At 37.5% G+C, this 106,856-nt stretch overlaps 4 protein-coding genes and 1 pseudogene across 4 annotated transcripts; all 5 read left to right on the plus strand.

The window, feature by feature from the left end:
- Positions 1 to 6,231: 6,231 nt before the first annotated feature.
- Positions 6,232 to 15,946, plus strand: LOC140245103 (uncharacterized). The gene is made up of 6 exons (XM_072324700.1): positions 6,232 to 6,304; positions 8,078 to 8,293; positions 8,983 to 9,066; positions 11,679 to 11,900; positions 14,647 to 14,767; positions 15,265 to 15,946. The coding sequence occupies exons 1-6, from the start codon at positions 6,232 to 6,234 to the stop codon at positions 15,944 to 15,946; spliced, it is 1,398 nt and encodes a 465-aa protein (XP_072180801.1).
- A 14,020-nt stretch (positions 15,947 to 29,966) lies between these two features.
- LOC140245182 (uncharacterized) lies at positions 29,967 to 48,992 on the plus strand. Its single transcript, XM_072324780.1, has 6 exons — positions 29,967 to 30,126; positions 31,526 to 31,741; positions 32,605 to 32,688; positions 44,009 to 44,230; positions 47,841 to 47,961; positions 48,320 to 48,992. The coding sequence occupies exons 1-6, from the start codon at positions 29,967 to 29,969 to the stop codon at positions 48,990 to 48,992; spliced, it is 1,476 nt and encodes a 491-aa protein (XP_072180881.1).
- A 6,062-nt stretch (positions 48,993 to 55,054) lies between these two features.
- Positions 55,055 to 64,385, plus strand: LOC140245183 (uncharacterized; the record flags this gene model as incomplete). The annotated part of the gene is made up of 6 exons (XM_072324782.1): positions 55,055 to 55,130; positions 57,320 to 57,535; positions 58,613 to 58,696; positions 60,480 to 60,686; positions 63,047 to 63,083; positions 63,527 to 64,385. Coding segments are annotated over 6 exons (1,479 nt in total), but the record flags the coding sequence as incomplete, so codon positions are not given.
- A 5,373-nt stretch (positions 64,386 to 69,758) lies between these two features.
- On the plus strand, positions 69,759 to 89,465 carry LOC140245184 (uncharacterized; annotated as a pseudogene).
- Positions 89,466 to 98,913: 9,448 nt separating this feature from the next.
- On the plus strand, positions 98,914 to 102,054 carry LOC140245185 (uncharacterized). The gene has a single exon (XM_072324783.1). It carries the CDS (start codon positions 98,914 to 98,916, stop codon positions 102,052 to 102,054), a length of 3,141 nt encoding a protein of 1,046 aa, XP_072180884.1.
- The last annotated feature ends 4,802 nt before the right edge of the window (positions 102,055 to 106,856 follow it).

Below are 106,856 nucleotides of genomic sequence, written 5' to 3' on the forward strand. Positions count from 1 at the left end.
TGCAGCTAATAATTGTTGATTCTAATGTCTATAGGAATCATATCCATCCATTTTCCATTTCAGCAGTTTTCTCAATTTAAAATCAACGATTTTGGCTTTCCGAGGTGTCGAATCGAAATCGTTATCTTGTCAAAATTTGTTAGATGCGCAATGATACAAGCTTTCGATAACAGTTTCGTTAGTTTCAGTTTATTTTTTTTTTACAGTTTATCTTATTTTTCACTTTTACAAAATGATATTATGACATATTAATAATTTTCACATGATAACATCAACAAAAGTATTCAAAAGAAATAGGTAATTACGTGTATGTATGAACTTAATATATTTCATGGTATTTTAGAGTAAACAAGTGGAGGAGGTTGTAATCGATAAGCAATTCTCTTGAATTTGATAAAGGCCTGTTGGCAGAAAGGCTTGTTACATCTCCGTTACTTTTAACTGACAAAATAAAGCATATACTCAAAGAAACAGATAACGTGAACTTCCGAGTATTTTCAAAATCATTCGACCGAGGAGGACAACACATGGGAAATTGAACAAGACAGAAACGGAAAGGACAAAAATGGAGATACCTGAATAGGAAAAATAGTTAAGAGAAGTGAGAGTAACCTTCAAAGTGTGCTTAATAGTTAGAACCAGTAATAAGTCTTTGTAATGAAAATGTTATAGACGGTTGATGTTCCGGATACCACAGTTTCCCCTCAATATTACAACAAGTGATGTGTGGTTAAATAAGTGTATCATAAAGAGTTTGGATGGTGTTTTTAGTAAGGTATTCTCTAACTTTCAAAAGGATCCCAATATTTCTTGATAATTGTTGACTGAACTCTGTGCATATGTTTGGACCATGTCAGGTGTGAATCAATAATTGCCCCCCCCCCAAAAAAAAAAAAAAAAACACACCAAAAAACAAAAAATAACACAAGACTTTATGCAATTTTTTAGTATAATTATATAGATATTTAAAAAAAGGAAAAAGTTTTGTTTTGCTCCTGAACCACGTTCAAACTTGTAATAAGTTGAATATTGTGGTCAGTATCTGTAGGTTTTAATGAAAAAAAAAAGGAAACAGTAAAATTGAGATTGGAAATGAATATTCTAAATCATTTTCATACACTAGGCAAAAAAAAGAGAAAAAATTCTGAATCATATTTCTTGTACAAGATTTGGCTAAAAACTAATTTATGCATACCACATTAATGGTAATTTAACTGGCTATCAACCTGTGGGAGGTGGTAGTGTCATAGAGAAACTTATAAAACCTCCGAGGGAGAGGCTGCTGCAGACTTGTAATATTTCCCTATACAACTTACAGCATTGACTTACCCGCCTTGAGTAACCATGTTTAGCACCGCCGTTTGGTAGCAAAAGTTGCAACCAATCAGCAGACCGCTAATCAGGGATGGGTGGGTCTAGTGGTTGAATCATGGACCTACCACACATGGACATACATCGCTCGTTAATTAATTCAAACACCTGTCTCTATCGAAAGCGTTACAATAACATTTTATACATGCTTTCGAGCTTTGATCTCATCATGACCGCCGACTGTCAGCCTGGATGAAAACAAAACGGCGCTTTGAGAAATCTAAAAACTGTATGCGCAGAAGATATTAACTCTATCAAATCAAGAAGAAATGCAAGTGCAGTTGTAGTGTGAATTTGGAAATCATCGCTCAGCCAATTTCATTTGCGAAATGCACGTACTTAATGAGAGAAAGCAAATATTTTGGCAAGTTCCAATGTGATTTGTAATCTAATTTTCCCTATCTTTCGGACATTATTTCAAAGAAAACATGGACAGTCACGGTAGATAACATCTATGCCTCACCATTAAGTAAAGTTAAATGCGTATAAACAAGTGTCCACTTCCGTAATTACTCATTTTGTGACACAAAATTTGACATAATATGACGTTTGCTACTCCCCATCATTGGTGTTTATTTAAAGGCAGTACAGTCTGAAAAGGCACCTCAGCCAAATGAGGCCGAAATGAGGGTAACGGTTCTTTTGTCAGTGACGATGTGTGATTACACAACAGTGTCATTGTCCAAATATCTGAATGTACTCTCATAAAGGCCGTGTCACACCTTTCCAGGCAAGCCTTGCGTGCGACTTGCAAAGAACAATTTTTACTACTCGGAGGTCCCCGTAGATGATCCGCACATGACAGTACCTAGCACGTATCTCAACCGTAGTCACCCGGAGGTGCGCACGCATATTTTTTTTTTTTTTTTTTTTTTTTTTTTTTTTTTTTTTTTTTTTTTACCCGCAACCGTGTTTAGGCCCTGTCACACCTTTCCGGGGAAGCTACTAGGGCTTGTTACGTGTAGGGATTTTCTAGCATACCGGACATTCCTGAGGGCGGAAAAGGATTTGAGCAAGTCAGCGCATGTGTCTTACTTGCTAGACGCGTTCTACTTAAATTATACTTGCGAGTATACTGTGTGACCTTTATACCAGTCGCGTGGGGGCTGACAACTCAGTGAAGGAATTCCTCTGATGGAATGGCTGAAATCCCACAGAATTTCATTATCTTGGCTGCATACTGGACTGCGAAGTACCTGCGTTGGAGTTGCCTGGGAAGTGCTGCCGCTAAGGGCCTCCTACTGGCGTTCTGCGTAGACCTCTCCGGGCATTCCCGCGACTCACCCGGAAAAAAATTTTGGTCATGCTCAAAACTTGGCTGCGGTTAAATCGGACTTGCGTGAGCACCTCCGAGCAACTACAGGCGAGACACGCGCTAGAACTGTCAGGTGCGGACCAACTGCGGAGAGCTCCGGGGAGTAAATTTGTTTCCCCGCAAGTCAAGCCTCAAAACTTCCCCAGGTACGGTATGACAAGGCATGAATGAAAATTGCAAACATTCTTGTTCGCCCGCTGAAAATCTTCTACGTGCTGGAAACTACCTCCTCGCCACAAGCCCGCGTGGCTTGCCCGGAATGGTGTCACACGGCCTTTAAGACGCACATAATTAGGTGGCGGCGGTGATGACGGGATCAAAGAAAGACCTCCGTTCATAGTCCATGTGTAGTAGGTCCATGGTTTAATTGACCAAAGCTACTTCTGTATATTGAAACGTCCTCACTCGGATGCGCTCGGCGCTATAGCTCCCATGGTTCTGATTGTTGGGCCTATCAACATCAAGGGGCCGTAAAAAAACTTAAAATGTGATGATAACACGTCTGTATTAACTAGGATCATAATTACATCACATGTAAAAGCTTTCAAGCATTTGTGTATGGACAATGAAACTTTCAATTTGAAACTTTAACACAAATTGTACAAAAAGAAAGACAGCTTTCAAGCGTTCGTGTATGGACAATGAAACCTTGAATTTGAAACCTGCAAGTAGCTGTTAATCTGTAACATGTTTATCTTAAAAAAAAGGGGAAAAAAAACTTCCTAATGCATTTCAAAAGACATGTCCAACATGAGTACAGCCGACATAACTCGTTCGCCTGTCATATAACCTCCAGGTTTTATATAATTAAGACCAACCAGAGAGGTGCGTCTCACTTCCCTGGCCAACTAAAGAAAAAGTAAAACCTACTGTGATATATCACAACTCTTTATACATCCCTACCACTCATAAATCACTTACTCTTCTAGTATGTACTATTATCACTCTACAGAAACCAAACCTCTGTGAAAGTGATCTCATCACGAGTCTACCAGTGTACTAAGGACAGGAGTTCTCGATTAATGTTAGAAAAGACTACTGAATGTACGACAGTGATAAATGGGAATTTTATTTTTTCATCTTTCTCACAGTGAAAATTGTAACGTATTGACGATTATCAAAAATATATTTTTTTTTTTCTCTCTCAGAGATTAGTAGAGGTCCTGTTGGTTACCAAAAAGGTGATTCACAGAGATATGGAAACATTACGAAGTGAGAAAATATCAACATTTCAACATGTTTGCAGATGTATCTGATAGAAGGAAAATAATTAATTAGAAATATGTAAAACAGATAAATATTACGATAATTAATAGTAATTATAAACAATAATTGAAAAATTAAACTAAGATCTTTAAAATTATATAATTAATGTTATAATTCCTTTCTATTTTCAAATATCATACAGAGGAACACAAAAATAGTAGCGTTTGTTTCAAAGGCTACCCTTGACTGTTGCCGTTGTAAGTCTCATCACGATTTTTCATTTCCCCTATTCTTGGTACATTTAAAATATGATATCTACCTTTTCCGTAACAACATATTAGAAATGATAAAGATTCAAACAGACAATAGTATAACAGTAAAAAAAGTAATAGGTCCCGTGATAGACACAGACGTAGAATGACGTTGTCAGGACTCCTGCCAATTTCCTAAATTTATGGTGCTTCATTGAGTACTGATAATTTTTCTTTCAACAGTGAGAAAGAAAGGTGTCTAGCTAGCTATGTAATAAAGAGGGAATGATGCATGTTATTTTGCCAAAGTTACCATCGTTCTTATCTTTTAAACTTCAAATATTGTTTTTATGACTTCAGACTGTGATATTTACTCAATACACTTTCAGACTGTGATATTTACTCAATACACGACGACTTGACTTCTTTCCACACTAAAATGGTGATTTTCATAGCGTTACGTGAGAACATTGTTCCGCCCACTCTTAGTCCTGTACGTACCAGGGATTATGGACGGTGGGTAAAACGTTATGGGTTTCTGTGTGTCAATCGACACTAAACGCACCAAAAAGGCTTTTGAAATAAAGACAGTATCGATTAACGCTGCTGGAATTTTTCTTTCAACTGCCGAAGCATTACTCTTTGGGCCATTGGCAGATTAGATTTCACGTTCAAAACTGAATCTATAGTATATTGATTAGAGTCACATGAATTAAGAGGTGCTGACATTTATTACTCATGTGAGGGGATCACGCGGACACCATGATATGATTAATGGGCAGAGATAGAAGAAAGGAAGTAATTAAGCATAACATTATGATAACAGCTACTGAGTCAACTTGACATCTTATCCATACTGGTCGAATGATTGATTAGCGTCCTCCAGTGGTTACCTTGTGTCTTAATGTTTCGTGTCTCGTTTGGTGCCTGGAGATTTCGTGAGCGATCACGCAACATATTTCTGCTGGACGGAGTTTCTGTTTGCACACGTTATAGATCGCTTATCATTCTTACAAATTGTACGTTACACACATTTGGCATGGCAAAGTTGTTCAGTCATATCATACACTCTCGGGCATTGTTTCTCGACAACATCAGCAGGTGTAGCCTCAGCAGCACATGAGTTTTGATAGTCCTGGAGAATACGAATGAATTCACTTTTATTCTTTTATCACAACCTACTACAGACTTGGCGCTTGGCGGGCACCTTTATTTAAAGTTTATTTAGTGTCCCGTGATGGATAGGAATATTTCGCATTGGCACAGATTCGCCAATACGAGTAATTTTTGAATGTGGAATATTAATGATATCGAGTTGAGAAAAAATGGATTTCTTGTTGTGGCTGTTTGCTGGCTTCGTTCTCCTTCACCCCATTTTCTCACTCTCCAAAGGCAATAGAAAGTGTGAGTATCTTCATTATTTTTAATAGTCCTTTATGTGGTCATTTGCAGTTCTTTTCTTGCGTGTTTCACTGTGCACAAAAGTGGACGATGAACCCAAAACCATACATGCCTCACCTGAATGTTTACGTTTATACAAGCATCGATTGTGCTTGGTATCATATTCAAAGAATTTGCGAAATTTAGTATTGATTGTCAGTTTTAATGTACTGTCATTTACAAATATATGTGCGGAGTTTATTTCTGGCATAAACAGTGGATGGTTACATTACCGCAAGCAACACAGAACGATAATTTATTTTTCTTGGATTGTAGGGATGTTTCTGAACCGAACAGCACAAATTCCACAACTCCTCAAGGTAACGTTTCGTCTTTAACTCTCCGATTCAGGAATTAAAACAATATTGATTGCAAAGTAACTCTTCTTGATCGTTATATCTACCGTAGATTTTACTCTCAGCTGTTTGGAGAGACAACTAGAGCACGAGATATCGTGTGACGAAAGCTGTGTTACCAACGGCGATACTTGGGTTATAAAGGCACCACGTGGACGGCGAATTCTCACTGAAATGAAATCTTTCAACAACAAAGTGTTGGGATTTTACATGTTGGAAGAAATAGCTAACAAGTCGTCTCTGACTGTGATATTGGATTATAACCAGAGCTCCCCCATTATATCACTGACCCATGCGATTCAGCTTTCGATATGGTATATATATCTATCCGGTGAACTTCAAGCTGAGTGTAAAGTGTTATGAAGGTAAGTGTTTCTGAAGTTTACATGATGTCGAATCATTGTTCATACGAAGATATTCCCTCTAGATCTATACAAAATTAAATATATACATGTATATATTTTCTAATGAACAGTGTTTTCTTTTTTTTTTAATGAATGCTCTTAATGTCCACACAAAGGGAATGTACATAAATCCTGACGGAGTGTCATATTGATGCAAAAACATGACCCATCCTCATTTGTCATAAGAGGTAATGTTAAAATTGAGAGGTTGTTGCGATTTAATGATATGCGTATTTGAAAGAGTGGCGAAAAGCTGTACGAAAATTACGTCATACTTTGTGTTTAAGATTACTTGATCCAGTGAAAGGTACAGAAATTCATGACAATTATGATGTAGATATCGCCTTGGAAACCCTTGGTATTCCCTAATCCAGGTGGAAACAGGGTAGCAGCCTGGCTATAAGATTGTAAGATAATGGTTTCCAGCCATAATAGCCGTGAAGGAATAGACTTCCATCAAATGCTTTCTTATCATTAAAAAAATAGATTTGTCGTCGATGATTCTGATCTTTTTGAAAGCATATTGCAAGGTTTTCTGTGCAAGTGACCTTGCATAGCAAACAAACTAATATTAGCCAGAAAAAGGTTTGGAAAGTTTAGGCCAAATACATAAAAGAGAAAGACAGATGAATGATCATATACCACTAAACAAAATAAAAAGTTTAACCCCCTTGGAAAGATATTTCAGGAAAAACCCCCAGAAAAAGAACTATAGATAAACTTCTTATTATGCAGTGAATATATAATGAAGGAAATAATATAACGTTTAATATAAATTATGTAAATTGATAGAGCATGACGAACGTATACTTACTAATTTCGCGCACTGTGCTCCCCTTTGCTTTGAAGAATCACTGCCATTACAGATTGCTTCGTTACGTATTAATGATTTTTTGTAAGGCTTGCAATTATGTTTTCCTGCATTTGTGTGGACACAAAAGTAAGAAAACTAGTCAAAATAAAATTATACCACAAAAGAAAGTCAAATATTCTCTACATAGAAAACACTGCATGATTCAAAATATCAGAAAAAAAAAAATATAAGCAGATAACCCCCCCCCAAAAAAAAAAAACAAAAAACAAAAAAAAAAAACAACAAAAACTAATACCCCCCATTCCACAGAGATATCTTTTTTTTTTTCTCGGTCATTCATCGAAAGTAAAGATTGTCGCCACCCACCAAAGCGTATCGGATCGCAGTCTCATGAATCTAACTTGGTTGGTCTACTATCGGGTCAGTGTCAGACATGTCGGGCGTGATTCTCATTTGATCACCGCAGGGCATGCCTGACACTCACCTGATGGTCGACCGACACAAATCGGATTCATCGGCCTTCGATCCGATACGCTTCGGCTGGTGGCCGAAAGCAATTTACTTTGCATCCAATGAGTGACAGATGAGAGAAAACTTTTGTGGAATTGGGGTATAAAACTATACTCTGTTGACCCCCAAATAAGTATTCAGATTTCCCCCCGAAATTGAACAATATATGTGCAATTTTTGTTGTTGTTGTTGTTGTGGTTGTGCATGTCACATCAAGGAATACAATGCCATTATCTTGACAATGAAAGACCAAGAATGGACATTGACATTTCCTACTTTTTTCTTCCATCTCGACTAACAAACAACAGATTTGTGAATTTTAACAATTGGGATACTCACATCAGTACTAAGTTGTAAATCATCAGGAAATGCAACTTACCCGTGGAACCTTATTTACTTTGTTTTGCGAGGAATACCGCCTGTGAAGCTGGTTGATGGACCCTCTCCGCTAGAAGGACTAGTGGTCCTCAAACCAGACAGCCATGTCTGCTACGATGGATTCACCCCCAAAGCTGCTGAACTGATCTGCGGAGAACTTGGCTTCCCAGCGGCGGAGGAATATTCGGCTCAGGCTTTGCCAAGTACAGCAAAACGGAACACTTTTCAAAACCTTTCATGTCCAAAAGGTGATTGCAGTATTTTTGGATGTCCATTTTAGTTACTACACTGGCACAGTGACTAGCATGCACGTATACAATATTGAAACAGAAACGCAAAACGTATCGTTTACGCTGAAATGAAAACTAGGGTTTAATTGAAAAAAAAAAATTAAGTCAAGACTTTCCTGGTTTGAGGACTTGTGAGACACTAGTCATATTATGTCTTGTCCTCGGAAGGAAATTACCGTAAAGCAGATTTTTATGTTTTCAGAGAAGTTATTCATCATTCACATAAAGATAGATAGTTCACTCCCCTTGTTACTTAGGCAATTTTTTTTTTCTATGTGTAGAACTCAGTGAACCTGTCCATTTCAAACTTGGACTGTATCAAAAACGAAGTAAACTAAGACGAGTTACTGTGGTGTGTTTAATGTGACTATGTAGAGTCAGCTGATTGCATCACGGCACATCGTTCGTCCCAAAAGAGAACTTAAATCTACATGTTTCCATCCAAAAATGAAGGGAACATATTGGTTAAAAAAAACCCCAGTAAATTTGTCCTGTAGGGCAATTTTGAAGAGGGAAACCTTCAAAAAGAAGATCAATACAATTATTACGTCTCACCAGCTGATTTCCTCGATAATTCTGTAATACTAATCAATCATGAAACTTTTCAGCTCGTAGTGAAAAATGGTTCTCTCAATATCATTTAACAGGTAATTCGTATCGACGTTTAATGGATTGTTCTAATGTAACGACTGAGTGTTTGATGAAACAGACTGTCCGACTGAAATGCCGAGGTAAGACAAAACGTGATAAATTATTGGTTATCAGTTGTATTTATACGTGATTTTGATGATGCGTTTACACCATGTTGCCGGCGGCCATGGTATCCACATTTACCCGAAACCTATCCCCCCGCCTCCTTCGCATTCTAGTCTTGTTCGTTCCAGTCCTCGCCCCGGTGAACATAAAGCCATCAGACGCTGTTCTCACTGCGTCTGGTCAGGCTAAACTATCAATATTTTCAGTCACGTCCCACTACGGACAGCCTCCAAGTTTTGTTACGGGCTATTACGTGTTGCCCTGTTTTATTGCGTTAACCCGTTTTATCACTGCATACACTGCAAAAAGTCCGGTGTTAAATAAAGAACACCGAGCTGGTGTTAAATTTTCGGTGCTCATTTATGGTGTTAAATTAACACCCCCGGGTGTCATTTCCAAATTTTAAACTGTTTTTTGAAGAGTTTCTTAGTAACTGCACTTCTTATTGATTTTTAATTTAAACAAGACGATCAAGAATTTTACATTAAAATACTAGATTTTTGAAAAAATGCGAAAATAAATTTACACCAAAGTAACACCAGCTGGTGTGGTCCCTTATTGAAGCTGGACGGGTGTTAAACCATTGATATTAACACCAACAAATATCAAATCAACACCATGTGGTGTCATTTTTGAATTAACACCAGTACAGTGTCAAAATAACACCAGGTACAGTGTCAAATTAACACCACGAAGTGTCAGGTGAACACTTTTCAACACCATCACAGTGCATTTTTAACACCTGTGGGTGTGGTCCTTTATTGAAGTTTGATCGGTGTTAGATTTAACACCCGTGGTGTTAAATCTAACACCCATGTTTTTACAGTGTACAAGATTCCTCATTAGCACCGGGACTGTGCCGTGGCATTTTTTTTTTTGACAGTCAAAAATCTGACACAGCTTCCACGGCAATCATGGGCTGTCACGTTTGCCTATCCCCTTTCACCGCGTTGCTTCACGTACATCCCGTTTTGTCCACGGTGGCCTGAAACGGGGCTGCCATGGTTGCCAGGAACATAGCGTAAACGCAGCGGATTCGCCAGAAATGCTGGGTTACCTTGCCTTACCTATGATATGATACTCTCCCACTTATCAATTTCTTTTTTTTTTTGTACATGTAGGCCTACTGTCAACTAGATATATCAGCAATCATGTAGAAATACTCATCTCTGATAAAGTAAGTTAGAACGGATGTGTCTATTAAAAAGATATCAATCTCATTGTTTTAGCCCACTTATATTCACTTCGCGTAATTTTAATGTAAAACAAACAAACAAAGAAACAAACAAACAAACAGGCAGACAATCAATCCCCCCCCCCCAAAAAAAAAAAACTTCCGGAAGAAAAGAGATGATTTTCATATGGAAACTACGTCGCTCGTTGGGTCGCTTGCGGACAATCATGGCTTACAAATAACACCTTACATCGATAGCTTACAAAAATAGTCCCTACATAAGCCCCTCGTTATCGTTCCAAAACAAAAACAAAGCAACAGAAACTTCTTGAATTCAACTGATTAATCTATTACACCTAATGAGTTATGAATATAATTTCATTTAACTTTTGATATTGAATTTCATTTGGCTATTCCAAGTCTTAAGTGGAAGTGAAACATAGCAACAGGGAAATACTGAAGTAGATATTAAATACTAGAGAAGAATCCACACAAGGACAAGAAGCCTATTGATCAGGAATAGAGAGAGATCGAGTGAATCAAGAAGGTGAATTTCATTTCATTGAGACACAAACCATAGACGAGGAATCACCTCATACAGCTTGATTTTATGGAACAGTATGTTTGATACCACAAGTATTTGATGATGTGTTCGTGCGAAGTAAATCAATTCATAAATATAACGCAAGCTGTGCAAAATTATTTTCGTATGCAATATTGAAGATCTTCTTTTGCAAATTCTAATGTCATAATATTATGTGGAACACCTGAATTATGAAATATGTTACCTGAGAATATTAAACAATGCAGTGCTGTAAAAGTTTTAAAGTTAAGATGAAATATATTTAATTAAAAAAAGTTCATATGAGATAATTGGAAGCAATGTTTGGAATCAGGCTGATATATTGTGCGTGTATATGTGTACTGTGTATGTGTGTGTGTGTGTGTGTGTGTGTGTGTAATGTACAAATGTCTCTGCGGTCTTTGATATGCATGTCTATATTTTTCGCACTCTTTCAAAACTTATACTTTATGATTGTTGTAGGAAATTTACGTTATATGTTAGTTCATTACTTTCTGAAGATCCATCCATTTTCCTTTCTTATCGATAACAATTTTTTTTTCAACCATTCATGTAGTCACTATCTTTATTTGTATGCCAATGTTATGTATCATGTTTATTTTACATGTTACCCCTTTTACCTCTTTTATTTCACTGCACTATTACAAATAGTGCAGTCTTGTAAAAATCGACAATACCAGCATGAGAGGTTTACTTATAATAGTGTAGATTAGTCGTGTTTTTTACCGGGCATAATATCCACGTCTGATTCCATGGAAAACTGCTGTAGCAAACTGAAGGTGTGAACTGAGACAGGATTTTTTGTTGGTATTTTTCATTTACTTTTACAGGTCCACTCGGTTCATGTGATCATCCCGGTCACGTGACTTATGGTCATTGGGACTCCATTGTAACAAACTTCGGGTCCCAGTTAACTCTCACCTGTGGCAAAGATTACGTCATCAATGGCAGCTCGACACTACAGTGTGTGGGACTACCTGGTTGGTCAACTTACATCCCGGTTTGGAATGCTTCAGTCCCGTCCTGCTCGAGAGTCGAAAATAAAAGAGACGGTATGTTGAAAAAATGCTTCTTACAGTATGTCATATATGCATTCAACATTAAACAGCTTCTGCTAGAAAGAAAGATTACGAACAAAGAAATGCGACGTTGTTTTTCATTTCATTTCATTTTATTGTTTCTGTATGGTACAATATAATCAACTCTGATCACTTTCAGAAATAAACACATGATTCATAATAATTCATGGCTGATTTTGCACATGACAGGTAATCAAATCATTGCGACAAAGAACGAAGACATGATAATAAACAAAAAGTCAAGGTACCATACAGGAGGATCCCCAGTAAGCCGAGCTTGATATTGGGGCCTCGTACACAGATAAATAAATCTTAAACAGTTTCAACCAACTCTCGGTTTACTTAACTACAACAAGACAAACTAGTTTTACACAACAAAAACAGTTACACAACAAAACATACACGGACATGTACGCAGGTGATGTTAAGAAAGAAAAAAAACAAAGAAGAAGGGGACAGCGATAATGAAAGATGGTGAGAAAGAACAGGAGAGAGAGAGAGAGAGAGAGAGAGAAATAGAAAGACTCCTCGTTCACTATACTAATGATGCACAGGAAAGAGTGCGTTAGTGAAGGTGCGGCGCACAACGTTGCACCATTGTCAATACTCTAGAGTGCGCCGCACCTTCACTTACGCCACGATATAATCCTGTGCATCATTAGTTTTATAAAATGGGTCTATGAGTTATTTACTTATCTATAAACGTCGAAGTGAAGTAAACGTCAACCAAATTCAAGATGAAGAAGTAGTGAAGTGAAGTGAACGTCGAAGTGAACTGAACGTCAACCAAATTGAAGATGAACAGTGAAATGAAGACTAATACAAACATCAACTCATGTACAAGTTCCAATTGCCTTACTTATGGTGGAAGTGCACCTCGCAGTTCTGGAAATGGAAGTGAGGTGCACTAGAAGTGCGAACTTGAGGTGAGTTTTGTAAAATGGAGACACTTCGATACCGATACTCCTGAACCTGACTCTGCGTCTGAGAACTCTGAATAGAAATTGACAATTCCTCTGACTCTGTTCCATGATAATGACGATTATGTTCTTCACCAGCAACAGTACGTCAGTAGGCCTAGTAGATCTAACAGTACTACAGTGACAGTGTCAGTAGTAACACTGGCATCAGAAAGATCATGTCTTTGAAGTTCTACGCTCTTCTTGGACTGTGCTTTACAAGAACTGCCTTGTACACTCTATTTCAGCTTTACAAGAACTGCCTTGTACACTCTATTGCTTTTCGGAAATGTGCTTTTGTCACAATTAATGTCAAAATCTTGTTCGTCTAGTCTAGATAGTGACGCTGTACTGCATACCTGATTGACTGAATACTACGTTTGCTGTACGATGTGCCGTCCTCCTTCCTTGATCCAAATTTCACGGGAAATATCAGTCAATGAAGTCTTGGTAAATTTCACAAAGGCCTCCAATCTTTGCCATCCGAATTTCAGAGACCGCTTCGTGCTCGCCGAATCAGTTCCATTGATTAATTCATCCAATTCCTCGTCATTTAACAGTTGAAATTGCGGCTGCAACGGATCCGAGCTGGAGGCTGCCATTTGTCGTTCGTTTCGCTGGGCTATCGATATCGCGATATCTAACCTCTGGACTTCGCATATTTAGCATTGCAGGCACTGCAATTCAAAGGAGCCGCCGCGCGCACAGACGACCGGCAATCTACCATAGGATTACAGGCAGTGCAATAGTACGGAAGTAAAGGAAGGAGGTGTGTCTCATTTCAGCGCTTCCTATTGGCTACATTCTTGAACCCATTTTATAATGTACAATAACACACTGTGCAAATACAACACTATTGCACGTGCATTCACCCTGTTGCCAGGTAACGGCTGGGTGTAGCAACGTACGGACCAGTTACTTACATCTGTAAATAAAAATAGAGAAACATTCCATGGCATGCCTACAACAGAAGGCAGAGTACAACATAGAATGAAGATGCTTCAAGTAACAAAAGAAATTCATGTTCTGGATAATGCTACTTAAGTCACTGATATTTAGCAACAAGCATATGTTTAACAAATCTTTTAAAGGAACCAATCGTGCGATTGATTGTTGTCGCTTAACAAAATGACAAGTGGATAATATCTTATCATTGGCATTTTACGTTTTGCAAGGCACACTGGATAAAAAAGAGCAGCATTTCATCAATTAGATCATTTAGAACAACTAAACATTATGCTGTCTTTGTGATCTGTGGTGATAATAGTAAAATGTGCTTCTCGACGGCTTTTCAAAATCCACCACACGTTACTCCTGCTGTAATCTGACATCACAAGACCGGTGCTGTCAAATGTTGCGCTTTTTTTTTTTTTCCGAGAGGTTATATTTCAAATTTCCCAACGTGAAAGAACAATTTGCTATTCAGTGCTCTAATGTCAATTCCTTTCTTACTAACCATGTTCATGTATTTGCGTATTTTTCAATAGCACGAGTGGCAAGACGTTTACAACGACAGTTGCAATGACAAAAACGTGCCATTTTGAAGTGGCAAAAACAAGCATCTGATAGTTGACTCTATTAGTACAACTTGAGGAGAGATGTATAGGCTGTACGGATGGAAGAGAAGACATATCATGTGAAGTCATCAATCTGACGCTACTTATCAATCTATTCTTCATTAGCACAGACGTTTGATACCATAAAACTTCAAAACATACAGAGATTACAACGCTGGCGCTACGTGGCTTTTTCTCTTTCAGGTCATAATCATGATAACAATTATCGGAAAAAAGTTATTGCGTCCACCCTGGGAATCCTTCTTTTTGTCATTCTCGCACTCTCAGCTCTATCCATTGTTTTGTGCAACCAACTCCAAAAAAGGTGAGTCAGAAACGATCAAAACAAAAAGTCAGCAAAAAAGAATAAGCCAAATAAACTAAAACCTGTCCACATTTGTGGATGGGAAGATTAAATCAGTGTCATTGTAATGATGTGTATATCTTGAAATGTTAAAACCATCTATTCACATTGATTCATAGGACACTTGAGTACACTGGATGCTCGTAAATACTGCGTATTACTTATTTTCGATTTTAAACGAAAAGTATAAGGTTTGTGTATGTCATGTGTGAGATTTCAATAAACGTTTTCTTGCTCTCCTCAAGCTGTCATTCAAAGAAACATTTTTTTTTTCAATAGAAAAAAAAAAAGAGAAATGTTTTCAGGCAGTCTTATTCCTTTCCAAATACAAACGGCGTTGGATGCGATAATTCAGCAAGGAAAATAAAGATAAAACCATTTTTGTTCGATTTCTATCCCAATGTGATATTCAATTTGATTATTCGACATCAACTTTCTTCTCCTAATCGTTATGTCAGAAGCAGGAGACCTCAAGGAGCTGCAAACCAGTCAAATGACGACTTAAATGACGGGCAGCTGCAGCATCCGACGGACACCGATCGTGGTGTCTCATTAAACCCGGCTCGTGCTGACTCTGCCACAGTGAGTCGCCCTTTCCCTGACCATCGAGACAACAGACATAGAACCCTTTCGGCTCGTCAGGAGCAGAACCCATATCACATTTCCCAGGACATGGCGGAAGCAGAAACAGTGCCCTGTCATCTTGCTGGGGCAGAGACAACTTCTCTTCCGTCTCGCAGTGAATGTCATAGTCTACAAGAAACATCAACGGAGCAAAACAACTATCGCCAGGTTGATCACCGGGGCCGTCAACACCGGGGTAAAGATCGCAGGATGACGAACGGTGCCGTTAAAGGAGGACCGTGCTTGTTTGACGAGAGTTGTTACAATTCGCTAAACTTTGGCATTAAGTCCGACGGTGTTTGCACTCGCACACGAGATGGGAATATTCGCAACGCACATCCCCAGCGAGGCAGACATACTGATACGTCAGATGTAAACAGGGCTCATTCCCACGTACGTTCTTCAACAGCGATGTCCTCAGACCAGGTCGTTTATTATCAAGTAGATCCTGATAATGAGACTGATACTTGCAAAGCATCACTCTATGCGAAGGTAGACAAAACGAGAAAAATATAATGTATCATTAAGTTCTGCTTGACACTGACAATCTTTAACAAATATATTCTAGACAAGTATCAGAAAAAAAATAACTATGTTGCGCTTACCAGACCAAATGATATCCCTGTTAACCTGAAAGATATCTTCTGTTTTGCCGTTGTTGACTTTGTTGACTTCCTTTAATTGCAAAGTCGAATGTTTGTTTATGATATAGTTCCGGATTTATTCTGCGTTCTGTTTTGTTGGAAAAAGAAGCATGAAAACATGAATTGAACAAACTACCCGTTTATGATATTGTAACGGGTAGAGATCAACCGGTATCCCAAAACGAGTTTTTGATTACTTTTGTGCGTTTGGACATCGGAATTATGTTTTTTCTCAGCATTTTCAACCCTGGGCTTTTGGTTAATGGACCATATTTCTTTTATTTTGTTGGAGTATCTGCTGGGGCGTATTGTAGTAGATAAATGACATATCACATCACTCAATAAAGTCATTGTCTGCTCTTGAGAAGATCATTTCTGAGTTACAACGATCGCTAACCATTTGAGAAGTGTTCGTCAGGTGTTGTGAACAACAAAGAAAATGTACTCTTCCTACGTAACGTGTATCGAGAACTGTTGGTGTTTGGTTATCAATGACCACAAAACGGACCACAAATGATATTCACGCATGAGATACTCTGCATCCTTAGTTATCACTTATTGTACATATACAGAAGTTGTGATACTGGCTTTAACTTTCCCTCTCCACTAAATTTTCGCAAAATTTTTCAAAATGTTGAGAAACACATACATTCAAAGAAATATTACTCTTTCATTGCATTACAGAAAATCTATAAACGTGCTCTAAAATGTCATAATATACAAGCTAAATATCAAGTTGTAATAGGACTATACGCAATTGCCCTTATAACGTGGACAGATGATTCTGTTTAGTACTTATTCAACTGTCTAATTTTGCTCGTGACTGCAAAGAATGTATTCCACAGCACAGTGCAGAAAGAAATGTACAAATAACGCGGTTGGATTGAAATTATATTAAACGTAAAAACGCCTGAATTAGAATAGACATTTTGACAACCACATATGGAACACACATTCATATTTCTTTTTGCGGAAAATAAGTTTTTTTCTTTGCACGTTTAAAAATAATGTAAAGAAATAAGAAAGATAAAGATAAAAAAGATAAAGTAATAGTCAAATGTAAATCGTGCAAAGTAGAATCTATTTACGAATAATGTTGTGACTAATTTGTGCAGCTTATATTTGATATCTATGCCTTAAGATGGTATATCATCGTGTCCTTGAAAGTTTTAAATAAAATATGTTTGAATATGTGTTGAATGATTTGAGACTTTGCTGTATGTAGTTGTATTTCAAACCTTTGTGAGCTTGAAAATAGCAATGAGAGGGCAGATAAAAAAGCCAATCTTGTATTTTCCTTCAGATTTCAATTAAACACTTCTCATCCATCTAGGCCCTACATTTAAATTTCAAACCTTTGTGAGCTTGAAAATAGCAATGAGAGGGCAGATAAAAAAGCCAATCTTGTATTTTCCTTCAGATTTCAATTAAACACTTCTCATCCATCTAGGCCCTACATTTAAATATCACCACCCTATTGTTTCGTGTGAAACTTGCTCAGCGTTACTTGGCGATATATATAATATGATATATATAATACATGGGCGTAAATCCCGGGGGGGATGGGGGGGATATATCCCCCCCACTTTTGAAGGAGGGGGGGATGGCCTGTACAAATATCCCCCCCTGAAATTCTCCCAAGAAAAAGATGTAGGAACAAAAAAAAAAAAAATGTGGTGATATTGATTTCAGCATGATGGATTATTGCATAGCCTATAATCTAGGCGGAGAATGCAATTATTGTTTTTGTAATTTGCTGTTAAGCTAAACGTATGATGCAGCGAGATAATTGTCTTTGCCAAGCGATACATCTGATGCGGCGAGACTACGAACAGTGGACGCATCTACCGCGTCCGCTAGGCGCCACGATCGGTGGCAGTTTTTTGTTGTTTTTTTCGTATAAGAAGACTGCCACCGATTAAAAAAAAATGAGAAAACAACGACAAACAACTGGATCATAGGCGGTGTATTCGCGCGCATCCACTGTTCGTAGTCTCGTCGCATCAGACCAGCTGCATCCCCACCTAATAGGCTACATACTGTAATGCATGAGCCATGACGTTCGCACGCCCGCCTCGTGACGAGAGCATATACTGCTGAACAGTGCTAGCAGCGCTCGTGTACTTCTCTCGCACACCAATGCATGCAGTGGCGTATCTAGGGGGGGGGGGGGGCAAGGGGGGCAAGGGGGGCACGTGCCCCGGGCGCCACTCCTTGGGGGCGCAAAAAAAAAAAAAAAAAAAAAAAACGAAGAAGAAGAAAACAAAATTAAAAAATAACAGAAGAAGAAACTCGCCCGGAAGGGGGGAATGGTGGGGGGGGGGGGGGGGAGGGGGGCAGAAAACCAAATCAAAGAAGATAAAAACAAAACATGATGATGACGCGGACAAAATGACAATTTTCATTGCGTTCACACAATGATTCCATGTTCTGTAAACTGAAATACAAAAATTTTCGGCTCGCTCGCTGCGCTCGCTCGCCAAAATTTATATAAAAAAAGAAGGTAAGAACAAAACGTGATGATGACGCGGACAAAATGACAATGTCTATTGTGTTCACACATGTCATTTTATATTTAGCAGGCAAAATGTTTCACGGAGCAGCGACTGCAATTTCTTTCGTTCTGAAGCGATTGCCAATTGGTTTAAAAGAAGGCGCCAACGGTTTCGAACATACGGGGGGGGGGGGCGCAAAAAAAAACAAATCAAACAAGATAAAAACAAAACGTAATGATGACGCGGAAATATACAAATTTCGGCTCACTCACTCGTACTGGTCCTCAGTTTGTTTGTGTAAATCGTTATCTATAAGGCCGTCACTATATCTTGATTAAAATTGTAAGATGTAATAAGCAAAAAATGACAAGAGTTCCATGTTTTGTAAGCTGAAATACGAAAATTTTCGGCTCGCTCGCTGCGCTCGCTCGCCAAAATTTATCAAAGAAAAAAAAAAAAGATAAGAACAAAACGTGATGATAATGCGGAAATAGGCCTATACAAATTTCGGCTCACTCACGCGTACTAATTTAGGGTATTTTTTAAAGTCCTCAGCTTGTTGGTATAAATCGTTATCTATAATGCCGTCACTATATCTTGATTAGAATTGTAAGATTTAATAAGCAAAAAATGACAAGAATTCCATTTTTGTAACCTGAAATACAAAAATTTTCGGCTCGCTCGCTGCGCTCGCTCGCCAAAATTTATCAAAAGTCATTCATTTAAATCACCCTCAAAATGACCCCTTTTAAGTGCTTGAAAAAGCATATCATGTGGACTTTGTTTAAAGTCCCTACCGGGATGGGGTTGGGGTTGAACATTTTTTCAGAAACTAAGGGCGCAATTTTCTCGCTTGCCCCGGGCGCCGTTTTCCCTAGATACGCCACTGAATGCATGTAAAGCAATATCGACCTAATGCATGCTTCGGATGTTGAACTACTATGGTAGCCACACTACCAGATGACAACCAGCTGCATTCAACCAGGGAGGTGCTCTTCCCACCTCCTTGATGCAACACAGTCTGTAGGGCCATGGACGTAGGCGTGAACGAGTGCACCATGCCGAGCGCGATACGACTCACGTCGAGCTCCGCATGAGTTACCCAAAGATCTAGATAACAAACGAGTTCGTTAACAGCCTTGTACGAGTTTCAGTCGTAGGAATTGCAACGCATTTACCCTCTCCATATTGGCTCATATTTGCTCAGTTAGTAGAATTCGTTTGCCTCCAGAAAAAAAAAAAGAAAAAAAAAAAAGGAACGGGTGTCGATTCCCATATTTTGCCATATATGCAAGTACCGCCTTTAATCTAATGAACATTGCTTTAGATTAATGGTTCAGACCTATTATCCAAACGGCAGTTTTTGGACTGTAAAATGTCAAAATTTTCAAGCTCGCTCGCTTCGCTCGCTCGCATTGAATCGTCATGCCATTCTCCTGATGTTGCTGCCGGGTAATTGCCAGCAGTTGCGCCCGGTGCGCCCCCACCCCCTTAATTTCCTAAGCGAAATAAGTACAGCTACAAACGGCAGTTTTTGGATTGTAAAATGTCAAAATTTTCAAGTTCGCTCGCTTCGCTCGCTCGCATTTAATCGTCATGCCATTCTCCTGATGTTGCTGCCGGGTAATTACCAGCAGTTGCGCTCGGTGCGCCCCCCCCTTATTTTTCAAAGCGAAAAAGATATAGCTACAAACGGCAGTTTTTGGACTGTGAAATGTCAAAATTTTCAAGCTCGCTCGCATTTAATCGTTAGGTCATTCTCCTGATGTTGTTGCCAGTAATTGTCAGCAGTTGCGCCCGGTGCGCCCCCACCCCCCTTAATTTCCTAAGCGAAAAAATATAGCTACAAACTGCCGTTTTGGGACTGTACAATGTCAAAATTTTCAAGCTCGCTTGCTTCGCTCGCTCGCATTATATTAATCGCTATGCTATTCTCCTGATGTTGCTGCCGGGTAATTGCCAGCATTTTATGTCTCCCCCCCCCCTTAATTTTCAAAGCGAAAAAATGTAGCTACAAACGACAGTTTTGGGACTGTAAAAATGTCAAAATTTTCAAGCTCGCTCGCTTCGCTCGCTTGCATTTAATCGTTATGTCATTCTCCTGATGTTGTTGCCAGTATTAAATTGCCAGCAAATGCGCCCGGTGCGCCCCCTTCATTTCCAAAGCGAAAAAAAAAAAAAAAATTAGCTTGGATATATTATACAAACGGCCGCTTTTGGACTGTACAATGTCAAAATTCATGATCGCGTTCATGATCTTCAGTGTAAGAATTAAGACAAGAAGTTTCTCTCCCATTTTATAGGCAAAATTGTTCAATAATAATCTACATAAAATGTACTGCTACCTTAAACATGTTGGACTGTTTCAAGTCGATAGAACACGCAAAAAAAAAAATGAATCAAATTGCACCATTTACAACATCAATATGCAAAAAGTTCTCACTGTGGGAGGGGGAAACCCCCCTCCCACACCCTCCCCCCTCGCTCGCATCGCTCCTTCGCATCTAATCGCTCCCCCTAAGATCAAATCCTGGCTACGCCGGTGATAGGCCCCACTATTTAGGCCTTCACAGTGATGTCGCACAGGCGGAGCAAGAGCTGAAATACCACGATGTAGTCATTCAATTATCTATGAATATTTCTTTTTCTTACTTGTTTTTTATAGGAAAAAAATCCCAAATTTCACCAAAAGTGTGCACCAGATCGCTGAAAAAAAAAAAAAAAAACATGAATCAAATTGCACCATTTACAACATCAATATGCAAAAGTTCTCACTGTGGGAGGGGGATACCCCCCTCCCACACCCTCGCCCCGCTAGGCCGCTCCGCTCCCTCGCACAGATATTCAAACTCAAAGTCCCTCCCCTAACCCCCATCATTAAAACGGAACGATGCCCCTGTGATGATTGATTTACTGACTTAAATCAAGAAAATTGAAGAATACAATTTATTAATAGCTACAGGAAAATATCTACTACGTTATTCAAGAAATGGATATCCTTATTAGCATTTTATTGAATTTATTTGGGTATTATTCAGGGCTGCGCTACGTTTTTGAAAGTCGGCTGACAAGGAAAAACAAACAAACAAAAACAAGAACAAAAAGTCGTCATATTTTTGCTGCCACTTCCCTCCCACTTTGCATGGATAAGAGTGGGACATTTGATCCCTGTAAAGTGTGTGTGTGTGTGTGTGGGGGGGGGGGGGGGCAAGCTTCCCCCCCCCCCCCCCCCCCCAGGGCTGCGCCGGTCCGGTTATGGGCTTGAAATCGTGGTGATGGTGACTATCGCCAATCATCCCCCCCACTCCTCAGTACGGATTTACGCCGTTGATATAATATATATAGTATATGCCCCCTTTCATTTACACGATATCTCCCTATCATGACTGATACTCCCCCACTTTCTCCCTGTCTAATATACACCCTCATCACACTTGATATTAGCGTCAAGCTTTGTTTCGTGTGATATGTGTTTCTGATATCGTTTGCTTCTATCCATCCGAAATATTGTTACTGTTCACCACATTTATGCAGTGGGACATTTATGTTAACCACAATTTATGCCTACCTATGTATGTTCGGTATACCGACAAAGTGTTATGAAAGACACACTCGCTTGTGGGCCTACTTGTCAATACTATTGTAGGTCTGAGGAAAGACCGAGGCCTGAAAGCTTACTAAAGGGACTGGTACACATGTAGTTATATGGACTTCCACTGGTGTCATTAATCATGCAGTCATTATACACTTCTAAAGACAAGACTTTATTACTGACATATTTATGAATGCGAGCTTCCTGCTGATGGCTGATGAAGGACTGACGTGTATATATATATATATATATATATATATATATATATATATATATATATATATATATATATATGTATATATATATATATATATATATATATATATATATATATATAAGATCAAAAACAAAACTGGAACAAAGTTCATGCTGTATTCACCAACAGTTTATTTCTGCACACAAGACATCATGAACTTTGTTCCAGTTTTGTTTTTGAATATCACGCTAACACGTAATTACTCAATATATATGTATATATATATATATATATATATATATATATATATATATATACAGTATATATATTGGCGTTTCATGCCAAAGACCCGGGTTCGATTCCCGGCGGAGACCAATTGTCAACTCTTGCGCTTTTCCGAAAAGGAGGAACAGTAAGAGGAATAATGATGTCAAAGCTATAAACGCACCGATTTCTCCGTCCTTTCTCATATCTCATATATATATACACACACACATATATATGTATAAATATATAAATATATATATATATATATATATATATATATATATATATATATATATATATTAGGTGTTTAAAAAACATTTCCCACTTTTGATTCTTAATAATTCAAAAACTATATATCAGATAACAGTGTCACTGACGTGAGTGATAGCTGAATAGTGTACAATTTTGTTGGAGGTAGTTTAAATATGAAAGCATAAATCAGTTTCATCAAATGCATGATTAATTTCACAGTTAGGTTCCAGATTTTGCTCTATTTTGAACCCTCTGTACAAAACTTTCACTTGCACAGTGATCAATGGGTGTGTATGAGAGTGTGTGGTTAACACCCTGACAATGGTCCTGAACAATGGCCAGGGTTTGAATGCTTCATTATTTATTCATAAGAAATTCCATTATCACAACTAGTCTTTATTCAGCCTCTGGCAGTATCTGTGTAAAGTCAAACGCCTGCTGATACTGTCGTTGAGTCGCGACAGTGCTCTCCCTACTTCTGGAAAACGAAATTACAGTGAATACCTTCTGTTCAAGAAAAACAATTAGAGTATACACTTGTGTATTATGGAGCCTTAAATCAATCTACAGTGAAACAAATCGCCCCAACGAAAAATGCTGCTGAACTCTTTACCAAAAATGATATCTTTTTATCGAAAAAGCGACAAATTTGTCAGACTATTAGTAGACAGTTGTATCAAAATGAAGAACTTTAGATAATTTACGCTTATTTATACCCCAAATTTAGTGATATGTGAAGCAAAATTTGAAAATGATTGCCAGCTGGAATGGAATGTGGTGTTTGCAAGCACATGGAAACATGTAGTCCATGGGCCAGGCCAGATATTGGTACCACCTGAGGTGGCAAAACCTTTTTTGGTGTCATTTTGTTTGTCGGGCATAGATATGCTATGATAGCATTTCCAAATGAGTAGCTTAGTCATAATAAATGAATTTTTAACCAATCTGGTTTTGTTGTTATATCCCGATACTTCTGAATCGAGACTAATCGCTATACAAAGAAGAGCACTGTCTTCTGTATGTCCACAGTTGTTCTGTTGTAAACGCGGCGCGCTTTGTCTTTATTCAAGACAGCAAAGGGAATATCCAAAGGTTATGATGTCCACAGCGCTTAGTCTTTATTCAAGACGGCGAAGGGAATATCCAAAGCTTATGATATAGTGTAGATCCCTTTATCTAAAAACAACAACAAGAACAACAACAACAAAAGCAATTCCTCGTGGATTTTGCCGTATTTTTCAATCATTCATCATTTTCCGGTGAAAACGCTACGCTGAAAACGCTAATACCACGCCAATGTGGCTTTATTTCCATCCAACAATGAAAGATAATGCAGAAACAATGTACCGGTACACTACAATACATTATAATAAATAATATTGTAAATTAACAGAGTGATTTTTGTTTAAAACTGATGTATTTGTTGAGGGGGTAGTATAAAAACAGTATAGATAATCCCTTTTATTAGGAACTTTAGATATACACTGTATCATAAGCTTTTGATATTCCCTTCGCCGTCTTGAATAAGGACTAAGCGCACCGCGTGACAGCTGTGGACATCATAACCCTTTGGATATTCCCTTCGCTGCCTTGAATAAAGACAAAGTGCACCGCGTTTACAACAGAACACCTGTGGACATACAGAACACAGTGCTCTTCTTTGTATAGCGGTTAGTTTCGATTCAGAAGTAGAGAGATATAAAACCGAGACCAAATTGCTTAAAAAATCATTTATTATGACTAAGCTACTCATTTGGAAATGCTATCATAGCTTGATAAGCATATCTATGCCCGACAAGCAAAATGACACCAAAAAGTTTTTGCCACCTCAGGTGGTACCAATAACCCATTTTTCGGGTCTTGGCCCATGGACTAATGTGCTTACTTTTTCCATGTGCATGCATTCTACCCTTCAATGTGCATGAATTGCGACTAGCAGTGCCCAGGGCAATCCACATGAATGATTGATTAAGCATTTATGTGCCTGGGAGCGCGAGACTGACGCCTAGTCAACAGGTGGTTCAGGCATGTCTATTGTTCAGGGCCATTGTCAGCACACATTCACATACACATCATTGGTTACTGTGCAAAGTTCAATTTTTGTACAGAGGGTTAAAATTTGACCAAAATCTGAAACCTTACTTCAAAATCAATCTTAGATTTAATGAAACTGATTTATGCTTTCACATTCAAATCACCTCCAACAAAATTGTACACTATTCATCTATTATTCATATCAATGACAGTTTTATGGGATGAATAGTTTTTGAACTATGATCAAAAGTTGGAAATGTTTTTTGAAACACCTCGTATATATATATATATATATATATATATATATATATGTATATATATATTACATATATATATGTGTGTGTGTGTGTGTTTGTGTGCATGTATTTGTTTGTACGAATTATGTTGTAGAGAGTGTTGTCAGAATATCTGTGGAAGTATTTCAGGCTGCACGACAGAAATGAACAACCGAGAACTTTATTATGGTAGAAAAACTGGTAGGAAAATGATAAAAAAAAAAAAAACAACTTTATGCATGACTGAAGACATTGATTTAATCTTTCAAGGCATAAAAGTAAAACAAAAGCTCAAATGAACAAGTTGACATTCTTGTGTAAGTACTCTTTCCATAATAACAACGGGAACAAAATACAAATTCTACACAAGAAACAGGAATTATTTTGAAAATTAAACCTATGATCTTTCGTCTTTGCACTCCAAAAGATAAAGAAAGATTAAAGGAAGGGCAGGAAAAGAAGAACATTCTGTCAAATCCTTATTCAAACGACTCTAGAGAAGAACCAATATTAAAACAAAAAAATTGCAGAAATTCGAACCTTCATTTTAAATTAGGGAATTGAATATTAATATTTTGTTTTTGAATTTGAATTTGTGTCACTTTTTTATATTCTAAAATGAAAGAATGAAACAAATAAATTCTAAATCTTTAATAGCATTGTTTTTTTGCTTTATTTTCATTTCATTTGAATTTTGAGTTGATAGAATTCTTGTTTTTCCCTTTAGTTCCCTATTTCGATTTTTTTTTGAGGCAATAAAGATAGAACAAGAATTTTTATTTTGTTATTTCATTTGTGTCTTTAAATTGTTAAATTGGTGTTTTTTTGTCATCGTTAATTTCTTTAGGACATTTGCAAATGAATGAAAAACATTTAAATTTATCAATTTCTGCTTTGTGCCTTGGAGGAAATCAACAAATGCGTTCACCCATTTGTAAAGTTTCCCTTTATATTGACCTATGATGTTAAAAGCCAATCAAATTACCTTTTATATGGTATATAATACAACAATTTCTATATAAAGTTTCTATGAAATAAATGAATTGAAAAATGATGCTTTTCTCTTTTACTGATTGTATATCTAAAAACAACAAAGGTCGCAGAATCGATACCTGTGGGACACCGCAGAAGACGTTTTGTTTAGTAGATTCAATTGATCGATAAAACACATATTGCTTTCTGTTTTGTCTTTGACCCAGCTTAGAGTTTGGCCAGGAATACCCTAATTTTCCATTTTGCACAATACAAGATCTTTGATATCAAGTGCCTCACTCAAGTTCATAGAAATACCAACAGTATACAATAGACCCTCTTTCAGTACACATAGTTGAATGATAGTATTATTTTTTAATTGCATTTTCTCAAAACCAAATTGGTGAATAACTAATAACGCATAATAATAATAATAATAATGAAAAAAACACACACAGTCTTTTATATATAATCTTTTCCAGGAATTTAAATGGGTACGGAATTAAAGAAATTGGATGGATCGTCTTTTTTTTTTCAAGTGTAATGTTATAACCTTGCCTACTTTTAATAAATTTGGGCGTTGACCAGAAAAGAGCTGTAAATTGAAAATATAACACAGTGGGACAGCTATATGATAAATTATCTGCTTCACAAGGTTAACACTCAACACATCATACCCCTTGGAATGGCTGGTTTTAAGTTCCTTTGCTGTTGCGATAATTTCATAACGATTGGTAGGCATGAGAAATAAATAACTTATAGAAAATTTGGGTAAATACTGAGTAAAAGAGGCATTTACTACATCTAGGGTTGATCATGATGAAGACACATCTCAACAAAACACGTATGAAATTCTTCAGCGATTTTAACTGAGTAATTTTCAAACTCATCATCGAAGTGTGTTTTGCATATATTTATTTTGTTTTTACCCAGTAAATTGTTTAAAGTATTCCAAGGAGCATTTATATCAATTTATGTGAATTAACTTTTCGTGAGTAATAAACTATTGGAGAAAGCCGTCTCACTGAGGTGACTTTATTTCTATGACAGCATTTTTGAAACTGTGATATAATCTTCAAAGCAGATATTTCAAGTGTTTAAAGATCGCATTATACAAGATTGATTATCCAAGGTTTTCTATTTTTCCTTTTATTTATTTATTTTTTGTTTGGGAGGGGGGGGGGGAATGGGGGTTAAGTGGTATATTTTCACACATAAATCAATTAATCTATCTATAATATATAATAAGCATTGCTGTGTTTGGACTCATGAAACTCTTCAACCAGTCTTCAATTGCCAGGTCAGAAATTGGGGAAGTGTTATGAAGTATTTGGTGTGCAACTGCGATAAATTTCAATGCCCACAAAACAAGACTTTTCATATGTCAATTATATGATGTGAAAAGGCGCCTGAGATTCGGTCCGTGGCGCTTCCTACCCCCTCCCCATCTCCAAAAGAAGAAGAAGAAGAAAAAAACCGTAATCCTACAGTTTTAAAGATTTCTGCGCTACGGTGATGTTATTAGCAACTACCCATACAAATGGGAGGTTGTAGTAGAGAAGTTGGTACATCTGCGAGCGAGAGGCTGCTGAATTGGCTTTTAATATTTCCCTAAACAATTACACCATTGGAATACCCGTTTTAAATAACCATGTTTACCACCAGTGTTTGATAACAAAACTGGCAACCAATCAGCATAGCGTTAATCGGGAAATTTCATGCATAAAAATTTCCCGCTGACTGCGGATGAGCGGATCTAATGGTTTAATTATTGAAGAAAGCTACTTTTGTAGTACAATGTATCTTGAAACTCGGATGCGCTCGGCGCTATAGCTTCCACGGTTCTGATTGTTGGGCTAAACAACTTCGAGGGGCCTTAAAAAGACTTAAAATGTGATGATAACACTTCAGTATTAACTAGGATCAAAATTACATCACATGTAAAAGATTTCAAGCATTTGTGTATGGACAATGAAACTTTCAATTTGAAACTTTAACGCAAAATTTACAAAAGAAATACAGCTTTCAAGCGTTCGTGTGTGGACAATGAAAAATTAGAAAAAAATTGAAAAAAATGCTTTTTTATGATTAAAGAATTTGAAATCTATACAAATAGCTGTTAATCTGTAACATGTTCACCTTACAAAACCCTTCCTCTTGCTTTTTCACAAGACACGTCCAACATGCGTAAAGCACGGCATAACTTGTTCGCCTGTCATAAACTCCTGGTTTTATGTAACTAAAACCAACCAGTGAGGTGTGTCTCACCTCCCTGGCCAACTAAAGAAAAGGTAGAAGTTATCGTTATCGTAACTGTTTATACGTCTCTTAGAATGGACTAACACTCATAAATTACGTAGCCTTCTAGTATGCACTATAATTCTACAGAAATAAAACGACAGAATCAATTGATACTTTTCTGATTTTTCTATCAATCATGCCGAAGCATCACTCAGTGCATTATTGGTAGTCTAGATTTCATGTTCAAAACTGAATCTACAATGATTATTAAAGTCAGAAGAATTAAGAGGTGCTGATATTAATATCACTCATGTGAGTGGATAACGCGGACACCATGGCCAGGGATAGAAGAAAGGAAAGTAATTAAACATAACTTTATTGAGACAACTTGCCATTTTATTCATACCAGCCGAGTGATTTATTAACGTTGTCCTGTGGTTACCTCATGTCTCTCGTTTCCCTTCCTTTTAGGTGCCTTTGAGATTTTATGAGAAATTACACAACGTAGTTCTGCAGGACGGAGTTTCAGTTTGCACACGTTAAAGATCATTTATTATGATGTAGACAAACACTTCACGTGTCAAAGTTGTTTAGACACACCATGTACTCTCTGGCATTGTTTCTCGACAACATCAACAAGTGCGGCCTCAGCAGCCCATGGACTTTTTTTTTGATAGTCCTGTAGAATACGAAGGAATTCACTTTTAAACTTCAATCACAACGTGCTGCCGATTCGGCGGTCACGTTTATTTGATTTTTGTTTTATTTATTAATTTTTTTAGTGTTCCGTGATGGAAAGGGATATTTCGCATTGACACAGATTCGCCAAAACGAGTAATTATCGAATATTGAGTATTCATATATTTAATATCGAGTTGAGAAAGAATGGATTTCTTGGTGTGGATGTTTGCTGGCTTCATTCTCCTTCGCCCCATTTTCTCACTGTCTAAAGGCAATAGAAAGTGTGAGTATCTTTATTGTTCATAATAGTCCTTTATGTGGTCATTTTAAGTTCTTTGTTTGCATGTTTCACTGTGCACAAAAGTGGCCACTCTACCGAGTTTACGTTTATACAAGCATCGAATGTGCTTGGTATCGTATTCAAAAGGATTTTGGAAATTAATTATTGATTTGTAGTTTTTCGGTGCTGTCATTCACAAATATACGTGGGGATAGAGTTTATTTCTGGCATAAGCCCTTAAAATAGTGGATGGTTACACTACCATATAAACGCAACACAGAAAGATAATTTACTTGATTTAATGGATTGTAGTGACGTTGCTGAACTGAGCAGCACAAATCTCAATATTCCTCACGGGAACGTTTCGTCTGTAACTCTCCCGATTGATTCAGGAATTCAAACAGATTGCAAAGAATATAACTCTTCTTGATCATTTAAATCTACCGTAGATTTTCCTCTCAGCTGTTCGGAGAGGCAATTAGAACGCGATGTATCGTGTGACGAAAGCTGTGTTACCAACGGTGATCCTTGGATTATAAAGGCACCCCGTGGACGGCGAATTCTCACTCAAATAAAATCTTTCAACAACAAAGTGATGGGATTCTACATGTTGGAAGATATAGCTAACAAGTCGTCTCTGACTGTGATAATAAATTATAACCAGAGCTCCCCCGTTATTTCACTGACCCATGAGATTCAGCTTTCCATATTCTATGGTATATATATCTACCCAGTGAACTTCAAGCTGAGTGTAAAGTGTTATGAAGGTAAGTGTTTTTGACGTTTACCTGGTGTCAAATAATTCTTTATACGAAGATATTCGCTGTAGATCTATTACAAAATAATATACATATATTTTTAATGAACAGTGCTTTCTTTTTGTGTGTCTGAATGCACGAAATGTCCACACAAAGGCAATGTACATAAATCCTAAAGGAATGTCAAATTGATAAAAAAACATCACCTACCCTCATTTTTCGTAAAAGGTGATGTTAAAATTCAGCTATTACAATTGAAAGGCTGTTGCGATTTGCTGATATGCGTATTGGTCGAAATGCTGTACGAAAATTATGTAATACTTTGTGGTTAAGATTACTTAATCCAGTGAAATGTAAAGAAAGTCACGACGGTTTTCGATAGATATGATGTAAATATCGAATTGGAAACCTTTGGTATTCCTTAATCCAGATGGAAACAGGGTAACAGAGAAGCTACAAGACTGTAAGACAATGGTTTCCAATCAATATAACCCTGAAGGAATTATAGACTTTCATCATATGCCTTTTTGATCTTTGAAGAAATAGATTTATCGTCGATGATTCTGGTCGTTTTGATAGCATGCTGAAAAGTTTCCTGGGATGACATTGCATAGCAAACAAACAAATATTAGCCAGAAAATATTTGGAAAATTTATTTAAAAATATTAGAGAAAAAAAAAACCAACAACAGACTAATCTTCACATACCACTATTAAACAAAGTAGAAGTTCAGCCCTTCGTTTGTTTGTTTGTTTTTTGTTTTTTTTTTGTTGAGGGGCAGAAATATAGAACATGAAGTGCAACAATAGACTTCATATTGTGTGTGGAGTAAAGAAAATAATATTACGTTATTTGTAAAGTAATGATAAAATCACATAATAATCTAGCGCACTGTGCTCGTTGTTTAATACTTTGAAGAATCAACGACATTGCCGAATGCTTCCTTACGTATTCTGTGTGGGTAGAAAAGTAAGAAAACTGCAGTTAAGTTATATAATTATATCACAGATGAAAATCAAATATTCTATACGTGGAAAACATGGCATTATTCAACACTTCAGAAATGAAATGCAAGGAGAAATAGAAAAAGGTAACTCCGATTGTAAACTAAAACTATACTCTCTTGGCACCAAAAATTTATCAAGATCTATTTTGAAATGAACCAATCGTATGTGCGATTTTTGTTGTTGTGGTGGTTGTACCTGTCACATCGATATATAATGTCATTATCTTGACAAAAAAGGCCAAAAGAGGCATTCAAATTTCATTCTTTCTTTCCATCTCGACTAACAAACAAAAAATTCGTAGATTTTAAAAAATGCACTATTCATAATATTAGTACTTTATTTAGTCGTAAATCATCAGGAGCACTACTAAGCCGTGGATCGTTGTTCATTTTGTTTTCGAGGAATACCATCTGTGAAGATGGTTGACGGACCCTCTCCAATAGAAGGCCTAGTGGTCCTTGAACCAGTCAGCTATGTCTGCTATGACGGATTTACCTCCAAAGCTGCTGAAGTGATCTGCGGTGAACTTGGCTTCCCAGCGGCAGAAGAGTATTCGGCTCAAACTTTGCCCATTACAGCAAAGAGGCACAGTTATCAACGGGTATTATGTTCAGAAGGTGACTGTAGTGTTATCAGGGGCAGAACCAGGAATTTGTAAAAAAAAAAAAAAAAAGAAGGGGGGGGGCAAAAAAAAATTGTGTTGCCACTTCTGGGTTTCATGACTTTTTTTTTGTTTCTTTTGTTTTAACAAAATTAATGGGGGTGGGGCGCCCGAGATGCGTCCCCTCTGGATCCGCCACTGGTCATTTAAAAAAAAAAATCACTGCATTAGTATGCACGTATACAATATTTCAACTAAAATGAAGAAGTATACTGAAATGAAAACTAAGGTTTACTCAAATATCTTTAAACTTACTTCCCTTGTTTAAGACCAGATTTGGTGTAAGAGTGTGAGAGCATACCGTGATATCCTATCTTGGTCCTCGGAAGGAAACTGTCGTAAAGATCTCATATGTTTCTTCAGAAGATTTTTATCATGCACATAAAGACAAAAAAAAAAAAAAAAAGCTCAACCCCCCTCGTCACTAATCCAAAGATTTCTTTATTTGTCGATGTGAAGAACTCAGTAAACTTGTCCATTTCAAACTTACATTGTATTAAAAACGATATAAACAAAGGCGAGCTACTGTGATGTGTGTGACTAGGTAGAGTCAACTGCTTGTATCACGGCACATCGTTCGTCCCAAAAGAAAACATTTAATCTACATATTGCCATTCAAGAATGAAAGGAACATCGTAAAAATAAGCCAGTAAAACGTCTTGTATGGGCTAGGTTGAAAAGGAGTACTTTTGCAGATATTAATATCAACACAATTATTACGTCTCACCATTTCATTTACTTCACAATTCTGTAATATTACTAATCAATCATGATCCTTGTAAGCTCGTAGTGAATGGTTCTCTCAATATCATTTTACAGGTGATTCGTTTCGACGTTTGATGGATTGTTCTAACGTATCGACTAAGTGTCTGATGAATCAGACTGTCAGATTGAAATGCCGAGGTAAGAAACCTTTGATAAATTATCAGTTATATGTATACTTGATTTTGATATCTTGTATGTTTGCCAGAGTGCCAGGGGTACCCTACTATACCAATATCATGACATGATCCCATTTATCAATTTCTTTCCTTTCGTACTAAGCGCTAGGGAAAAGAAAGAGAGAAAGAAAAAGAGATGAAAAAAAAAAAGACAACCTAAAGACTTGCTCAGGCACTTGTTATACCTCGCATCGATTTTGCAACAGTCTTGTACGGTCTGCCTGATGCACAAATCAACAAACTGCGGAGAGTACAAAACTCTGCTGCCAGGCTTCTTGCTAAACGTCGTTCATGTTAATCTTTACGCCACTCCTGAGAGGGCTGCATAATGTTAAGAATTCAAGAACGAATAAACTTTAAAATTATGATGTTAACTTTCAAATGTGATGTGTATTGGGGGTATTTTCAAAATAGGGAAGATCAGGCGTCTGCTTGATCAATCATCAGCTGAGCGGCTCGTCCATGCCTTCGTCTCCTCCTATCTGGACTACTGCAACTCCCTCCTTGCCGGCCTCCCTCTTTCTCACATATCCCCTCTCCAACGTATCCAAAATTCAGCCGCTAGATTAGTCTCCCTCAGTAGGAGACATGACCATATATCTCCTGTTCTCCGCTCACTCCATTGGCTTCCAGTCCATTCCCGTATTACTTTCAAGATCCTACTTCTGACGTACAAAATCGCACGTAATCTTGCACCCATATATCTTCAAAACCTAGTCTCTCTCCGCTCCTCCTCTTCTCCCAGACCCCTCCGTTCACCTTCCTCTCTCCAATTACTTCATGGCCACGTACAAAAACCCGTTATGGTGACCGAGCCTTCTCTTCCATTGCCCCCACTCTTTGGAATAAACTCACTCTTTATATTCAGAATGCCTCATCTGTTGAATCATTTGAAATTCTTCTCAAAACTCACCTGTTTAATCAGTTGTAATTTTTTTTTTCCCCTGGAGGCGCACACAGTCAGTTATCAATTATTGTATCAATTGTATCATTGTATCATATGTATCTTTCTTTTCTTTTCTTTTCTTTCTTCTTCTTTTGTTACAGTTAACGCTGATTTTGTTAATGTTATTGTGTTTTCTAGTCTTTTTGGTATGAGTAGCAACAGTGTGCTTAGAAACGTCAGTATGAAGCGCCATATAAATACAATTATTATTATTACTAAATGCTTGCGGAAACACCGCACCGGTTTATCTTCAACACCTAATAACAGAATACCTACCCTCCTAGAACTTGCGGTCAAACACCAAATCACTTTTAATAGTTACTCCTATCAGTACCCACTCTTACAGTTCACCATCTTTTCAGTCAGCATCCCCTCAGCTTTGGAACAATATTATTTATCTGAATGTATAAAACAAAAAGACTCAATTGACAAATTTTAATCCATGTTAAAACTTATTTGTTTACTGAATATTCTTATGTCTCATGTCTTACCATCTCTGTAAGTGTAACGAGCTATCCTTTCTTTCTTTCTTTCTTTCTTTCTTTCTTCTTCTTCTTCCATTTTCTTGTTTTCCCCTAACTCATTTCATGTGATAGTGCACTATATAAATATTGTGAGTTATTGATATTATTATTACATGTAGTTCTACTGTCAACTAGAAACCCAGCAATCATGTAGAAATGCTCATCTCTGAAGAGATAATTTAGAACGGACACGGCTATGAAAATAATAACAATCTGACCGCATCGGACTACCTATGTTTACTTCACGTAATTTGAAAATTAAACAAACAACAAAGAAACAAACAAATAATCAATCAATCAATCAAAGAAAAACCTCCGAAAAAAGAAATGATTTTCATATGGAAACTTCTTTGCTCGTTGGATCGCTTGCGGATATCCGTGACTTACAAAATGACACCATACATAATATCTTACAAAATAGTTTCTACATGAGCACCTCATTATAGTTCCTAACAAAGACAAAACAACAACGACAACGTGTTATTCTAGGAGAATCGCCTTCTGAAAAATTCAGCTGAGCAATGTATTGCACCTATTGCATTATGAATATCATTTCATTTTACTTTTGATATTAAATATCATTTGGATGTTCCAGTTCTTTAGTGGGGGAGAAAACATACCAACATTTAAAGACTGAAGTTGATATTAGATACTAGAGAAGAATCCACACAAGGACAAGAAGGCTAATGATCAGGAATAAAGAGAAATCGAGTGAATTAATGAGTGAAGAAACAGTCAGCTCACACAGTAACCTATGGGAATTTGCCCTTCTAGACCGGGAGCCAGCGGGGGTCAGCCTAGCTGAAAAGGTTACCAATTTTTATGTGTATAGCAATTTAGTACATATGCCCCTGAGTATGGAAATGCACGTCTGGCTGGTCATCGGTGGTGGGTGTGGCCAGGAGGGCCACAAAAAGGACCCCCTAAAATTAGGCTAGCCTAGCTGGAAAAGTAACCCCATGAAAACCACTGGAACTTGTTCGTTACACTTACAGGATAAATGAATGACCATTGCCAGACGTTTTAAGTGGTGGGGGGTAGCCGCCAGACGATCTTAAAGGCCCAACTCCAGCTAGGCTAGCCTAGCTGAAAAAGTAACCTCATGAAAACCACTGGAACTTGTTCGTTACACTTACAGGATAAATGAATGACCATTGCCAGACGTTTTAAGTGGTGGGGGGTAGCCGCCAGACGCCCTTAAAGACCCAAATTTTTCCAGCTAGGCTAGCCTAGCTGAAAAAGTAACCTCATGAAACCCACTGGAACTTGTTCGTTACACTTACAGGATAAATGAATGACCATTGCCAGACGTTTTAAGTGGTGGGGGTAGCCGCCAGACGCCCTTAAAGACCCAAATTTTTCCAGCTAGGCTAGCCTAGCTGAAAAAGTAACCTAATGTAACCCACTGGAACTTATTTGTTACACTTACAGGATAAATGAATGACCATTGCCAGACGTTTTAAGTGGTGGGGGGTAGCCGCCAGACGCCCTTAAAGACCAAACTTTTTCCAGCTAGGCTTGCCTTGCTGAACAAGTAACCTTGTGAAACCCACTGGAACTTGTTCTTTATACTTACAGGATATGCATGACCGTTGCCAGACGTTTTAAATGGTGGTTGTGGGGGGGGGGGGGGGGGAAGCCGCCAGACGCCCTTAAAGACCCAATTTTTCCAGCTAGACTAAGCTATAGCCTATATATAGCTGGAAAAATAACCTCCTGAAACCCACTGGAACTTGTTCTTGTGATAAACTCAAAGGATAATTGAATGATCGTTGCTAGACAATAGCCGCCAGACGCCCCAAAGACCAAACTCTTACCAGCTAGGCTAGCCTAGCTGAAAATTAGGAAAGTAACCCCATGAAACCCACTGGAACTTGTTCTTAAACTTACAGAATAAATGCATGACCGTTGCCAGACGCTTTAAGTGGTGGGGCGTAGCCCCCAGACGCTCTCAAAGACACAATTTTACCAGCTATAAGGTTCACATATTTCAGAAATGATAGCAGTGTAATTCCATAACAATACCGCTAGCTTGCGAGTTCACCTGTCTATAATCTATGCATGCCTTATTCTTTTGTTCTGCTTCCTTGAGCCCCAACTCATGCATTCTTATGGTGACTCTCCCATGTCATCATCCTTGTTCATTGCAATTTGCTCTATTTTTTGAAAATATTCTTATTCCTCATCCCAATTATCACAAATTCTGAAACTCTGTCCTCAGTATAACTAATTCATAGTTGTACAAATGTAAACATCTGAGAATCACCCGGAGGTCTCCTTTAATGGGGGAGTTTCTTGAGCGCACATGGAAACATGCTTTGAAATATTAATAGGGCAAGTGTTGAGACAAAATACTGTAGAAATATGAGAATATACAGTGCTGTGGTTTTGGTAGAAGAAATAGGGTATCTGTATTTGTCCTCAGTGATAACCAAAAAACTTATTTGGAAAGAATAATAGACATCAAAAAAGAATTACCCAATCAAACATGTCGGGATTTTTCTCAAACATCAGTGTTCTCATTTTCTTTGCAGTGTAAAAAAAAAACAAAAAAAAAAACAAAAAAACAGGGCCGGGTACAGTATCCGGATGGAAATTGGTGGGATGGGCGTAAACCCGCGGGTATTATAACATACTGACGTGAAAAAAAAAAACAAGACCAAAAACTACTTTCTTTCTGTGCCCTGGGGAGAAATATTCATCAATTGCATTTTGGAAATGTTGAAAATCACAACTTTTGATGAAATTGTGTCCTACAGTATCTCTTCTTATATGAAGGCTTTTTTTATAATTAAGTTTCTTTCCTCTATGACCATGATAAAACAGACCCCTGATGATTAAAACAAAAGACAATCAAAACTTGGCAAATGAACTCTTTGGACATTAGCAAAAGGGAATACATTAACAGTTTTTGCAAACACTTTATACAATTGTCTAATACTCCATCAAGCTCATAAAAAAAAAATACAATTCTACTGCAACAAGAAATCCATTCAGTAAGACTCGTCCTCGGTGTACATAGCTTAAAATGCCAACTTTTAAAAAAATAATGCCCCAGCTCTTAAATTTACTTTGAAAAGGGGAAGTAAAGCTCAACACCTTTGGCCTATGACTTTCTAGGTACCATATCACCTTACGGTTGAGGAGATGGGTAAAGAAAAATTATTAACGAAATAAAACTTATAGGAACATGCTTCACATTACCTCACCGTGTTCTTCTCTTAAGAAAGAAACGAAATCTGATAATTGTTCAAGAGTGTTTTTGAACATAGTACACTGCAAAAGCAGAAAAAATCAGTGTTTTTAAGAAACATAACTCACAACAACAAGGAATTCCTGTCGTGTCTAGTATTGCACGTTTTTGGTTTGGAGGGTTTTGGATGCTAATATTTCAAGACAAGTTTATGCTCCGGCACTTCAATGAGCTTAAATGTAAAGTAATGATCAACCTCTCTTGCCAATAAACTCAACATTTGCTGTTCTTCAGTAAAGCATATGACAGAAACATATGAGAAACATGTCTAAAATTCATATGAATAAGCTCAGTCACAGCAACAACAAAAATATTATGTTTTCTATAAACTAATACTGCATGTACTTTAATAGTTTCGAGGGATTAAGATGCAAAATGTTATGACAAAAGCCCCTACGTGGCTACCAGCAATTAAACATCCTTCAACTTCTTTAGCAAATGAGCTCATGTGTATCATCTTCTTGTTGAGAAGACGAAGATGAGTAATGATAAAATAACCAAACTATCAACTTTCCTTAACATATTTTACATGAAATCATTATTGCCTTCTCGTAACGAAATTGAAAAAAAAACCTGAACATCTGAAATTGTTCAAAATCGCTTCTTGATAACGATGAAAGCAAAAGAAACTTAGTGTTTGTAACCACTATGACACGTGTCTACAGATCTGTCATGCTCATAAGAAACGTAACTCACAGAAATATAATTTTATACAGTAAGTACTTGGTTTGGAGGACATTTAGATGCCAACTTTTCAAGAATAATACACCAGCACTGACATTAACTGATGAAAAAAAAGGAATGCTCAGCTTCTTTATCCAATTAGCTCATATATAGGTAATTCCTTGTAGTTGAAAAAAAACCGAGTAGACATAAAAATATAGACTTCCCGTAACATGTATCACAGGTCATGATCTCCACATTTCCTCCTCTTAACTTAAAAGAAATAAATATATATTTAAATTTGTTTTAAATGACCTTTAAAAAATATGAAAAAAAAATTCTGTGTCTGCAAAGACTTGACACGTGTCTAATACTGGGTCACGCTCATATTAAACGTAGCTCACAGGAACAAGGAATTCACGTGTGTATAAAATAATACTGCAGAGAGGGTGCAAAGTTGAACCCTTTATTGAGGGTGCGAAAATGTTCCCTTGGGTACATCTTTCCACCCACACAAAGTGGTGCTAGATTGCACCTCTTCGTGAGGGTGCATCTTTCCACCCACATTAAGTGGTGCTAAGTTGCACCTTTCTTGAGGGTGCTTTCTTGCACCCTTTACCTTTCGGCGCACCTTTGCACCCCGTGTAGCCTTTACATCTTGGTGCAACTTTACATCCTTTCGTGAGGGTGCAAAGAAACACCCAAAGTTCCAAGATTGTGCCTTGTTTTGAGGGTGCAATCTTGGAACTTTGGATGCTACTTTGTACCCGCAAGAAAGGGTGAAAGTTACACCCTCGGGAGCAACTTTGCCCCCTTGAAAAAGGCGCAACCTCGTACCTTTAGGTGCAACTCTATGCCCGAAGGATGCAAGAATGTACCCTCTCTTGAGGGTGCAACCTTGTGCCTTATTGGTATGATGTTGCACCTATGTGGTGCTTATTTGCTCCATGACTGCTGCAAAATTGCTCCTTCAAAGGAGCAAGTCAGTGTCACTGCCTGCTCCTTTACAGGGGCAATATTGCCCATCATCTCAAGGTGCAACTTAGCATCACAAAATCGGGTACGATTTAGTTCCTTAACTACTCTACACCTTGAATAGTGCGAACTGATGTAAGCCTATTTGCTCAGCATATAACTTATGTTGTTGTTGCACTCTGCAAAGTAAATAGGATTAGTGTAACTTGGATCTTGTGAATCATGAAATGTGTGCGCGTGCAGAATTTGTGAGTTGTGAAAATGTTAATGTAAAAGTTAACTTAGTTGTGTTTGAATAATATACTGAAACCAAAAATTTACCGAATTACCTTTTCAATAAGGTGAGCACTATATCTATCAAACAGTTAACCTTCTCGGCAAGAGTATACATCTGCATGTATAAGGAAGAGGTGAAAATATGATATGCAGTTGTCTGGATACGTTTTATTCAAAACGTTCTTGAATGCGTACTTATTCACATAATCTATAAGAATAACATATGCTTCTTACCAGTACTCAAAGCCTCTAAAACAAGAGCATGCTTCTTACACTTCTTACACTAAAGTATACACCATGTCTTAAAAACAAAATGTAAGAGGATTTAAGAAGCTGTTTGTATGCATTCAAACGAATCCATATTTCTATCTAAAATCTAAAACGTGTCTTGTAAAAGGGGAATTCGTTTTATAATGACGATGCCAATTGTCTTAAAGTCCTTATCACGACATGTCTTGGAGTTCACGCTTATTGAAAACATGAGATTCTTGGCACGTAGATTACAACTATGGTTTAAAGAGTTAACTGCGAGATACGCATACCGTATACGGGCATTTCGATGAAAACAATTAAATACAACTTCGGTACTGTAAATAATATGAAAATCAAACTTGATACCAGCCCTTATCGACAACCAATACAGACTATGGAGGACTGCAGTTATAATTGTGTTCAGATATTGTTTTGGGTGATACACGCATGCCGACTGATTTAGGATCAATTCGAGTCCCTCGAGCTGAGATTCCGGAACTGCAATGAGCAAATCATCATGATGCATAACAAAGTGACTGAGATAATGCATGCACCAGTTTCTGTTTCGTTGTTCTGTACACAGAAAGTTGTTTCGTTTTCCAATCCTGTGCAGGCACACAGAGATTTACAGAATTCAATCATCTTTGGCTATAACGCCATGGTCGCGTGCAAAATGAATGCAGCTTATCTAACTTAACCTGTAGTTACTGAATAGGGGACTACTGTATATTCAATTTATACATTATTAATCGGATGATAGAACCTGTCAAAGAGTAAATTGCGGATATCTACCATTGTCAAATTCACTTTCTGTTCTATACATAGTATCAATGGAATGTTATGAACCACTTCAGGATTACCAATCATTATCATAATTATTTCCCTGAAACGGCTGCATTTGTATGAGCGGGAAGAGTTTGGCATCATTCATAGCAAGAGTCGTGACTACAAAACTAAATACATGTATTAAAATACAAGGTTTTAGGACACTTTGAATCATCCCCCCCCCCAAAAAAAAAAAAAAAAAAAAAAAACAACTTAGTGAAATGTTGTACAATGTATGCCCTACTTCCATTAACCTATGATCTTTGACCTTTGAATACATGGCCCGGCATTTGGATGCAACGTAGGTATTATATAAAAGAAAAAATGTTTTAGGAAAATACATTTAACCACTTCAGAAATAATTATGGAACAAATAGCAAAATATTGACACGTTCACTTCTTCCGTAATGACATGACAGAAAACTTTCCTCACGGAATCGTTCTGCCGTAATTCATGAGCAAGTCATGGATATAATTATACTTAGTTCGATTAAAAGTATACATTGAGTCATTGCAGAAGCATCTAATGAAAAGTATGCTTCAGAACTACATCATTGTCATTTATTCTATAACACTAATAATATAGAGCTATTGGTCCGCCATATTGCCTAACAGGTCGTTGTCCTCCTACCACGTTTGTTTAGCAAATAAGGCACAGAATTTAATTTTGCACTTGTTGCCAAAGACTCTAATCTTCTTTACCGCTATTCTCAGACATGTATGCTGGTGCTGTATGAATTAGAAACGGAAGCTTACAAATTAATTTAATATTCACCATTTAACAAGGCAAAAGCGAAGTGATGTCTCGTCCACATATCGACTTTGTGATTACAGAGATTTTCAAATGGCATAGGCCTAGTTCATTGACTTTTTGACTGTTGACGTAGTCGGACGTCACCAATATTAACACTTGACAGCAATCATTAGATGATCTGAGGAGTGAATTTGGTGATCATATAGCTCAAAAGTGTGGAAAGTTATTGAAAGAACACCGGAATACTATGTCGACAGTGTTTATCAGGTGAGATACAAACATAGAACAAGTTCCAGTGGGTTTCAGGAGGTTACTTTTCCAGCCAGGGTTATAGTCTAGCTGGTAAAATTGGGTCTTTGAGGGCATCTGGCGGCTACACCCCCCCCCCTCCCCCACTTCTTAAAACGTCTGGCAACGGCCATGCATATATCCTGTAAGTGTAAATAACACGTTCCAGTGGGTTTCATTAGGTTATATTTTCAGCTATAGGCTAGCCTATATAGCTGGAAAAAGTTTGATCTTTAAGGGCGTCTGGCGGCTACCCCCCACCACTTAAAACGTCTGGCAATGGTCATGCATTTATCCTGTAAGTGTAACGAACAAGTTCCAGTGGGTTTCATTAGGTTACTTTTTCAGCTAGGCTAGCCTAGCTGGAAAATTTTGGGTCTTTAAGGGCGTCTGGCGGCTACCCCCCACCACTTAAAACGTCTGGCAATGGTCATTCATTTATCCTGTAAGTGCAACGAACAAGTTCCAGTGGGTTTCATGAGGTTACTTTTTCAGCTAGGCTAGCCTAGCTGGAAAAATTTGGGTCTTTAAGGGCGTCTGGCGGCTACCCCCCACCACTTAAAACGTCTGGCAATGGTCATTCATTTATCCTGTAAGTGTAACGAACAAGTTCCAGTGGGTTTCATGAGGTTACTTTTTCAGCTAGGCTAGCCTAGCTGGAAAAATTTGGGTCTTTAAGGGCGTCTGGCGGCTACCCCCCACCACTTAAAACGTCTGGCAATGGTCATTCATTTATCCTGTAAGTGTAACGAACAAGTTCCAGTGGTTTTCATGAGGTTACTTTTTCAGCTAGGCTAGCCTAGCTGGAGTTGGGCCTTTAAGAGCGTCTGGCGGCTACCCCCCACCACTTAAAACGTCTGGCAATGGTCATTCATTTATCCCGTAAGTGTAACGAACAAGTTCCCGTGGTTTTCATGGGGTTACTTTTCCAGCTAGGCTAGCCTAATTTTGAGGGGTCCTTTTTTTGGCCCTCCTGGCCACACCCACCACCGATGACCAGCCAGACGTGCATTTCCATACTTAGGGGCATATGTACTAAATTGCTATATACATAAAAATTGGTAACCTTTTCAGCTAGGCTGACCCCCGCTGGCTCCCGGACTATTCGTCGCGAAACTTCTCCGTGAGAAACTGTCATCTCCTCACTTGGAGCTCAAGTGCGCGGATGCTATATTCCCCATAGGCATTTGCCAAAGCGGGGAATATGGAAAATTTGCTCCTCTTCTCCCTGTTGGCGCATAATCCCGCGCGTAATGCGAGGGAAATAAATTTTGTAGAACCTCAGCTCAGATGCCTGATACGGGTATAGTAAACAATCAGCGTGTTTCTACAGACAATCCGACAGACCTAAAATTTGCAAACGCATACCGGGTAATGAAATACTGCGCTAACGCAGACCCAGGTTAAATTGTTTCTACAGAAAGCGTATAATCGGTTAGAATCCGATTCTACGCCTGTATGCAGTTGTGACCGGATGTCTGGAAAGTTGACTTAGTGCATCTTGGGTAAATAAAAATTCACGATGACGGCTGGTACGATTGTCGAGCGAGGGTGTTTTTGCAGTCTAGTTTAGCACTGTGTCTGATGAAGTACGATGACGCCAATGGTGACTTCAGATAATACAGCCAGGTCGAACTAGGTCATACCGCGACCTCACATCAGCTACAGATGTAGCTGTATCGGGTTATTGAACCCGGCTTTTTTCCACAGCGAAACGGGGAACTGACCCGGCAAGAACTACCTCGTGAGACGGCTAAGATAATCGGAATCGGTATCGGAATCTGAATCTGAAAGAAACCGTTACTGGTGCGTTTCTACATGCTCCTCTATCGGATACAATCCGATAGACCCGGAATTTGGGGTTCTGTAGAAACACGCTGAATGCAGTGCTGTTAATGTTTTAAAATAAAGCTGAAAATATTTATTAAAAAGTTTATGTCAGATAATTGGAAACAATTCTTGGAATCAGGCTGATGCATTGTGAGTTTGTTTGTGTGTGTGTGTGTGTTTGTGTGTTGTGTGTGTGAGTGTGTGTGTGTGTGTGAAATGTACGAATATCTCTGTGGTCTTTGATGTACATGTCTATGTTTTTCGCACTCTTTCAAAACTTATACTCTGAGATTGTTGTAGGATATTCACGTGATAATTCAGTTCAGTACTTTTTTGAAGATCCATCCATTTCATTCCTTATCGGCATTTTTTTTTTACCGTTAATGTAATTAGTATCTTTATTTGTATGCCAATGTAATGTATAATGTTTATCGCACATGTTACCTCTCAAAACACTTTTTCATTTCACTGCATGTTCACCAATAGTGCAGTCTTCTAAAAATCGACAGTACCAGCATGAGCGGTTTACTTAGTGTAGATTAGTCATGTTTTTCCGTGTGTGTGTGTGTGTGTGTGTGTGTGTGTGTGTGAAACCATGCTTTATGTCTTTTATTGGCGTAATATTCACGTAAAACTGAAGGTGTGCACTTAGACAGGAAATACCTGTTTGTTGATATTTTTTGTTTACTTTTACAGGTCCGCTTGGGTCTTGTGATCATCCCGGTCACGTGCCTTATGGTAATTGGGACTCCAGTGACACAAACTTTGGGTCCCGGTTAACTCTCACCTGTGACGAAAGTTACGTCATCAATGGCAGCGCGACACTTCAGTGTGTGGGACTACCTGGTTGGTCAACTTACTTCCCGGTTTGGAATGCTCCTGTCCCGTCCTGTTCGAGAGTGGAAAATAAAAGAGACGGTATTTGCAGCAATGCTTCTCACAGTATGCTATGACATGCATTTATATCTAACAACTTTAAAACAACTTCTGCTTGAAGGAAATATTACGAACAAAGAAATGAGACATTGTTGTCGCTTAACAAGGTGAAGAGTGTAACAACGTAGCCAGAATGTCATCTTGGGGGGGTAGTCTGCGGGGGGGGGGGGGGGGGGGAGGGGAGGGGAGTTCCCCCCCCCTGCCACGGTGAGAACTTTTTGCATTTTGATGTTGTAAATGGTGCAATTTGATGCATGTTTTTGCGCGTTCTATCGACTTGAAACAGTCTCACTCGTGTAAGGTAGTAATATATTTTCATGTCGATTATTATTAAACAATCTTGCTCTAATGGTATAATTTAGATAAACTTCTTGTATTAATTCTTACACTGAATATGATGATCGCGACTGAGCTCGAGCGAACGGAGTGAGCGAGGGGGAAGGGGAGGGTGTGGGAGGAGGGTGTCCCCCTCTCCCACGGTGAGAACATTTTGCATTTTTGTGTCTTACATGGTTCAATTTGATGCATGTTTTTGTGTGTTTATCGACTTGAAACAGTCCCACTTGTTTGAGGTAGCAGTATATTTTGATGTAGATTATCATTGAACAATTTGCATAAAAAATGTGTCATTTAAGTAAAATTCTTGTATCAATTCTTACACTGAATATCATGAGCGCGACTGAGCCTGAGCGAGCGGAGCGAGCGAGTGGGGAAGGGGAGGTGTGGGAGGGGGTGTCCCCCCTCCCACGGTAAAAACTCGTTGCGTTTTGATGTTGCAAATGGTGCAATTTGATGCATGTTTTGCGTGTTTTTTGGACTTGAAACAGTCCCACTTGTTTAGTTTATAGTTTGATGACATTTTATTATTGAACAATTTGCCTATAAAATGGTATCATTTCAATAAACTTCTTGTATTAATTCTTACACTGTATATCATGAACGCGACTGAGCCCGAGCGAGCGGAGCGAGCGAGGGGGGAGGGGAGGGTGTGGAAGGGAGGTGTCCCCCTCCCAAGGTGATAACTTTTTGCATTTTTGTGTCTAAATGGTGCACTTTGATGCATGTTTTTGCGTGTTTTATCGGCTTGAAACAGTCCCACTTGTTTAAGGTATAACAATATATTTTGATGTAGATTATCATTGAACAATATTTTGCCTATATAAAATGGTATCATTTAGATAAACTTCTTGTGTTAAATCTTACAATGAATATCATTAACGCTGTCTGTTCAGCAATCAAACAGAAAAAGCATGCACACGAGGGTGTAGATAAGGGGCATTTCTCCTCCTTCACGGAGGTATTGTAATTTTGCTTTTTTCAGACATGAAATTCAGCGATCTGGTAAAAACTTTTGGTGCAATGCGTACCAAATAATAATGGAAATAAATAGGACTTTTTCAGAGACGTGTTAAAATCGTGGAATTTAGCTCTTATTCCGAATGTGCATTACCTGTGTTGTATGTACAAAGTCTAGTGAGGTAGAGCTTAGGGGGAGGGTGTGGGAGGGCGGCTCCCCCCCCCCCCCTCCGCTCGACGAAGCTTTGGCGTTTTTAGAATTGAAATGAAGCGATCTGGAGCACACTTTTTGTGGAAAATTCAGAAATTGTCATCCCCCAAAGTGTACCAAGTCTATAGTGGGTACCAAGCAATGGGAGTTTGGTAAGATAGCTCTCCCATATTCAAGGGAGGTTTTTTTTTTTTTTTTTTTCAGTTTCAGAACTGAAATTCAACAATCTGGCGCACATTTTGTTGGAATAGGCCCTATCTGGAAATTTTTCAATCAGAAGAGAAGTGTAGGAAGTCCGTGGAAGGAGATTCTGTATAATTTTGTGGTTGCAGTTAAACGTTTTGGTGCACACATTTTGTGGCAAATTTGGAACACTGTTTATGTTCAAAGTGTAGCAACAGTCTACTTGTATGCAGGGGGGGGGGGGGGCGAGCAGGGAGAAGGCGTGGACGAGTGTTATCACCACCCTTCCCGTGCCTTTTTAAAGTTGAAATTGAGATATCTCGCATTTGAAAGAATATTTGGGAAATTATAGAAAAACAAAACTGATGGGGGGGGGGGGTGGGTACTGAGGGAGGAAAGGGTGATTAAAAGGGGATATTCCTCTTGTTCATGAAGTGATAAGTCTTGTACACTCAAAATTATTCAGAATTTTGCTTAAATCTTTACAGTGTACAAAGCTAGGGAAAGGGGCACAAAGGGGGAGGGATTTTGAGGGGTATACCCCCTCCCAAGCACGAGAGATTTGGCATGTTTTAATTGAAATTCAACGATGTGGTGCACACTTTGAGTGAAATATTGAGAAAAAAGTATGATCTTACTTGATGAAAGGTTGAAAGGGAGACCCGCCTCATGTATACATGCATACATTATACACGCATTTTTTTTTCCGCCTCCCAAATCCCCGGTCCAAATCTTGGGGGGGGGGGGGGGGGGGGGCGACCTCCCCCATCGCTTCCCCCTGGCTACGCCAGTGGAAGAGTGATGATACATTAATTTTTATCATTGACAGTTTAGATTTTGCAAGGCCCATTAGATACAAAAGAGCAACATTTTTATATCAGTTGGATCATTTTGCACTAGGAAACATATGTTGTCCTTGTTTTTATAGTGAGAGTATCAACGGCTTTTCAAAATTCACCAGACATTATCCCTGATTTGATTTGATTATTTCAAGGCCATGCATTGCCGTCAAATTTTGCGCTTCTTTAGATTTTTCTCCTAATAGGAGATTTTTTTGGACCTTAAAGGTAGGGGATACCTTTTACAGACCTCCCCAAATGCAGCAAAACATTAAATATGAACCTCAGGGGACTTGTTTAGGCCACTGCTGAGAAATTTGGAAGTCGACAGTTATCTACAATTTGAATAATGCACAAAACTCAACTACTCAGTAGTTCTGTGTGTCAGCCACACTTTTTGTTGCAGTCTTCTGTATTTTTTATCTATAAACACAAATCTAAAAGTATAAGAGCTGATGTAATAACATATAGAGTGTGTGGCAAGAATGTATATAGAAATGTTTGTAAGTTTTGATGAACTTTCTTCACAAAATATACATGATGAACACACATGCAGTGCATGGGTCTGCAAAGGTAGCCTAGTAATGTACTGGAATTTACGGTGGGCCCCGAAAAAAATATAATTCAAAATCTAACGGTCAATAAAAATGTACTAAATGTTACCTTCCACTTTCAATACTTTATGGGAGTTTCTAAAATGATACTCTCTTCAACATACCACTGTATTTATACAACTCTTCATTTAAGGCATGCAAATGGGATTCCCTACCTTTAACGAATAAATTGCTCTTCTATGTTGTAATGTCGATTCCTTGCTTTTGATCCCGTTCATGCATGCGGATATTTCTGAATGGCACGAGTAACAAGGCTGTACGGATGGAAGATCAAACATACCGGTGTCTTTTGAAATCATCAATCTGCTTTCATCAACACAATGAGGAAAAGCTTGATACCTAAGTTTCAAAGCTCACACAGATGAAAACGCTGTCTTTTGATAACTGTTTCAATGTGTTTCTTGATTTAATTTATCAAGGGGATATCTACGTGGCTTTTTCTCTTTCAGACGATAATCATAATAATAGTCATCGGAAAAAAGCTATTGCGTCCACCCTGGGAATCCTTCTTTCTGTCATTCTCGCACTCTCAGCTCTATCCATTGCTTTGTGCAACCACCTACAGAAAAGGTGAGTCAGAAAAGACACTTGAGTGCAATTTATGATCATAAATTCCTCCTATTACGTATTTTCGGTGTACACAGAAATATTTCTTTTTTCTGCATGTTTGCTCATGTGTGAGATGGGCGTTTCAATAATTTTTTTGGTCACCTCAACTGTCAATTAAAGAAGTGCAATATTTCAATACACAAATGAAGAGAAATGTTTTCATGAGCTGTCATTCCTTTTCAAATACAAAAGGCGTTGGGATGCGATATGTAAGCAAGGAAAATAAAGGAAAAAAAAACGTTTTGTTTGATTTCTATTCATTTCGACATTCATTTTGATTACTCAGTATCAACTCTTTTCGCCTCCTTGTTTATATCAGAAGGCACATGCCTCCAGAAGCTTCAAACCAGTCAAACGACCGGCAGCAGTGTGCGAAAGAGACAGGTCGTGGTGTCTTGAACCCTACCAGTGCTGACGGTGGTATAGTGAGCCAACCTTTAACTGACCATCCAGACAACAGACTTGGGACTCTTTCAGCTCATCAAGAGGACCCATATCACGTTTCCCAAGATATTGCAGAAATAGAAACAATGCCCTGGCATCTTGCTGGGGCAGAGACAACTTCTCTTCCGTCTCGCAATGAATATCGTAGTCTACAAGAAACATCAACGGAGCAAAACAACTATCACCAGGTTGATTACCGGGACCGTCAACACCGGGGTAAAGACCGCAGGATGACGAACGGTGTCAGCAAAGGAGAACCGTGCTTGTTTGACGAGATTTATTACAATTCACTTAACTTTGGCATTAAGTCCGACGGTGTTTGCACCCACACACGAGATGCGAATATTCGCAACGCACATCCCAAGCGAGGCAGATATACTGATACGACTGGTGTAAACAGGGCTCCTTCCAGCGTAGGTTCTTCAACAGCTATGTTCTCAGACCAGGTAGTACATTATCAGGTAGATCCTGATAATGGGACTGATACTTGCAAAACACCACTCTATGCGAAGGTAGACAAAAAGAGAAAAAATATAATGTATAAATAAGTTTGTGCTTGCGACAAGGGCAGAGCTTCATTTAACATAATATAGATATGTATCAGAAATAATTAAACGTAAATGTTGCCCTTTATCAGACCAACTGATATCCTTGTTAACTCTGAGAATGATATCTGTCAAGGCGTTATTGAATAACTACCCCTTTAAGGACAGTATAACTGGTAAAGTACAACCCTCTTAACAATCCTAAAACGAAATTTAAGATGATTATGTTTGTTTGTTTGTTTTGAGATTTTTCTTTTTTAAAATCTGGAATTTTAACCATAGTTTGGGCTTTCTTATATTTTGCTGGGATATCTGCTGGGGCGCCTCGTTATAGTTTTACGACATATCACACCACGCAATCATATGAATGTCTGCGCTTGACAAGATTATTTCTGAATTACAAAGAGTTAGTTTAGGCTTGGTCGCCAGCCATATGCCTAGTGTATGTCGGGTGTTGTGAACAGGAAAGTAAATGCACTCAGGCTGCGTAACAAGCATCGAGAACTGTCGAACTGTTGTTTGGTTATCAGTGCCACAAGTGATATTCAAGCAAGATAGTTTGAAGTTATTGTTACACAGTTTTTGAGCATAGACAGAGGATGTAGTGGTGACAGGTTTATCTCTCCCTCTCCAGGAATGAGATCTTGTAATTGATAAATTATCCTTTCTAAGACTTCAAAAAAAAAAAATGTTTGAATGTTGCGAAACTCGTATTTAAAAAATACTTTTTCATTACATCAATTTATCTTATGCAGTAGAATGGTGTATGATGAATGTTACGGAAATCTAAAGTTATAGTAAGACTATGTGAAAATACATTTGTACCATGTACAGATCATTCCTTTTTTTTCTGACTGCAATTAATAAAATGCATTCCACCGCCCAGTGCTGCAACAAATGTACAACGAATGCGGTTGGGTTGAAATTACAGTGACAGTGCAGCAACAAATGTACAACAAATGCGGTTGGGTTGAAATTACAGTGAAGTAGAAACGTTTGACGCAGACTCTTGACAACCACACATGCAACACCCTTACACATTTCTTGGATTTCATGCAGAAACTACTTGTGTCCACGCACGTTCATCAATAGTCTGAAAAATGACAAAGAAAGAAATGGGAAAATGCGAATCATGTAAACTAGTATGTTTAAGAGTAATTTTGTGACTCATTTATGCAGATTCTATTTGATGTCTATGCCTTGATATGATGTATCATTATGTCCTTGAAATCTAATAGCACTCTATTAAAGTTATGACTAACTAAATGTTTCAATGTGTGTAAAATGATTTTGATAGTCTTTGTTGTATATAGTTGTACGTGCATTTCGAAATGATTAAGAGCTTAGAAGTAACAATCAGAAGGCATATAAAAATATATATCTTGTATTTTCTGTGAGATTTCAATTAACACATAATAATGTATGCTTAGTATAACGACAAACTGTCATGAAAGGCACAAGCGCTTGTGTTCCTACTTCAAATGTGAGGAAAGGCCGAGGCCCGGAAGCTTACTATACACTGATAGTTGTACTTTCACGGGAGTCATCTGCATTGATCATACACTTTTAAATATAAGACCCCATTACAGCCATGTTTATGAGTTTGAGCTTCCTGCTGATATATGCATGCGTATGTACACTATATATATATATATATATATATGTGTGTGTGTGTGTGTGTGTGAGTGTGTTCATTTATTCATTCATTCATTTATTCATCCATCCATCCATTCATTTCTATCGAAAGGCATAATGACATTCACGCAATTTAAAAAAAAGTCATATTAAGTCTGAAATGGTGCAGGATCCTATGAAGCATACTACAGCATTGTTGAAAATGATCCTTTACTAGCCATCATTTTATTCCAGCAAAGACAGTCATTAAACACATTCAAATAATAAGAAATAAATAGGGAAGATACATTAACGAGAGAAATTAAGAAACAGAGGAGGCAAAAATGCATACTCATTTACGTAACCTGAGGTAAATGTCATCACATGCTTTTGTTTTTGTTTTCGTTTTGTGTTTTTTTTTCAAAGCTTTTTAAATGTGACTTAAAGTTGAACGGATTCTTATCGATGTGGGAATGGTATACAAAAGAATAGGACTAATGTACAATATAGGAGATTGCGCTTTTGAAATCCCGCTAAATGGAGATTGAATATGTCCAATATTCCTAGAGTTACAATCATAAATGGAACAATTCAGATTGACATGATTAAATGGCTGATTTTCTAACGAAATAGGCCATGCGACACTTGGCGCCCCATACAAAACTACCGTCTTTTAACACGGTTTAAACCATGGACAAAGATTGTACCACCTTCGTGAATTCGGGCCAACAAGTTTAAAGTCCTAAAAAATAACAACTTCATTGGAGCACTGGATCGATCACATGTCAGAGTTTTAGCAGTAAAGTTCAATGACAGGAGACACATCAACGAATTTATCAGTTTTAAACGTTCATGAAACACATTGTATTTGAATGCATTTTCTTCAGGTCTTCTTCCCAGGTGATCAAATTTGGTATGCTTCCCCTCCCTCCCTCCTATCGAGCGGCAAGAGCCTACGATTATGCATCCTCCCGATGACCAGGCTAATTTGTCGTACTTTGCACTGCGGGTCGTTGAGAGAAGCTATTGATTTTCAGGGTCATGTCTTCAACAATGACGATTACTGTTCCTTTGCGCTTTTTACGGTTGAAGATGATTTTTTTCTCCTCTTCATGCATTCAGCTGGTTTGCATGACTATAGGGGCATGGATGTATTTGCGTATTTTTCGATTGAATGCTTCTTTCGAAGAGTGATCTGTCGTTGAAGGTAATGTTGAGTTCCTATCCTTTACGTATCCTATACGATGAGAACGGTCTAGGTCATTCATCAGATCAAAGGTCGTCCCAACTTATATGTGCAGAAGTGCATGCAAAATTCATGAAATCCAAGCTGAATGTAAATCACGAGCCTCCATCATAGTACAAACAAACATAAAAGTTTAGTTTGATATTGTAATAAAAAATCAAACATTCAAAATAAAAAAAATAGTAATAAGTGCACTTCCTGACAATTCAACGCCAAGAAGGCTACTCAAAGACATGAAAGACAAAAGTAGTTTTGAAAACGCACATAAGAATCCACACTTAACCATACCCTAGACCACGTAAAAAACAAAACAAAACAGAATGACTTCATCTTTGAAAAAAAAAAACACTTTGTAAAAACATGTTCTAAAACAATAATTCGATATTGCGGGATAAAAATATACATACATATGCGATTCTTTGTGTGACGGTGTGTCGTACCCGTGAGCATATTGTATCTCAGCAGGAAGGTTACTAAGTATTTGCTTCATTTAGAGTTGAGACGTATTCCTGAAGTAAGTAATTCAGGGCTCTGTTTTATGAAGAGTTTATATAGTTGATTTCTATGGTAAGTCTCTGACAGCCTGTGTGGTAAGGATCATTTAATATTTAAAAACGGGGCCCGCATCTACGTGCGCATATACACAGGCTTTTATAGTAATATTTTGCTTGACAACTGCCATTGCTTGATATTCAACATTAAAGGACAAGTTCACCTTCATATACATGTTAATTGAGTGAATGCATCGATATTAGAAGAACACATCAGTGAACGTTTGGAGAAAATCTGACAATCCGTTCAAAAGTTATGAATTTTTAAAGTATCTCCGCAGTCACAGCTGGATGAGAAGACTACAGTGTACGATGTCACATGCGTGCAACGATATTAGGAAAATATAAAGAGAATTTCACAAAATTTTACATTTCCTCGACTTGTCACTGACGATTGTTAAGGATAATATCATTTCTCTTGCCTTCTTAAAGAGGGAAGTTAAGTGACCTTTTAATAAGCGAGAAAAGTGAAAATATGTTGAATTTTCTTTATATTTTCAATATATCGTCGTACACATGTGACATCACAAGCTGTAGTAGTCTTCTCATCCAGCAGTGACTGCGCATGTTTCAACGGATTTTCCGATTTTCCTCAAACTCTCACTAGGCGTTTTCACATCAGCCCGATGTTTCGAAATAGCGTGCTATTTTCTGACTTAGGAAATTTTCCCGATAGCGAAATAGCGCGCTATTTGATAATGTGAACACAAATTAGCGCGCTAATTGTATCGCTCTGATCGAGAAAATTTCTCGACTCCAACTCGGGAAATTTCTGAAATAGCGGGATAGTAGCGCGCTATTTGATAATGTGAAAACGACTCGAGAAATTAGCGAGATGAATCCCATCATGCCTAGCGTGTGTGACCCGATCGATCGAGGCAAACTGCACACAAATCATGAGGAATTTTTGAGAGGGCACACACATTACTGATGCTGTTTGCACACACTCAGCTGTCGAATTAGCTATTTCAAAACTTTTTAACTATTCGGGCTACCCCCTCTTCGGGCTGATGTGAATAAGAAATGAAATAGCGCTGTAATTCGCAATCGCGGAAAATATTTCGAGCTTGGATTTTTATCGGGCTGATGTGAAAACGCCCAAGGATGTTTCTACTAATATTGCTGCATTCACTTAAATCACATGTCTTTCAAGATGGCCTTTTCCTTTGATTAAATCCACATGCAACCTTCCCTGCCCCACCACAATCACCAGCGTGCCTGTCCTCACTATGGTGATTGTTCGAAACTGAATCTTGAGAGAGTCACAAGGTGCTGATATTTATCTCTCTTGTGGATCACGAGAATACTTTAACGAATGAGGCCTTTGAAATACAAAAGTAATTAAACTCAATACAATGACAACTTGACATCTTGAGATGCAGAAAATTCATATAGCGTTCTCCAGTAGTGACTTATCTCCCGCTGTTTCGCTTCCTTTCAGGTGCCTTGGAAATTAGGTGCAAGATCACACAACGTAATTCTGTTCAATCAATTTTGCTTTACACACGTTATTAATCAGGTTTATGAACACACCGCACACACACACACACACACACACACACACACACACACACACACACACACAGGGTGCAGTAGAGTTATTCAGTGTTACCACACACATTGGGACATTCTTCCTCGGCGATGTAGATGTAGATTCCACAATTGAACTTTTAATCTCCCTGGAGAACACAAAGGAGCCCACTTAAATCCTCAATCATAGCTTTCTGCAGACTTGGCGTACACCTGCATTTATGAAGTTTATTTCATTGTTCCCAGGGATAGGAGTATTCCGCATTAAGTCTTCAATGCTCACACTTAATTACATCGACATCATTGTATCGAGTGTGGAGTATTGATGATATCGCGTTCGAGTCGAGAAAAATGGCATTCGTAGTATGGTTCTTTGCTGGTTTCTTCATCATTTCGACCACTTTCTCTATGTCCAAAAGCAATACAATGTGTGAGTATCTTTATTACTCTCAGTAGTACGTAGTGGGGTCTTTTTGAGTTCTTTCCATGAATGCACGTTTACAAAAATGGACGATGTACGCGAAATCAGGAAAACCTCATTTGATTTTTTTTTTTATATAGGCATTGATGGTGCTTGGCAACATATGAAAGTGATGTGGTAAATTATACAGTCCATTGCCATGTTTAGATGTTGTTGCTTGGAATTGGATAGCTATAGAATTTATTTCCTGTCTCAGACTTTAAATCAGTGGACGAGTATACTGAAAACATAATATAATACAGAATGATAATCTTCTTTGCATCGAAAATGATGGCGCTGATCTGAACAGCACGATATACCCTATTCCTTGAGGAATAGTTTTCTCATTAATCCCCAAAAACGATTCAGGAGTTTAAAAATTCATTAGAAAACAACTCTTTTTTTTTAATCATTATGTCTCTCGCAGATTTTACTCTCAGTTGTTCGGGGAGACCACTAGAACTCGAGCTATCGTGTGACGAGAGCTGCATTGCCAACCATGATACTTGGGATGTACAGGCACCTCAAGGACGGCGAATTCTCACTGAAATGAAATCTATCAACAATAAAGTGATGGGATTTCATATGTCGGATGAAATATCTAACAAATCGTCTCTGATTATGATTTGGAATTACAAGCAGAGTTCACCTGTTATATCACTGACCCACCACATTCAACTATGGATATGGTATATATATCTACCCTGTGAACTTCAAGATGAGGGTGGAGTGTTATGAAGGTAAGTGTAATTGACGTTTATATTAGTATCGAATAAGTGTTAATTGGAATGCATATGTTTTTCCTGATTTAAAATGATTTTTTTTTTCTATGAAAACTGTGTATTTTTAAAGGAAATGAATGAGTGTGTACACAAAAGACGATGTAGGGTCTACCTATATCCTATACAGCACATAAAATCCTTACTCTTCGCAAAGGAACATTTCAAGATTTAGCTAAAGGAAAACACTGTTCCGTCTGTGAAAGTGTATAAGGATTTTTAAAAGCATTTTAAGAGCTTTACGACAACTAATTCACTCTTAATCTGATTATACTGAATGCAATAAAAGGTAAAGAAAACCATCGTAATTTTTGATAAAGATCATAAAAATATCCGCTTCAGAAACCTTACTTATTGACAAATAACAGCTGAAAATAATCGAAATAAAGTGCGATCGGTGTCCTCTTAATTGGACAGAAATCGGACATAATTACCTGATCACGAATGGAGAAATAATCATGAACAAGCTCAATGTTGACCATTATTACAAAAACGAAAAAAAAAAAAACTTAATCACACAGAAAATCAAATACCCTACGCGTAAAACACAGAACAAAACAACAACAACAACAACGACGACGACAACAACAACAACAACAACAACAACAAAATAACCACACCATTTCCTGGTTGAAAACTTCGGAAAAGAAATTAAGATACAAACAAAAAGGAGGTTACTCTTTCAGATTTTATCTTTGAGCGGTATTTTGACTTTGTTGACTCCCGAATACATATTTTAACCCCTGCTTCAAATACAACTTTTGGGTTTTTGCCACATTTGTGTGTGGGTGTTTTTGTGTGTGTTTTGTTTTGATACATTCCAAGGTGAAGGTATATAATGCCAATATTAAAAAAAAAGGAGAAGAAGAGATCCAATCGGACATGTAAAGTTGATACTCCATTTTTTTGTTCTTATTTCAGCGCAAAAGCAATGTATTAGTTTAAACAATTTTAGACACTTTGGGATTTTGACCATAAATAATAGCTGCAGCTCAAGCCACACGTTTGCAATTCTACTGCACAGCAGAGATGTAGCTTAAAAAAAAAAACACACCACTATATCCTATAATGGGTGGTATCAAAGTAGAATTGTATTTTTGAAAGATATCTTTTAGCATGTTAACTTTATATTTACAAATTTTATTTTTAAATTTAAATGACGCAAATATAGGCAAATATATATATATATATATATATATTTTTATCATATTTCATTTCCTAAGTCTATTCCCAAATCACGAATAAGTAACTCTACGGTCACATAATATTTTTATATCAAGCGTAGTGTTAGATCATTAGAAATTCCTACGATGCGCACAGGAATGAGAAATCAGATAAGATCCAATCACGATGTAACAACTGAACAATTTTGGAGACCTGTGTTTTAATATGGACCGAATGATAGAAGCGAAATGTGAAAATTGATTTGATTAGATGAATATATTTTAATGATATGTTATTTCAAAGAAAAGTAGTTGGAGGAAATTAATTTCATATTTTCTATAATTCGTTACCAGTGAAAAAAAAAGCATTCGTATAGATGTCATATCAAAACAGATGGAGGATGTAAGCGTTGCTGGTAGATTAAGATAATTTTCATGATTTTATTGATCATGTGATATAGATAAACAGTTTTAATTGAAAACAATACAAGTGCAACTAAGTTATGATAGTACAATATGTTAACTTTAAGCTAACAGTAACGGATTAGCTTCAAAATTGTGAAAAAAGTTTCAATTAAATTATTTTTTTTTTCAATTGATTTTGATATATTTTCAAGTATAAAGAATCAAGACCGGAAAAGATATGAAATACCAAGAAACGGTATCACAGTGTACCAAAACAAATGATGTACATGTTGGAAATTGTTGGTGAGGTGCTTGTTTTATGTCACTGATGTTATGAAAGTACATTGTCTTCACTTTCGTAATGGGATTTAAAATTGATGAATCATGTTGAATTATAGACACAGTAAATACCTAGTTGGGGCAAAAAAAAAAAAAGGAAAATGCAATATATATGATATTCATCAACATTCATCAACATCCATCAATTTCATCAAATTTCATCAAAACATTAAGTTGTAAATGCTCAACAAACACAAACTCGCAGAACATTGTTTAATTTCTCTTCTTTTTTTTTTTCCGGAGGAATACCATCAGTGCAGCTGGTTGACGGACCCTCTCCCCTAGAAGGCCTAGTGGTCCTCAAACCAGACAGATATGTCTGCTACGATGGATTTACCCCCAAAGCTGCTGAATTGGTCTGCGGTGAACTTGGTTTCCCAGCGGCGGAAGAGTATTCGGCTCAAACTTTGCCCACTACAGCAAATAGAGACAGTAATCAACGATTGTCATGTCAGGAAGGTGACTGAATGTCCTTTAAAAATTACTACGCCAGTATTCACATAAAACTTAATGTTTAAAGTATCAATTGACATTGAAAAGTAAACAAGGGCTGGCTCGAATGTCCTAAACGAGACATTTCTGGTTTGAGGCCCAGCGAGAACAGTTACATCATAGAAGTGTAACAGCGTCTTCGTCATTTCTGTTTAACCGTTTGGCCCGAATTCACGAAGGTGGTACAAATGAAACCATGGTTTAAACCATGGACAAAAATCATGGAGCGCCAAGTGTCGCACGCAATATTTCGTTACGAAATTGGTCATTTCGTTGACAAAATGACCGTTTCGTTAACGAAATTATCATTTCGTGGACGGAATGTTCATATAGTTACAAAATGTTGTCATTTCGTTACAAAATAATCATTTCATCGACGCAATAAATGATTTCGTAACGAAATATTCCATGCGACACTTGGCGCTCCATGGTTTTTGTCCATGGTTTAAGCCATGGTTTCATTTGTACCACCTTCGTGAATTCGGGCCAATGTGTGCTTTGAGTGCCGAGCGGGACTGAAAACTCTATGACGTTGTACACGGTGCTAAAAGTCCGTGGCACGGAAAGGGTTAAACGAGTTCACGTCATGTTCCTCTAAGGAAACTTGTTATAACTCGGGTGCTTTATGTGTAGGGGGATTGAACATTTGTAGATACATTGTATAGCTCATTTATCGCCAAGCAAAATTTCTTCGCTCCAGGTGAAAAAATCGGTGAACTTGTCCATCTTATATACGAGTATAGAAAACAGAATCATGATCAAGACTTATCGTGGTTAGTAGAGTCAGTGAATTAAATCGTGGTACATTGTTCGAAAAAGGAGATGACTTTATTAAAGTCTATAATCAATATTATGTTTCCGTCCTGGAACAAGGAGACACTTGGTAAACAGCAACGATTGTTTGAAGCACAGATCGTTGGAATATTAGTACATCGTTATCATTTCTCGTGCCGTGTTTCTTGATGTTTTACTGTAAAGATTATTACTTCTGTGTTCTTTATCATGTTTATTGTCGGAAATGGTTTTCACAATATCATTATACAGGTTCTTCGTTTCAAAGTTTAATGGACTGTCCACTTGAGACGACTAAGTGTTCCTCAGAACAGACGGTTAGACTGAGATGCCAAGGTGAGACAAACATTTCGGATGCATATATTCCTCATTTTATTATTTGTAAACTCGTGTGAATATATGTAATAATACTCTAAACTTATGTCCAACAAGAATCCTTAGAAATGACGCGAAAGGCATCGACCCTGAATATATGGTCTTGGAAAGTCTAAATAGAGTCAACAGTGAGGAGATCAAACGGTCAAACAAATCACATAATTTCATAATGCTGTACTTTATGCAGCCCAAACAGTATCGAATTACTGTAGAGCACACAAAGACTGAATTCAGACAGGACGTAAAGGTAGTTCAAATGTCAGCTTCTGAGCATCCCAGAAATGTGTTATCATTATAATTATGATTATTATCATTTTTATCATTATTAATATCATTAATATTCAGGGTATGAAAATTCCCATTGCAGTTTGTCAGTACTGACACCTTATTGGCGAAGGAGAACTATTTTTTTTCCAGGTCTTATCAGGTCAACTACAAATACCCGTAACAATGAAGAAAAGCAAACGTACGATGTTTTCTTTTTTTTTTCGGAAGTGTTAACTGAGATTCCATGTAGGTATTAGAAATTAAGCATACCTTTATATTTTGTGGAATTTGAAAATGTAAAAAAAACACAAAAAAAGGCTTAGACTTTAATAGATCGACAGAAATTTGATTGCTCGGTGGATCATTTACGTGTTAGACTGATAAGTCTACCTCTTGTTTGGTGGCCTCTTGTTAACTGTACGGTGGTAATACGGTCGGCCCCTCACAACAGACAGATATCTTCTATTCACTCTGCTGTGAGGACTGATGTGCGATCTTTCTGCGCACACGCAAGTTCATCGGTTTGAACGTGATGCAGGCGAGCAGAGTTTGAAGGCCGTTCCAGGATATAAAACACGCAAAATGTTGTATATTAAAAAGGAACAACTCATAAAATTTTTAAGCTTGACTCGTTCTTTGAGTATATAGGTATGTATGCCAAGTTTTGTGATCCCTTCTAACAAAAACAAAAAAAAAAGGGGGGGGGGGAGATATTCTACCTTGTTATCTAGCTTGCCGTCGTGCGCGACGTACGTCCACACAGCAGAGTGAATGGAAGATATTACCGACCGCACAGTTAACAAGAGGCCACCAAAACAAGAGACAGATTTAGCGGTCTGTTTTACGTGTAAGCATTAATACTGCTCCGAATGGACACAATCAATTATAGCAGAGTAGTCTTTACATGAGCCCCCTGTTTATATAGAATTGTGCATTCCAAAAATGGGTTCTTACATGAAGAGTCGACTTCTTCAGTTTAGATAAATTAATGTGTTATATCTATCACATCGAAAACAACATGTTACTTTTGCTATTTATTTTCATATTCATGTTCTAATTTTTAGTATACATGGTAGGAAAGAAGAGGGGTATATTTCAGAGTGAGGTAGATAATAAAAACTCGGGTAGAATATGCACTGCACAGGGAGAAATACAATAAGGCAAGTCATTTCTAACTGATAGAGACTGAAAAAAGAACAAGGAAGGGATCGTCTCATAAAGACTTTATTTCTAGCCGAGGCTGAGTTAGAGACTATAACAATCGATGATTGTCAGTGGCAAAATCTGGTAATAAAATGTCGTAAATGCATCCTGCGAGAGGCCTATTCTTCAGTGCAAGTTTGTCTTGCATTTTCTCCTTTTTTTTTTTCATTTCCGATTGTTAAATAGGCCGACTGTGAAGTCCTAAAGCTTGTGAAGTAAACTACAGATGTTGACTTCAGAGGGATTTCCAAAATATTTTTTCTTCAATTTTCAGGTTCACAAGTGTCTTGTGAGCATCCTGGTCACGTGTATCATGGTTATTGGGACTTCAGTATAACGGAATTTGGTTCCAGCTTAACTCTCACTTGTGTAGATGGTTACATCATTAATGGCAGCGCGACACTACAATGTGTTGGACTACCAGGTCGGTCAACTTATTTCCCGGTTTGGAATGTTCCAGTCCCCTCTTGTGTGAAAGACGGTATGTTGTAGAAAGGCATTTTGTCGCATGTACAAGTCTTGATGTACAAGTCTTTTAGATATAAAACTTTGAAACAACTTTAGCCTGAGTGAAAGTGTATGAATAGATGATTGAAACACTGATTAAATTTAGAAAATAAGGATTGGATGACATTTTGTCATCATTTGACAGTTGAGTATTGAAAGTTCTTTTACAGAAACAAGGATATGCAGAATTTCATGTCATGTCATGATCACGCAACTCTCTAGAAGCTTTACATGTGCCGCGGACATTGTTTTCTTTGTGTTCTCTTTTTCTTTTTTTCTTTATTCTTCGATGTTTGTATTTCCCCGATTCAAAAATTGTCATTCCTTTCAATTGTAAATATCAAGTAAGAATTAATCTCATATTAGCATCTGGGAATCTACACCCTACAAGCAATGCTTCTATGTAGATTCCTCATATTTCACATGTTTAATTGTCTTAAATGCTGTATTTGAGGATTCACCAATGCACTTTTTTATTATGTTTATGGTTTATTGGTTGAAATGTGGAATATGAAACAATAAAAACAAACAAAAACAAATAAACAAACAAACAATTCTATCATTTCGAGCAGGAATTCTAGGATATTTCCCCATGTACATTCCTTATTATACACTCAGCAAAAAAAAAAAAAGAAAGAAAAGAAAGTAAACAATTTTTCAAGTATGTGTTTCTCATCTAACATTTGGCTAAAAGTTTTTGTATTATATGCCATATTAAAAGTAATTTAATTGGCTATCAACCTGGTAGGTCAACAAAAAGTGAAACTTTACGCATGAGTGAACACGTTTGCCATTCATGCTTAGGTGCTCTACCATCTAACAATAAGAACAAACAACAAATTTCACCCAAAAAGAAACATGAATTAAGTTTTAGAAATAAAACTGTGATCTCTATGACATATTTAAAGCTCAATACAGGCTAAAATAATGGGGGAAAATGAAGAATCTCTTGTCAAATCTAAATTCAAATGAAATAAGAGAAGAAACAATAATTGACAAAAATGGTAGATATTTTTTTTTTCTACTTAGGAAATTGTAAATTATGTTTGGTCCTTGAGTTTGTCTTATGGATTCTCAAATCACTAAATTAATAGAATGAAATAAAGAAATTCTGTTCAATGAATCATCTTTATGCATACTACTCCCTGTGCCATTTGAATTTCCCCCTTTAGTTTCCCAATTTGTCTCTCATTGTGTTATACTGGTCTTTTGTTGTCATTGTTATCGAGAAGGGCGTTTGCAAAAGAAAGATATCATGTCCAATGTTGCAATTTGTACTCTTGTGCTTTGGAGAACAAAAACGAATATGTTCACTCACAAGTAAATTTTCCTTCTGTATCATCCTACTAGATTGATAACCAATTAAATTACCTTTATTATGTAATATATCGATTTTCATCAAAATCTTCTATGTTTAAAATTCGTCAGACACAACCCCTGCAGTCATTTTACAAAATTTGCCTCTTATATCACGAGGTATAAATGCCGTCAAATGTTGCCCTTCTTTCTAGAGAAATAATTCATATTTCAACAAGTAATTTGTAATTCTATGCTATGATGCCGATTTCTTCCTAATGAAACAGTTCATGTTTATGCATAACATCACGAAGACAGGACGTTTAATCTTATTCCTATCTTATGTAAAGTAATATGTCTTTTTCAACGATTCAATCTGAATTTTTATCGTTCGCATTTAATTAATCTATCAATCGTGTGGATTTTATGTTGTACTGTTTTTATATGTATGTATGCTATTTTGAGTTACGATGAATATTTATGTATTTATCATGGGCAGGGCTCTCTCGAAGAGCAGGACCTGCAGTTTTTGATGAGACTAACCCTGTGTATGAAAATATAACCGAAATAGAAATGAATAGATAGATAAATAAATAAATGATAAATAAATAAAAATGAATAAACAAATACAATGTAAATAAATAAATCGCGATGATATAGCAATGACAACAATGTATTTTCTTTTTCGTGGTAAATTAACGAGTCTTTGAGCGTTAGAAGGTGTAAGGGAGTAAAAAGTAAAGACGGACATAAAAGCTGCACGGATCGAAGAAAAAAAAAATGTATCTTGGAATCATCAACCGGACACAGTTTGTTAATCGGTTTTCTTAAACATAGAAACGTGTTATCCTCGCTTCGCAACATACAGACAATAACAATTTGTTCAAGTTCTTAAGTTTGCCACAGGTTTCAAGTTTATTGTTTCGTGATTACGCCTTAAGATGATGAATACATGGCGTATTTCTCTTTCAGGTCGTCAGACAATACTTATTGGATACATCCTGGGCATATTTGTTTGTGTTATTGTTGCACTCGTAGTACTATCCGTTGCTTGGTTCAACCACATACAAAAAAGGTGAGGATGAAAAAGTAAATCAAATATAAAAAAAGAGCAAACAATAGAGAGAACAATGATTTGTGTGTCGTCAGATATCCAAATGTTTGGTCGGCCACTTAATTGCATTATTTAAGGTCATTGATATTGCGTGAAACGTTTAGATTATAATCTATTTTTGTACATTTGTGTACGTGTGTGTGTGTGTGTGATTGGATTTTAGTAAACGTCATCTGGCTCACCTCGAACTATTATTCGAAGATTATTCGAATTAACACAATCATTCAGCCGAAAAAATTGTATTTAGTAGCCGTTATTCCTTCTATACTATAAAATTAGGATTTTGTATTTGTTTCTTTTGCTCGAAAAAGGATAAGACAAATCGCTTCATTTTTCTGGTTTTATCCACTTTGATTTCAATTTTGCTTATTCAATGTCAACATACTTTTTGTGGTTTTCATCAGAAGGCACAGACGTCCAGAAGTTTCTCATCAGTCAAATGACCATAGGAATGACGTGCAGTTGCAGTATCGGAGGGAGAACGTCTCGTCGAACCCTGCCAGTACTGACTCTGACATAGTGAGTCACCCTTTCTCTGACCATCGAGACAACAGACGTGGAACCCTTTCAGCTCATCAGGAAAACGCATATCACGTCTCCCAAAATATCGCGGATGTAGACATGGCGACCTGTCCACATGCTGGTGTTGCGACAACTTCTCTTTCATCTTGTCATGATTATCACAGTGTGCAGGAAACATCGACAGATCAATACGACTGTTTTCTGGACCGTGAATACCAGGCTAAAGATCGCAGGATGACGAACGGTGCCGCCAAACCCTGCAGCAAAGCGCGCATGTTTGACGAGAGTTACTATAATTCGCTAACCTTCGGCATTAGGAATGACGATGTTTGCACTCGCAAACAGGATGCGAATATTCGTAACGCACATGCCCAAAAAGGCAGACTTGCTGATACATCTGATGGGAGGGTACAGTTAAGCGAATATGCGAAGTCATGTAACTCTCTCGAATTTGCCCAGGCTAGAGAATCTGATAACTGTACACAGAGCGAGGACGAACACGCCAATCAAGACTCTGAAGATGGCAGATCACAAAGAGACATCTCTCTGTCATCTACCGGTCGTGCTTCTCAGCGTAAAGGTTTTGGTGAAGGAAAAGATACTAAGCCTTCTTTCAAGTTAGATTCTTCAACAGCGACTTCCTCAGACGAGATCTTTTATTATCAAGTAGGACCTGATAATGAGACTAATATCCGCAAAACACCACTGTATGCGAAGGTGGACAAAACGAAGAAAATGTAAATATATAGTCTTTCTCGGTCAATTTCATAATTTTGTCATTCTAGTTCATATACAAGCATACAATTTCACATATTTCACGCTCCCTGCATTAAATCAGCAATCACAATAATGTAATATTCCATAATGTTCATTTACGCCATTCAAATATAAAATAGGAGCACGCATTTCAGCAATGGGCATTCAAATTCATTCTACGCTGGCGATAGAATTTTGTTGGTCATTCAAGTTCGTGAAAAGACAACCGTGTTCCAAATAAGTGCACTCAGTTTAAAAGAAGTCTTACATTTACTTAACTTGAGGTCGAGTTTATGTGTATTTTTCGCTCAGTTTTGAATAGATTGGGCTTTATGAAGAAGATTATTTATTTTGCCGAATAGGTTTACCTGTTTATTTTCAAATTATAACTTCACGCAGGTAAAGTGGCAGGTATACAGCTATTCATGGACAATATACACTTTATAATAAAAACGAGCATTTTATGGGTGAGGGGATAGTGACACCTTCAAGAACAACAGTTTCGACTACATTGAAACTGAAAACATGACCATTGTACATCTTGTTTCCTGTTTATGGATATATTGTTATTGGCTTCCATTTGAGGGTGAGATAATGTATATCAGTTTGTCTCCGAATCGATGCATCATGTGATGGCATCAACGGAATATTTTTGAATGGTCGGTGTGTTGTTTGGATGCACTGCTCATTAGACCTTACACTATGCGGGTCCTTGTTTTTAACGTTCGCCCCGTTCTCCCCCATTCCGCTCCCAAATTAATACCACTTCCTTCAAAAAAAGCTATCCTATCTTTTCCACTGTAAATTGATTGCACGAAGTAGGAAACTGATCACCTGCAATTGAAATGTAACGCCCCAAACAAGCTAACTGTGACTATAGCCATGTATTGTATACACAGAAGTTGTGATAATGGCGGGTAGCAATCTACCTCTCAAAAGAATGCGATGTTGACATTGTTTTTAGCCAGCCTGAGACGAAAATAAAACTGAGACTTATCCTCTGGCGTCCGCCGTGCGTCTTGCGTCGTCCGTCGTACCAAAACTTTTTACATTCACAACTCTATGACGGATTTTCACCAAACTTGGCAGGTAGCATCCCTAGAGGAATAGGATCTCAATTTGTTCGAATGGGCACCTGTGGACCCCAGGGGGCCCACCTAACTGCCAAGTTATTGATGGCTGTAGATCATTTTTTTTTTTCATGACAGATCCATCCCCGCACCCACGAGTCTTGGAGGGGGAGGGGGTCCACTTTTGGGCCTAAATTGTACATTTTTACTTCTTTTAACTTCTCATGGTCAAATTTTTACCAAAGTTGGCACTTATTCCCGGTATTATCGGTGACAGAATAACATTGGTAGGAGTGGGCACCATTCCTCACCTGGGGTGCTACCGGAGGGTGGGGGGAAGTCTTGTTTAAAAAAGTTGCAACAAATCCTAAATGTTAAAAAAAGTGGCTATGAAGTTGTGTGTCTTCATTGTATACAGTATATATAGCGGTGTATAATCTTCACTCGAATGAAGTATAACAATGTTACCGAAATATCATCATTACATGTGCGGATTATTCTGTCCTGAACTTTCCCAACTATGTACATTCTTTTGCTTGTGACTACAATTTAATACATCTCTGCACATCGTTGCACCGAATGTACGTACATTACATGCAATTTGATCAACATTACATGAACAAATTTTAATGATTTGATGTAGACTTTTGACAGTTACACCATGTAGCACACATGTACTTATCGTAGATTCTATGCAGATTTTTTTTTTCCTATGTGTATGCACGTTGATAAAAAAATGAAATATGTGAAGAAAAATCATAGTTAAATGACACTCGTACAGTTATTTTGTATATTCACTTACGATTGCGTAACTCATTTATACAGCTTATCTTGGTGTCTATGCCTTACGATGATAACGTTTGTTTCATTCACATGTTCCTACGACGGAAGGGTCCAAAAAGTTACAACTCACCTGATATAAGAAAAAACAGTCAAAAAATCGGTTCAGACGTTTGTTTGCGCTCAAGGATGACAGAAAGAGAGAAAGGGAGACAGAGTGAGTGAGTGACTGATAAAAGTTGGAAGATTTTGAAAGCGCGTGAAATGTTCAAATTTCTTTTTGAATTTATTATTAAAAGGATAGTTGCTAGTTCACGAGTAAAATCATTCTGGTGTAAATGCCTTCAGCGCACTCCTTAATGTAACCTCATGCAATACAAATTTTTGTAGTCCTATTTTAAAATAAAAATGGACACTGTTGCAGTATGTGAATTATTTCAGATTGCTTTCAGTTGTTTCCAAAATCGTGATCGACGTCAAAGTCTGAATAACCGAAAGGAAAATGAGTCTTGATAAGAAAAATGAATTTTTATTTCAAAACAGTCAGAAAGTCTTAACACATTATTGGCATCCCGAAAATTGTATTCAAATAAACGTATACTTTTTTTGGGAAAATGATTTTGAACTCTTTCATTTTTTGAGCCAATGCGTAAAATCTCAACATGTATGTATATATATATATATATATATATATATATATATATTATATATATATGATATTTACATACAGATATATGTATATATATATGTATATATATATAATATATTTACATATATAGTATGTATATTATATATATGTTTATATATTATGAATTTACATATATGTATATTTATGTATTTATTTACACATATATGTTACTTTTCATAGGCTTCATATAAGAATATAATGACATTGAGATATTTACAAAATTTTACATTGTAATGCAAAATCAAGACAACGTTGTAATGAAAGAAATACTGTGAACGGACATTATACAAGCATATACGGTGGCTGCCATGACAATGTCGAAAGAAAATTGAGGAACTGCTGAAAAAAAGGCTTGTGATTTGCTGTCCCTTTATGAACAAGATATACATAACATATTTTCTGCATATATATGTATATATATATATATATACATATATATATATATATATATATATATATATATATATAGTATCAATTTTTAGAACATTTTTTACAAGAATGTGAAACAATACGTTTGGACTTTTTGTAATTAAAAATGTTTATCAATACTTGTTTATGCAGTTCTGGATTTCATGAGGCACAGAGTAACAATCGTGGGTGCATTAAGTGTTTTATTCCACATAATATATTACTAGAAAAAATATCTCAACTGAATTTTACCTTCAAAGAACGTTATGCATTGAGAAACAACACGATTTGATATACAGTGGCATTTAATAACAATATAATAACACACACACATAAACACGCGCACACATACCAAAAAACAAAACAAAAACAAAAAACGCACGCTAACCACACAGACACACACTAATTTTAAAGAGAACAAATATCGATATTATAAAGGTACCCAGAAGTTCCCAGCACTTTAATAGAGTACATTTTAACGTGATTTATTTTTATTCTTTTATGTTGCGTCCCTGTGGTTGTCATCATCATGGTCAACAGGGAAAATAGGTGTTGTTTATTTAATATGCCCATACATTAAAAATGAATCAACGACTGATATATCTTAAATGAAATAAATACCCCATCATCAAAATAATATTATATCAAAAGCATTAAAATAGTGATTCAAAACTTTAGCGCTGCATTCTATCAAAGCTACTTTGCTTTGATAGTTAGTTAAACGTAGTTAAATGTCGTAAAAATACCTTGAGTTCACACTTAAATAGTATTCAAGTTCAAGTTCTAGTAAGGTTGCGAATTGTGCAAGTTAGGAACTGCACATAGAGAGGCTCGAGTGAAATTTGAGACCTGATATCTCTTCTAAAATGTAAAGGGTACATTCTGTTTAAACAGGCCTCTGGTTTTCGCTGAATTGTACCTGCTACATTTTGTAAATATTTTATACTGTATATCCAAAGGCGATTTTTATTTCTGAATGCCTGTAGGAATTGATATTGAAATTGAAAATTAGATGTCAATATTTCATTTTCTCCTCCTTCAAAGCCAGAAAGTTTCTTTGTAATCAGTAATTGATATAAGATATTAGAAATGGTTCTTAAAAATTTTGTTACGCTAAAGTTTACATTTGATACAAATAATCAATGTATCTTCCCTCTTGATTTAATTTCAGTTTCAAAACCAAGTTTCTCATGATATTTTCTGATTGCTGGCTGTCTTGCTGTTTGAATAAAGTGATTTGGCAATATGGGAATTGAATATACACAATTACTTTAATTAATATCCATGTGAATAGAGAAATATAACTAAACCTCTTCAGAGTTTCGCCCACTATTAGTCACTTGAGACGACAGTTTTCAGTGACAAATGACAGCATGGCATACCAGGACAGTTGCGCAAATACATCGAAACACTTTCTGCTCCTGATATCAAATCTTGGCAACCTACCTACATATTTATATTTTAGCCATCGTTTCCTGCGAGCAAGTGATAATGATGGGACAAAGTCACTGGTTACTCCATCAATTAAAAATTTAATGTTTATCACCTCTGATTTCTTTTTTTTTTTCTGTTGGCCTATGAGCACAGAAAGGTTGGGGGAGAGGTATATTTAAGGGGTACAGGAATCAACCGTCCACAACTAATAACCAATCCTCCTCGCCCCACCACAACCACCAGCGTGCTTGCCGTCCCTACTGAGATTGTCTAAAATTCAATTTAACGATGGCTATGGAGTCACAAGGTGGTGATATTTATCACACTTGTGGATTAAGGGGATACATAAACCGATGAGGTGCATGCTTGACTAACAGTGGGTGCAGATACGAAAGTAATTGAACATAAATTATTATGATAAAAGTTATTGAGACAACTTGACGTTTATTCATATCAATCGAATGATTGATTACGTTCTCCAGTGGTTACGCTAGGTCCCTCGTTTCTTTCAGGTGCCTCGAAGTTTTTGTGAATGACAACATGATGCGATTCTACTGGACAAATTTTCAGTTTGCACGGTATTCATTATATATGTGACAGTGCAATACAGGATGTGGAAGTGTTGCTCAGTCTTACCACTCCCACTCGAACATTATCATTTGAAGACATCGACACATGTAGCCTCGTCAACTGACTTATCAGTCGTCCTGGAGAATAAAAACGAGTCCATTTCAAAGCTCAATCACAACGTACTGCACACTTGGTGTAAATCATTATTTAACATTCAGTATTTCATTGTTCCATGATGCGTAAGGATATTCTGCATAGAGTCGACATTTCAGACAGAGTCTGCAATACTCATGTGTTATTGAGTGTGGAGTATTGACAAGCATCGCGATTGTGTTGAGAAAGAATGGCTTTTTCAGCCTGGTTCTTCTCTGCTTTTATCCTCTTTTCTCCTCTTTTCTCATTGACCAAATGCAACGCGAAATGTGAGTATCTGTGTTGTTCTCGATAGTGCATTATGTTTATGTAAGTTCTTTGCTTCAGTGCATGTGTACAAAAAGGGACAATCTGTCCAAAATTATGAAAGCCTCATCGAATTATATATATATATATATATATATATATATATATATATATATATATATATAAAAGCCGACTGTGCTAGGTGTTATAGTAGAATGATATGAGGGATTGAGTGTAAATTGCCACATTTAGATGTAACTTAAAAATGGAAAGTGTAGAGTTAATCACTTATCGAGTCCTTAAAACAGCAGGTTACTACACTAAGAAATAGAGCAACACAGAATTAAGCTTGGGAATGAAATTGCTAAACTGAACAGTACAGCACATCTTCCATAATTTCCTTGAGGGATTGTTTCATATTATCCGTCCAATCGATTCTGGAGTTTAACAATCAACTGCAAAATAAGTCTTCTCGATCATTTTGTCTTTCATGCCATAGATTTTACTCTCACCTGTAAGGGGAGGCCTCTAGAGCTCGAGATATGGTGTGACAAGAGCTGCGTCGTCAATGGTGATACCTGGCATGTAAAGGCACCTCTAGGACGGCGAATTCTGACTGAAATGAAATCTGTCAACAACAAAATGATGGGATTTCATATGCTGGATGAAATAGCTAACAAATCGTCTCTGACTGTAATTTTGAATTATATTCAGAGTTTCCCGGTTATATCACTGACCCATCAGATTCAGCTAAACATATGGTATATATATCTACCCAGTGAAGTTCGAGATGAGGGTGGAGTGTTACGAAGGTAAGTGTTCATAATGTCTATACACAATGATGAATACTAATTCTTCAGGTGAATACATTTGCGCTAACTTCCATGTTTTCTCTTTCGGATTTATACTACTTTTCTTAAAATGAAATATATTATAAAGTTGTAAATAGAGGCAACGTAACAAAAGGCGATTAAGGCCATGTTAACATAAGAAGGCGGCACACTCCCATCATTCGTTGGAGGTATAATGTTACGATTCAGCCAAATGAAAAGACTGCATTGCGTTACGTGCGAATGCATAGAACATTCGAAGAGTTCAAACTTAGGATGTGCGAATATACTTCATACTTCGTGGAAGATTCAACTGAATGCAGATGAAAGTATCGAGACTCACATTAGTTTTCGATAGATGTGACGTAAATATCCATTTGGTAACCATAGATTAGATAATATGCGCCATCCATCATGCATGAATACCGCCGAAAAGAAAGAAAGAAAGAAAGAAAGAAAGAAACACACAAAGAGAAGCCTCTCTTTGTATGATATTAAGCCTGTTTTGGAAGTGCGTGTGTGTGTGTGTGTGTATGTTTACTGATGCTGTTGTGTGTGTGTTGTGGTACATTTCAGATCGAGAAATATGATGTCATTTTGAAAAACGAAGGACCAAAAACGAGGATGGAAGGTTGATACTCACTTTCTTCCGTCTTCACTTTAAAACTTTAATCTATTAATGTAAGCTAATGTAATATTAATAATACGAATCACCTGTGAAACGTTGTTTATCCATTTTCCCTTTCGAGGAATACCATCTGTGAAGCTGGTTGACGGACAATCTCCCCTAGAAGGCCTAGTAAAACTTGAACCAGACAGATATGTGTGCTTTGATAACTTCACCACCAAAGCTGCCGAATTAGTGTGCGGAGAGCTTGGCTTTCCAGCGGCGGAAGAGTTTACACCTCAAACTTTGCCCAGTATAGCAAGAACAAACAACACTCAATGGCTGTCATGTCCAGAAGGTGACTGCAGTATTGTGCAAGTCCATCAAAAGTGTTAATGCACCAATACAATGTTGAAACTAAACTTTAAAACGAATCATTTGTCATTGAAAGGAAACAATTGCTTGATTGAATTCCTGAGAAAAGAGAGCATGCAGTCTTTCCTGTTGAGGGAGGGGACATGACTTGTCCATCTGAAAAAAAAATGTCATAAGCCGTATGTGCTATTAGTAGGAGAAGTAAACATCAGACAGGTCCTGGATAGCGCACTTCACTTTTCTATATCAAAAGAAATAATCTTTCTTTCACGTGCAGAACTGAGTTAATTGGTCTTTTTAAAATATGGACTTTAAAACGAATGTACGATAATGAATCTTCGTAGTTTGTAATACATGTGACTACCTAGAGCACTGTAGAATGAAAGATTTTTTTTTTTTTTTGTTAACAAATATCCAGTAAATCTGTGAGGTCGGGTAAGATGGATAAGGAGTAACTCTGGAAAGCAGGTTACTACAATTGTTTTGTATAGTCAATTTCCTCGATAATCTTAACAATACTGATTGAGTGTCCTTTTTAGCTTGTAGTTAACTGTTCTCACAATATCAATTCACAGGAAAACGACGTTTAATGGATTGTTCACTTGCAACGAGAAGGTGTTCTTTCAAACAGACTGTCAGACTGAAATGCAAAGGTAAGATAAAGCGAGATTTTAACAACCGATAATTGTCAATGATACAATCTGTGTATAATCAGCGGAACGAAAAAGCATCGGACGAGCGGCCTATTTTCAGAAGAGACTTGTTTATTCATTTTTTTTTTGTAGTTGTCGACAGCAAATTGTGCGAAACTCATACATATTGAAATTGCTAACATCTTCGTGCAAATCCACAGCAAACTACTGGAGAGAAATGAAAGCGTGAAATTGTACACGATTACCGAAATCCCCCCTTTCATTTAATTAGGTCCGCTCGGGTCTTGTGAGGATCCTGGTCAAGTGTATCATGGTTATTGGGACTCAAGTGAAACGAACTTTGGGTCCAGGCTAACTCTCACCTGTGTAGAAGGTTACGTCATGAATGGCAGCTCGACACTACAGTGTGTGGGACTACCTGGTTGGTCAACTTACTTCCCGGTTTGGAATGCTTCAGTCCCGTCCTGCTTGAAAGCCGGTATGTTGTGAAAAGGCATCTTACCGCATGTAATAGTGTGCAGGCCTTTTAAATAAATTGAAAATAATTTAGGCTTTAGAGGAAGAATAAGATGAGATGAATGTTTGATTTCTTTCTTCATGTAAGATTTTTTTTTTAATATTTATGTTTTATTAGAAAAATCATGGAGAATCACATTATTTACAATGATTGGCGTGATGAAGATAACAAAATCGCTCTTGAATGATATATGATTTCTAACTTAATGTTCTGCTTTTTTCAATTAATTATTTAAAATTCTCCGCTAACTCCGGTTTCTTATGTTTCATGTAAGAATTCTTGCTGAGTGCTGAGAAGGTGAGGACATTCAGTGCACTAAATGCTTTTATGACCCCCCCCCCCAAAAAAAAAAGAGAGAGACTTGTGATCAAAATTAATGACTAACGTCCGAGTTTACTTTAGTAGCAAGTCAGGAAACCATTGAAAATAAACATCCTGACATTTCCTTTATTTACTATGATAATATGAAAGTGGAAACATCGTAGTCTTTTGATGAAAATGAAAGGTATCAAAGATAGGCCTGAATAATTTTGAGAATATATCTATATGACGTGAAGAGCGTATGACATCTTTCATCCCTCGACGGTCTGAATTTTGAAAGTCATATTACAAGTAGCAACACGCAACATGTCCTGTCCACTGTATCATATGGAGCTCGTATGAAAATGAAGTTGGATGCGCCCTTGCATGTAATGATTCCTTGTGATATATGTTCTCTCTAAAACGCCTTGCAAAATTCAGCAGGCATTAAGTTATTTTATCTTAAAGACTTGATTTTCTCCTCCACTTCAACCCGGGCGTTCTCTCCGTTCTTCCTCCACTCTCCAATTATCACATGGTCCCCGCACCTGTACCCGCTATGGTGACAGGTCCTTTTCTGTTACTTCCTCATCTCTTTGGAATAAGCTCCCTCTCTTTATAATGCTGAAAGTGTTGATACATTGAAATCATTGCTGAAAACTTATCTATTTACTCAATGGTAATTATTGTTGTTTTTGTTGTTATATCATATGTACATCTTACCTCATTTTTTTTTCTTATAATGCGCTTAGAAACATTAGTATTAAGCTCTTTATAAGTGTTATTCATTATCATTATCATTCTAAAGTTTGTCTCTTATCTCACGAGCTAATGGCCAAGAAATGTTGGGCTTAAGTCGATAAAAATATTTCAGATGTCCTGACGCCAATGAACAAATATTTTACCATTTGACGTTGTGAACCTAATATCTTCCAGCTGACTCAGTTCATGTTCAAACGCGTTTATATCTTTGATTATAGCACGAGTGCCAAAACATTTTCAGCGTTGGTAAGACAGATAATAATATGGTATATGAAATTGACTAACAAACAAGCCTCTGAGCATTGCCGCTTCGGGTACAAAAGACACATTTCCTGTGGTCATCAACCTGGTACAATCTATTAGTCATCTTTTCAGCACCACAGAAACTTTTTACCATAACTTTGAAACTTAAAGGGAATTATTATTAAGGTGTCCTGTTATAATTGTTTCAAGGCAATTATTTCGTGATTTATTCTTGAAGATTATTAATGTGTGGCCTTTTCTCTTTCAGGTCTAAATGCTTATGAGACAAACGTTATTGTATATGCTCTGGGAACCCTCCTGTGTGTCATGATTGTATCTACAATACTCATTGGCTTGTGCAAACAACTACGAAAAAGGCGAGTCTGTAACAACAGCAATAAAAAAAAAACACACAGCGTAAAGAGATCCTACTAGAAACGCTCATTTATATTTGGATAGGAAGGAGGTTCATTCATTCATTCATTCATTCGTTCATTCATTCATTTTTCCCCCAAAATATGAATATTACAAACGTCAAAAGATTAGTAATAGAGAGGGTTAAAATATAAATACAATGAAATATGTATTGCTAAATATTAAAATCTTATTCATAAGACACTTGGGCACACACTGTAAGCTCATTGCATGCTAACAGGTATTGTGTATATGTTGTATTCGATGTACACAAAAATAGTTTGTTTATACATTTGTGTAAGTGTGCATCGGGCATTCCAATGGACGTTTTCTGCATGAACGAAAATTGGTGACAAGGCAAGCAAAAAAAAATATATATATTTACGAACGTCATTCTCTCCGAATACGAGTGACCTTTTGCACTTGAGATACCTTTGGTGAAAAAAAAGACGATAAAATAAAGCCTCTTTGTTAGTTTCGTCCATTCTGATATTCCTTTTGATTATTCAATATCAAACCTACGTCTCTTCTATATTTTTATCAGAAGACACAGGCCTTCACAATCTTCAAACCAGTCTTACAACTCGAATGACGGGCAGTTGCAGAATCCGAGAGAGACCGATCGTGCTGTCTCAGTGAACCCTACCAGTACTGACTCTGGCACGGTGAACCACCCTTTCCCTGACCATCCGGGTAACAAACTCGGAACTCCGTCGACTCATCAGGAGAACCCATACCACATGTACCATGACATTACGGAGGCAGATAAGATGTCCTGTCAGCATGCTGGAATGGAGACAACTTCTCGTACTCATGAATACCTTAGCATACATGAAACATCACTAGATCAAAACGACTGCTCTGGTGAACATAAATACTCTACGACGATATGGAAATAGCTCCACCTTTAGGAGTCCATACACAGTGTAGGCCTACTACGTCACAGTTGTGCTTTTCTTTGATATGATTTTTTGGGTGTTTTTTTCTTTTGATTCTTTCATCGAAATGTCAGAATAACCCTTAAAACCATGACTTAGTGTACAGCTACATGTTAACCATGTAGCACGTGTAGAGTAAGAGCACAAAGGGACAGAGTGACAAGTACCAAGATAAAGACTAATGACTCTAAACGGGAACACTATGCTCTACTAGAGTGTGTTAAGGAAATAGCGTCAGTCCTGGCAGCGTTGTGTAGACCTATGCTATTTTCACAGGTGTAGATGTAGCTTATCTGTGACACAATAAAGCTACACAGCATTTTGCAATGCAATCATCATAGAGTGAGGCTGCGTGTCATTGAGCTCTCGGAATAACCCTTCAATCATGACTTTATGCATAACTATGTTTGCCGGGAAGAGTAAAGCACCGGGGAAAGGAACACATATCAGGATTAGATAGGGACTGCACGATTGACAGGGAGACGAACGTTGCCACCAAACCCTGCGTATCCATACAAAGAGCGAGGACGAACAAGTTAAGTACGACTCTGACGATGGCAGACCACAAAGAGACAACCGTCCTCTGTCATCAGTTTGTCACGCTTACGGTTTCAGCTTATGGTTTCCTCCGATACTAAACATTCTGTGCCTTCTTTCATCGTAGCTTCTTCAAAAACCAATTTCCTTTTATAGACGAGGAACTTTACTGTAAAATAGATCCTGATGATAAACTGATTCCTGCAAAACACTACTTCATGCGAAGCTGAGCAAAACGAGGAAAATCGAATGCATCAGTAAGTACAGTGCTTGAGACACTGACAAAAATGTAGCAAACATATTTTAGATATGACTGTATTAGAAAGAGGTAAAAGTTAACCTGGCACTTTCAATGCCAGGGAAGCTAATTATTCCTTTAACTTTCAAAGTAAGGTATGTTTTATGCATTCATTGACTGACTACCTATCGTCGAATTTTAGGATGATTTTAGTGCTTCCTGTGCGGTGTAGGTTAGCTATCACTCAAGCATTTTCAACCTGGGTTTTTAGTGAACCGATTACATTTCTTTGTGTTGTGAACAGTATGTGAAGAGGAAAGTATATGTGGAACTCTTACTGTTCCTACGTAACAATCATCGAAAACGGTTGTGGTCTGGTTATCATTAACGATACCCTACATTACAAACCGCAAGGTGATATTCAAGCATAGCAGACCAGATGCAGTGATGTAATGCTGTACCTCTATCAAGTATAGATATTCTTGCATGCTTAAAAGTGATACACAGAAGATATGGCAATGGCAGATTGCACACTCCCTCTCCAAAATGGCGATCTTCATATTGATGCAGTGTTTTCTATAAAGTCACATCGAATGCTAACAGTTAAGAAAATCATATTTGTTATAAAGCTGTCCTTCTTAATCTTATCACACCAACAATTTTAAATCTTCAGTAAAATGAAATAATATGAATGTTACCGAAATGTGATAACATTCACGGATTATGCTGTCCAGCACTTTCCTCAACTACACTATTTTTTTTTTGCTTGTGACTACAATTTAAAATCTATTAATCTGCATAATGCAACCTCGACATAAAATGAACGTAGAAAATATTGAGGATTTAAAACAGTCTTTTGATACCTATACCATGCATCACCCGTGCACATTTCGTTGATTTATGGCAGAAATTGTCTGTCTATTCACGTTTATCAAAGGCTAGGGAAATGTTGAAAAACGTACAGAAAACGTAAATTGTACAGCACTGTTAAGGTGAATGATTGTTAATCGAATTCATACCTTGGTAACATACCTCATAATAAGAGGAAACCCTTTGTTTAATTTCCGTTATCCTATGACGGAAGGGTTTAAAAAGCTGCAAATCAGCTAATGTATAAAAAAATGTGTCAAAAAAGATTGGAGGTGAAGTTCATATGCGTTCAACAGAGAGAGAGAGAGAGAGAGAGAGAGAGGGAGCGAGAGAGAGGTTGGTCATTTCAAAATCAAATGATTGAAGAATGTCTTTTTAACTTTAGGATAACATATCAATTGGAACACTCGCTTTCTCGAGTAAAAATACAATTGTGTAAATGGTTCCAGCGCACTACCTATCATAACGTATATATGCAATGACATTTCATTATACTTTAAAAAAAATATGTTTAAACATGTTATGAATCATTTGACATTGCTTTTAATTGTTTGCAAAAGCATGGCAACCCCCTTTCGAGTTTTTCAAGTTCAACTGTCAACCTTTTTAACTTCTGAAAATATTAAAAGAAAATACGTCATAAAAGGCAAAATAAATGTCAATTTAAAAACCGTTGAAACGTTTCGAAAAGACTACTGGAGAAAGCGTGGGACGCCGATAATTTGAATCAGATAAACATTTACTTTATTGGACAAAAATAATTGACCATGTTGTTTCCTAATTTCTTTGTGGAGCCAAAACGTAAAATCTATACATATTTGTTTAACTTCCCTTTTATTCCTTTCACTTTTATATCAACAAATGTTAATTACAATGAAATATTTATACAGTCATACATAGTTATGCAAAATCAATACAACATTGTAATTTGCAGTCTCTTATATGAACCTTATATATATATATATATATATATATATATATATATATATATATACATGTATATGTATATAATGTAAGGTTCTGATGAAGGTCCTAACGAGACCGAAAGTTCGGCAATAAACACACACGTTGATCACTAGCTACGTCCACGAATGCTCTTCTTCTCGCGCTGAATATGAATAATGAAGGAGCTACACTGGTGCTGGGACCCCTTCTCGCATTATATATATATATATATATATATATATATATATATATATATATATATATATAGATATATATATAATCCCTGTTTATGGTAAATTGTATTTCATATACTGGTCTTTTGACCACATTGAACAAAAGAGACAAATTTTGTAAATATTCATTTAACAACATGATGAAATGTCTTACGGGTGATACTGACATTCTGTAGAAGACGAGTAGGAATGGGTCCACTTACACTGAAATCTTTGTCTAGAATTTGGAGAAGTTTATTTGAACACGAACAAATGGAAATGCAATTTGGAACTTTGAATCTTATTTAAGAGAACAGTGGTCGAATATGAACATAATGTAAGAATGAAATATAAAAACAACAATATATATATATATATATATATATATTCTTATGTTGAAGAATATATATATAAGAATATATATATATATATATATATATATATATATATATACTCTTACGTTGAAGAACAAAGCGCTTTTGATGTGTTTGTGTGGTTGACATCATACATGTTGAATAGGGAGAGTCATCTTCTTCATCTTTTATTCAATTTGCCCACGAATCAACCATAAAGGAACGACTGATATTATACATGTATATTCAATAATCAACCTGTATATTACTCACGTTCAAGTTCTTGCAAATTTGCAAATCGTATAAACCAAGGAAATTGCAAATAGAGAGGATTGACTAGGATTTGAAATTAGGTTTTTATTGAAAAATTCTAAATATTGATATTTTATTTTCCCCTCCTGCCTAAACTTCAAAGTTAGATTCCTTTTTTTTTGGTGATGAATATCAAAACATGAAAAATGACTCTTACAAGCACGTCACGCTGGTGTTTTCAGTTGATACAAACCAAAAATTCTCCGTCACTCTTGATTCCATCTCCATTTCAAAGAAAGGTTTTTCATGATATTTGATGAATTGCTGGCATTCTATCTTTTTGAATAGAATGATTTGGCAAAATGAGGAAATATTTCTTGAACATCTATGAGAAAGACGAGAAAAGAGTAATATTAGAGTGGGGCGTCGTGGTATAGTGGATAGGACTCCTGACTCCCAATCGGAAGACTCGAGTTCGATTCCCGCCCAGTGCTTAACGTTCGTGGACAAGAAATTTATACCTACTATGTCCCTCTCGACCCAGGTGTATAGATGCGTATACCTAGGGTACTAATAATGACAGGGCCCTCTGGAGAGCAGTGGAAACACTGAAAAGGCTACCCTGGATTAAGAAGACATTGTCATTATCATTTATATCAACAACTGTTTAGAATTGCGCCAACTTTTACTCACTTGACACGACATTTTTCAGAGAGAAAGTCATGACATGTCTAAAATGTCTGATTCGTTATGTCGGCCTACGAACACAGATGGCTTAGTAATGCTTGGGGAGGGGTAAGGGGTACAGGAATAAGCAGTCCACAACCAATCCTTTTCGCCCCACAGCACCCACCATCGTGCCTGCCGTCCCTGCTTGTGATTGTTTAAAAGTCAATCTAACAATGGCTACAGTCATAAGCTGGTGATATTTATCACACTTGTGGATCACGGGAATACACAAACCGATGAAGTACATGCTTGACTAATAGTGCAGTGACAGAAACGAAAGTAATTAAATATAATATGAAGATTAAATGTATTGATACAATGTGAACTTGCATTCAGACCAATCAAATGATTGATTAGCGTTCTCTAGTGGTTATGTTAGGTCCCCTGCTTCTTTTAGATGCCTTGGATATTTCGAGAAAGATCACATCATCAATTCTATTGCACATGTTATAGATTATCTATATACACACACACAGGGTGTGGCAGAGTTTCTAGGTGTTTCCACACATACTCGGACATCATTCCTTGACCGAATCTGATATAGCCGCCGTAGTTGAACAACCACCCCCCCCCCCCCAGAATACGAAGTTGTCCATTTTTAATCTCGGTCACAACATACTGCCCAAATGGTGTACATCATTATTGGAAATTCATTTCACTATTCCATGATTGGTGTGGTAATCTGCGTGGAGTTGACATACAGTTGCCACGGAGTCTACAATACCCACGTGTAATCGATTGTAGATCGTGGATGATTATCGCGATCGAGTGAGAGAGAATGGCCTCCTTAGTCTGCTTCTTTCCTGCTTTTTTCCTCCTCTCCCCCATTTTCTCATTGTCTGAAGGGAAAACAACGTGTGAGTATCTTTATTCTTTGCTTTCATGTGACTGTACGAAAGAGGACTATCCAAAAAAATGAAAGTCCCTTCTGAATTATCATAAGAGAGAGAGAGAGAGAGAGAGAGAGAGATGGAGAAAAAGAAAGAAAGGCATAAATAGGGACTGTGCTTAGGGTCATATTCAAATGAATTAGGAAATTGAAATAATATCAATTGTCGATTTCAGATGTTGTCAATTACAAGTGATACGTGTTTTCTAATTCCTGGATTAAGACCTTAAAACGGTGGATTAATACTCTATAAGAGCTAAAGCTATGGAAAGTGTTGATTTTCTTTTCCTAGGAAATTATTGCTGTAGATGAACTGAGCAGCAAGACTTCAACAATTTCTCAAGAAAAATATTTCATTTTAATCTCCAAACAAAAAATAACCAAACTCTTCTTGACCATTTTATTTTGCGAAGATTTTACTCTTAGCTGTTCGGGGACTCCACTGGAACTCGAGGTATCGTGTGATGAAAGCTGCTTTGCCAACCGTGATACTTGGGTTATAAAAGCTCCTCGTGGACGGCGAATTCTCACTGAAATGAAATCTTTCAACAAAGTGATGGGATTCTACATGCTGGAAGAAATAGCTAACAAATCATCTCTGATAGTAATTTTAGATTATAATCAGACCTCCCCTGTCATATCACTGACCCACTATATTCAGCTACGGATATGGTATATATATCTTCCCTATAAACTTCAAGATGCGGGTGGAGTGTTACGCGGGTAAGTGTTTTTTATCGTTAACATGATGGTGATTAATTCTTCGTGAGAATAAATTAATACATTTTATATGACAACTGTTTTTTTTTTCGGAGGAGCGTTAATCTTTAAAAGCAAGGCAGTGTATCTAACAGTGTATAAGTCCTATTATTAAAGGAAGAGCCATATTCAGACAAAAACTTGGCCCATCCTCATCATTTTCAGAGGTGATTATAAAGATTCATCTAATGGTAAACAGTGTTACGTTTTGTACGAATGCATAAAGAGAATTTTGAAGGAATGTCGCAAAACCGAACCAGAGATTATTCATACTTCAAGTTTGATGTATTAAGTCCACTGTAAAGTAAAGGATACTATTGCAGTTTTTGACAGAAATTGTAAAAGTATGGACAAGGGAATATTAATTTGTATTTATCAATAGATATGTAACACATAGAAAATTAATACACAACAATGATTTCTTTTTTTGCGCATGGAATGTTGAAGCTGTTTGTATACGTGTACATAGTGTTAAATGCTGTCCAAAAGGACTTTAGGTCATCAGGGGGTGTAGACAACCCCAAAAGAACGGTTACAGCCCGTTATTCCGAAGGTTCGTTATTTCGAAGGCTCTTTATTCCTAAGATTCGTTATTCCGAAGGTTCATTGTTCCGAATTTCATTTTAACCAATCTTCGGAATAACGAACCTTCGGAATAACGCCACAAATTTTCGGATCAACGAACCCTTTTTCATTTTCGGATTAACGAACCTCAAGGTATACGGAATTTGCGTGTTTCGGATTAACGACCCTTCGGAATAACGAACCTTCGGAACCGCGAACTTTCCGAATAACGAACAGCACCCAAAAGAACACTGGTCATTATCATTGCTACTGCCGACTACTATAGGATACTTTTTTTCACTTCGACGTTTATGCTTTGCGTGTGGACAAAATGAAGGAAACCGCAGTAGGAAAATAAACTGAATTTAAGCACATAGAGAATCAGAAAGAAAAACACCATGCACAGCCTGGTATGGAAAAGAATGTTTGATTCATAACAACAGCATTAGATTAGAAATATGAATAGAAAATGAATTACTCTCTTCAGATTTTGCCTGATAAACTTCGAACTTCGACGTCAGTATGTGTTTCTGCATTTTGCAATTAATGCGTAAAACGTCAATGAATATAATAATATTATTTTGAAAATAAAGAGAACGAAACGGGCATACAAACTTCATACGATATTTTCTTCTCAAATGACCGATGATTTATTTACAATTCATTTGAAAGGCAAAATTCATATCAAAAGTTTATCAATCATGTCCATGATCAAAAAACACACAACTTATTTTTGAGAGCGTTGCTCACTTTGTTTTGCGAGGAACACTATCTGTGAAGCTGGTTGACGGACAACCTCCCCTAGAAGGCCTAGTGGTCCTCAAACCAGACAGTTATGTCTGCTATGACGGATTCACCCCCAAAGCGGCTGAACTAGTCTGCGGAGAACTTGGCTTCCCAGCGGCGGAAGAGTATACTGCTCAGGCTTTGCCAAGTACAGCAAACAGAGACAGTAATCAACGGGTGTCATGTCCAGAAGGTGACTGCCGCTGTGTGATAGATTTCCATTTCAGAATCCATGTAGGCCTTCTAGTAGACACGTACAAAATATTTAAACTTAAATGTATAAAGCATCAAAAGACATTGGAAAAAAATGAAAAAGGGTTGGCTCAAATATCCTAAACGAGGCGTCCCTGATTTGAGGCCAAGCGAGCATGTCGTCATATCCGTTAAAAGGAATGCCCATCTTGTCTCGGAAGAAATTTTGTTGTAGTAAAAAACTGTTGCTCTGCATGGAGGACAATCTAACTTAAAGGCACATTGCGGGGCACATTGATGACTCGCTTTACTAAGCATTAGAAGGCAAAAAGTTCTTCACTCGTGGCGAATAACTCAGTGACAGGGTCGTACAGGGCTTATTGAATAAATGAACGATAACGACATATCGCCGTTTGTCTTATGTGATCATAGCTAAAGCTAGCGAATGTAATTGTGACACATCATTATAAGCGATGATAACTTTACATTTATGAGTACCTATTCTTAAACAGGGATACACTTGTTAAGAAGGAAAGGTAGCCGTTGTCTTCTGAAGAGATCGGTACAATAGAGGTGCAATTGCTCATTTCGCCTACCAATATTTTTTTTTTTGATAATTTTTTACGATGATTTTAACTTTTTGCGGTAATTATCGTGAAAATGTTTCTCATAATATCGTTGCTCAGGTTCTTCGTTACATCGTTTGATGGACTGTTCATTTGAGATGACAAAGTGTTCACTCAACCTGACTGTAAGTCTGAGATGCCAGGGTAAGACAAATATACTCTCTTGCATGATTATATTCCTGATTTTATTTTATGCAAATTCAGAAGAGTGTCACGGTATGTGATTATAGTCTCCATATAATCTGAAAGAATACTCGACATAAAGGGCTTGAAAATCATCGACCAGAACTATGTCATGTATATGGCGTTCAAAAAACTCATTACAGTCAAAAGAGAAGGAGATCAAACATTCAAAGAAAATATGTATTTTCATGACGCCGTACTATATGAAAATCAAACAATTTTAAATTTGTGAACACCCAATAAGACCTTTGAATTTAGACAGGACATAAGTGATGCAAATTTTAAACGGCTTAATTTCTGAGCAGTTTTGAAATCTATTTTTATGAATTTACAGGTTTCAAGTCTTACTTTGCTATGCAGTTTTCTCACTGTTTACACTTTATTGACGAAATTAGACTTTTTCTGTCTTTATATAGTAGATCACGCTATGATACTGGTAATGATGTAAAATGAGCAGCAGCGATGTTTTTTTTTTTCTCTCTCAAATATTAATTGAAACTTCATACAACTATCCGATATGCCAGCATTAGGCATACTTTGGGAAAGTCGAAAGTAAAGAAGAAAATTAACAAAACAAAAGATTGGAACATGAAATCTGCATTGGTCGCTGGATCATTATTTGCATGCGATCAATTGTTCAGAAATGACACTATCGATAGTAACGAAGTTGATGAAGTCTTTAAACCAAATAAAGTTCTCGTAAGAATTTACACAAGACATGCTTAAAAAGTTATTGCAGGATAATTCACTCATTCAGTTTAGATGAATAAATTTGTTTCACTTACTGTATCACGAACGTCATGAAGAGTTTGTTTGCAAAAAAACGATAAGTCCATTTTTGAAGATTTTGAAGTACGGTCTCTGTCATAAAGTACAAAATAATACTAAAGTGATATATTAGTCACTACATATAAAGATACATTATTGAAGTTATGGTCAAAAGAAGGAAAAATGTTCTTATTATTCTCTTTATCATTCTTTACCTTTGATTGCAAATATCTCCATTTGGCAAATATGGACATCTCGGTTTTTGCGAACAAACTCTTTTTGAATAAATGTGTACGTTCACTTTTATGTCCCAATCTTCAGTAGGATAGAACAAACTGTACAGCTATTGCTATGGGGAAATAATGAGGAAGATATTAGATGATAATTGAGTAGCATCTCCGTTACAAAGGAATGAAGAGATCGAGTGGGAAGACAATGCGGCAACAAATTTTAATAGATGTAGACGCAAGCCATACATGGGTCAGGAATAATATAAATTGTAATTTTAGCGGAGGAGACTATGTACAATCAATGGCCGTAATACTTACCTTTTTAATAGGTGGCTCAATTGAAAACATTTACAATCGTACAAATGTTCACCTTATAAATGACAGATCGTACACGAATGCATTGGACAAGCGGTCTGTTTTCACGGCATATTTCATTGTCTTTTTTTTTCCGTTTCTGATTATCAGCTTTTCTTAAACGCTAAAACGTATGTCGTGTATGTTTGATTTTGACCGTTCTCATTGATGTTAGTGATATCTAGCTTACGGAAGGTGCACATTTCGACATGGTTGTAAAAAACCTCTTTAAATTCATTTTACAGATGCTCTAGGGTCTTGTGATCATCCCGGTCACGTGCCCTATGGTTATTGGGATTCCAATATAACGAACGCCGGGTCCAGGTTAACTCTCACCTGTGACGAAGGTTACGTTATCTATGGCGTCGCCACACTAAGGTGTGTGAGACTACCTGGTTGGTCAACTTACTTCCCGGTTTGGAATGCTTCAGTCCCATTGTGTTTGAGAGTCGGTATGTAGCAGAAAAACATTTAACTACATGTCATAGTGTGCAGGCATTTCAAAGAACTTTTTATGAAAAACTTGGGTTTTAGACATTGTTAGAGAAGGATTAAGAATAGGGGAATGAGGCACTTGCAATCAAACTCGGATCAATAATGGACGGCATCTTTTATTACTTGACAGTTTGAATAATGTAGCTTACTTCTCGAGTATGTCACCAGGTTGCAGATAAAGGAAAATGTAGCATTTTAAGTCGATGGAATGAGTTTGAGCAAGGGTCTACAGTAACTAATTGAACGATTTTTTTATGACTTAAAGGCAAATTTAGGAGACTTTAGTCCATTTAAAATGTTAAGTACTTAGTGAATAAGGAATGTTTTGAAATGAATTGGACTTTTATCAAACTTTACAGAGGAGTGATAATCTTACATGTAGCAAAATTACCTTATAACAATACCTAGCTTTAAACACTATTTACACCGTCATGATCTCGCTTACTCGCTTCTCATTTTGCATATTTGACTGCAGTGCGATGGTGTTACTCTTTGATTATGTACTTTCTCGAGAACTATAACGTATCATAATACGAAATAATTGTTGTTAAAAGTTACTTTTAACTTTCTTTTATGATTTAAGTAAGATCTATTCACATCATCCTCTCAAAAAATACCAAAATTTGAGTTGGAAATTTTCTTGCAGAGGTTGATATGTCCAAATGGAGGTCATAGTGAAATGTTCATTTTCAACGGTATTTGAAGAACCGTCTGACAGTACCCTGCAGTTTAATATCTTAATGAGATTTGCCTTTTGCATCTTGAGGTAACTGCCAACAACTATTGCGTTTCGGTTAAAGGGAAATATTTCTAATTTCCTGACGTAAATACATGATTCAGTAAACATATTTTTCTTAATCCTTCCACTAGCCCCATTAACGTATCCTGATAACACGAGACGTTCAGTTTACAGCGATAAAAACAATGATAAAAACGTCACATCTATGACGTGGCAAATAAACAAGGCTCTGAGCGTTGATTCAAAGAGTGCAAAATGAAGAGGGATGTAAAGGCCACAAAAAGACAGCTTTTAAATAATCACCTTGAAAAAATTATTAATCAGACTTTGATCAGCACATAACTCGATTCTTTTATTTGCAAACATGCAGACAGTGATTAGGTTGCCCTTCAAAATTTAACCAAGAGCCTCAAATTAATCATTTTGTGATGCATTCCCCGAAGGTGATGGATGTGTGACGTATTTCTCTTTCAGGTGATAATGGTCATCAAACAAATATTATTGGATACACATTCATGGGTTCCCTTCTTTGTGTTGTTATCGGACTCTCTGTACTATTCATTGCTTGGAGCAAACAACGTCAAAACAGGTGAGTCAGGAACGATCAAAACTCACGAGAAACAAAGAAAGAAACAAATGAAAACTGCAATAACACGGTTAATATGGAGACGGTTCAAATATCATTGTAATCATGTGATAATATACAGCGTGTCCCAGAAAAAACAAAAAACAAAAAACGAAACCGAGTTTCATTGCAATTCTTTGCGATCATAATCGTATATTTGCTTTATGAGATGTACATGGATTGAAAGATACACTTCTCTTCTTTCATTTGATTCACAACTCATTGTTCATAATTCATGACTGAGTTAGAACAATAGACTGTAGTGCAACTAAATTTTCATTTGCAAGAGCGAATGGCGGCTTTGAATGAATTTTCAGACTTTTTTTAAGCGGTCTTTGGCAAGAAATAAAATCATAGCTTTAATATCCATTCTTTTTCCTTCCATATGATGTCCCATGCGTAAAAATGACCAACGCCTGCTCGAGAAAACTTAATTTTAGAATATGCTTCCATTTTACACAGATAGATAATAAGTAAATAAGGAGTCAGTTAGCTTTCCCGACAAATGCCCAACTTGGCAGATAACAATGGCCTTCATGCTTCAACGAATTTACACAAACATGAAGTCAGGGAGTAAAAGGGATTGTTACAGACGGTTCGGTTGTGAATAGGTTCGAAATTAGCACATGATAATGAGTTTGCCTGACCATGCAGCTAACTACAGAGCAAAGGGTGTTCATCCGCGGAATGTTTGGGAAGGTGGGGTTGGAGTAACGGACCGAAAAAACCCTTCCGAGACCTCCCCTCCCCCCAAAAAGACGACTTCCTGCCCTGCACTTGCACCTTTGAAATGTTAGAAGCGCAAGTTTAGTGAAAATCAAAGTGATGATCCCTCTCTTTCTGCTTTACCTCCCCCTTCAAAAACGTCAAAACCCTGTCAGTGATGACGGACTAACCACGCATGAGGGAAATGTGAGAGGAATGAAACAAAGAAATAAGTTTGAGGTACAATATCATCAAAATGTGTATCATTGTTGTAATGTTGATTTCCCGTAGCCATTGGATTGCGTGCAGCCTGAGAATACTCACGATATTAGTCTTCAATTATAATTCAATTCCCATTGCTTATTCTATATAAATGACAACAAAGGGCTTTCGGTCTCATACAGCATTCTCTGTAAATACCCCCCAACAATTTTCACTGTAGCACTGCGGTTGTTTTTGTGTGAATTCAATGGCGCAGATGAGCCCATTGTCTAATGCTAAGTCGGGAGAGCTGAATGGTTGTTTTACGACTATCTGTATAGAATCGGCAGAAATGAAGCATGTTTTCATGTAAATTTTTCTCAAGCATGCGTTATTCATATTTGACGCGTGAGAAAATAACAATATTTGGGTTATGAACATTGTTTTTCGAAAACACAACTTTAAAAGTTTGAAAAGCTCACATAAAGTCACCATTTGCAAATGAAAATTTGGGAGGGCCACTGTTCATTGTTCTAACTCAGTCATGTCATGCATGAACAATGAACATTAAGTTGTACATCAAATGAAAGAAGAAACGTTTATCTTTCCATAAATGTGTATCTCATAAAGAAAATGTATGATATCGATAGTAAAAAGTTGCATGGAAACCCGGTTTCGTTTTTCTGGGACACGCTGTATATATATATATATATACATTGTATATATATATATATATATATATATATATATATATATATATATATATATATGTATGTATATACGGTATGATTGTATACAGCTGATCATGAATATTGTTGAAAACGTGTGTTTCGATTTACACGGAAATAACTTGTTTCTGTATATATCTCTTGATTAAATTTGTACTTTGAAGATTGTACATTAATTCAAATTTTTGGGTACTTATGTTTTTTTTTGTTTTTTTTTCTCTCCTGTTCGTCTTGATGCCCGTAGGCACCTCATACACTTTCGAAGCCACCCTCTTTATATATTTGTTTCTTAGTCAATGCTATGAAGCATAAGCTTCTGTATTTTTTCTCCGAATCAATGGCAGTTATTGGATTTTCCTTAGTTTGTTTTGCAATACATATGCCTGATCCTTTTTTTTTTGGTAAAGTTGATGACCCTATTTTTAATTTATCACTCTGAGTTGATCCTCCATGCGTTTGTGTGTGTGTGTGTGTGTGTGCGCGCGCGCGGTACACACGCACGTGTGGTAGCTATTCATGTTTGGGTGATGAAAGTAAGGTATTGGCATGGATCTTGTCATAAGTGTGCTCATATTGTTTTAAAGCTCCTCCTTGGAGACATTTATTAAGTATTATCGTAATGATGAATATTTTTATAAGTTCCTTTGTGGAGATATTCATTATGAGCTCCATTGTGGCGACATCATATATGGGCTCTTTCGTGGATACTGATATATTTCAAAGCAATGTAACAATAACGTTTGATTTGTTTAGAATTTATTGTTGTCTGATCGATGTCAGCATTGTTTGGGACAAATCATTGTTAGCAGGGTCCCGTTTTTTTTTTTGAACACAACAAAAAAGTAGGCCCCTATATTTGTTCATGTATGTCATTGCTACTCCAATTAACGTTTTCTTGCTGATGTAAAGCTGTAACTCAAAGAAACGAAATATCTTCACTCGATTTCTGTTCGTTCTGACACTGAATTTGATTATTTAATGTCAATGTCTTTCTCCTTTTCATATCAAAAGGCACAACCAGCCTTCTGGCGCTGCAAACCGGTCAAATGACGGGCAGTTGCAGTGTCCCAGGGATAGCGACCAAAGTGTCTCATTGAACCCTGCCAATGCTCCTATGCCTGACCATTCCAAACGTGAAAGTCTTTCGACTCATCAGGAGAACTTACATCACGTCTACCAAGACACTGTAGAGACAAACACGATGCCCAACCAACATGGCGGAATGGAGATAACTTCTCTTACTCACGAATATCTTAGCCTACAGGAAACACCGCCAGATCAAAACGACTGCTATTTGGAACATGAATACTCTACCAGGATATAATAATAGTGCCATCATTGGCAGTCCTTTCAAAACTAGTCAATGTACCCGTGGGGTGCCAGAAATCCTCTATGGGTCTACGGAGGTCAAATAACTGTTCGCGCTACTCCTTGGTCAGATCTTGGCCAAACTTGCTCATCTTGTTATTTATATTTGGTTTTTGAATAAAATTGAATTGAATTTAATTGCATTAAACTATTAAATAAAAATCACCTATGACGACCCATGATGATGAACTTGCTTGAAGCATAAGTAGGCGTACACCTGGGAATCCCCATATCAGTAGGCCCAGTGCTGTATATTAAGGTATATTAAGAGAGTCCGGCCAATTCGGTTTTTGGCTTATGTGTTTTGAAGCCTGTGATTGGTCAAAAGCTGGTCCCGTGATCTACAGGCGCCATGTCGTTACTGAAGTGCGCTCATACGCAGTGCCCATTGTTAACTACCCCTTATTTGGCTTGGTTATTTTGTTACGTCTGAGCGTACACGCTAACCCTGTAACGCGTAATACGCGCGGTAACGACATGGCGTCCAAATTAGCAGTTGGCCAGACTCTCTTTATATACGGCACTGAGTAGGCCACTGAACTAAAACATAGTGGAATGCGTGTCCCTATTCCCAACATACACGAGACCGTGCAGCCAAATTAACGTTTTGCGTCGCCATCTTGTTAGGGCAATTTTTCCTTATATGGAGTGCACGCTTAGGCGCGGTCAGACTGGGCCACTGGTACGCGCGCAAGCAAGAGTACGCCGTCCAGTGGCTAGTGATTATGACGTAACAATGCACGTTTGTATATGACAATGGCTTACGCTTCGGAGACACAGCCCGCACTCCATATAACTAAGGAAAAATTGACCTAACAAAATGGCGATGGTAGCAAGTTTTGGTGGCTGCGCATTTCCTGGGTGAACACGCATTCCACTATGTTTTAGTTCGGTGGAGTAGGCCTACATAGCACCCTCTATCGGGTGTCTGATTATATTTTTTGGGGAATCCCCATATAAGTAGGCCTACATAGCACCCTCTATCGGGTGTCTGATTGCAGCTGACGAAAATTAGAAGTTATTTGACCTTTGACCCCAGTGACCTTTACCTTTCCAATAATGAACCCCTCAACGGCAATTTCGCGGTCAACCTGCATCCACCCACTAAGTTTGATGGAGATCGGACCAAGGACCTGGGAGGAGTAAAGGAACAAACAGACAGACAAACAGACAAACAGACAAACGTTGCTCGAATTATATTATGATGCAGGCCTACCTTGTCACCGGTGTATAATCATATAAGCTACTCAAATTTTTGTAATTGAGTCATCATAGAAAGTTGATGTTTGCAATTGAACATTCATAATATCTCTTAAACCATTCACGCTTCCATTTCTTAATCTAAACGCAGAACCATCTTTACTTGATAGAGCAAAATGAAAGGGGTAAACTAACAATGTAGGGATAAAGACCGCAGAATTGAAAGGATGGCGAATAATGCCACCAAACCTAGTGGAAGGGTAGAAGAGAGTTGTGTCAATTCGCCACATTTAGGCATTAGGTTTCATGGTGTTGCCAGTGGCACACATTTGCAGGATGCGAAAATTCGCAACGCAGATCTCCAGCGAGGCAGACTTGACGGTGATACCAGCGAATATGCAATTAAAATCATGCAACAATGGAGGACTCTTTCATTCAGACTACATGTAGATAATCTGATATCTGTAAAGAGAGCGAGGAAGAACACGTCAATCACGACTCTGACAATGGCAGACAACAAAGAGACAACCGTATTCGGTTTTTTTTTATCCATCTCTATCCGTGACATCAACTTCAACTTCAACTTCAACTTCAACTTTCAACTTTATTTTCATTTCCATTAAATAAACAGGGAAAATTGCGAAGGACATTGCGAAGGATTGGGTACACAAATAGACACACTGTTATATGGTACAATAACAGAAATATCTGAAGAAAACGTTTGACAGATTACTTTTCTTTAAAAAAATGATTTTTGTATGATTACTTAATGCTTGTGAAAAAGATGACTGGATTGGGACAATAAAAACTAACCTAATTGGGTTGTATATCATAAAATGTCAATTTAATGATGATACCATAACAGTACCGTACAATAGTAAACTCAAGTGATATTCTACAATAACTATATTTGCATTCTTAGTTGTCGGTGATTGTATGCATATACGTTAATAGGAATGCAGGAATGCACTCATCCTATCCCAAAAAGGCGATCTTGAAATTGATACTGTTTTTTTCTAAACAGTCGCAACGAACCCTAAGGCCCTCAATTTCGCCAGGAAGATGTTCTTACTTCTTGTATCATACAAAAATGTTAGAAATTATAAGTCAAATGAAATATAATGTATAGCAGTTTTTAAAACATTTTTTTTTTTCGTTTTTGCTTGTAACTATGACAGCAAAATTTCTGCACAGTGCAGTACTGAATATACAACGAATGCGATTTGTTCGGCATTCTATACGTGAAAGCAAAAAATCTCGATAACTTAATTTTAACCTTTGACAGCTACACCATGCAGCACCCATAAACATTTTTGAAGATTTTACGCAAAAAAAAAAAAAATCTGTCTAGGTAGGTTAATCATTTTATGTGAGATATGTGAAAATAAAAAAAATCACGGTAGGATTTAAATTGTATAGTATTTTCACCTTCTTAGTAATACAACTTATTTGGTATTCATTCCCGTTTTTCTATGACGTGTATGATGAAAGGGTTCAATCAAGACATAAGCAGTGGCCAGGTTGCCAAGAAAATAGATGTCGGGCCAAGACTTTTTAAGAAATTAAATGTTTTGGTGGCTGAAAATGTGTATGTGTGGTTGTGTGTGCTTGTGTGTGTGTTGTTTCAAAATTTCAACGTTTTTATTGTGAAATATATCATTTTTAAATCAAGGTCGGAGGGGAAAATTTCAACTTTTGAGGAAATACATAGAAGAATTATAAGATTTCGGGATGAAGAAAAAGAAATTGCTTTAAAAGAAATTAGTTTCGATTACATTTACTGAAATGGAAAAATCTTTCTGAAACAAGGGCCTAAGTATTGTTTTTTTCCTTTTTATTATAGTTATCAGTGGTGAAGGGTATATAATGTGTTACTGGCAGCGAGGGGTAAGTTTTTGTTGGCATAAAAGTTATATGATTTTATCAGCAGCTAGGAGTTTGATGAGTTTTGTTTGACTGATCTGTATTTGAATTTGGAGCGGTGCTTGCGTGCGGGCGGATGCTGCTTTTATGCATACGGTCCATTATGTTTTACGTATCAACATTTGGAAGTATGTGTGTTGGCGTTTGGCGTATGTGTGTATGTGTGTGTATGTGGGTTGGTTGTTGTGGGTGTGGGTGTGGCTTAGGTTTTGGTGAATCGGGGGTTGGTGGGGATGGGGACTTGATTTGAAGAAGGATAGTTATAATTGTAGGAAATATATTGGTAGACTTTGGTATTTAGGATAGATGTAGATTTGTTTTGGTTGGTAGGGGGAGGGTTGGTTTGGGTTTTGTATGATTGATTTTATTCTAGATTTGTACGATGTATTTTTGTTGCTTTTTTATGCATTTGTCCTTGTGAGTGTGAGTTACATAATTCAGTGTATTTAAAGGATAAAGGTTTAGTACATATTAATACTTCTCGTGAAGAAATTGTCAGTAGGGTTGATATATAATTGAGTTGCTTATGTTGAAGAGTGATGATTTGCAGTATAAGTTGACAAGTGGATTTTTTATGTTTTGAATTGCATTTGTACCGTTTATGGTCATGTTACACCAAGAATGGGCTGATTTATGAATGATTTCAATGAAATCAATAAAATATCAAGGGAAAAAGTGTGTGTGTGTGTGTGTGTGTGTGTGTGTGTGTGTGTGGTTAATGTTTTCATGTGTTTTTCTCGGCCAAATGTACATACTTGCCATTGCTATTGTAGATCCGAGGAAGGACCGAGGAGCGAAAGCTTACTAAAGAGACTAATACAATGTGTATACTATACAGCGACGTTCACTTGTGTCATTCTTCTGTTGTTGCTATACACTGATCTAAAGTTTATAACTATGTGCATGAGCTGAGCTTGTTACTGACTATATATATATATATATATATATATATATATATATATATATATATATATATATAATGGGGATAATTATAGGGATATACATGAATATTATGTGCTTGTATTTTTCGAATAGATTGCATTCGAGGGTATTGCAGTATATTTGCAAAAATACGTTGAACTACATGAAATCAAAATAAAAGCACAAACACAATATAAAGGGTTTTAACCTATCCTTGAAAACTAGGCCTACACTAAAAGGTTAAAAAAAACTACTCTTTAAACCGAAGCATTTTCCTGGAATGGTGTATGAATAAAAGAAAATGGATATGACTATATTCCTGCCAATACTAAATCTATGAAGTCGAAGAAATGACAACACACCGAACATAAATGTTTGCAAATCTTGATCCAAATTTCATAAAATCCGAGCTTAACAACAATTTGAACTTTGATTACAAGACCAGCAGGCAAGAAAAAGACATCGATATATTTTAGAGCTAAAATTAGATAAAAACAATAATAGACGCTAAAAAGTATTCAACTTCTATGAACTCTACCTTTAAAGACATGAACGACAATTTAAGGGGCTAAGTAAAATGTAACTCAATGAGTAGCACCGCACTCGGAAAGAGGGGATTTACAACTTAATGTATACAGAGAATTGTGTAATGATCACCAGATGGCTGTTTTCTATAACATCTATGTTACTGATGATTAATTTTTCTTGGGTATTCTCATACAGACTCCTTATGGAGTACCCCATATGCGGTAAACAAGGCACATGAAAAAAGAAAGAAAGAAAAAGAAATCACTTCACACGAGCTGTAAAACCCTATCTGACACCTAGTAACATAGTTCTAAAGCTTTGAAACCACAACTGACACCTAGTAGCATAGTTTTAAAGCAATTGACGATACTATGAGAAAACGAAATGCAAACGCACATACGTCTCTTTGTGTGACAGTGTGTCATGCACATGTGTATATCATGTCTGAGCAGGCAGGACAGGAAATTTATTTACCTCGAGAGCCGTGGTTACAAGGTGAGCCATTCAGATCTATTCACTTACGTACATATACACATATATACACACACATACACAATTTTTTTATTGTAAGATGTAACACATCTGCCACTGAAATTGCACATATAAAATATCAGAGCAAGATCTATCTTTACATTAAAATTGTCTACATTACTGAAATTGTAATATTTCATTTGTTCTTCTTTTGCAATGACACCAAAAAACATTCACAATACATCAAGTTTAAATCACTGAAATATGTTCCACGGGGATACTATCCAAACAATTTCTTGTAAAATGAGAACAAATCGATACGTATTAACTGAAAAGATTTGTATACAAGTCTGGATAAAGTTTTTTTTATCACTAAAACATAGAAATAGCAATTTTGAAATCCAGTACATCAGATATCGTAGAAAAATCGAAAAAGAAAAGAATCTTGGCCGAGTATGAACATCATTATGGTCGAGTCTTACTATGGCCGAGTGTTCTGTTATGTTATATTATGTTATGTTATTTTTTATTATATTCCACATACTAAGAATGTTGCAATAGGATTGGTTCAGAGCTGATCACGTGATGAAGCGTAGTTTTGCCCATCACATCACCTGAGAAGAAAAGTTCGTACACTCTATTTTGATACTCCCTTTTGTGTTTGTTTCGCTGATCTCCATACAGTCCACACAGTCCTAACGCAAGATGAGTACGCGCGAAATAAAAGTGTGTTGCACTGTGGACTATCATGTGACCTAGGTCACTTGATAGTACACAGTGCAACCAGGTGAGTGCAACTCACTTTCATCTCGGTGCCGCGCGATGCGCGCAGCAAATTCATTGTTTTGTCATCTACGCGCACACGTAGCCTATGCCCTAAGGATACCTAAAGACAGCTAAAACGGTTTCAGATGTGGAATAAAATGGGAATTTCTAGGACCCTAGATGTGGAATATTATACAGATATTGACTTACCAGAGGTGGAATATAACATTTGAGATCCTCGCGGGAAGTTATATTTTTGTCGAGGATTATTATATTTTTCCGAAGCGCGTAGCGCTGAGGAAAAATATAGTATTCCGAGACAAAAATATAACTTCCCAAGGGAAATTAAATGTTATATTCCTACCGAAGGAAAAAGTCAATATCTGTTATATTATATGACCTACAGTACAAGAAATAAACTGCTGTATAGGCCCTAAAGCAAAACGACTAGGTCTAGAAACACTACTCCTTTGCATGAACGCGCGTACCGCATGACAACAGTGCGTTAGTGCCAGTGGTATTCAATCGAGCCACAAGTAACCTTTTGATACGTAGATCTAACTCCGATGGCTTTCACGTAGGCCTACCGGGAATTCGTTCTTCCGTGGAGTACGACCGTTGCCTGTTTATCACAAAGTAATTTCTAGAACAGTCGTTAATCAATCGTACGTAGGGCCTAGTTTCGTAGCGGTAGAGCCAGATTTTGTAATGAGAGATGTAAAAATTGTAGAAGACTAGACCAAATGCCGCTTTTGGTCTGGGTAAAGCAAGCTTGTTGACATTTTGTTTGTGGTGATGTATGAGAATGTGAACTTTCTGATAATGTAGGGCATAATCTCTTCTGCCTGCGGTCACTGGTACAAGAGCTGTTTAGACTACGGACCTGGCCCTGGTCCAGGTCCTGCGCTAGTACAAGTAGCATAAAAACTTACTCAGTTCAGGCTCTGGTAATGTAATGGGAAATCCTTTGGCTTTCCTGCCACGACTGTCTAACATTGATTGGAGTAGGAGCTATTGTTATGGATACATGTGCATTGTACTCAGCGTTGCCAGGTCCCAACAGAGCAAAATCACCAAAAGGCTTGTAAAAAATCACCAAAAGCCTTCAAAAATCACCAAATTTGGAAAAGCGTAGGTAAGGCTTCAATTTCAAGACAAGATTATGTCAATAAACCTTTATCAAACACTCTGAGCGAGTCTCGGTGCAATTTTCGGCGCGCCGTAGTCACACATACTAAATGCAAAATGTGTACGATGTGTATGGATATGTGAGTGTTTGTGTGTGTCGAGTGACAAAAAAGGGGCACATCTTATGTTTCTACAGGAAATAAGGGGAAAACTTTGGGCAAAATGCATTTTCGTTTTCAATTAGTGTGATTATTTTTCATTGGTCTAAAAATCACCAAAAAGTTACCAAAAATCACCAAATTTTGATTTGGTTACCAGGCTAAAATTTTGTCACCAAACAACTTCAAAAATCACCAAATCTCACCCTTTTTGGTTTCCGAAATCACCATCTGGCAACACTGATTGTACTATCATTTCTGGGCACTTGATTGTTCCGCGGAGGAATATGTAAATAAAGAGTTCGACAAGATGACCGAGATCGACCAAACACCTTGTTTGAGAGTCTGGGTATTTTGGTGGTTATGATGGTTCGCTAGGCCAAGTTAACCTCCCGTAACAAATTGGGGGCACGTCACAGGAGTTTGGCAGGTTTTCTGCGGACTTAGGTGATTTGGTCGGGCTTGATATGATCCCAGGAGTGTTTTTTCGTTCTCGCTTGGCCGATGAATTTCGGTGAGTAGCGTGGTGTAGCACTCTATGCTATGTCGTGGACATGGGCGATCGCGATACAGTTTACGTCGCGTCGCGCAACTACGTACAGTACTGTATGTAGTTTGCATCGTGATTGTTACAGTTTACTGTATGTGCAGGTGTTACGATTTGAGAAAGCATGATGCGTTTATGGCGTAGTGTGTGTGTGTGTGGACGCGGAGTGATATGTTATACATTTTGATGTAAATCGGTCGTCTTTCTGTGTCTGCGTGAGGGAAACACACGTTCGTATTTCTTTCGGGATCGAAAGGGTTAATTTGGCACGTGCGTAGTGTCGAGGATGGTTTAGTCCGGTTATACGCTGCGTGTGTGTAGTGTCTGCGTGGAAACGTTGGTCAAACGTTGGTCGTTGGTCCCGTACGTGGTGGTTCGTGTGTGGTTCAGCATACGGGTTATTCTACGGCGGTTCGTATGTGGTTAAGCATACGGGTTATTCCACGGCGGTTTGTACAGCTGTATGTGGTTTAGCATACAGGTGATTTCACGGTGGTTCGTGTGTGGTTTAGCACACGGGTTATTCCACGGTGGTTTGTATGTGGTTTAGCATACAGGTGATTTCACGGTGGTTCGTGTGTGGTTTAGCACACGGGTTATTCCACGGTGGTTTGTATGTGGTTTAGCATACAGGTGATTTCACGGTTGTTCGTGTGTGGTATAGCACACGGGTTATTCCACGGTGGTTTGTGTGTGGTTTAGCACACAGGTAATGCCATTGTTGTTCGTGTGTGGTTGAGCACACGGGTTATTTCAAGTCGGTTCATTTGTGGTGTAGCATACGGGTTATTCCCAGTCGGGTCGTGTGTGGTATAGCATACGGGTCATTTTTTATAGTGCGACTGGTTTTCTTCAGTTGAAAAGAGTTTTTCAGCTGGCTGGCTGGTGATAGTCAGGTTTTCTTGTAGCACTACTAATTGTACATTACTGGTGCAGAATGGAGAAAGATCAAGAGTTTTCCATTGAGAAGTTTGTGGATTCACCCACAGTTGAGGAGTTGCTAACCTTGAAAAAGGTTGATTTGTTGCGTGTTGCAGAAAACTACAAGGTTCCTGCTGTGAAGAGTACAATGAAAAAGTCAGAGATTACACAGCACACAATCAAATTTCTTGTAGATGAAGAAGTATTTCCCCTCCAGGCATTGCGTAACTTATCAGGTAGTCCCCCTGGTGATGTGCAAGGGAGTGTAGAAGTACGTCTGAAAGAGCTTGAACTTGAGAAAGCGAGAATTGAGTTAGAGAGAGAGAGGGTTTCTCTAGAAAGGGCTCGTCAAGTCGGTGAGAGAGAGAGTATGGTGTAAGCGTCAGTGGTGGGCATTTTGATATCGCCAAAAATGTCAGAATGGTCCCTGAGTTCGATGAAGGAGATGTGGATAGATATTTCCTGCACTTCGAACAGGTGGCGGATAGCATGGAGTGGCCGAAAGAAAAATGGCCTCATCTCTTGCAGACTAAGTTAAAGGGAAAGGCATGTGATGCTTATGCTTCACTTTCGCGCGAAGAAGCTCAGGATTATGCAACAGTAAAAAAGGCAATCATGAACGCGTACGCCTTGGTTCCTGAAGCGTACAGACAGAAATTCAGGAATAGTAGAAAACTAGAGTCACAGTCATTCAGAGAGTTTGCAAAAGTGAAGGAAATTGCCTTCACTCGTTGGCTGCAATCAGTAGGCGTGGCTACTGTTGAAGATTTGCGGGAACTTGTTCTACTAGAGGAGTTTAAGAGTTCACTACCTCAAGAGGTGCGTTCGCATATCGAGGAACGAAAAGTGAAAACTTTGTCGGTAGCTAGTACAATGGCTGATGAGTATACTTTGTCCCGTAGTCATGGAAACAGGTATGTAGGAAGCAAATATGCAGCTCCTAATCGTCTAAGTGTTGGCAAGACAAATTCTAGCAGTAAGACAGAGGTGAAGGCTGGTCTGGTGGTAGAAAATGAGACTGACAAGAAGGGTAGGAACACTGAGAAGCCTATTGTGTGTTTCCATTGTAGGCAACCAGGGCATGTGAAGTCTACTTGTCCCGTTCTGAACAAGAAAAAACAGGAAAAAGACAAAGAAAAGAAGTCTCATCCAAATGGATTGGTGAGTCGTTCGGTTGAATCGACAGGTGATGGGTGTGAACAAGTTCAGAGTGTGATTAAGTCAGCTGATCAAGACAAGATTAAGTCTCAGTATGAACCATTCACTTCTGTAGGCTATGTGTCATTGGTAGGGTGTGATGAAGCTAGAAAGGTTATTATCCTGCGAGATACTGGTGCATCCCAGTCATTGATTCTTGACAGTGTTTTACCTTTTGGGCAAACGTCGTCCACAGGCACAAGTGTACTGTTACAAGGAGTAGAAGGAGGTTACGTTGAGGCCCCTCTTCACACGGTCGATTTGCAGTCAGGCCTAGTTTCAGGAAGGGTGAGCCTTGGTGTTAGGAAGTCACTTCCTATGGATGGTGTAGCATTGATATTAGGCAATGATCTTGCAGGAGACAAAGTGACTATTCCAGTGGTCAGTGCAGTCCCTTTGGATAAAGAAGGAAATGAGACAGCTGCATTGGTTCAGGAATTCCCTGAAGTTTTCCCAGCTTGTGTAGTCACACGTTCCATGTCTAGGAAATCAGAGGAGTCTGAAATGAAGGCTAGTCAAGGGGATATCGGTCTAGAAGGGAGTTTCGTCTGTCGGTCAGATGATGTAGAAGTAAGCAAACCCGCAGCATCAAAATCACATGAGATAGGGGATGAGTCTCAGCCTGTAGATGAAAATGAGATTGGGTTGAACAAGAGCTCTTTGATTGATGCACAGAAGAATGATCCACAGTTGGTAGCATTGTGTGATAGTGCTCTTGCTGAAGAAGAAGCACTGAGTGAAAGGACTTGCTACTATGTGAAAGGAGATGTGTTGATGAGGAAGTGGATGCCAGTTGACTCTTCTAGTGATGAAGAATGGCGAGAAGTTCACCAAATTGTCATTCCAAGAGTATTTCGTAAACATATCTTGAGTGTGTCGCATGAGTCAGCTCTTGGTGGTCATCTTGGAGTCAATAAGACAGTTGACAAGATTTTGAAACATTTCTTTTGGCCTGGCTTGAGACGGGATGTTTCAGATTTCTGTAGAACTTGCCATGTTTGTCAAGTGGTGGGGAAACCTAATCAGAAGATTCCTCCTGCTCCCCTAAATCCCATACCAGCATTTGATGAGCCGTTTAGCACAGTTATCATAGACTGTGTTGGTCCTTTGCCAAAGACAAAGGCTGGACATGAGTACTTGCTCACTATGATGTGCGCTTCTACGAGATTTCCAGAAGCTGTGCCACTTCGGCGTATTACTGCACAGAACGTTAGCAAGGCGTTAGTGAAGTTCTTCACAACGGTTGGCTTGCCAAAGGTGGTGCAATCAGACCAGGGTTCCAACTTCACTTCAAAGATATTTCAGCAAGTGATGTGTGAGTTGGGTATCAAATGTGTTACCTCGAGTGCCTATCATCCACAGAGTCAAGGCGCTCTGGAGCGTTTTCATCAGACGCTGAAGAACATGATGAGAACATACTGCTTTGAGGTCGAGAAGGACAGGGATGAAGGCTTGCCGTTGTTGCTTTTCTCGGTGCGAGAGTCTGTGCAAGAGTCCTTAGGATTTAGTCCCTTTGAGGTAGTGTTTGGACACGAGGTTCGTGGTCCATTGAAGGTCTTGAGAGAGAAGCTGTTGGGTGAGGATGAGTCACCTGGTTTGTTGAATTATGTGACCACGTTCCGTGGTAGGCTGACTCGTGCACGTGAATTTGCAGCTGGACATTTGAGAAACAGTCAAAAGAACATGAAGCAGTTGTTTGATAAGAGGTCCAGGGAAAGAATGTTCAGTCCCGGTGAAAAGGTATTGATACTGTTGCCCATTCCTGGTAACCCTCTGTGTGCTCGCTTCTCTGGTCCCTATGTCGTGGAGGAGAGATTGAGTGATGTGAATTACATCATTCAGACGCCAGACAGGAAGAAAAAGAAACGGTTGTGTCACATCAACATGTTGAAGAAGTATGTTGAGAGAAGTGCAGGTGAAAGTGCGAAGCCAGTCATGTATGTGGTAGGAGCAGTCCAAGATGTCCCTGTCCCCAAGACGAGGAAGGAGCTGATGAGATTCATCGGAATGGCCGGATACTACCGTCGCTTCTGCCATAACTTCTCGGATGTTGTGGCACCCTTGACTGATCTCCTGCGGAAGAATGTGAAGTTCCAGTGGTCAGCAGCATGCCAGTCTGCCTTCGACCAAGTGAAGGCGATCCTGTCGAGTGGTCCTGTATTGGCAGCGCCGGACTTCAAGAAAGGCTTCAGCCTAGCTGTCGATGCCAGCGATGTCGGAGCAGGCGCCGTGCTGATGCAAGCTGATGACGATGGAGTGGACAGACCGGTCGGCTACTTCTCAAAGAAGTTCAACGCGCACCAGCGGAAGTATTCTACCGTTGAGAAGGAGACCCTAGCGTTAATTCTTTCGCTCAGCCATTTTGATGTCTACGTGGGCAGCACAACTCAACCCGTTGTTGTGTGGACTGATCACAACCCACTGACATTCGTCAACAGAATGAGAAACAAAAACCAGAGACTGATGCGATGGAGTTTAATCCTACAGGAGTATAACCTTGACATTAAGCACATTCGCGGAAAGGAAAACATTGTCGCAGACGCCCTTTCTCGTGCTTAATTGAGACATCTCAGTATTTTGTCTTGTTGCCAGATGCAACATTTGTGCAAATGTATTTTATGTTTGTAACACTTTCAACAGGTGTAATTTTGTTTTGCAAGTACACAGGACAGTGTGTGTACATCATGTATATGTACAAGTGGTACATGTATGCATCTTGCATACACTATAATTGTGATGCCAACAGCATGAATGGCACTTTGAATGTGTAAATAACAACATGGAAGTATCTTCAGACATGTTTGTGTTAATAAGGAAACACAACAAACTATATTTTGTGCTTTGAGTCACTCAACAAAAGAAGACACTATGAAGGCTGTTTTAAGTTATGCTAGCCATCAACAGTTGTCAAGAATGTGAGTTGTTGGTAAATTGATTTCAAACAGGTAGTGTCGCTGTTTGTATAGAGAATGTGGTGTATCGAGTAATGTAGGCACAGTTCAGGTACTTGAAGTTTCATACTTGTACATGTACAGGTATTGGTTAAATTTGTTGTGGCACATACCCTAAGTTGAGTGGATGTTGCCTTTTGGATTTAATTAGCATAAGTATACTGTATTAGGTACAGAAATTATATAGTTATACATGTACAAAGCTTTTGCTCATTATTATAGCTCAATCATAGCCTTGGCAAAGGTGTTCAGTATTTCACAGTGTATCCTACATACCAACAGGCATGTATTTAAGCTGACTGTGTTATACCAGGATGTATACAGGCAGGTATACACTCACTTATTAAGTTTAGGTGTACACACAGGTTATCATCAAGTATATCTCATTCAGGTTCATTTGATGTTTTGTCAGGCAGGTCATACTCTTGGTGTTTTGTATGTTGACAGGAAAGTTTTCAGAAACAATTAGTAGGATATATGACATTTGTTGATGTTGTAACGTTTCAATAGATGCTGACACAACGTGTACAGGTATATGTAAGTCACATATCATGGAATATGATATTTTAGTTGCAGGTAATATGATTACATCAGTTGGATTATATGCAGTTGTTTGTGGAAGAGATGACGTGTTTATGATCTTCGTACACAGGTTAATCATTTGATAATGACAGTGTAAAAATTGACTTATGTTGCATGTGTGTTCTAACGAGGAAACCACATGATTTTGGTACAAGTGTATTGTTTGTACTGTATGCATGACATGATTGCATAAAGGTTAAGGTGTTGAGAAAGTTAACATTGCAGTATTCAGTGTTGCACAATTACATGCAATTCTAGTATGCTGTAACTCACAAGCAGCAGTAACTCACGAGAGTGTTAGTTTGGTACACGTTGAATGGTACTAAAGTCGTACATGTTTTATCACAGGTTATGATGATGATATAGCCATAGCATACTTTGTTTATGTGTTCTTATAATGATGCAACCATAGTAAACTCATGGAGTTATAAGTGTGAATTGGAAGAGGAATGTACAATGCTGTTCCAAAATATTGTGCCAAGGTACATAGAGTCCATTTGTGTTAAAAACGTTAAATGTACTCTTTTAGGGGGGAAGTGTTATGGATACATGTGCATTGTACTATCATTTCTGGGCACTTGATTGTTCCGCGGAGGAATATGTAAATAAAGAGTTCGACAAGATGACCGAGATCGACCAAACACCTTGTTTGAGAGTCTGGGTATTTTGGTGGTTATGATGGTTCGCTAGGCCAAGTTAACCTCCCGTAACACTATCAGGACAATAATTCTTTCTCTCTCACAAGCGAAGGGCAGCTGCTCATCAAAGCTGCCATGCCAGTTTGACGAAAACAAATCAGTTGCAATTTCGTAATTCGCGCTTGCAGTGTTCTAGCGTGTGTCAGTGTGATGCTCATTTAATACCGCTAGCGCATTCTGTAAACGTAAGTGGTATGGTGAGTGTGGTCGGTCGACCGGTCACGATTACATTCGTAAGTATGTGTGTGTGTGTGCAAAGCGTCTCTGTGTATGTTGCGCGCATCATAACAATTGATTTTTGATTACGTCACCCCTCCAGATATAACGCCATTTGTTTAACGTAGTCGCTGTTATATTCCATGATTGTACGTAATTTACGTCATGTTATGAAATATAACGCTTCTCATCCTTGTGAACATGGTCACGTGACAGCATTTTGACCAATCACACATTGGTATCTAAATAGGTCATATTATATAAAGCAAATAATCAACTTTTAGTTTCAGGCAATGAGACAAACTATCACTTCCTCGGCGATCTGAACGTGTACGCTATCTTTCCTCAGCTGCGCTTCGGAAAGACAGCTACATCTAGATCGCCTCGGAAGTGATAGTTTATCCCATCACCTTCACCAACGTTGATTATTTGCTTCTTGTCTAAAAACGGAATAAACTTGAATAAATTTCGATTTAATTTCAATTTGAATACAAGAATTAGAATCATTAAGTATCAACGTTTTCGTAATCAAATCAATGGAATATATTCAAATTTCTTTGAGCAGTTATTTCCAATATTACACAGTAAACCTTGTGATGGGAAGTAAGTGCATTACACTCCCTAAATAGTATATTCATACTACCAAAAATCTCAACCAAATATTTTACTCAAGTAAACATTACGCATTGAAAACACGTTTTGTGGCTCTATATATAAGCTGACAAACACACATACACACATAAACACACAAACAAACACACCACACACTATTCTCATATGATAACTTTTAGATTCAGAAGATAATTGGTCTCGAAAAGTTCCCACAAGGCTGTTAATACTGTGTTTTGTGTGTTGTATTTGTGTGATTGGCATCTTACATTTTGTATGGGGGAAAAAAAAACTTACTTTTTTGTTCTGCATCACTTATTCAATTTGCCCACGAATCTACACTAAATCAAACAGTGAATTCATCGATTTTATAACCAACCAATAGTCAAATTATCAAATTAAATTTCTTTCAGGGGCATTAATTTGGTGATTCAAAGCTCATCAAATACTCTTTAAATACTTAAAATACACCAAATTATCAATTGACGTTCATAATCAAGGTATTGAACTATAATTCGAATTTAAATTCTTGCAAGGTTGCAAATTGCAATAGCCAAGGATAGAGAGGTTCAACTTGGAATTGTAAATCTGATATTTTTACAAAAGTAACAATATCACTATTTCATTTTCAGACACTAAAAATGCTATGCAATATAAATCAAAATATGAAAAATGGCTCTTAAATCTAAAAGCATTTCACACAATATTCCTTCCCTCCTGTTTCCATCTCCTTCTAAAAGACAAGTTTCCCATAATATTTTCTGATTGCCGACTTTCTAAATATTCAAATGAAGTGATTTGGCTATATAAGGGGAAAAACCCGAAATTGCTTTAATATCCATGTGAATAGAATTTCAAATATCAATATATCTTCACAGTTTTCAGTGCCAAATGACGGTACACCTCGAAAGCTGGGCAAATGCAGGGAATCATTCTTTGTTCCTGTAATAAGGTCTTCGCAATCTTCGAACAAAAATAGTGATTTAATCATCATTCATTTCAAGTAAAAACAATGGGATGTAGTCATTGGTTAACATAACTGTCTAGCATGTTTGATTCCTTATGTATGCGCACAGATAGCTTGTAGGAAACACAAGGGTAAAATAATCAACTGTCCAGAACGAGCCCTCCTCGTATCGTTTTTACGAACAGCGTGCCTGCGTCCTTTGTCACAATGGATAGACTCACAAGATGGTGATATTTGTCACACTTGTGGATCACGGGGATACAAAAACCGATGAAGTGCATGCTTGACTAACAGTGGTAGGAGATGTGAAAGTAATTCAATATAATAAATATTATGATAAAAGGTTTTGCAACAACTTGACGTTTTATTCATACCAAACGAATGATTAATTAGAATTCTCCAGTGGTTATTTGGTCCCCGCGATTCTTTTAGGTGCCTTGGAGATTGCATGAGAAAACACATCATGGAATGCTGTTTCTTCAGTCTGCACAGTCATGTTATGAATCATCTACATGTACACACATACACATACACACATACACAGGGTGTGGCGGGAGTTGATCAGTCTTACAACATACACTCCAACATTATTTTCCGACGACATGAGCAGAAGTAGTCTCCCAAGTTGACCTTTCAGTCGTCCTGGAGAATACAAAAGAGTCCACTGTAATCTCAATCACAGCGTCCTGCACAGTTTTCTTACATCATTATTTGAAATTTATTTCACTGTTATGTGATAAGTGTGGATATTCTTGATCAGTTGACATTTGAGACAGAGCCTTCAACACTTACGTGTAATCGTCCATTGTAGAGTATCGATAAGTATCGCGATCGAGTTGAGAAGGAATGGCTTACTTATTTTGGTTCTTCGCTGCTTTTATCCTCTTTTCTCCCATTTTTTCATTATCTAAAGTCAATACAAAATGTGAGTATCCGTATTATTCTCAATAGTGTATTATAGGATCATTTTAAGCTCTTTGTGTGCATGCATGTGTACGGAAGGGAGATTTGAGGAGAGTATCTGCCCAAAATCATGTGAGCGTCATCTGAATTTTCATGAATACGTCGACAGTGCTTGGTATCTCATATCGGAACAACTGGGAAATTAAGTATTAACTGTCAGTTTTAGAATTAATCCAGATATGGAACGTATAGGGGTATTTTCTTTTTTGACGCGACTTCAAAACAGGGCAGAATGATGATATTTTTTCTTCGTCAACGGGAGTTGCTGAACCGAACAGAATGACTTCCACAATTCCTCGAAGGATAATTTTCTTTTGTCTCTTAGGACCTATTCCGGATTTAAAAAGTTAATTGCAAAATATTTCTTCCTGATTA

This window comes from Diadema setosum, chromosome 22 (genome assembly GCF_964275005.1).
Source record: "Diadema setosum chromosome 22, eeDiaSeto1, whole genome shotgun sequence".
Taxonomy (NCBI): Eukaryota; Metazoa; Echinodermata; class Echinoidea; order Diadematoida; family Diadematidae; genus Diadema; species Diadema setosum.

Coding starts and splice junctions, on each gene's coding strand:
- LOC140245103 (XM_072324700.1), top strand. CDS start 6,232: ATGCGATTCAGCTTTCGATATGGTATATATATCTATCCGGTGAACTTC. Junction 6,305..8,077: donor GAGTGTAAAGTGTTATGAAG/GTAAGTGTTTCT, acceptor TTGTTTTGCGAG/GAATACCGCCTGTGAAGCTG. Junction 8,294..8,982: donor AAACCTTTCATGTCCAAAAG/GTGATTGCAGTA, acceptor ATCATTTAACAG/GTAATTCGTATCGACGTTTA.
- LOC140245185 (XM_072324783.1), top strand. CDS start 98,914: ATGAACGCGTACGCCTTGGTTCCTGAAGCGTACAGACAGAAATTCAGG.
- LOC140245182 (XM_072324780.1), top strand. CDS start 29,967: ATGTTGGAAGATATAGCTAACAAGTCGTCTCTGACTGTGATAATAAAT. Junction 31,742..32,604: donor ACGGGTATTATGTTCAGAAG/GTGACTGTAGTG, acceptor ATCATTTTACAG/GTGATTCGTTTCGACGTTTG. Junction 32,689..44,008: donor TGTCAGATTGAAATGCCGAG/GTAAGAAACCTT, acceptor TTACTTTTACAG/GTCCGCTTGGGTCTTGTGAT.